This window comes from Hemibagrus wyckioides, linkage group LG07 (genome assembly GCF_019097595.1).
Source record: "Hemibagrus wyckioides isolate EC202008001 linkage group LG07, SWU_Hwy_1.0, whole genome shotgun sequence".
NCBI lineage: Eukaryota > Metazoa > Chordata > Actinopteri > Siluriformes > Bagridae > Hemibagrus > Hemibagrus wyckioides.
This window is the reverse complement of record NC_080716.1, coordinates 24,337,358-24,459,253: the sequence shown is the minus strand read 5'-3', so window position 1 is coordinate 24,459,253 and position 121,896 is coordinate 24,337,358. Positions and strand designations below refer to the sequence as shown.

Below are 121,896 nucleotides of genomic sequence, written 5' to 3'. Positions count from 1 at the left end.
GCTCTAATTCATCCCAAAGGTGTTCTATCGGGTTGAGGTCAGAACTCTGTGCAGGCCAGTCAAGTTCATCCACACCAGACTCTGTCATCCATGTCTTTATGGACCTTGCTTTGTGCACTGGTGCACAGTCATGTTGGAAGAGGAAGGGGCCAGCTCCAAACTGTTCCCACAAAGTTGGGAGCATGGAATTGTCCAAAATGTCTTGGTATGCTGAAGCATTCAGAGTTCCTTTCACTGGAACTAAGGGGCCAAGCCCAGCTCCTGAAAAACAACCCCACACCATAATCCCCCCTCCACCAAACTTTACACTTGGCACAATGCAGTCAGACAAGTACCGTTCTCCTGGCAACCGCCAAACCCAGACTCGTCCATCAGATTGCCAGATGGAGAAGCGCGATTCATCACTCCAGAGAACGCGTCTCCACTGCTCTAGAGTCCAGTGGCGGCGTGCTTTACACCACTGCATCCGACGCTTTGCACTGCACTTGGTGATGTATGGCTTGGATGCAGCTGCTCGGCCATGGAAACCCATTCCATGAAGCTCTCTGCGCACTGTTCTTGAGCTAATCTGAAGGACACATGAAGTTTGGAGGTCTGTAGCGATTGACTCTGCAGAAAGTTGGCGACCTCTTCGCACTATGCGCCTCAGCATCCGCTGACCCCGCTCCGTCAGTTTACGTGGCCTACCACTTCGTGGCTGAGTTGCTGTCGTTCCCAAACACTTCCACGTTCTTATAATACAGCTGACAGTTGACTGTGGAATATTTAGGAGCGAGGAAATTTCACGACTGGATTTGTTGCACAGATGGCATCCTATCACAGTTCCACGCTGGAATTCACTGAGCTCAAAAACAGTCTGCATGCCTAGGTGCTTGATTTTATACACCTGTGGCCATGGAAGTGATTGGAACACCTGATTCTGATTATTTGGATGGGTGAGCGAATTCTTTTGGCAATATAGTGTACATACTATAAAAAGTTGATTGTTTTATTGTCAAATCAGTTAGATTAATAATAAACTATGATGATAAACTAATGATAAACCTCCTCACCTGACCTCACTAATGCTCTTGTAGCTGAATGAACACAAATCCCCACAGCCATTCTCCAAAATCTAGTGGAAAGCCTTCTCAGAAGAGTGGAGATGATTATAACAGGGAACGGGATGTTCAGCAAGTACAGATTGAGGTGATGGTCAGATGTCCACAAACTTTTGTAGCACATGATACATTTAAGAATATACATACAGTATATGATATATGGCATCTGTACAAAATGTTAATAATAAATCTACAAAATATGAAGACATGAAACTAGATGAAGAGTAGAGAAGGTATTAATTGAAAAAAATGGTCTTAAAGTCCAGTTTATTTTATTGTACACTGCATTAAAGTGTTGTGACCCCATGAGGAGGCATATGACAAAATCTGATTTTTTTTTTATTTTTTTGTTCAATCCTCTATAACAGCATTCTGGGTGTTGTCTTCATCAGTCTCAACTGTCAGATAAAGAAAAAAGTATTTATGGACAAATGGTGAATAAAAGTACAATTCCTAATGATGAGTGTTTTCATTTTTCATGAAAAAATGGCTACAAATGCCTGTGTTCAAGAATAATAAACATTAATTACATAAATCTCTCTTTTAATTATCACAACTAATTTGTGATGATTTCCTACAACCACATTAACATCCTGTCATCTGAATCATACAGAAATCATTAAATTACATACTCACATATTCAAGTGTACATAATCATTATCCCTTAGCATCTGTACATTAATTATGTAATCATGACTGTAACTGCATTTTACAGCTTTAATACTGTAACTAAAGTTTTCATCAGTATTGTGGAACTGTTTCTACTTCTCCTGTTACTACATGTCAGTGTGTTTATTCTGTGAAAGGAACAAATGGACTGAAAATGTTTTTACCTCGAGCTCTGAAACATTTCACTGCCACAACGATGGTCAGCAGCAGATACACAGAAACCGTCACTAGACTACTGATCAGTCTGAGCACTGAACTTGAAGCTTGCAGTGGACCTGATAAGGAATAAAATATTAATTATAATATTGTGGAAAGTCTAGTACAAGGCTTTAATAAATACAAGTTTCAGATGAAGACACATCATACTATACATGCAAAAATATCACAGAGCTGCTGAATACCACATCACTGGTTATTTTACTATAATCCCATTCAGTTTCATTGCTTAAAAAACAAACTGAATAAATATTTCTCACCTCTGACTGAAACCCAGCTTTTCAGTGACTCTCCTCTCTCTGGGTGTTTACAGTGGCAGAAACCTTCATCTGACTTTGAGACACTATTGATGGTCATCTCTCCTGTAGTCTGGGACTGGAGGATGGAATCATCTTTATAGAAATCAACACCAGAGTCTGGGATCTTTTTGCTGTGAGATAAACAGCGTAAAGTCAGAGGATGTCCCTCAGTCACAGGATGGACAGGACTGTCCAGGATCACAGCACCATCTGTAGGAAAGAGAAAGAAAACACTGAAAATAGAAAGTGTGTAAAATACAGTAATGATTTTAACACAGAGAGCTCAATCAGTGGTAAATATCAGAGAGAGTATAGAACAATGATCATTTCTTTACACTGATTCAGTAGAGTTTAAAAGTGTTATCTCTAGTCCTGTATATTGTAAATCTGTTACAGATGAGAACATTGAAGACTCACTGTGCACTGTGATGTTGACAGGATTACTGCGTCCTCCAGATTCAGATTGACACCAGTAAACTCCAATGTCTGATGTAGAGAGGGAGCTGATGTTACATGTAGATCCTGAAACTGATGAACAGTTGAACAATTCCTCACTGTATCTGTATCTTCTCACTGTCCATCCAGTAGAGTTACTCTGGTCCCCACAGCTCAGTGAGAGAGAGTCAGCAGTAAAGTATTGAGTTCTGCTCGGACTGATGATCAGAGACACTGGAGGAGATTCACCTGAAATATACAAATAATTTAATTTTATTATGAAATCATTATGACTCAAATGTTTAATGATTTTATTATAATGTTCCTGTATATGTACAGTTTATTAATATGTGTAATATTAAAAGTTAACCCAGGACTAAACCTTTAATTGCTTTACTTAGATTATTCAGAGTTCATCGGCCTTACACATCCCTACTAAGCAGTTTAAACATAAACAGTTATTACAGGATGCATTATATATTATTTCTTGTTATAGGACAGCACAGTTGAATGCTCATATCAGAAATTAAGCATTATTTTCACATAACAGTGCAGTTATTTACAGCTGTAACTATAAATAGATTCATATTAACGTGTATTTGTTATGTTATTGTGTCTTTAATAACAGGTCATACACAGGGACTTGTAAAGCAGGGTATGAATAATCTAAGACAAATAATAAACAAATTTAGAAACAGGCTGCGGTTTAATAAATTTGTATAACTAAGAGAGAGATCAGATGTAGCAACAATAATATAGGCTCTGAGAATAGAAAATGATCTCACTCAGAAAAAAGAAAGGCTAACAAAAAGTATTAAAGCAAACACTGAGAAAAAGTGATAAGTGGCCATTTAGGTTTTTAGAAAAAGCTTTGTGAAATGTGTTCATGCATGCTGTAAAATTGCAGTCATTATATCTGCTTTCAGTTTTGGACAGTTACTTACCTACTTTTCAGACCACAAGGAGACCCCCTGTAACTACATGCTACATAAACCTCTTCAGACCAGACTGCTATATGAAAATAATGTAGTCCTGAACCTCCTCTAGATGTGTGTTACTCTTTATTTAATAAATTCACTATTTATTCATTTATTCTTTCATTTACACATATTTGCTCTGATTAAACTCAACAATGTTTTATTTCCTCACCAGTGATCCACAGTGGCTGTAGTTTGCTGTAACGTGTATGAAAGACTCCTCTCTCTGCTCTGCACACATAAACTCCTGTGTGATTCAGAGTAACAGGACTGAGAGTGTAGGAGCCTCCAGATCCTCTGCTGCTGTCTGAAAGGAGCAATGCTCTGTACCTGATGAAACCCTGACTGTCTCTGTAGGACACAAATGTGTACCAGCTGAATATCCAGCCTGTAGAGGAGTGTTTAACCTCACAGCTTAGAGTCACTGAATCTCCTTCAGTCAGCCAACTCAATGGAGACACACTCACTACTGCCTCTGCTACATCTGATGGACAACAAACATGTAAAAAAAAATCATACAGAGTTTACATATAATTATAACAAAATAACACAAACTCACACACTCACCTGATACAGTGAGAGTAACAGCATCACTGATCTCTGAGCCCTGAGTGTCACTGCTTCTCCTCCCTCTGCAGGTGTAGTTACCACTGGCTTCATTTTTAACTGACCTGAGGCTGAACTCCTGTATTTTGTGTTTTCGGTAGAGTTTATAATCATTTATATACCAGCTGTATGTCCACTCAGCTTCTCCTCCTCCCTGTATTTCACACCTGAGAGTCACAGTCTCTCCTCTGAACACATGTTTGTCAGGCTTTATGGTCACCACAGCTTTAGGACTCTCTGTAGAAACATAATCTTATTATTAACACCATAAAATAAACACTGTAATAAACACAGCTCTGATTCTACTGTCATTAGTCTGAGATTAGTTTAATAATTAGTGATGGTGTATGTAAATGTAATATTATTACCTAAAGTTAACTAAGAAGTTTACTGTATAAAAGCCTTGAGCACACTGTTGTTGTACCCATTTTGTTATAGATATTTATTATACAACTTTTGCATTATTGAGCCACAATAAAAAATTTAAGATTTCCGAACATTGCCAAAAAAAAGTTCCTTATAAAACTTCACAGGGTTAATACACCAAATCTTGTCTCTGTTTAGTATATTACTGTTTCCTGCTCTTTATTCTGTTGTTTTTATTTATGTAGAAACATTTAATTTCATAATCTTTAACGTATTGTTACATGATTTCTTTGCATGTGTATAAAACATTTACACAGGTCTGTACATTTTTTTTTTTTAAACACTGCAGTGTTTGTTACTCACCAGTAACATTTACCCAGAGTGCATTACTGTAGTCTGTGTAGTTGACTGGGGTTCCTCTTCCAGCTCTGCACCTGTACTGACCTCCATCAGAGACTCTAACTGAACTGATGATGTAGGAGTCTGTTTCAGTCTCAGTCTCAGAGCTCTGTGTGGGTTTGATCCAGTAAAACTTCCATCCAGCAGACTGTAGATTCAGTGTACAGGACAGAGTCACTGAGTTTCCTGTCAATACATCTCCTTCATGGTTTGATGTGAGTTTAGGTTTAGGTTTTTCTGTAGTTGGAGGTGAAACACACATTTCATGTGCTGCTCTCAGAGTGTTTATCTCACTAATCAATACTACACTGCTACAGACAGAGATAAGCTGTTAACTAATATATAAAAAAACACTAACCTTGACTAAATAGTACACGAATAATTTAAAACTTAATTGTTTCATATCTTTCTGAGCTTTTTTTAGAAGACAAAAACAGTCCAATTGAACAAATACAGTTTTGAAAAAAATATTATTTCATTTTATAAATTAAAGAAAACCAACACCAAGTGGCTTTGTGTAAAAATTCTCAATGTGTTACTAAATTAGTTACTAATTATTAGTTACACATTTTATTGATTATTTTGTTCAATAGACTAGACCAGGGGTCGGCAACATGTGGCTCCGGAGCCACATGCGGCTCTTCAGCCTCCTTGTTGTGGCTCTCTTCGGCCTTGACAAAAGAAAAAAAAGAATAACAGTTATTTATTAATTTAATTTTTATTTATATATTATATTATTATTGTTTATTTTGTTGCACGGTTATCTTGAAGTTAATTATCTTGAAGATAATACTTTAAGATCAAATTTTAAAAACGTTTTTATAATTTGTCAATTAAAATATTCGTCACATCCACGTCTATAGCCCTCGCCTTTACCTGCAGGTGGCTTCTTGAGTGTGCGACCCCCTTCCTTGTCACACCGCTGGACATCGACCCATCCCTGCTGAACATATCTGCATTCACAGGAATAAGTCAGCCCGATCTTGAAACTGAACTGGCTGACATAGCGGATAAAGACCTATGGGTGTCCAAGTTCAAAAGCCTGACAGCGGATCTCGAAGAAGTCGCCTGTCAGAAGGCCACTCTCACTAAAGAGCACAATTTATTTTTAAAGTTCATCGCGACAAACTTTGATGTTGGCTTGATGAAGCAAGTAGTTGTAATGTCCGATGCTTTTTGGAGACGGGTGGAGAGATTGGATGGCAATATATTTGGTGGAGAGCAGACAGATAGGGTCCCGATTCTTCTGGAGGCGAGTGGCTCGATGGGGTGCCAATACTTTTGGAGGTGGGTGGATGTGTCACCAGAACACATGTCACAAAGTTCCCCTCAATGTGCTGAGCATTTTTATATGTCACGTGTATGTTGGTGTAATTTTGAAATTCCGCTAATTTTGGGGAGTGGCGTGCACGTGATGTCACGTCACGTGACGTCACCCAACACACATCACAAAGTTCCCCTCATTGTTCTGAGTGTTTTGATATGTCACGTGTATGGTGGGGTAGTTTTGTGATTTTGGGAATTTGGGGGCGAGGCTATACCGGAATTTCAAAATTCCGATCAGACCCAAAATGTACGGCTTCATCCCGGCCAAGATTCTGAAGGAGCTGGCCAAGTTTGGTGTCGATATCTCGAAAGCCCGCCGAGTTATAAACCTCCAAAGTTTTGAATGGAATTCTATCTGGAAAAAGGCCACTTTGGGCTTCCGTACTGGGAATTACCAGAATTCCGGTTCCTTAGAAAAGTAATAGCAACAAATTTCAGACCAGGCTCAACAACCGTGCCGGGTTTGGTGCATGTAGCTCGAAAGCTCTAGGAGGATAATATAATTAATAGGATAATAATTAATTATTTATAGGATAATAATTAATTGTCTAAGAAAAATAATCCTAAGAAGTTTAAATAGGAAAACAGTATGTTGGCTTTTTCAAGCCAACATAATGATATTGAAAACCTCCCCAAACCCGACAAACTTCTTTTTGAAACATGGAGTGCCATTCCCGACACATACTGTATGTATATGAACATGAAAAGTATGCATTTGGAGTCCTGTCCATCTTTGGCTCAACATACTTATGCGAGCAAGTTTTCTCGAGCATGAACTTCATAAAGTCCAAATATCGCTCCCGCCTCATAAATGAGAGCCTACAGTCCTGTGTGAAGATCAAAGTCACATCTTACAGCCCCGATATAGGGAAGATCAGCATCGAGCTTCAGAAACAGAAGTCATGTTAAACAGGTGAGAATACTAGAATTTAATAGGCTATTATTTTTCAGAAAAAAACATTTATTTCAGACCCGAAGCTGATAGTTTTTTATTGTATATTCAGGTGCTTCGGTTGATTGCTGGCCGAGAAAGAAACCCGAAGAGGATGAGAGCACATTGAAATGCACTTGTCAAAAAACATTCCTAATTTTATGTTTACTTTTTTAAAACTGCTAAGCTGCAATTATATGTTTTTTCATATTAAAGTGGACTACGTTTTATTTTAATTTTACACAAATACGGGAAGGACTCAAAAAGGCCTGCATAGTTCAGTGTTTACTTTATTTCAAAGTAGGCCTACACATGCACACTGCACTTCTGTTTGTTGTATTCTGTTGTTGTAACAGGTAAAACTAGAATGCTGCATTTCCAGAAGAAAATGCGAGTGTGATTGCGAATATGTTGCTTAAACTATTGCAAGACATGCTCAAATAATTAAAAAAAACCCTCCTCCCTCACTCTAGCCGACGTCACACACACACACACACACACAGCAGCGGTCTGAAGTCCGTGAAAAATACATTTAAACATCCATCTAAAAAAACTATAATACTTCTCAGCATGAAAAGTAATAGCGCACCTAAGCAGCATTTTAGCGTTGGAAGCATGTTTCTAGCTATTACCGTTTAAGCGATATGTTGCTTAAATTATTGCAAGACATTCTGAAATAATACATAAATAACAATACAAGTGAAAGCCATCACTGGCAAGTTTATATACTTATAAAGATGAGGTTTACCTCACAGCACTTAGTGCTACATTCAGTTACAAATATAAAAGCTATACATGCTTAAATTATTGTAAGACATTCTCAAATAATATATAAAACTAAAGTCACAGTTAAAATATGAAGTCTAAACGAACTAGTGTGTGCGCTGGAAACAGTTTAAAGATGATGCGTCCAACCTCTTCCCTCACTCTAGCTGACGTCACACACACACACACACACACACAGTAGCGGTCTGAAGTCCGTAATGCATTTAAACATGAGCAACATTTTAGCGCTGGAACCATGTTTCTACCGTGTACAGGAAGTGAAGTCCATAACAAATGCATTGAAAAATTCATATAAAATAAACTATAATACTTATCAGCATGAAGAGTAATAGCACACTTAAGCACGGGCGCGCTAATAAATAAGCTAAAGTTCAGCTTATAATACTACTGAGATCAGTGGAGTAAAGGTAGTAAAAGCAAGGTGACATAAGCAAGTTGAAACATGCTTTATACAACTCGCTGCACGGCACCTAGCACAAGCCTCCGTTACATATATAAAAACTATACATGCTTAAACTATTGCAAAACATTATCGAATAATAAACACAAACTAAAGTTACAGTTAAAATATGAAGTCTAAATGAACCAGCGTGTGTGCTCTGCTTAAATATCAGTTTAAAGACGATACGACTTAAACCTCTTCACTCACACTAATAATAATAATAATAAATAGTGACGCAATCACACTAATAATAATAATATTATTAGAACTAATAATAATATTAGTAGTAATATATATATTTCTATTATTACATAGTGACGCAATCACACTAATAATAATAATAATAATAAATAGTGATGATAACAAAAAGATTCTAACTTTTAAAAGTTTATAAGCTGTGTTATGTTTTGCGGCTCCAGACTATTTTTCTTTAGTGGAAGAGGGGGCAAAATGGCTCTTTTGATAGTAAAGGTTGCCGACCCCTGGACTAGACACACCCAGACTTCACTACTGCCTGTAACACCGGTCGTGGTGTCAGGCCAGCAGAGGGAGAAAGTGACTTTCTCTCCACTGAATATCTCTCCATCAGGTCACAACAGCTTTTGGTCTCTCTAGACAGATACACCAAATACATCAAACACACCCTTCTCTGACCATCTGATATTGAATCAGTGTGTTTTGTAATGAATATGTATGAGTGCATGTTACAGGAGTGTAAGATCAGACATGTACCTATCACTGAGAGAGTCACTTCATTACTCAATGCTCTTGCCTGTCCATCCTTAAACCCAGAACATCTGTATCTGTGACTCTGATCTACTTTTATAGTGTAGTCCTTATCAGTAGAAGTGTGAACATGAACATTATCTTTGAACCAGTTTTATGGTCCACTTCCTCCCAAAAGTCTACATGAGAGTGTAACCGTCTCTCCTCTCAATATTTGTGGTGTGTTTGGCTGCACGATCAGAACTGGTTTATTATCTGCTGGAAAAGTCAAAACACAAACACAGACTGTCAGTGTAAATATCTTAAACTCTGCATGACAATGTACAAACACAATCTTCTTCATCTTAATACAAATCCAACATGAACACAACATTAGAAATAAAATATATAGAAATCACCTTGAGCTTTTCCATCCTGGATAAGTGAGATAAACACTAAAAAAGAGAAGAGGAACAAAGAGAATATGTAATGCTGACATTTTCATTTTTTAAAAAAGACAAATGAGAATGATGTCATATCATGTAGATAAAAAAATCTACATTTCTAGTTTCATTTCAGCTAGAAGACAGGCAATATATTTAATGTGTAATGTGTGGTATTTTAAAGAAACTATTTTCACTCAGCTCACTATGCAGCTTTTTACTGTCTCACATATAAATTTATCCACATCTGCTAATCTGAAGCTGAAATGCATCACTTCCTTTTGTTTATCTCACATTACAAAGCTGCTCATTTGCCCTAACACTAAAGTGCAATACATACAGACTGCAGGATAATGTATCATTTGTATGGGGAAAAACTCAATCTCAGTAGCACATACAGTCCAATGTAAATGCATCTAAGGATGGTGCAAAGTGCGAAATGCCTCTCACAGAAACATCTGTGAAAATGGCTAATGAATCTTCTTCTTCTTCTTCTTCTTCTTCTTATTTTGGCTTTTCCCTTCAGGGGTGGCCACAGTGAATCATCTCTCTCCACCTAGTCCAATCTTCTGCATCCTCAACACTTGCACCATCTAGCTTTATATCCTCATTTATTATATCCATATACCTCCTATTTGGTCTTCCTCTTGCCTCCTGCCTGGCAGCTTCATCTCCAACATTCTCCTACCAATATTCTCACTCTCCCTCCTCTGAACATGTCCAAACCATCTTAATCTGGCCTCCCTAACTTTGTCCCCCAAACGTCCAACATGAGCTGTCCCTCTGATGTACTCGTTCCTAATCCTGTCCAACCTTGTCACTCCCAAAGAGAACCTCAACATCTTCAGCTCTGCTACCTCCAGCTCTGACTCCTGTCTCTAAACCGTACAGCACAGCCGGTCTCACCACTGTCTTGTACACCTTCCCCTTGATTCTCGCTGATATTTTTCTATCACACAGAACTCCTAACACTTTTCTCCACCCATTCCAACCTGCCTGCACTCGCTTCTTTACCTCTTTCCCACACATCATTGTCCAAGGAGACTCCTGTCTGACCTCCTCTGACAACTGGTCCATGACCATAGCAAACAGGAAGGGGCTCAGAGCCGATCCCTGGTGCAGTCCCCCCTCTACTTTGAACTCCTCTGTCTGACCTATAGCACACCTCACCACTGTCCTGCTCCTCTCATACATGTTATGCACCACTCTGACATACTTCTCTGCTACTCCTGACTTCCTCATACAGTACCACAGCTCTTCTCTTGGCACCCTGTCATACACTTTCTCCAAGTCTACAAACACACAGTGCAACTCTATATACTCCCACAACTCCCTATACTTCTCCATCAAAATTCTCAGAGCAAAAATTGCATCTGTTGTGCTCTTTCTGGGCATGAAGCCATACTGCTGCTCACAAATTTCCACTACCTTCCTTAACCTAGCTTCCACTACTCTTTCCCATAGCTTCATTGCATGGCACATCAACTTTATCCCCCTAAAGTTGCTGCAATTCTGCACGTCACCCTTATTCTTAAAGATCGGCACTAATACACTTCTTCTCCATTCCTCAGGTATCTTCTCACTCTCTAAAACGCTGTTGAACAAACTAGTTAAAAATTCCACTGCTGCCTCTCCTAGACACTTCCAGACCTCCACCGGGATGTCATCAGGACCAACTGCTTTTCCACTTTTCATCCTCTTTAAAGCCATCATGACTTTATCAATTCTAATCTTATCTACTTTCTGTTCCACAGAGTTCACCCCTTCTACTCTTTTTTCCCTCTCATTTTCCTCATTCATCAGCTCTTCAAAGTACTCCTTCCTTCTCCTCTGTACACTCTCCTCACTTGTGAGCACCTTTCCATCTCCATCCTTAGTAATTCTAACTTGCTGCACATCCTTCCCATCTCGATCATCTGCTTCTGATGATATGCCTTCTGCTTGGCCTTGTATTCCAATCTATTCTTTTCAGTCCTGTCCATGTCCCACTTCTTCTTGGCTAACCTCTTCCTCTGAATACTGTCCTGAACTTCCTCATTCCACCACCAAGTCTCCTTATCTTCTTTCCTCTGTCCATATGACACACCCAACACCTTTCTTCCCGTCTCCCTGATCACTTCTGCTGTAGTTTCCCAGTCATCTGGCAGCACTACCTGACCACCCAGAGTCACCACTTGGTTTTCTTCTCTATCTTTGTCTTCTTCTTCTTAGAAACCATCAAATTCATCCTACACACCACCATCGTATGCTGTCTGGCTACACTCTCTCCCACTACCACTTTACAGTCACTAATCTCTTTCAGATTGCCTCTTCTACATAGCATGTAGTCTATCTGTGTGTTCCTACCTCCACTCTTGTAAGTCACTCTATGCTCCTTCCTCTTCTGAAAATAAGTGTTAACCACAGCCATGTCCATCCTCTTAGCAAAGTCCACTACCATCTGTCCTTTAAGGTTCCTTTCCTTGCCCACCACCTCCTCATCACCTGTGTTCCCCTCACCAACATGTCCATTAAAATCTGCTCACTCACCCGTGGGAATACTCTCTATCACCTCATCTAATTCACTCCAGAATCTCTCTTTCTCTTTTTCTCACTCCAGAATCTCTCTTTGTTACTCACAACCTACCTGTGGGGCATAACCACTAACAACATTCAACATCACCCCTTCAATCTCTAACTTCAGACTCATCACCCTGTCTGACACTTTCTTCACCTCCAGAACATACCTCACAAACTCCTCCTTCAGGACCACACCTACCCCATTTCTCTTACTATCCACACCATAATAAATAGTTTGAATCCTGCTCCTATACGACAAGCCTTGCTACCCTTCCACCTGGTCTCCTGTACACAGAGTATATCCACCTTCCGTTATCATATCAGCCAGCTCTCTACCTTTCCCTGTCATAGTACCAACATTCAGAGTTCCTATTCTCAGTCCTACACTCTTACCTTTCCTCTTCTCTGTCTATGCACTTTCCTTCCTCCTCTACTTGTTCAACCAACAGTAGCCCAATTTCCACCGGTGCCCTGTAGGTCAACAGCACTGATGGCGGTAGTTGTTAATCCGGGCCTCGACCAATCCAGTATGAAATTCAGAGTACTGATGATTCACATGATTAAATTTGGCAATGATTTACGCTGGATGCCTTTTCTGACGCAACCCTCTATATTTATCTGGGCTTGGGACCGACACAGTATTCACTGGACCAAAAATGGCTGATGTGTGTTAGAGGGGAAATACACAGTTAGTAAGAGACCAGTTAAAGAAGCTAACTGCAGCTCTAAAAACGAAGAAACAGTCTGTTGTCACTCATCACATTTATTTGCACTGTGTTAAATAGTTCATTTGATAAATTTATTAATCACCTTTGTATATCTACTCCAGTCACATTATTAATTATTATATTAATGATTATGGATTGAATCCAATAAAGCCACTTTATTATAACATCACATTATATAGCACATCTAATAGCAGCACTTTCACTCAGAACATTAGCAGAAACACAGCAGTTTATACACTCATCTGTACACTCAGACTATACTGTATCCTACACACACACATTTATTTCACTGTCCTTGTGGCATTCATGCAGTTAATTAATACTATTCTGCATATAAATTACACCAAAATGGAACAACAAAAAAACAAAAATACACAATCAATCAAACAAACAAACAAACCAAAAATACTTTAAACAAGCAAATAAACAAACAAACAAGCCATTTTTACTCACAGATCATCACACAGACTGACCACAGCTCCATTCTCTCACACTGATAAACGACTGACTGATCAGTGGTTTATGTTAAAGCCTCTACACTTCCTTTCTGCTAGCCACAAAATGGGGTAGTGAAATCACATTTTCTTTTATTCATGATGGAGGACATACACATTAAACAGACATATTTACACTACATATATTTTTAAAGTTCATTAACTGATTATTTTTGAGATCACAGCAGAGATATGGTGCTTTTTGTACAGTGTATATTTGTACAGTGTGTAAGTACAGCTGGATGTTTAATATTCAGGTCCATTCTTTGCTGCAGAGACCATGATAATCACAAAATAGCCTTGTACAGTAGGTATGAATCACTAATGCTGACAGGTTAAGTATTTTTTGTTTCCAGGGAAAAACCAACATAAACTAACCACATGTGCTTAAAGGAAATGCACACACACACACACACACACATAAATGGGAGGGTTGTGTTAGAAAGGGCATCCAGTGTAAAAACCTGTGCCAAATCGAAACATGTGGACCAAATGATCCACTGTGGCAGGGAGCAGCCGAAAGAACAAGAACAACAACAACATGGTTTTATTATGAGGCTTACAAAGATTTGAATGGAAATTTTTGTGTTACAACATTTTCTCTTGCATTTCAACACAAGCATATCCTGTTAAAATGAAAGAAGTAAAAGAAAGAAGTAGTATTTAAGTTCAAATTGAGTCCACATGTTAACTATAGAGTATTAACATTGCTGTGTTTTACACAGCCTAAATATGTGGGTTGCTCGTTTCATGCTAAGCATCAGCCATTTATTAAAGATAAAAACTTGTTTTACAACAAAAGTTCATACACTTACATGATCATACAAAGTACCATGCAATGATACTACTCTCCTCTATTAATCACTCTTTATATTCATAAGATTAAAGAGCATTCATTGATGGTTAAAAGCCATGACAAAAAAATCATGAGCTGAAACCTGATTCATGCTGTAGAAATGTTCTGTGAAAGTATAGTCTTAAACTATTGCCACTGCAAACAGTCAGTGACCCAAAATATAAAATAAAATCTGGAAGATGTTAGATTTTAGCTTCAAAATGAACACACACACACACACACTGAAATGAACAGCTGTCCAAATAGATTATGCCCAAATGATTTTCTCACGATTTATTTTCACATAACCACATTTATTTTCATGGATAAACTTCATTCAATATTAGTAGTATATTAGGCATTGTCATAATATATTTTGCTTGTATTTGTAGTGATCACCTGGATCAAATACTCTTTAACACCTCATAAGAATAAAGAATATTCATCAGTGATTAAAGTCAATTAGAATCATCAGCTAAAATCTGTTTCGAGCTCAGATAAATACGTAACAGCTTATCATTGTGATTAGAGAGACATGAGACTTTCAAATCTCTCTTTTTCCAGTTAGACACTACAAATAATTTCTAAAAGTATTGACATAACTTTTTCTTACCTCAGAAATTAAACGACCCAAAATTATATACACATCCCAAAGATGGTAAATTTTAGATTACGCAAATAAAAGACACAACAATTGAACGACTATGATAAACTATACTATCATAAGAAAAACAAAAACTGCTTGAGTATTATATTGGAAAATGTGTACTTAGATCAAATATTACTGAAAATAAATACAGTGGAACCTCAGCTTACGAATTTAATTCATTCTGGAGACAAGTTCTTAAGGTGAAAATTTGTATTCCGTAAGAAATTTTCCCGTAAGAAATAATGTAAATGCAGATAATCTGTTCCAGCCACCCAAAAATATCATTATATATATTTCCAATACGATGTGTATGCAAACTGTACAGTTGCAAGAACTGACTCAAGTCAAGCATTCCATGTAAGGGGTCCTCACAGGAAGTCGGACCACCAAGCTTGGGCTAAAATTAGAATAGACCACCCATGCCACCAATCTGTGAACAAAAATAAACAAAAATAAACAAAAAAACACCTGTAAAATGACCTAGCTTTTGAACGCATGCCAAGGGCACTGTTGGTGTTGTTGGTTGACTCTTTCAGAACAGTTTCCGCTGACAAAAAAAAAGGGTAAAATTTGTAAACTCACTTCTCTTGGCTTTCCACTGATGCAAACAAGTTTTGAACGGCTCTTGACATACATGCCTCTTAGCCTGGGTTTGGTTCAGTTCGTTCATATGCCAAAAATGCTTTGTGTGCTGATGAAAATTTCTTGCAAAATTTCAATTCTTTAGGTGAAAATTCATAAGGGAGGGCACTTGTATGCCGAGGTTCCAGTGTACTTGTACATTTGCTGAACTAAAAAAAACTTAATTGTAAAAACACATCTGTACACCTTGCATTTTCACTGAGGCCTAAAAATACACTTGCATGAATCATTCCCTCATAAATCCATTCATATCCAGCTTGATGAGGCCCACTGTGGTGTCAAGAAACTGCACACACACACACACACAGAGAAACACACACACACTTCCTTTTAATGCAAAGTAATTTATCTTTTATTATACTGGTTATGCCAGTGAATAATCACGACTTACACGTGTCTACTTCTAGCTTTAAATGAATTTAGGTAGATACTGGTTAAATCAAACAGATGAAGAGAAACCTTTGATCTACATGCTAAAAGATAAAAAAAAAACAGCTTTGAAATATTATTCCACAGCCCTCTTAAGCAGATACATTAAACTCCACCGACCAGGCATAACATTATGACCACCTGCCTAATATTGTTTTGGTCCTCCTTTTGCTACCAAAACAGCCCTGACCCGTCATGCACTGTGTATTCTGACACCTTTCTATCAGAACCAGCATTAACTTCTTCAGCAATTTGAGCAACAGTAGCTCGTCTGATGGATCGGATCACATGGACAAGCCTTCACTCCCCACATGCATCAATGAGCCTTGGTGTCCATGACCCTGTCGCCAGTTCACCACTGTTCCTTCCTTGGACCACTTCTGATAGATACTGACCACTGCAGACCAGGAACACCCCACAAGAACTGCAGTTTTGGAGATGCTCTGATCCAGTCATCTAGCCATCACAATTTGGCTGCCTAATATATCCCACCCACAAACAGGTGCCATGATGAGGAGATAATCAGTCTTATTCACTTCACCTCTCACTGTTCATAATGTTATGCCTGAACGGTGCATACTCAAAACTTCATTTTTGACTCAAACTTTCTACTGTACCTCTCACATCATATACTCTGCATCCTACACAGAACATTGATTAAAGGTAAACATTGAAGAAAAATAAGTAGCTTAAATCTGATTCATGTTCAAAAGAGTACATCAAAACTCCAAATCATGGTTAGAGAGATGAAACACTTTCAACTCATGTTCCCAAGTTAAACATTTTAGAAATGATCTCTGAAAGCATAGTATTAACTTTTCACTTTTTCAGAGAGACAGTGACCTCAAATTAACACAGATCCTGAAGATGGTAGACTGTCTTTATACTGAAGAAAAGGTGCAAAACCTTTTTCCCTACAGAATAAAATGTAATTTAAGAAAAGAAGACCATCAATCAGATAAAAGATTCAAAACCCACAATCACAAATACTCTTACACCATGTTTCTTACACCATCTCTAACTTCACCTTACAGGAAGTAAACAATTGTCATCAACATTTAAGCCCTAGGAACAAATCACAAGCCAAAATTTGATTCAATCTAAAGAAGACTCACCAGCCAGCTGTCCTTAATATGCTTTAACAGCTACCAATAGGAAGTGCTAATATGTGCTTTCTCTGAGACATATGAAGAAGCTTCATCATGCCAGACACTATAGTAGGATAGAGATCCTGCCCTGTAATTTACATACACTCCTATTATAGAGGCATTGTGTCTTTTGGAGATTTTAGATTGTTTGTCATTGTGCCAGAATGAACATTTGAATGGAGAACAGTATAAACTCCAAGACTGATTGTTATTCCCAAACCTACATTCATTACCTGTTCCTTTCCTGCTAATGCTTTTATTTGACACAGTTATTTCAATTCCACCAAATCTGCTCCATTCAACCTCCCAGTAGCACGGTCTCCACACACTATCTGCACAGCACTTGGTATACAGTCTCAAATCTGTCTAGATGATCAGGATATGACTGGATAGTTACAATGCTGGTCACCGCTCTGGTCAAACAAGAGTTCATTAGTTGTGTTGGGATCCAGTGTGAGCTGACAGGCATCTGATTGGTGCCTGTTTGTTGGTAAACAAACAAACAAACAAACACAGAGTTTAACAGAAGCATTTAAAAAACAAACTAATGAAACTGTCCTGGACAAAAATGAGGGTACCCCTAGAAAAGACCATAGGGACATGTTAAACTAAAGTGTGTCCTGTAATTAGAATTACAGGGGTCTTCAAACTTGTAATCAGTGAGTCTGCCTATTTAATGGGTGAAAAGTAGTTACTGTGCTGTCTGGTGTCATGATGTGCACTGAACATGGACCACAGAAAGCTTAGGAGAGAGTTGTTTCAAGAGATTAGAAGGAAAATTATAGACAAGCATGATAAAGGTAAAGGCTATAAGACCATATAAGCAGCTTGATGTTCCTGTGACTACAGTTGCACATATTCAGAAGGTTAAGGTCCATGGGATTGTAGCCAACCTCCCTGGATGTGGCCACAAATGGAAAATTGATGACAAATTGAAGAGACAGATAATACAAATGGTAATCAAAGACCCCAGAACATCTTCCAAAGAGATTATAGGTCAACTCCAAAGTACATCACATTGCACCATCCATCACTGTTTGAGCCAAAGTGGAAGATGAGGGAGGAGGATTCCACTGTTAAAGGCAAATCATAAAAAAAAAAAAAAAAGCGAGACTGGGATTTGTCAAAATGCATGTTGACAAGCCACAAAGCTTCTGGGAGAATGTCCTTTGGATAGATGAGACAAAACTGGAGCTTTTTAGCAAGACACATGAGCTCTGTGTCACAGATGAAAAAAATGAAAAGACCGAAGAAAAGAACACTGTACCTACTGTGAAACGTGGAGAAGGCTTGGTTATGTTCTGGGGTTGGTTTGCTGCATCTGGCACAGGGTGTCTTAAATCTGTGCAAGGTACAATGAAATCTCAAGGCTATCAAGGCATTCTGGGGCAAAATGTGTCGCCCAGTGTCAGAAAGCTTGGTCTCAGTCACAGGTCATGAGTCCTCCAACAGGATAATGACACAAAACACACAGATAAAAACACCCAAGAACAAAACTGTAGGCAAAAAGCAAGAATGGTAACCACTTGTCCCAGTCTTTTCCAGTGTCAGACACAAACTTACGAAGCATGTTTTTGAGCGTCTGGTTAAAACGCTCCACCAGTCCGTTTGTTTGTGGGTGATATGGGCTAGTCTTAATTGCAGAGATGCCCAACTGTCGGTGCAACAACCTCATCAGCCTTGATGTGAAATTGGTCCCTTGGTCTGTGAAGATTTCTTCAGGTATCCCCACTCTGGAGAACAGCTGGATGATAGCATTGATGATCTTGGGTGTGGTGATGGAACGGAGAGGGAACGCCTCTGGATACCTCATCGCATAGTCACTTATCACAAGGATGTATTGATATCCAGCACTGCTCTTTTCTAATGGTCCCACAATGTCCATGGCAATGCGTTGGAAAGGGACAGAGATTACCGGCAATGAACGTAATGGTGCCCTGTCCCGTCGACGCACAGCACTGGTATTTTGACATGTGGCGCATGTGGTGCAGTATGTTGGTACATCAGTATACATGGAAGGCCAGACAAATCGTGAGCTAATGCGTGCATATATTTTTTGTAGTGCCATATGTCCTGCCCATGGAACGCTGTGTGCTAGATGTAACACAAGGGGATGACAATATGTAGGAACCACCAATACAAATAACATAGTAGATACCATTACAAATAACATACCTTTCCCCACAAACATTCTGTTGTTTATCTTGCAACACTTTAGCAAAAAGTGGTTTCAAATATACATCAGCTTTTTGCAACTCTGCAATGTTCTCTGGGACCTTCCAGCCATAAGCCTCAAGACCTTCAGTTTTGATCTCAGGGGCTGGGTTACCGAGTACCTTTTCCAGTCGCCACTGGCGACGGGTCTTTCTAGGTCCCTTTGTCCCGCCTTGCAGCAGAATATGGTCCAAGTCTGGCAATGGCTGCAGACCAGCCTTAACCTGGGCCCGCGTGACAGCAGGGGACGACACATTAACAGCAGCATGCACAGGTACACAACCTTTGTTACAATTTAACAAGTCGGTAAGTACTGGTAAATCTCTCCCCAAAATCACGTCAGCTGGTAAGTCATCCACAATAGCTACATAAAGCAGGTAGGTTTGTTCAAGTACACATACATTAACTTCTGCTTGAGGGTATTGCTTTACATCCCCATGAACACATTGTACTTTAACCATACCTGTAGAAGACATATGTGAAACATGACATTTTTTTAGAAGTGACAATGAGCTCCCAGTGTCCAATAAAGCCTTTAAACATGGTCCATTCACAGTAAATTTTACATGTTGTGTTTTGCTCACAAAATTCACAGCACTGTCCTCATCTCTTGGGACATAACAAAACCCAGTCAGTTTAGCTTTTCTTGCTGGGCATACGGTTGCTTTGTGCCCCGGTTGTTGGCAGTAAAAACAAATCGCTTTCTTATCCCTGGTCACCTCCTGCACATTAGCTGGCTTAATGTCAACATGAGCTTCTCCAGAACCGTAGGCACTGGAAGAACCTCTAAAGTTACCTTTTGTTGGTTGAGGGTGTCGACTTCCCTGGTGAGCATTCATATGCTGGGTGAGTTTAGCAGCAGCTAGTCCTGTTTTCGCCTCCCGTTCATTCACTCATACCCAGATCTCGTAGGGAAGAACACGGAGTAACTGTTCCAAGACTATAGTCTCACCAATCTCCTCCTTGGTGTACAGCTCTGGTCTTATCCAGCGACGGTATAAGTTCCTCAGTCTGTGATAAGTTTCAGTCGGAGATTCTCCAGCTGGGGTAGTGGTGGCACGGAACCGCTGGCGGTTGGTCTCTGGAGAGATGTTGAATTTTTCCAGCAGTGCCTCCTTGAGATCAGTGTATACCTCTGCTTGGTCCTCATCCATGGCCAGGTAGGCCTCCAGCGCTTGCCTGGTCAAGAGAGGGACCAAGCTGTAGCTCCACTCACACTCCGGCCACCTCCAGGTCCTGGTGAGTCACTCGAAACGGTTCAGGAAGTTCTCAATGTCCTCCCCCTGCTGGAAGATCGGCAACTTCGGCTCTGATCGGTGAGTTGGCTGGCTGTTGAAACCCATGGCGGTTGGCGAGTCTTGGACCCTCTGTTCAATGTTGCTCCTACGTGGAGCTGGTGTTGGAAGCTCCATTCGGGGGCTCTCCAGGTCCAGCGAAGGCTCAGCTGGCCGGACCGCTTGCGGCATGGTCTCTTGCAGACTCTGTAGTGCTAGCAGATAGCGCTCCTCTCGCTTCTCTTGTGCTCTCATGAACTCACAAACCATAGCAGCCATCTCCCCTCCCGAGGTTTCAGCAGGAGATACGGGTCTGACCTGAGACGAAGTGGGCTTGGGCCGAATTGGTGGCAGATCTTCCTCCCTCTCCTCCTCTGTAGACTCAACTGTATCCCAGGCTACATCCTCCTCTGCAAGGGCCTTGGTTTGGGACCGAAGCACCATCTTGGGCTTCCTGCCTCTCGTTGCAATCTTGCAAGTAGCCATCCCACTTCTGACACCAAATGTGATGGCTGCGAGTTCTGGGCCCGCACACAACACAACTGATGGCGTCACTCGCTTTGGTGGTAGGGTGTAAAGTGATGTTTATTTACAGTGCTTCAAGAGGTGGAAAAATCACCAATATACAGCTATACAATATTACAAAAAAACAAAAACAAAAAAAAATCACAAGACGAAGAAGAATGGGGAAAAAAAAGAAAACCAAAAACAAAAAATGAATATATATATATATATATATATATATATACACTATATTGCCAAAAGTATTCGCTCACCCATCCAAATAATCAGAAGCAGGTGTTCCAATCACTTCCATGGCCACAGGTGTATAAAATCAAGCACCTAGGCATGCAGACTGTTTTTACAAACATTTGTGAAAGAATGGGTCGCTCTCAGGAGCTCAGTGAATTCCAGTGTGGAACTGTGATAGGATGCCACCTGTGCAACAAATCCAGTCGTGAAATTTCCTCGCTCCTAAATATTCCACAGTCAACTGTCAGCTGTATTATAAGAACGTGGAAGTGTTTGGGAACGACAGCAACTCAGCCACGAAGTGGTAGGCCACGTAAACTGATGGAGCGGGGTTCGGATGCTGAGGCGCATAGTGCGAAGAGGTCGCCAACTTTCTGCAGAGTCAATCGCTACAGACCTCCAAACTTCATGTGGCCTTCAGATTAGCTCAAGAACAGTGCGCAGAGAGCTTCATGGAATGGGTTTCCATGGCCGAGCAGCTGCATCCAAGCCATACATCACCAAGTGCAGTGCAAAGCGTCGGATGCAGTGGTGTAAAGCACGCCGCCACTGGACTCTAGAGCAGTGGAGACGCGTTCTCTGGAGTGACGAATCGCGCTTCTCCATCTGGCAGTCTGATGGACGAGTCTGGGTTTGGCGGTTGCCAGGAGAACGGTACTTGTCTGACTGCATTGTGCCAAGTGTAAAGTTTGGTGGAGGGGGGATTATGGTGTGGGGTTGTTTTTCAGGAGCTGGGCTTGGCCCCTTAGTTCCAGTGAAAGGAACTCTGAATGCTTCAGCATACTAAGACATTTTGGACAATTCCATGCTCCCAACTTTGTGGGAACAGTTTGGAGCTGGCCCCTTCCTCTTCCAGCATGACTGTGCACCAGTGCACAAAGCAAGGTCCATAAAGACATGGATGACAGAGTCTGGTGTGGATGAACTTGACTGGCCTGCACAGAGTCCTGACCTCAACCCGATAGAACACCTTTGGGATGAATTAGAGCGGAGACTGAGAGCCAGGCCTTCTCGTCCAACATCAGTGTGTGACCTCACAAATGCACTTCTGGAAGAATGGTCAAAAATTCCCATAAACACACTCCTAAACCTTGTGGACAGCCTTCCCAGAAGAGTTGAAGCTGTTATAGCTGCAAAGGGTGGACTGACGTCATATTGAACCCTATGGATTAGGAATGGGATGTCACTTAAGTTCATATGCGAGTCAAGGCAAGTGAGCGAATACTTTTGGCAATATAGTGTATATATGTCTTGTGATTTTTTTTTTTGTTTTTGTTTTTTTGTAATATTGTATAGCTGTATATTGGGGATTTTTCCACCTCTTGAATATATATATATATATATATATATATATATATATATATATATATATATATATATCTACAAACTACAGTTTTGTTATATATACTGACTGCTTACGGCACCACAACTGCACGCTCGCTCTCCCATTCAAAACAAAAACTCTCCCATCTCTGATTTTGCGCTCAGCTTTAAAGTCCAAGCCCCTCCCCTTAGCTCAACCATCGGCAGGTAAGTCATTCCATACACTTTCATATACTTCTATTTATACAAATAACAAGAACAATCACAGCAATAATAATAATAATAATAATAATAATAATAATAATAATAATAATAATAATAATATTATACAGGGCACTCGATGGACTTGTCGGCTTCCGGTTGCTTTGCGCAGGCGCAACACGGATCTGGCACTTTTTAGCCAGGCCGCGGTATAGCGCTCTGTTTTGCCACCCGGCGCTGGCAACCCGGAAGACCGACCACCCGTGGAGCTAGCCGGACTAGCACAAGAAGCTAAGTGAATTTTTGAAAATAAAAATTAAATAAACAAATAAATACACTGCCAAAGTGTGTCTATGGGCGTTTTGTTCACTGAAATGTATAATATTGTCAGGGAAGGTAAATGATGTGTGCGTGAATGCGTGTGTGAAAACCGATACCCTAATGGTGTGTGTGTGCACCCCCATCACCACAGCGGTGAGCGGCGGGGAAAAAGTGGAAAATGGGATGTATGTTTATGTATTCCAAGGCTGCGCTACTTGCAGGGACAGGTCTCTGTCACAAAAACATTGGACTATTCTGAAGTGTCCTTCTATGAGCCCTGATCTAAATCCTGAAACATCTGTGGAAGGAGCTGAAACAAGCAGTCTGGAGAAGGCACCCTTCAAACCTGAGACAGCTGGGGCAGTTTGCACATGAGGAGTGGGCCTAAATACCTGTCGATAGGTGTAGAAGTCTCTTTGAGAGTTACAGAAATCATTTGATTGCAGTGATTGCCTCAAAAGGTTGTACAATAAAATATTAAGTTAAGAGTACCATCATTTTTGGCGAGTTTCATTAGTTTGTTTTTTTAAATACTTCAGCTGAACCACAATTCAAAAGCAATGTCTGATTTTCATTAGTCAATTTTCAGCAAATTTTTATTTATTATTACTTTTGTCAGTTTCAAGTTATTTCAGTGACCACTGTGGGTTTTTCTTTCTTTAATGGAAGGGTACCAACAATTTTGTCCATGTGTGTAGCACAAACAAAAAGTGCATTAAATTCATTTTCTACTGTGAAAAACAATAAAGCCAAGTGAATTATCTGATGTTTTCAGATGTGGTTTCTGGTTACTTTAGGGTTGTGTTGTTGTTTTTTTTTTCCTTTTTTTTTCTTTAGATCTACTTTTATTTGTTGAGGGTGTGAACACGCTTTTTTTTAAAATTAAGATCAACCCCAGGATATTGAATGACTAAAGGACTTTTTTTTTTTTAAAAAAAGAGTGTTTGAGCTGTGACCAGACTAACCAGAATGCACAGCTCTATTTTCTGCTGGTATGTGCTATAGACCGTTTCAGTGGTTGACTTCCTTACGCAGTGTTTACCTGATACCCAGCATCCAGCCGGACTTGCTTCAACAGGAAGCAGAGTGACCACTAACTGAAATTTGATGCATTGTCCAATTTACTTTTAGAAATGCTTCAAGTGTAGAACCATTCAAATACACTATTTAGTTCCTCTTTATCACTATTTTAACACAATTCTAAAATTTCTGTAAGTATTTCTCACTCAGTTTGAGATTTGTAAACAGAACTTTCTCTTACCTATGTGTTCTGCTTCAGCTCTGAGTAAACAGTATCAGGTTCAACATTGGCTTTCACTAGGTAACAAGAACCCAAAAACCCTGAATTAACATCCTAAACATTAACAACTAAAATCCATCCAAAATGCTCAACAGAGATCAGCTAAATTAATTGGTTAAAATTGGTAAATTTATCAGTAAACATTAAAAGGTAAGGTGCATACAGGTTTTCCACTATATATTTTTTTGTCTTTACCTTGTTTTTTCCTTGTGACTGTGGCTTCAGTTCAAGCTCAGCATAAGTTACATCACTGGGTCCAGCATCATGATCTGCAGTGACCGTGAACAACAAAAAACAAACACAGCTTTGACCTGAATCTAGCTTTGTTAAGTAAAAAAGAAACAGTGTGGTGAATTACTGGTGCATTAAGGGATTGAACTGAATACCAGATATGTAGAACCTGTAGACATAACCTGAAATAGATTTGAGATAGACTTGAAATGAATGTGTCACATGTTCTCTGTAAGGACTTTCTTTTTCAGTTTAAAACTTTATATTTTTAAACCATATATGCACATTAACCTGAATGTTTCTCTCTCTCTCTCTCTCTCTCGCTCTCTGTTGTACTTCCTGTTTATGGGATTTACTATATTTCTGTATGGTTTCATTCTGAAATTTATTACTTTGAAGAAAATATTCAAAATAAAATAATGAAATAAAGAAATCTCTCTCACTTTTACCTGCATTGTCCATGGTGGCATAAATGTGTTCACTTCCTACAGAAAAAAAGCAAATAAAGAGAATAATGTAGATTTTTTTAACATTTTGAAAGTAATTCCAGTGAAATGATTGTTGTTTATATGAACTTTTTAGTAAGACTATACTCTTATATTGAATTACTGTATATATAAGGAAAGTATTGATGATGTGACACACTGTCTGACCGGTTTGAAGCGGTGTGTTTCCTGACTGAGAATCCTCAGCTCCTGACTGACTCTGGCCTGGTGTCTGATTGCTGTTCTGCTGTATGCCTCTGTCCTTTCCTGTATGACAAGACAGAAATACTTCATACTTACATGTGTGTGTGTGTCTGTATGTAACCGGGTGGTACATAGGAGGAGTTTATTTCTTTCTTTGCATGGTGAAATTTCTTACTTCACTGTTATTTGTTGTTCAAAATTTATGAAGTAATAAGAAAACGGTGTATACCTGTATTTTGGAATACCTGAGAGAAACGCGCATGCGCTCTAGTTTCAGACATGTTGCGTGACATGCAGTGAGTAATGGAGAGGAGTTGCGTGCTCTCTGTGGAATTATGTTATATTTGAGAACATTCAGTGGTAAATATGATATTTTCCGTTAATATTCTTGTTAAACGTCATGTTGGGATGTTCAGATATATATTTCTTTGCTGTTGCCAAGAGCTGTTATATGTGTAAATTTATATCGTGTGCGATGATGTCTGATAGTATTCCGCCGTGTGTGGTGTAGGCCTGTTCGGAAGTGAATGTACAAAATAGTATATATTTAATTTTGCAACTGTTTCAAGTGTTTTCATGTGCCTTAAACTTTGTGATTATTTACACAGTGTACTGCTTGATGCTGGGAAATACAGCTTTTGTAAAGTGAACGCGGGAAGTAAAGTAGGAGTTCACGGATATGTGAGTGTTATTTCCTTTAATCTTTTCATAAGAAATGGGCACGTGAGTAATGTAACAATGTACTTATTATGATCTTTCTTTGTACAGTGTTCCCACTGCCGTATTATATAGTGTAATACCACATTGTTTTGCATAGTTTTTTTTGTAAACTGTATAATATAGAGCTGTGAAATGTCCAGTTATATCTGCACAGAGTTATTTTCGTTGAAATCTAGAGTTTGCTTTATATTTTGGTTTATTTATTTTTCTTCTTTTCTTCTTTACCTGTACCTTAGTGAAATCTGTGAGTCTGCACTGCTTCTTGTACATTTTTGTGAGAACAGTGCCAGGACAAGTTCTTTTGAACCTAATAATTGAATAAACTACAAAGTAAGTGAAACCATGTTCCTGGTGGTAAATCAAAATCCCCGGTTACACATTTTGGTACCAGGAGTGGGGTAGTTTATTCAGGCTGATTTGGTTGCGTCGAGTGGTGTGGTTTGGTGAGGCAATATGGCAGTGGTGAATGTTTTGCAGAGGCGGAGGATGTCCTTGCTTGCTTAAAAGCAAGTGATTGCTTAAAAGCAAGCAAGGGTTATCCCTATACTAAAGAAACCTACTTTGGATCCCTCTGACATTAATAATTACAGACCAGTATCACTCCTCTCCTTTCTCTCAAAAATTCTCGAACGAATTGTTTATAATCAGCTGTCTGACTATCTCTTGCAGAATAACCTCCATGATCCCAACCAGTCTGGCTTCAAAGCAGCACATTCTACAGAGACTGCCCTTTTGGCAGTCACTGAGAAACTACATACTGCTAGATCAGCCAAGCTGTCATTGGTCCTCATCCTCCTTGACCTTTCTGCAGCATTTGACACGGTTAACCACAAGACTCTCTTGTCCACCCTCAGGAGTCTTGGAATTTGTGGAACAGCATGGGAATGGTTTTCTTCATACCTGGATGGTCGCTCATATCAGGTAACATAGAAGGGATTGACATCTGCCCCAGGCAAGATGAGACAAGGCTCAGTACTTGGTCCTCTCCTTTTCTCCCTCTACACTCACACTCTTGGCAAAGTGATATCCTCACACGGCTTTTCATACCACTGCTATGCTGATGACACCCAACTTATCTTTTCCTTCCCTCCCTCAGATACCACAGCTTCTACCTGAATCTCAGTGTGTCTGGCAGACATTTCATCCTGGATGACAGCTCATCAGCTGAAACTTAATCCCAGCAAAACTGAACTGCTGGTCATGCCAGGTGATTCATCCCCAGACAAGGATCTTGCATTATCTCTGGACAACTCAATGATCTCCCCTTCAGCCACTGCTCGCAACTTTGGGGTAACCATGGACAATCAGCTGTCTTTTTCCTCCCATGTTGCCAATGTGACATGCTCATGTCGGTTTCTTCTGTACAACATCAGAAGGATCCGACCATTTCTATCCACACAGGCTACTCAAGTGCTTGTTCAGTCTCTGGTCATTTCGAGACTGGACTACTGCAACTCTTTACTGGCAGGTCTTCCTCTGAATGCAACTCGTCCACTGCAAATGATCCAAAATGCAGCTGCACGGCTTGTATTCAACCTGCCTAAGTTCTCCCACACCACCCCACTGCTGTGTTCCCTCCACTGGCTTCCGGTAGCTGCAGGCATCAGATTCAAAACACTGATGCTTGTCTACAAAGCCAAGAATGGACCAGCACCATCTTACCTCAAAGATCTTATTACTCCTCGCACTGGTCCTCGCTCCCTCCGATCCACTAGCACTGCCCAACTGGTCCCACCATCTCTCAGGGTAAAAGGTAGGTATTCATCTAGACTCTTCTCTGTTCTGGCACCAAGGTGGTGGAATGAACTTCCCCTAGATGTCCGCACAGCAGAGTCTCTGACTGTCTTCAAATGACGTCTTAAGACCTACCTTTTCCTGAGGCACTTAAACTAGCTCTTACCTTTCACTGCTTATGTATTGTTATATGGTTTATTTAAAAACATTTTAAAAAAAATTCAATTCCAATTTTAGGCGAATGGTATCCTAAGTCTGTAACCAATTGAACCAGTGTTAATGTTTTCAATGATAGTGACTTAAAGCACTTTGTATGTCGCTCTGGATAAGAGCGTCTGCCAAATGCCAGAAATGTAAATGTAAAATGTCCCAAGCAGAGCGGGTGTGAAGGATTGCGGGCATGGAGGACGTGGCCAGCGGGGGACTGATCGGGTACTGAAAAGACTAGAAGGTTGGACAAGTTTGCACCAAGGACAATTATCATGGAATGAGTGGTTAATTCTGAGTTAATTCTATTTTGATTTACTTGTGTGTGAAATGTCAAACTCTGACGAACTGCCTGCAGTGGGGGCACACGCCCCTGTTGCTGAAGCTGTGGGTAATGATGACATAGAGCAAATGAGGGATCAAATTCAAGAGTTAAGGGATTGGAGGAATGACACTTTGGCAAATAGGGCTGTTGGTGGGGGTAGTTCAACTCGCTCTTACATTTATGTCCCTCGTGAACGTCAGGTTCAGCCTTTTTGCGGTGAGTATAACAAAGATGGGAGGTCTGTAGAGGAGTTTATTGGGGAGATGGAAAGGGTTCTACGGGCCAGAGACCAGACACAAGAAGAGGAAGTGGACTTTATTATTTCACTTTTGAGGGGATCTGCACTAGAAGAGGTACATTTATGTGTGGGTAACCAGTCCAGACAGGCCAGTGATTTGTTTACTTTTTTGTGTGAAGCTTTTGGGGAATGGCGTAGTGGGACTTAGTTGTTACAGGTGTTTTATAACCGCAAACAATTGGACGGGGAAGATCTTCGAAATTACTCTCATGCTCTTATTCTCGTCTGTTAAGCTCTATCACAAAGCAGTCCCCAGGCAGCTTGGCTAACGAGCAGGGGCTTTTGCGTGATCAGTTTGTGGAGGGTGTGCAAGATGCTGGGTTGAGACGAGAGTTGCGTAAAATGATCAGGGAAAAGCCCCACTTGACCCTTCTTGAGATTCGTAATGAAGCCCTTCTTTGGTCTGTGGAAGAGAGCAGACTGACTAGAGTCATAACCAGTTGACCTGTCCACTCAGAAGTACATGGTGAAACCAAAGATAATTCTGGTTCTGGAACTCACACATCTACGGTGTTGAATGATATTTTGCAGGTGATTTCCCAGCAGGACAAGTGACTAAGTGAGCAAGAGCAAACTATTTCAGAGCTTACTAAGGCTGTCAAAGAGTTGACTGCACAATGGTTAGCATCAGTTCCACAGCAGTCCTCATCAAAGTCTCTTCCTAGGTTTACAGAAGAGGGAGAACCTATCTGTTTCAGATGCAATGAGGCTGGGCATGTTGCCAAGGGCTGCACTTTGAGATGGGGTGGGAGGCCAAAGAGTGATACCAGGACAGCTGAGGGGCGAGAAAGTCAAGCTCCTTCTGTCGCGCTGAGTCAAGCAGCACAGGAAGTAGTTTCTGGTCCACCACCTGAAGGAACCAGTCATGACAGGTTTCTGGAACGGGCGGTTGGAACTTGCCCAATGATGGATTTGAAAATTAGGGGCGTGTTTGTGTCATGTCTGCTCGACACTGGTAGTCAGGTTAGTACCATCACTGAAGGGTTCCTCCAAGAGCATTTATTTGGGAATGACAGTGATGTGATATCCACTTCCGGTTGGCTAAAGATCACTGCAGCCAATGGTTTAGATATTCCCTATTTGGGTTACATTGAGCTGGATGTGGAGGTTCTAGGGATGACTTTGCCTGAATGTGGGTTTTTGATCGTTAAAGAAACCCCTAGTTCATCATCTTTGGCTGTGCTCATCGGAATGAACATTATTAGTAAGTGCATGCTGAATTTGACACGCTACTTGGTGGGAGGCTTGATTCTAATTGGCGGGTGGCCTTCCAACAGGGCCAGTCGGTTGAGTTGATCGAACGAGTTTCATTCGCCCGTGTCGCCGGTAAGACATGTGCCTGCTTAGTTGTCAGCTACTGTTCTGGTAAAGGGGATAGACCATGGTAAAAAGGATGACTCTGCGTGGTTGGTAGAGCCAGTAAGCACCCCCTTACCAGGAGGTTGTTGAGCCTACCTTGGTTATATCTGAGTTGACTGTGTGCCCAGTAAGAGTGCTTAACCTGTCTCAGGAAGACCTTTGGTTGCAGCCCAGGGCTCATGTGGGCATGTGCTCCCTGGTAGATGATAATGGTGCGGGCTCATCCTGCAAAGTGAAGTTCCAGCGAATATCTGCTGACACAGAGCGGGTTACTGTGGGTGTAGGTCAGGGCTCTGAATCTCACATCCAATCTGTCTTGGATTACATCGTTATGGGAGGCACACCGGAAGAGCAGGTGCAGTTAAGGGGAGTGTTGGGCAAGTATTCAGGTGTGTTTGCCTTAGGTGATGATGAGCTGGGCTATACAGATAGAGTTCAGCACGAGATTCATTTGACCGACAACGTACCGGTGATTCAGCCTTATAGACGCATTCCACCAAATCAGTACCAGCAGGTAAGAGAGCACATCACAAAGTTTATAAAGAAGGGAGTCATCCAGGAGAGTGTGAGTGCTTATGCCTCGCCTGTGATATTGGTGCACAAAACCAATGGGTCTTTACGTCTGTGTGTAGATTATAGGAAGCTTAACGCTAAGACGAGGCGTGATGCATTTCCTCTACCCAGGATTGATGAGAGCTTCGATGCCCTCAGGGGAGCCAAGTTTTTCTCGATGGTGGACTTGGCCTCTGGGTATCATCAGATAGCGGTGAGTGATAGGGACAGAGCCAAGACGGACTTCACAACTCCTTTTGGTTTATTTGAGTACCGGAGGATGCCGTTTGGGGTCTGTAATGGACCATCGACGTTTCAGCGACTCATGCAGGCTGTCATGAGTGATCTGATCTTCCAGGTGTTGATAGTATATTTGGATGACATCTTGCTGTTTTCACAGAAATTTGAAGAACACCTGGAAAGATTAGAAATGGTGCTGAAGTGGTTGGCAGATACTGGCTTGAAGGTAAAGCTAGAGAAGTGTCACTTCCTCCAAGACTCTGTGCGTTTCCTGGGCCATCAAGTGTCAGCGCAGGGGATTTCTCCTGACCCGGAAAAGGTTGCTGCAGTTCGCGATTGAAAGACTCCAGAAACAGTGAAGGATCTGGGTTTCTGCAGCTATTATAGAAAGTTTATCATGGGCTTCTCGAAGGTAGCTGGAACTTTACATGACCTGGTGAATGTGTGTTTGAACAGAGGCAGGTATGCAAAGAGTCGTCATCACTTTAGTGCTCTGTAGTCTAATGAATGTGATCGTGCATTTAACCAGTTGAAAGAGAAACTGACAACGGCACCTGTATTTAGGTTTGCGGATTTCAGTCGTCCTTTCATTCTTGAGACAGATGCAAGCCAGAATGGTTTAGGTGCCATCTTGTATCAGAAACAGGGTGAAGAAAGGAGGCTTATTGCATATGCAAGTTCAAGGTTACGTAATGCTGTATTTATCAATATACATGAGTATAAAGAAAATTAGCTGTGAATTTTTTTGTTTAATTTGGCCTTTTACAACATGATGATAAAGATTGATACATAGTACCAAACTGTGTAGTTGTGAATACAATGCATCCTCATTAGTATTGTTTTCTGATTTATTAGCTTATAACTATTTCTTATTTAGTAGAAGTGTTGTTCTTTAGTTAGTTTGTGAGTAAGGATGTGTAAATCATGTGTAATGAGAGCCATCTTGTATCAGAAACAGGGTGAAGAAAGGAGGCTTATTGCATATGCAAGTTCAAGGTTACGTAATGCTGAGAGAAATGATCGCAATTACAGTAGTATGAAGCTTGAGCTACTGGCCCTTAGGTGGTCGGTAGTCGAGAAGTTTCGTAGCTACTTGCTTGGCTCGTGGTTTGAGGTGATCACAGATAATAACCCACTCTGCTACTTGCAAACTGCCAAAGTAGGAGCGATTGAGCAGAGGTAGGTAGCTCAACTGTCTGTCTTTAATTTTGAGGTGAAGGACAGGCCAGAAAAGAGTAACACGGCAGCAGATGCTCTGTCTAGGCAGGCGTTTGCAGGGGAGCCTGGATCTGATCCTGATGGTGACTGGGATGGGTGTGTAGCCATCTGTAGCGTGATTAACCGGGGTACAGCTTTGGAGCCTGCACTTGCATTGAAGGGTATTGAGTGTGCCAGGTTAAGACAGATTCGTGCATTGGAGACTGAAGAAGAAGTGGGCACTAGTCTTCAGGGCAACACTCATATACTTCCAGGTTACACTAGAGAGCAACTGGTTGAGTTTCAGAAAAGCGATCCTGTTCTGAAGGTATTTAGAAGGTTCTGGGATGAGAAAAGGAGGTCGAAACACTCAGAAAGGAAGGCTGTGTCCAAGCCAGTAAAGTGTTTTCTGAAGCAGTGGAGCTTTATCAAAGAACATAATGGGCTGCTGTACCAAGTAATAGATCACCCTTCCGGTGAGAACTGCTTCCAGGCCTTTAGAAGTGATCACGGTGGACTTTACTGTCTTAGAGCCTGCTTCCGTTGGGCGTGAAAACATTCTTGTTGTTACTGACATTTTTACAAAGTTTACACAGGCATTTCCTACAAAAGACCAGAAGGCCGACACTACAGCCAAGATCTTGCTGAGGGACTGGTTAATGAAGTACGGCGTCCCTGAGAGGTTGCACTCCGATCAAGGGTGAAATTTCGAGAGTGAGGTGATAGCCACGTTGTGCAGACCCTATGGGGTGAAAAAGACGCGTACAACACCTTATAGGCCGCAAGGTAATGCCCAATGTGAACGCTATAACCGAATGCTTCACAACCTGCTGCACACATTACCGCCGGAACAGAAATGACGTTGGCCAGAGTACTTGCCAGAGTTAGTTCATGTGTACAATGTGACTCCACACGCTTCTACAGGGTTTTCCCCTTATTACCTCCTGTTTGGGTTGCAGCCACATCTTCCCATTGATGCTTTGTTGGGGGGTAGGGAAATTTCTGTGGGGAAGGATTGGTTATCTGTACATCAAGAGAGGCTGCGGTACGCTCATGAGAAATCTAGGGAGTTCTCGGAGGAGAAAGCACTGGAGAGAGTAACTCATCTCAATGAAAGGGCATTCTGTCCCCAGGTCAGTGTGGATGAGTTGGTGTATTTGCGTCACCAGCCTCCAGGCAGAAATAAGATCCAAGATGCCTGGAGCCCCATCGTTTATCGGGTAATTGATATAATTGGCACGACTTACACTGTGGAACCCTAAGAAGGTGGGCCATCCAGAAGAGTTCACCGATCTGAGTTACGCCCAGGTGCCATGCCCACTCCTAGGCCTAGGGGTGTGCACAAGTCTCCGCCAGATGCCCAGTCTGTCGCCATAGATGAGAGTGTCCCCGGTCACATGTGGTTAAAATGAACGACATAGTAAATAAAGAGTAATTACAAGCTAAATTTACAGGAGGCCTAACACACTTACAGTTAGTTTGAAGAACCCTTCCTCCTGTGCTCTTTAGTGCAGGCAAATTTACCTATAAGAAGAATCACTAATGTGGTCCAACTAGGAGAAAAATAATGCCACCTAATAAAAGAAGGAAAAGTTAGTGTGTCTATAGCTGAGCTGCACAACTGGAGAAATTTTGTGTTATTCAGTGTTAAGTCATAATCTAGCCACTTTTGTCTTTTATCAGTTTTGTGGTTGAATCTAAATGTAAATCAGCTGTGTTATGTGTGCATTTAGTATAATTTACAGCTTATTATAATTTATCAAGATACATGAGTATAAAGAAAATTAGCTGTGAATTTTTTTGTTTAATTTGGCCTTTTACAACATGATGATAAAGATTGATACATAGTACCAAACTGTGTAGTTGTGAATACAATGCATCCTCATTAGTATTGTTTTCTGATTTATTAGCTTATAACTATTTCTTATTTAGTAGAAGTGTTGTTCTTTAGTTAGTTTGTGAGTAAGGATGTGTAAATCATGTGTAATGAGAGTAATTATTGAAAAGTTATTTCCATGTTTGTGTAATGTAAAACATTTCATGACTTTTACACTATGCTTAGTGTAGAATTTAGTGAAACATAATTATTAGACCTTTGTTGGATTTGTGTTTCCACAGCAGGATCAGTAAAAGGATGATGAACAGCAAGGCCAAACTCAGTCCCACAGCCACAGCTACTAGTACAGTGTTGGACCCAGGACCTGAGGAAAGAAAAAGACACAAATGCAAAAGCAACTGTCACTTCAGTACTGTTTAACCTTCTATAAATGTTCAAAATCTAAGTATGATTTTTAACAACACACATTCATTAGTCACTCACAACAATTAGTTTTGGGGTTTTTTTTGCTCTGTATGACCTTTACCTCATTTGAAAAAGAAACTCTTATTTTTCACACAGGAAGCAATAGATATCTTATGTCTTAGGTCAACTAGTACCGATGTATTCATTGGTTCTGAGACCAGCCTGACAAGAATGGGCAGAATATTTAGTGCCATAATCCAGCCCAAGGCCTTTACCTAATCTTTCAAATTTAGAACATATATTTTGTGCCAACACTTAACCCTCATTCCTGCTAGTCTTTATCCTACACTTTTTTACTATCTGATATATAAAGTTATTATTATTATGATTGTTATTATCATTATTATTATTATTATTATTATTATTATTATGACTACAGTATTATGATTGTTATTACTACAGTATTAGTTAATACTGATTAGTAAATCACTGCACATTTTCAATATTATAGTTAGACAAAAGTCTTATCAAATCCAGCTTACTTTGCAATCTGACTGAAACCCAGCTTTTCAGTGACTCTCCTCTCTCTGGGTGTTTACAGTGGTAGAAACCTTCATCTGACTTTGAGACACTACTGATGGTCATCTCTCCTGTAGTCTGGTTCTGGAGGATGGAATCATCTTTATAGAAATCAACACCAGAGTCTGGGATCTTTTTGCTGTGAGATAAACAGTGTAAAGTCAGAGGATGTCCCTCAGTCACAGGATGGACAGGACTGTCCAGGATCACAGCACCATCTGTAGGAAAGAGAAAGAAGACACTAAAATAGAAAGTGTGTAAAATACAGTAATGATTTTAACACAGAGAGCTCAATCAGTGGTAAATATCAGAGAGAGTGTAACACAATGATCATTTCTTTACTCTGATTCAGTAGAGTTTAAAAGTGTAATCTCTAGTCCTGTATATTGTAAATCTGTTACAGATGAGAACATTGAAGACTCACAGTGCACTGTGATGTTGACAGGATTACTGCGTCCTCCAGATTCAGACTGACACCAGTAAACTCCAGTGTGTGATGTAGAGAGGGAGCTGATGTTACATGTAGATCCTGAAACTGATGAACAAGTGACCAATTCCTCAATGTATTTGTATCTTCTCACTGTCCATCCAGTAGAGTCACTCTGGTCCTCACAGGTCAGTGAGAGAGAGTCAGCAGTAAAGTGTTGAGTTCTGCTCGGACTGATGATCAGAGACACTGGAGGAGATTTTCCTGAAATACAAATATAATTGAATTTTATTATGATTCAGATATTTAATGATTTTCTTATAATGCTCCTGTATATGTACAGTTTATTAATGTGTGTACTATTAAAATTAACACAAGACTAAGCCTTTAATTGCATTAATTGGACTATTCAGAGTCTGTTCATCTGCATTAAACATCACTACTTTAAAAATAAATAGTTATTACAGGACACATTATTATTTTATGTTAAGGGACAACACAGGTGAATGCTCAGATCAGAAGGTAAGCATTATTTTCACGTAACAGCACAGGTAGTTACAGCTATAACTATAAATAGATTCATATTAATGTATTTGTTTTAATGTTACTGTGTCTTTAATAACAGCTCATACACCGGGACTGATGCAGATGCTCCAAAAAATCAAATAAAGACCAATAATAAACAGATTTAGTAACAGGTTGCTGTTTAACAAAGTAATTTGTATAATTAAGAGAGAGATCAGATGTAGAAACAATAATATAGGCTCTGAGTATAGAAAATTCTCTCTCAAAAACAAAAGGCTAAAAAAAGCTCAGAGAAAAGGAATATATGGTCAGATTTCAGTTTAAAAAAAAATATTAAGTAAAGTGTGATTAATTCATATAGTATTAAGATTGTGAAATCTCTCAAGGATGTCAACACTGATGGGAAGCAATATGCTTAATTATTAATAAGGATATATTGTTTGTTCAAGCAGTAGATCGTAGTACCAATTTCATACGTACTAATTTCATTTAACAAATCAAAGCAGTCATGATTGTTTTTGCTTAATTCCTTAACTTACATCAAACACAGCACATATTCAGACAGTGGTGCAACTATACAATGTGGTTTAAGGTGACTTCTAATTGAATAAATGCTGCTGCTTGTCAGTTTTTGTTAAGCACTGTGAGATGTGTTCATGCTGTAAAATGGCAGTCATTATGTTACAGATCTGCTGTGAATGTTGGACAGTTACTTGCCTACTTTTCAGACCACAAGGAGACCCCCTGTAACTACATGCTACATAAACCTCTTCAGACCAGACTGCTATATGAAAATAATGTAGCCCTGAACCTCCTCTAGATGTGTGTTACTCTTTATTTAATAAATTCACTATTTATTCATTTATTCTTTCATTTACACATATTTACTCTGATTAAACTCAACAATGTTTTATTTCCTCACCAGTGATCCACAGTGGCTGTAGATTGTAGGTGTGTGAAAGACTCCTCTCTCTGCTCTGCACACATAAACTCCTGTGTGCTTCAGAGTAACAGGACTGAGAGTGTAGGAGCCTCCAGATCCTCTGCTGCTGTCTGAGAGGAGCTCTCTATTGTACCTGATGGAACCCTGACTGTCTCTGTAGAGAACATCTGTGTACCAGCTGAATGTCCAGCCTGTAGAGGAGTGTTTAACCTCACAGCTTAGAGTCACTGAATCTCCTTCAGTCAGCCAGCTCGATGGAGACACACTCACTACTGCCTCTGCTACATCTGATGGACAACAAACATGTAAAAAAATCAAACAGAGTTTACATATAATTAATGAGAAGATAACACAAACTCACACACTCACCTGATATAGTGAGAGTAACAGCATCACTGATCTCTGAGCTCTGAGTGTCACTGCTTCTCCTCCCTCTGCAGGTGTAGTTACCACTGTCTTCATTTCTAACTGAGCTGAGGCTGAACTCCTGTTTTTTGTGTTCTTGGTTGAGTTCTTTATCATTTTTATACCAGCTGTATGTCCACTCAGTGTCTCCTCCTCCCTGTATTTCACACCTGAGAGTCACAGTCTCTCCTCTGAACACATGTTTGTCAGGCTTTATGGTCACCACAGCTTTAGGACTCTCTGTAGAAACATAATCTTATTATTAACACCACAAAATAAACACTGCAATAAATACAGTTCTGTTTCTACTGTCATTAGTCTGTGATTAGTCTAATAATTACTGATGGTATAGAAAGAGACTGTGCAAAAGTGATATCCATGAGAGATTGGCAAAGCAAATACCAAAGTTATTCATACAGACATTTTCATGAGTGTATATATTATTATGAAATTTAGAAAGTAAATGTGCATTCTTAATGTGTAGCTCATGTAGTGATGTGAATTTCACACCAGCATGCCATGGAGACAGACCCATACATGGGATTCAAGGCAGCACTGCTTTATTAACATAAACACGAGACATGGGGAGACTAACAAGACATGACACTAAACTGAAACTAAAACATAAACAGAAAACCAAGATATAAAACATGGCCTAAACCTGAACACAGACATGACGTTACATGACACGACACAATCAACAATGACAGGTACGCAAGGATCCCTATTTATAGGGTTACACTTTAAGGTAAATGGGAAACAGGTGATACAACAGGAAGGAGAACAGTGGGAAAGGGTTAGGGTTACACATGACAAAGCAGGCTTTTAAAGAAAGATATACATTGAATGCACCGAAGCCCATTATCAGTAATCATCAGTCCTCTGTTTCAATTTCATGATGTGTGATAATCAAAATTATTAATTTTATAAGTGTTATTGGTTATAAGAAACCCCTTTAGTGCTCTCACAGCTGAGGACTAATGTACTGATTAATACAATACTGATACAATTATGATGGACAATTACGCACAGCTACATGTAATTGATATAAACTTATCTCCGAAATTTTATTAATACCTTTGATGCTTCTTATATGATTGGCTATTGTAGTATCATGTCAAAGTTCCTGTGTTAAGAACTTTTTTTAAAGACAGTCTAGGGGTGAAAGGAGTAACGTTAAAATTGTGGTGATTCTGTAAAAAAAAATGGTGGGGGCAACAAGAGACAATGCAATGACAACGAATAGCCAATGGAAAGTGATTTAATATACAAGTGAAAAGAATCTGTATAACTACAAAGTATATTTACACAAACAAAATAATATATATATATTTATTCGCTCACCCATCCAAATAATCAGAATCAGGTGTTCCAATCACTTCCATGGCCACAGGTGTATAAAATCAAGCACCAAGGCATGCAGACTGTTTTTACAAACATTTGTGAAAGAATGGGTCGCTCTCAGGAGCTCAGTGAATTCCAGCGTGGAACTGTGATAGGATGCCACCTGTGCAACAAATCCAGTCGTGAAATTTCCTTGCTCCTAAATATTCCACAGTCAACTGTCAGCTGTATTATAAGAACGTGGAAGTGTTTGGGAACGACAGCAACTCAGCCACGAAGTGGTAGGCCACGTAAACTGACGGAGCGGGGTCAGCGGATGCTGAGGCACATAGCGCGAAGAGGTCGCCAACTTTCTGCAGAGTCAATCGCTACAGACCTCCAAACTTCATGTGGCCTTCAGATTAGCTCAAGAACAGTGCGCAGAGAGCTTCATGGAATGGGTTTCCATGGCTGAGCAGCTGCATCCAAGCCATACATCACCAAGTGCAATGCAAAGCGTCGGATGCAGTGGTGTAAAGCACGCCGCCACTGGACTCTAGAGCAGTGGAGACGCGTTCTCTGGAGTGACGAATCGCGCTTCTCCATCTGGCAATCTGATGGATGAGTCTGGGTTTGGCGGTTGCCAGGAGAACGGTACTTGTCTGACTGCATTGTGACAAGTGTAAAGTTTGGTGGAGGGGGGATTATGGTGTGGGGTTGTTTTTCAGGAGCTGGGCTTGGCCCCTTAGTTCCAGTGAAAGGAACTCTGAATGCTTCAGCATACCAAGACATTTTGGACAATTCCATGCTCCCAACTTTGTGGGAACAGTTTGGAGCTGGCCCCTTCCTCTTCCTACATGACTGTGCACCAGTGCACAAAGCAAGGTCCATAAAGACATGGATGACAGAGTCTGGTGTGGATGAACTTGACTGGCCTGCACAGAGTCCTGACCTCAACCCGATAGAACACCTTTGGGATGAATTAGAGTGGAGACTGAGAGCCAGGCCTTCTTGTCCAACATCAGTGTCACAAATGCGCTTCTGGAAGAATGGTCAAAAATTCCCATAAACACACTCCTAAACCTTGTGGACAGCCTTCCCAGAAGAGTTGAAGCTGTTATAGCTGCAAAGGGTGGACCGACATCATATTGAACCCTATGGATTAGGAATGGGATGTCACTTAAGTTCATATGCGAGTCAAGGCAGGTGAGCGAATACTTTTGGCAATATAGTGTATATATATATATATATATATATATATATATATACATAAATCCCCAATAAAGAAATGACCAATATACAAAGCTTTACAAAGATGAACCAAGCTAAACCAAAAATCACTCAAGAGAAAAGGGGACGCTAGTGATGCCAAAAAAAAGAAAAGAAAAAAAAATAATACAACGAACCCAATTCTAACTCATTTTAAACCTCTTACCTAACTAAAGACGGAAACAAAAGAAACAAATCTCCAGCGCCAAGCGTCGTATACTTCCCTACTCTCAGCCCATAAAAATGAAAGTACAGGGGGGGGGGGTGTCACCTCTTACCTAGGGTGTCTAAACATCAAGTTATCTACATGTTGCACAATAGGAATCGCACGACATCTTCCCTATCCACCTTTCTCATCAGTGAAAAATAACAAAATAAACCAAACAAAAAATCATTCATTCATTGTCTATACCCGCTTATTCCTAGAGTCACGGGGGTCTGCTGGAGCCTATCCCAGTGCACATAGGGCGAAAGGCAGAGGCACACCCTGGACAGGTCACCAGTCCATCGCAGGGGCACACATAGACAAAGTACACAGCTCGCTCTCTAAGTGCATGCAATGCAACGGAAATTTTACGTACCCCATCTCAATGCCCTGCTCAATCACACTAGAGCCACAAGAGGTATTTTCAGTCAGCTGTAACTTATCTGCCAACAAAAAAGATTGCATGGCACCAGTGTCCCTGAGTATACTTATTCATCCTGGTCCTCCCTTTTCCCAGACAAAGATATTAACCCTTTTGACACAAAGGAGAGATAACTCTCATCAACTTCTTCCTCAGAATGCACCATGACCGCAGATTTAAAATCTTTCACAAACCCCACGCTCTTTGGTTATGGCTGCTGTTTACGCTTCAAAGCCAGACAATTAGCAATCACATGCCCTTTATTGTCACAGTAAAAACATTCACGCTCCTCTTTGTTACAAGGTGGGCTAAACTTTGAATGTGCCATTTGAGATTGTGAACTATCCACCTGTGACCTTTCAAAACGTACAAAAGAAAAAACATTTTTGAGAGTTAACACAAACTCGTCTGCAAGTACTGCCGCATGTGACAAAGTTACCATCTGTTCATTTAGGTACACTACTACACGATCAGGTAAGCATCCCTTGAACTCCTCTAATAACATCAACTCCCTTAAAGATTCAAACTCACTTGCTTTACTGGCGGTACACCATTTATCGAATAACACTCCCTTCTTCCTAGCAAATTCCACAAATGTTTGTGTAGGACCCTTCTTGTGCTTTCTAAAACGTTGCCTATAAGCCTCCAGAACCAACTCATATGCTCGCAGGATAGCAGACTTCACAGACTCATATATCAGACTCTCTTCAAGTAATAATGTAGAACAGACTTCTTGTGCTTTACCAATTAATCTGCATTGCAAAAGCAGAGACCAAACCTCCCTAGGCCAAAGAAGAGAAGTTGCATTGCATTCAAATGCACTGAAGTAAGAATCTACTTCTGTTTCTCTAAATTGAGGAACTAATGAAATCTGCTTACTCATGTCAAATGTGCCGTGAGATGTCTCATCCAGGGGAAGGCTCAGATAGATTTGAACTGGCTTTGACTGCACAGCTGAGCCAGAAGTAACCTTCTCCGCCTCTAACTCAAGTTTAAAGCAAGCACTTCCAAGCGCATATCCAATTCAGGTTCACGTGCTTGGGCTTTCTCTTGCTCCTCATACTGCATACGGGCCAAGCGGACTTTCAGTCGCGCGCCCTCTCTTGAATCAGTTGAACAGGGGGAAAACGGATCAAAAGGTGGTAAGCCAACCTTGGCTTCGGTCTCCGCCTCCGTGTCAGCACCAGCTCCACTTCTCCGCTTATCCTCATCATCATCAACTGAGGCCAGCCACAGCAACGTCACCAGTACTGCCATTTCCACTAGTCTCAACATCACCAGTATTTGACGTAGGAAGCACATTTAGCTCACTTTATCGCAAAATCAGTAGATGTTTTATTTCTTTTTTAAGAGATCTTTTTTCTTTTTTATGAATTTGCAGCATTAGGAGGTCATATTTACTGAAATCAAAATCAAAAACATCCTAACAGGGCAAGTTACATGTTAACATAGGACCTCTTCTTTGATATCACCTTCACAATTCTTGCATCCATGCTCCAAAGGTTCTCAATAGGGTTGAGGTCAGGGGAGGATGGTGGCCACACCATGAGTTTCTCTCCTTTTATGCCCATAGCAGACAATGCCACAGAGGTATTCTTTGTAGCATGAGATGGTGCATTGTCATGCATGAAGATGATTTTGCTACGGAACACACGGTTCTTCTTTTTGTACCATGGAAGAAAGTGGTCAATCAGAAACTCTATATACTTTGCCGAGGTCATTTTCACACCTTCAGGGACCCTAAAGGGGCCTACCAGCTCTCTCCCCACGAGTCCGGCCCAAAACATGACTCCGCCACCTCCTTGCTGAAGTCGCAGCCTTGTTGGGACATGGTGGCCATCCACCAACCATCCACTACTCCATCCATCTGGACCATCCAGGGTTGCACGGCACTCATCAGTAAACAAGACTACCAGAAACCAGGAAAGATAAAAGCTTAAGTCCAAAATAAAGTAAAAAAAGAAAATCAAGCAAATACTTCACAGCACTGTATATGGGGAAACTCTCAGTAGCACATACAGAAACAAAAACATTCATCTGAGGACTGTGCAAAGTGCAAAATGCCTCCAAAAGACACATCTGTGTAAATGGCTGCAGAGTGTTAGAAGGGAAATACACAGTAAGAGACCACTTAAAGAAACTAATTGTAGCTATAAAAAGAGAAGAAATAATATGTTTTTACTCATCAAATTTATTTGCACTGTGTAGTTTGATAAAAGTTTCAAATGCTACACTTTATTAATCACATCCATCTAATGCAGCCACAATTATTGTTTATGATTAGGGATTGAATGCAGTGATGCAGCTTCTTTATTGTGCGATAAAGACACCAAGGTCACTAAAGTCACTCTCACTGAGAACATTAGCAGCACAGCAGTTTATATACTCATCTATACACTCAGACTGTCCTATATCCTACACACACATTTATTTCACTGTCCTTGTAAGGAATAATACAACGAATTAATACTATTCTACATAGCAATCAAACTACAAAAACATAAATATACGAAACAAACAAACAAAAAAAGTTCTTGTAAGGTTTTATGTCATATGGACTAGCACACATAACTAAGACAATGACCTAATCACATATTAACCTCATTACACAGGACATCAGACTTCATTTGAACATTTCTAACCCACCACTCACTCTAATGAAGACAAAAATAAAACATTTCTACTCACAGATCATCACACAGAGTGACCACAGCTCCATTCTGTCACACTGATAAACGACTGACTGTTTAGTGGTTTGTGTTAAGGCCTCTACACTTCCTGTGCTCTTACACATAAAGAGAAAGAGAGAAACATTTCCATTATGGTGAAAGTTGATCCTCTATGCCTCCAGAAATTCTAGCAACAAATAGCAATTTGCAGAATATAACTTTATTTCACTGAATGAACTTGTACAGTTCCTCTGCTACCTCACTCAGGTTCATTAAGATATTAGGTGGACCTTTCTGAAAAGCTTTTTATCTAATTATATTGAGGTTGGGCTTCTACTAGTCACAAAATGGGATAGTGAAATGGCATTTTCTTTTATTTATGATGGAGGACATACACATACACATAAATACATATATTTTTAAAGTTCATTAACTAATTATTTTTGAGACTCCAGCAGAGATATGGTGCCCTTTGTACAGTGTATATTTGTACAGTGTGTAAGTACAGCTGTATGTTTAATATTCAGTTTAATTCTTTCCTGCAGAAAGCATGATAATCTCAAAATAGCCTAGTGGGTATGAAGTACTAATGCTGACTGGTTAAGGCCCCTTTGTTTCTAAGCAAGACCAACAGAAACTAACCACAACTGCAAAAAAAGCATGCACACATACCCATTGTAGTTCCGTATTTGTGACCAGAAGGATATATGTTGCAACACACAGTAGTAGATAGTGTATCATGTTAAATTAATCTTACAAACTTCTACAAACTAGATGTGATAAGTCACTTTCCCACTAAACATGGCACGGCACATCCTTTAAGCCAAAACCCAGTATTATCTGTATTCTAGCCAAGCACATACAGTATGTTGATTGTTGTTTGCATCACATGGTAACAACACTAGAATTAAGATCCAACAACTTACTCTTTCTGACTTTTTGATGTTCTGGGATTTCTGCAGGACTTTCTGCAGAACTCTGTGGTTATGTGCTGCTCCTGTACCAGGTGGTGATGCAGGCAGTCAGGATGCTCCCCATAATGCAGGTAATAAATGATTTCAGGATACTGGGGCTCATACCAAACATCCTCAACAGTCTGAGGAAGAAGAGGTGCTGGTGAGCTTTCTTCATCATTGGTTAAGTGTGAGTGAAGCAGAGACAGAGTGTGTAACCTCTGCAGTATTGGGAGATCTCTACGTGGGGAGTTGTGGGGTTGTTTGTGTTGATGCAAGCATAGAGAGGAAGCTTTGTTCATAGCGGAGTGTTTATTTCATTGTGATATTGTTAATTACATGCTACATGTCTCTTGTGTCGGTGGTGTTGAACCGTGATTCTAGTGTGAGACTCCATTTTGTTGATTTGATGTTTTCACGGAGGAAAAGATACATGGTATCTCTCAGGTCACATGATTAAAACAATCCTGTATCATAGAATCTGATTGGTCCGAGCAGCACTATGTTCTCCTGAGAGCGGCGGCTTCCTGTTTCAGCTTCTGCCTGTAAACAGGTAGGATCATGACGGAGCATGTAAAGCTCATAAAAAAGCTTAATATTTACATTTACAAGCGAGTAGCTTAGCAACAAGCTATTAGTATAGTCAAGTGTCTGTATATTAACTGATCTAAAGCAAATACTGTTATAAACTAATTACAAAGTATAGAAGAGGGATTTTACACTGTTCACAGTTTAAAGATTTAATGTCTCTCTGTAAACAGAGAAAGAGCTGATAACTGAGAAGACCCCAAGTTGACAAGTAGAAATTTCTATTAGAGGAGGTGTTTTCGGTTAGTTTTAGCCAGATGTGGAGGAAATTACATGCAGCATAACTTACGAGACTGACTGAGGTTGAACTATGTGACTATGCACACACAATTATATATTTTATAAAGAGGTTTTACAAATAAAACCCAGCATAAAGAAAATAAAAAGTCTGTTCTCTCTTTTCTTAGGCCAGGACAACCCAAAATATCAGTGGTGTCAGAGTGCAATATATATTTTTATTTGAAGCTAAAGCAGAAGTAGAGCATGAAGAAGAACCATGAAGAACACAGGATCAATGATATATTATATTTATATTTTATATATTTCATATACTGCACTGTAACAAAATATGATAGATGGGAATTTAATTATTGTTTGATTAATTCATTCATTAATTTGATCTCCACAATGCTGAATGTGGTGGAAAAAACAGTAACACAAATCTGACTAGTATTATTACTGTGTGTTTGTTTCAGTGCTTCAATCAATAGGTGCGTTTACATGGACACTTTTTAATCAAATCGGACTGAATTCAATCAGATTGACGAATCCGATCGCAGCGTTTACATGAACACGGTATAAAGTAATCAGATTGTTATGCGCATTTACATGACACATGATTAGAATCGGATTAGATCTTTTGACCTGAGCACAGTCCACGAAAACATCCGTACATCATACGTCATTCATATCAACATCCGTACGTCATTCGTATCAACGTCCATACGTCATACATCATTGCACATGCGCAAAACTTTCCAGGAACATATTCCATCCAATTAAGTGTTTACATGTCCTCTCGATCGGCCTAAAAGTGGTTTAAACCACCCCTTATCATCCGATTGAAATTTTAATCGGATGTGGCAAATTCCATCCGATTGACGTGTTTGACACTTTTTTAATCTGATTGTGCTTCTAGCCCTGTTACGATCGGATTACAAGTGTCCATGTAAACGTACCTAGTGTCTCTGTAGCAGAAGTGATGCTGATCTTCCTTTCAGTTTGGTTCAGTGAAGCTCTCTCTCTGCTGGTGAGAGACTGAACTACAGCTGAACTCCACTCAGTCTCTCAGACCTATTTTTGTACCTAATAAAACCTAAATGTATTAACAATATGAAGGTCACTTCCAAAAGACAAACAGACTGCAGGTCATATTGTATATGAGTATTCACCTTCTGACCTTGTAAAATAGTCTTCTGTCTTGTGATTATTGTATTAATGTGAGTTGTGTCACAGGATTTCATGAATAGTCAGGATAATCAAATAAATATTAAAATTCAGCAGGAATAATAAAAAAAGAGATGTGCATTTACAGAAATAACTTAATCATAAATGGGGAAAAGTTGTCTTTGTCAAAGTTTGAGGAAAAGGTCCAAGAGCAGTTTTGTAATGACTAGATTGCAAGAATAATAATAATAATAAAGAAGAAGAAGAAGAAGAAGAAGAAGAAGAAGAAGAACAGATAATAAAAAACAGATATCCAAATACTATTTACAAATAGACACAAATTTAAAGCATAATTTTTAAACGCATAAAATTTAATAACACATAGAATTAATTATACCCAAAAGGTGGCACTGTTGAAAGCTTTTAATACAGAAAATACAAGGGGTTTTGTTTCAACTTACAGTACACTTTGTTCATAATAATAAGACTATTTCCTTTACCTTTAGATGTACAGTATTGCTAGAATTGCTAAATAATAATATGTTATGAATGAATACAATTTAAGTAATGAAAATAGTAATGAAAAACATAGTATTTTTGTATTGTACAACATTAATCATGTATATGAATGAACTCATAGGATGCCATCACTAGTTGAGCTACTGGACTGTGAATCTATAACTAACAGACTGAAGAAAATGGCAGAATATACAGTGGAGGTCAGAATTAGAGAACAATTTATGAACAATTAATTTTTTTTCAGGAATAATGTAATCTTCTTTTACTCTTCTGTCAGTCTCTTCCACAGTTCAGTGACTGTAGTGGATTTCTTGGCCAAAATTTCCTTACCAAGGATTTTCCAGAGGTTTTCTATTGGGTTTAGATCAGGACTCTGGGCTGGCCATTTCATAATTTCAGTGTTTTCAGCTTCAACTAACTGCTTTACCTGTTTTGCTGCGTGACAGGGGGCATTGTCATGCATGAAAATTGCTGGATGATTGGGTGATGAACGCAGGGAAGGATGAACATTTGCATTCACTCTGCTATGTAGCAAGACAGATCCTTACTCTGTTCAGCGCTGAACTGGCGAGCAATCCTAGCTGTAGTGTTAAACCTACTGCCCATTGAGATTCTCCGCATTATCCTGTCCTCTCTTGCGTTTGTCTTTCGTGAACGACCAGCCTTTTTGAGGGACTTGAATAAGTTTGTGACATTGTAAAGATGCAATATCCTAAGAATCACAGATTTGGAACGACCAACTTCTCTTGCTATGGCTGAAAGAGTCATCCCTTTGGTCCTCATCTCATCTAGGTCACTTTAGAACAGCTCACCATCTTGCAAAGTCAGTGAAAACTGGACAGTTAGGCTGCTAGTTACATAGGGTTTTTCAGATAATTAAAGAAATTAGCACCAGGTGCCAGGTTAACACCAACTGGGAGGTATCTGAAAGTGTTCGCTAATTTTGATCAGCATTCTTTTTCAAATCTCATTGAAGTTTTTTATTCTGTGCTTCAAAATATGTGTAACTCATGAAATATGCTTAAAAACTGTTCTTTCTAATTTGTAAAGGAAATTGTAGGTTGTTCTCTGATCTCCACTGTATGTATAATTTATTACAGATTCATTTGTGCAAGCTAAAAGTACAAAAGTATTTGCTGAAATACTTGCAAATTAATAGCAAACAACATAAAAAAAATCCTCTTAAAATTTCTTTAACAGTGGATACATAAACTGAGGGATATTTTAACATATACTGATATTGCCACAATCAGGGCACACAGTTTAGGCCTACTTGGCATTAAGTAACCAAACACATACATTTTTTCCATTGTGTGGAAATAGTTTAGATTGTGTAAATACATCATTGCTAAAATATAATCCTGTCCCACCATCAAAAGATCCAAAAGATCATATACAAACAAATCCTACTCCGATTTTACTGTAAATGTACACAAGATAAACACTCTCTCTCTCTCTCTCTCTCTCTCACCTCTTACACCCACCTTCAGCACCTAAAAATGAAAATTTTGAGATGTTTTAGATTTTTAAAATGTTTAAAATTTAATTACACTATTTAGCTCCTATTTATCAGTATTTTAACTCCTACTGAACTCCTGCTGAGCAAGACACAAAGTGTTTCTAGTGTTTCTACACAATTCTAAGATTTCTGTAAGTAAACAGAACTTTCTCTTACCTATGTGTTCTGCTTCAGAACACTAAACATTATCAGGTACAGCATTAGCTTTCACTAGGTAACAAGAACAAGAAACCCTGAATTAACATCTACAGTCAACTAAAATCCATCGGAATTGCTCAGCAGAGATAAACTAAATGAATTAGTTAAAAAAAAATCAGTAAACATTAAAAGGGTATGTATATAGCAGTGGCGGGCCGTGCGTTTTACACGTAGGCCTTCACTTGTGTCCTTACTGAATTAATCCTCCTCTATACCATCATTATGATGCCATGGCAATAGATACTAATTAACCATTAAATAGCAAAGTAAAAAAGAAATTAGTCTACAGTATTTCACACCTCATAAGGAATAGTCAATTTTATTATAGTCTGCCTTGAAAATGCATTTGTAAGGATGTCTGCGACCAAATCGATTTCTTCTCCTCTGTCAGCCATTGTGAGTTTAAAATATATATATTTTATTTAGTTTGTGTGGTTCACTGCCTCTGACTACTCCAATTATCCAATCAAAGGACAGGAAATTGCTGACATAATCGTATGCTTGCTAGATGGCCCCAGTGACGCCAACTCAAAATCTGATTGGTTAATGGAACAGTTTCATTGCCACTTATTTTAAGCTCCAGGCGCCTGCACTATTGATTCTGAAGGCCTTAAGGCAGATTTCTTTCACCCGGGCAACACATGATGTCAGCCACTGGCTGAAATATGATTGGATAAATACTCTTATCATAAATATACACTACTGGAAGCAGCACAACCAAGAGAAAAGCTCTGAAACGTAGAGAATAGACTATTGGGAATAATTTAATACACATTCATGGGAAAATATATTAAATATATTAAAATGCAAGTCAGTGATTCAGATCACCTTCTGTTTAGGCCAGCAGAGAAAGCCTTACTGGCCCTGACGGCCCACCACTGGTATATAGGTTTTCTGTTAAAACTTTTTGTACTTTTTTACCTTGTCTTTTCTTTGCTTTTTTCTGTGGCTTCAGTTCAAGCTTAACGTAAGTTACATCACTAGGCCCAGCATCATGATCTGCAGTGACAGTGAACAAAACAAACACAGACACACAACATGATGAGATGGAACTGAATACCAGATATGTAGAGCCTGTAGACACAACCTGTTATAGATTTGAACTGAATCTGTTACGTTCTCTTTCTTATTTATTTTTAAACTTGTAAACTTTATATGCACATAACCTCACAACCAGACTGTTGAACAGTTTCTTTCCTCAAGCCATCAGGATCCTCAACACCCTGGACTGAACTGTACAAAACTCTCTGTCTCTCACACACACACACTCAGGACTGAACTGTACATAACTCTCTGTCTCTCACACACACATACACACACCCACACTCTCTCTCTCTCTCACCTGTGTGGACACACACACTCAAACGCACATAACTTATATTGTTCGATACTTATTTCACTACCTCAACCCCTGTGTTTTTCATCTGCTGCTATATTTATATTTATGTTTATTTCTATTTTGCATTGCCTCAACCGCTGCTATTGTATTTTTCCACAATACATGTTGTCAGGTGACAAAGTTCATCATCATCTCATTTTATTTCATTTCATTTACATTTCATTGCACGTTCTTTTTCTTTTTTTTTCAGTGCTAAGTGTCCTGTGTTTTTGTGTTGTCTTTTTCTGTATTTATTATTTTTGCACTGTCATGTTGTTCTTTATTTGCACCTAGCTGCACACGTTACACTTTATGTGGCTTGGACAAACTTTCGTCCTAGCTTTGTGTTATTTTTTGTATTTGATCTTTATGTTGTATGTTTATGTAGCACGAGGTCCTGGAGAAACGTTGTTTCATTTCACTATGTACTGCGTCATCTATATGTGGTTGAAATGACAATGAAGCTTCTTGAATCTTGAATCTTGAAACCTCTCTCTCTGTCTCTCTCTCTCTCTCTCTCTCTCTATCTCTCTCTCTCTACTGTATTTATGGTTTACTGGATTTACTGGATTTACTTTATGGTTTATATTTATTGCTTTGAGGATTAACAAATAAAGACAACAATGCAGATTTTCTGACCTTTTTGAAAATAATTCCAGTGAAATGATTGTTGTTTACATGAACTTGTTAGTAAGAATATACTCTTATATTGAATTACTGTATATATAAGGAAAGTATTGATGATGTGACACACTGTCTGACCGGTTTGAAGCGGTGTGTTTCCTGACTGAGAATCCTCAGCTCCTGACTGACTCTGTCCTGGTGTCTGATTGCTGTTCTGCTGTATGCCTCTGTCCTTTCCTGTATGACAAGAAGGAAGTTCTTCATTTCCTCAATTTATAAACCACACAAACTATATTTTAGAGAGCTTGTATACATTAGTGTATTTGTAAGTCATTCACAGGAGCTTTAACACACTTAATGTATTATTAATGAAAATCCAGTTAGTTTGAAGAAATACCTTCATCCTAAGCTCTTTAGTGCAGGCAAATTTACTTATAAGAAGAATCACTAATGTGAACAAATTAGGAGAGAAAAATAATGGCATTCCATAAAAGAAGGAAAAGTTAGTGTGTCTATAGCTGAGCTGCAGAACTGGAGAAATTTTGTGTTTTTCACTGTTTAGTCATCATCTTGCCACGTTTGTCTTTTATCAGTTTTGTGGTTGATTCTAAATGTAAATCAGCTGTGTCATGAGCGCATTTAGTGTAATTTACATCTCATTATTATTTATTAACTTATGAGTATGCAAGTACAATTCATTCTACATAGTATTATCCTAATTATCAGACCTTTGTTGGATTTGTGTTTCCACAGCAGGATCAGTAAAAGGATGATGAACAGCAAGGCCAAACTCAGTCCCACAGCCACAGCTACTGGTACAGTGTTGGACATGGGACCTGAGACAGAGGAAAGACAAAGACACAAAGGAAAAAGCTGCTGTCACTTGAGTACCGTTTAACCTTCTACAAATGTTCATAATGGACCATGATTTGTTAACAATGCAATTTCATTAGGACACTCACAACAATCACTTTTTTGTGTGACCTTTACTTCATTTAAAGAAATTCATATTTTTCACACAGGAAGCAATATGTAATATTAGGTCCACCAGTACTGATCTATTAATGGTTCCTAAGACCAGCCTGATAAGAATGGGCAGAGTATTTAGTACCATATTCCACTCCAAGGTCTTTTACTAATCTTTCATTTTGTTGCCAATTCTTTCCCCTCATTCATGTTCATCTTTTTCCTACTCTTTTTATATTACCTGATATATAAATGAAATGAACTAAATGTATTATTATTAGTAGTAGTAGTAGTAGTAGTGTGTTACTCTTTATTTAATAAATTCACTATTTATGCATTTATTCTTTCATATACACATATTTACTCTGATTAAACTCAACAGTGTTGTATTTCCTCACCAGTGATCCATAGTGGCTGTAGTTTGCTGTACCACAGGGGTGTCCAATCTTAACCGCAAAGGGCTGGTGTGGGTGCAGGCTTTCACTTCAACCGAGAAGAAGTCACACGTGAGTCTAATGAAAGCCAAAATCAGTTGATTAAACAGGTGGAATCAGGTGTAGCTTCTGCTTGGTTGGAATGAAAACATGCACCCACACCGGCCCTTTGCAGATAAGATTGGACATCCCTGCTGTACCATGTGTGAAAGACTCCTCTCTCTGTTTGGCACAAATAAACTCCTGAGTACTTCAGAATAACAGGACTGAGAGTGTAGGAGCCTCCAGATCCTCTGCTGCTGTCTGAGAGGAGCTCTATACTGTACCTGATAAAACCCTGACTGTCTCTGTAGAGAACATATGTGTACCAGCTGAATGTCCAGCCTGTAGAGGAGTGTTTATCCTTACAGCTTAGAGTCACTGAATCTCCTTCAGTCAGCCAGCTTAATGGAGACACACTCACTACTGCCTCTGCTACATCTGATGGACAACAAACATGTAAAAAATATCATACAGTTTACAGAGTTTACATATAATTAATGACAAGATAACACAAACTCACACACTCACCTGATACAGTGAGAGTAACAGCATCACTGATCTCTGAGCTCTGAGTGTCACTGCTTCTCCTCCCTCTGCAGGTGTAGTTACCACTGTCTTCATTTCTAACTGACCTGAGGCTGAACTCCTGTTTTTCGTGTTCTTGGTTGACTTCTTTAGCCTAGAGAAAATGGCTACAAATGCCTGTGTTCAAGAATAATAAACATTAATTACATAAACCTCTCTTTTCATTATTACAACTAATTTGTGATGGTTTCCTACAACCACGTTAACATCCTGTCATCTGAATCATACAGAAATCATTTAATTACATACTCACATATTCAAGTGTACATAATCATTATCCCTTAGCATCTGTACATTAATTATGTAATCATGACTGTAACTGCATTTTACAGCTTTAATACTGTAACTAAAGTTTTCATCAATATTGTGGAACTGTTTCTACTTCTCCTGTTACTACATGTCAGTGTGTTTATTATGTGAAAGGAACAAACGGACTGGAAATGTTTTTACCTTGAGCTCTGAAACATTTCACTGCCACAATGATGGTCAGCAGCAGATACACAGAAACCGTCACTAGACTACTGATCAGTCTGAGCACTGAACTTGAAGCTTGCAATGGACCTGATAAGGAATAAAATATTAATTATAATATTGTGAAAATTCTAGTACAGGCCCTAAAAAAATACAAGTTTCAGATGAAGACACATACACTATATTGCCAAAAGTATTCGCTCACCTGCCTTGACTCGCATATGAACTTAAGTGACATCCCATTCCTAATCCATAGGGTTCAATATGACGTCGGTCCACCCTTTGCAGCTATAACAGCTTCAACTCTTCTGGGAAGGCTGTCCACAAGGTTTAGGAGTGTGTTTATGGGAATTTTTGACCATTCTTCCAGAAGCGCATTTGTGAGGTCACACACTGATGTTGGACGAGAAGGCCTGGCTCTCAGTCTCCGCTCTAATTCATCCCAAAGGTGTTCTATCGGGTTGAGGTCAGGACTCTGTGCAGGCCAGTCAAGTTCATCCACACCAGACTCTGTCATCCATGTCTTTATGGACCTTGCTTTGTGCACTGGTGCACAGTCATGTTGGAAGAGGAAGGGGCCAGCTCCAAACTGTTCCCACAAAGTTGGGAGCATGAAATTGTCCAAAATGTCTTGGTATGCTGAAGCATTCAGAGTTCCTTTCACTGGAACTAAGGGGCCAAGCCCAGCTCCTGAAAAACAACCCCACACCATAATCCCCCCTCCACCAAACTTTACACTTGGCACAATGCAGTCAGACAAGTACCGTTCTCCTGGCAACCGCCAAACCCAGACTCGTCCATCAGATTGCCAGATGGAGAAGTGCGATTCGTCACTCCAGAGAACGTGTCTCCACTGCTCTAGAGTCCAGTGGCGGCGTGCTTTACACCACTGCATCCGACGCTTTGCATTGGACTTGGTGATGTATGGCTTGGATGCAGCTGCTCGGCCATGGAAACCCATTCCATGAAGCTCTCTGCGCACTGTTCTTGAGCTAATCTGAAGGCCACATGAAGTTTGGAGGTCTGTAGCGATTGACTCTACAGAAAGTTGGCGACCTCTTTGCACTATGCGCCTCAGCATCCGCTGACCCCGCTCCATCAGTTTACGTGGCCTACCACTTCGTGGCTGAGTTGCTGTCGTTCCCAAACACTTCCACGTTCTCATAATACAGCTGACAGTTGACTGTGGAATATTTAGGAGCGAGGAAATTTCACGACTGGATTTGTTGCACAGGTGGCATCCTATCACAGTTCCACACTGGAATTCACTGAGCTCCTGAGAGCGACCCATTCTTTCACAAATGTTTGTAAAAACAGTCTGCATGCCTAGGTGCTTGATTTTATACACCTGTGGCCATGGAAGTGATTGGAACACCTGATTCTGATTATTTGGATGGGTGAGCGAATACTTTTGGCAATATAGTGTATCATACTGCACATGCAAAAATACCACAGAGCTAATGAATACCACATCACTGGTTATTTTACTATAATCCCATTCAGTTTCATTGCTTAAGAAACAAACTGAATAAATATTTCTCACCTCTGACTGAAACCCAGCTTTTCAGTGACTCTCCTCTCTCTGGGTGTTTACAGTGGCAGAAACCTTCATCTGACTTTGAGACACTACTGATGGTCATCTCTCCTGTAGTCTGGGACTGGAGGATGGAATCATCTTTATAGAAATCAACACCAGAGTCTGGGATCTTTTTGTTGTGAGATAAACAGCGTAAAATCAGAGGATGTCCCTCAGTCACAGGATGGACAGGACTGGCCAGCACCATCTGTAGGAAAGAGAAAGAAGACACTAAAATAGAAAGTGTGTAAAATACAGTAATGAATTTAACACAGAGAGCTCTATCAGTGGTAAATATCAGAGAGAGTGTAACACAATGATCATTTCTTTACACTGATTCAGTAGAGTTTAAAAGTGTTATCTCTAGTCCTGTATATTGTAAATCTGTTACAGATGAGAACAGTGAAGACTCACAGTGCACTGTGATGTTGACAGGATTACTGCGTCCTCCAGATTCAGACTGACACCAGTAAACTCCAGTGTGTGATGTAGAGAGGGAGCTGATGTTACATGTAGCTCCTGAAACTGATGAACAATCGACCAATACCTCTCTGTATCTGTATCCTATCACTGTCCATCCAGTAGACTTGCTGTGGTCCTCACAGCTCAGTGAGAGAGAGTCAGCAGTAAAGTGTTGAGTTCTGCTTGGACTGATGATCAGAGATACTGGAGGAGATTCACCTGAAATACACATATAATTTAATTTTATTATGAAATCAATATGATTCAAATGTTTAATGATTTTATTATAATGTTCTTGTATATGTACAGTTTATTAATATGTGTAACATTAAAAATTTACCCAGGACTAGACCTTTAATTTCTTAAATTAGACTACTCAAAGTCTGTTCACCTGCCTTACACATCACTACTAAGGAGTTAGATTAGACTACTAAGGAATAGATTTAGAAACATATTGCTGTTTAACAAAGTAATAATCAAGAGAGAGATCAGCAACAGTAATATAGGCTCTAAGATTAGAAAACCACTCAGAAAAAAAGGCTAATGAAAAGTATTATAGCAAACACTGAGCAAACAGGAACATGGATAGGTAGAGTTATGAAAAAAGTATTACGTAAACTATTATACAGTTTGCATAAAAATATACAGTATAAAAAGTATATTAAGGGTGATTAATTCATGTAGTATTAACATTATGAAATATCACAAGGATATCAGCACTGATGGGAAGTAATATGGTTTGCTATTAATAAGGAATACAGCACACATTTAGAATTTTGTGCACCTACACCAACCAGACAGAACATTATGACCACCTGTCTAATATTTTGTTTGTTCCCCCTTTTGCTGCAAAACAGCCCTGACCCCTCATGCAATGTGTATTCTGACACCTTTCTATCGGAACCAACATTAACTTCTTCAACTTCAACAGTAGCTCGTTTGTTAGATCGGATCACACGGGCTAGCCTTGGCCGCCCATGACCCTGTCACCAGTTCACCATTCTTCCTATCTTGTACCACTTTTGATAGATACTGACCAGTGCAGACCGGGAACACCCCACAAGAGCTGCAGTTTCAGAGATGCTCTGATCCAGTCGTCTAGCCATCACAATTTGGCCCTTGTCAAACTCGCTCAAATCCTTACACATTCCCATTTTTCCTGCTTCTAACACATCAACTTTGAGGACAAAAGTTGCTTGCCTAATATATCCCACCCATGAACAGGTGCCATGATGAGGTGATAATCAGTGTTATTTAGTTCACCTGTCAATGGTCATAATGTTATGCCTGATCAGTGTATGCAATGTGATTTACAGCAACTGCAATTAATGATGGAATAAATGCTGCTGATTGTCAGTTTTAGTTAAGCACTGTGAGATGTGTGAGTCATTATCTTACAGATCTGCTGTCAATGTTGGACAGTTACTTGCCTACTTTTCAGACCACAAGGAGACCCCCTGTAACTACATGCTACATAAACCTTTTCAGACCAGACTGCTATATAAAAACCTCCTCTAGATGTGTGTTGCTCTTTATTTAATAAATTCTCTATTTATTTATTTATTCTTTCATTTACACATATTTACTCTGATTAAACTCAACAATGTTTTATTTCCTCACCAGTGATCCACAGTGGCTGTAGTTTGCTGTAAGGTGTGTGAAAGACTCCTCTCTCTGCTCTGCACACATAAACTCCTGTGTGATTCAGAGTAACAGGACTGAGAGTGTAGGAGCCTCCAGATCCTCTGCTGCTGTCTGAGAGGAGTTCTCTATTGTACCTGATGAAACCCTGACTGCCTCTGTAGAGAACATCTGTGTACCAGCTGAATGTCCAGCCTGTAGAGGAGTGTTTAACCTCACAGCTTAGAGTCACTGAATCTCCTTCAGTCAGCCAGCTCGATGGAGACACACTCACTACTGCCTCTGCTACATCTGATGGACAACAAACATGTAAAAAAAATTATACAGAGTTTATAATTAATGACAGGATAACACAAACTCACACACTCACCTGATATAGTGAGAGTAACAGCATCACTGATCTCTGAGCTCTGAGTGTCACTGCTTCTCCTCCCTCTGCAGGTGTAGTTACCACTGTCTTCATTTCTAACTGACCTGAGGCTGAACTCCTGTGTTTTGTGTTCTCGGTAGAGTTCGTAATCATTTTTATACCAGCTGTATGTCCACTCAGTGTCTCCTCCTCCCTGTATTTCACACCTGAGAGTCACAGTCTCTCCTCTGAACACATGTTTGTCAGGCTTTATGGTCACCACAGCTTTAGGACTCTCTGCAGAAACGTAATCTTATTATTAACACCACAAAATAAACACTGCAATAAATACAGTTCTGATTCTACTGTCATTAGTCTGTGATTAGTCTAATTTAGTGATGGTGTAGTGTATATGTAATAATATTTATATACTTAGCATCCCGTTTATGCACAGATTTTCTTATAGATATTTATTCTATGAGTTTTGCATTATTGAGCTACATTAAAAACATTTTAGGTTTTTAAACATTGCCAAAAAAACATATTTAAAAAAGTCATATTATTTAATAGCTCACTTTCCAGACAATACTTTTTTTTGACATATTAGTCACTTTCCTTATAAAAAGTCACAGGGTTATCACAACAAATATTGACTCTGTTTAGTTTATTACTGTTTAACTAAACACCAGTTAAACAACACCAACTGGCTCTGTGTAGAAAAGCAGCACACTGTGCCAAGATCAAATGAAACTGTGGCAGAGATGAGAAAAAGTAGCAGACCTGCCATAAGTTCCCTAAAGTGCATTGATGACTGGACCAAGAAGTCAATAAAGATCTAAGACTAATATCTAAGGAGCAGCTTACTCTCCTCAAATAAGATCAGCATTCTTGATTCTACTATTAGAAAGATACAATGCAAAAATGATATCCATGGGAGATTTGTAAAGCACAAAAACAGTCATGAATATGTATGAGTGTATGTTACAGGAGTGTAAGATCACACACATAGCTATCATGTATGTAAATATCTTAAACTCTGCATGACAATGTACAAACACAATCTTCTCCACCTGAATACAAATCCAACATGAACACAACATAAGCAATGTGTTGTGTGATAAATACACCAAGATCAATGATCAAGATCAACTCTCAATGAGAACATTAGCAGAAACACAGCAGTTTATACACTCATCTATACTGTCTTACATCCTACACACACATTTATCTTGCTGTGCTTGTAAGGATTAATACAGCTAATTTGTACTATTCCACATAGATAACAAACTAAAAGTAAACAAAATACAACAATATTAAACAAACAAACAAAAAAAGTCATATGGACTAGCTCACACAACTAAGTCTAGACAATGTCCTAATCACATATGAACCTCATCACACAGATCATCAGACTTCATTTGAACATTTTTTAACCCACCGCTCACTTTAATGAAGACACAGAGAAAACATTTTTACTCACAGATCATCACACAGAGTGGCCACAGCTCCATTCTGTCACACTGATAAACGACTTACTGTTTAGTGGCTTGTGTTATAGACACTACACTTCCTGTCTTCTTACACTTAAAGAGAACGAGAGAAAGATTTCCATTGTGGTGCAAGGTGATGTGATATTTTTAAATGAACCCTCACCTCTATGCCTCAGAAATTCTAGCAACAAATAGCAATTTGCAGAAAATTACTTTATTTCGCTAAAGTTGAAGAATGAACTTGTAATGTTCCTCTCCTACATCACTCAGGTTCATAATTGGTGTCAAAAAGATATTAAGTGGGCCTTTCTGGAAAGCTTTTATATATATATTAAATACAATAAGTTAAGTTAAACATAGTAGTGCAGATATGAAACACAGTTATGGATTTAACCATATTTACATCACAGTAGACATGTGCAAACTACCATGAAATAATTATTATGAAGTGCCTTGAGAGTCCAGAAAATAGTGTTAATGGTTGTATTAGTGTAGTATGAGAATGTTATAACTATTGTTAAATGTTATTGCAAATGACCTCCTGTAATGTTCTTTATAACAACAAATCTGAATGAGTCTTTTGGAGAATGAGCTCCGCTGACTCTGTAGTGTATTGTAGAGTGGATGAAACATATTGTCCATAATGGAGAGCAGTTTGTTCAGTGACCTCATGTTCCTCACTGCCACCAGTTTGTGTCCAATGATAAATCCAGCCTTGCAAATTAGCTTGTAAATCCTGCAGGCATCCCTGATGCTGATGCTGTCCCCTCTCACCTAGCAGACAACAACACAGTAAATGGCACTCCCCACCACAGACTGGTAGAAGATCTCCAGCATCTTGTTGCAAACATTGAAAGATCTGAGCTTCCTCAGAAAATAGAGTCTGCTCATTTCCTTCTTGTATACAGCATCAGTGTGGGTCCTCCAGTCCAGTCTGTCATTTAAGTGTAAACCAAAATACTTGGGCTCAATCAAAGTTTTAGTCCTCCACCACCATCTCCTTGGTCTTCATCACATGTAGGAGCAGGTAATTCCTAGTGCACAAGTCCACAAAGTTATCCAGCAGTCCCTTGCACTCAGACTCCTGTCCATCCCTAAAACACCCCACCACTGCAGAGTCATCAGAATGATCCAGAGTTGTACTGAAAGCCTGAGGTGTATAGAGTGAACAAAAATGGAGACAGGACAGTCCCCTGAGGTGATCCTCTGTTACTGTTTCAAACAGGGAGGCCCCCAATAGCACAAACTGGGGTCTATCTGATATGTAGTCAGCAATCTAGGAGATGGTGAAGGAGAAGACACCCATTCTAAGCAGCTTCTCACTCAGCAGGAATGATTTGTTCTTGGAAATAGTTATCAATTGCTTGTTGTGCATTCAGGCAGCTGTTTACAAAACAAAAATTCTTCCTGCATTTCGTTTCAATCTGCAAAGCGTATAAATGCCAAAAGCGGGGCATCCTTCATGACATCTGTAGTTTATTAGCATCCACATCTAGATTTGCACCAGCTGTTTCTGAAGAGGTGGATGAGTCATTTACTCGGGGAGTAGATATTACAAAGTGATTCAATTGTATATAAATTATTAGCCATTAGTGTTTTCAAGTTAGCGCGCTCATAGTTTTTTTTTTTTTTTTAAGTGCGCTCATAGTCTACGTTGACGTATCTTTTTTTTTTAACTTTTCAATGATTCAGAAAGTCAATAACCCAAAATGACACACAAATCCTGAAGATGGTAGATTGTATTTCCTCCTCTCCATGATTTTCTCATGTGATTTCTTTATTTTCATGACTTTTTTCCCAAACAGGATCCATTTATTTTCCTGTGATTTTGTCAAATGCAGAATGTCTGGGCCACATATTCCTGATATTTGGCATAGAATTTACGCCGGACACTGTTCGTGATGAAACCCTCCTATTTTTTCCGAGTTTGGGACTAGCACTGAGGCTTAATCTCTCAGTGGCTGGGTCTGTTCCATGCCTGAGAATCAAACCCGGGCCACAGTGGTGAGAATAAAACTCAATTCAAATACAAGCAGAAAATTGTTTTCTTTTTCAACATACAGATTTTCTTATTTCACACTAAACTTCAAAACAAAAGAAATTGTATTTTAAAAAATTATACCACTTGATGTTGGTTTTTGTCGGTTAAAAGATTCAGAACCAGCAATCACAAATATAATCACACCAAAACACACACCTCTCTTTGCAACACTACACTTTTGAATTGAATGTCTTTATTGTCATTGTAACATTTCATTGCCTGTAACGCTTATCCGATCTAATCTCGGGTCACGGGGAGCCTGTGCCTATCTCAGGCATCATCGAGCATCAAGGCAGGATATACCCTGGACACACTCATCCCATCGCAGGGCACACCTTTAAAAAATGCAAACCCATCAGTGCATCACTCATTATATTATAAAACTAAAAAAGAGCATAAAAAATAATAAATAGTATTTACATAAAATAAAATTAGAGAGAACAAAACACACAACCATACACTGTCATCCATCAAATTGCAAATCTCTTTTTACTAGCACCATGTTATGTTTTAATTCTATTGAGTGAGGTAATTGCTGTGGTAATTGCACGCTCCAGGTCAAGTCCTCCTCAATGTGTACTCCCAGGAAGCGGACATTCGTCTGGCCAAATCTTGACATACTTGGTGATGGTTGGAGCAGTTTTCCTGAGGGGGGCATATGCAGGGATTAAAAGCAGGGACATGTGGTCAGACTGGCCCAGGTGCAGAAGTGGTCTGGACCTATAGTCCAGCTTGATGTTAGAGTAGACTTTGTCCAACGTGTTAGCTCCCCTTGTAGCACATTTAACATGCTAGTAGAATTTGGGGATGATTAAAGTTCCCTGCTATGATGTCCACAGCTTCAGGATATGTACACTGCTGGCTAAAAATGCTGCCATGTAAATGTCCATTAGCCAGGTTAGCATTAGTATCCAGTGGAATGTAAACAACAGTAATCATGACCACAGTGAACTCTCTCGGCCTGCATTTAACAGTCACATACTCCAGGTTCAGAGAGCAGTGACTGTCTAAAGTTACTGTTTTAGTACACCAGTTGTTATTGATGTACACACAGAGCCCCCCTACTCTGCTCTTACTGGAGTCCGATGTCCTTTCATGACGCTGTGCAGTGTAGCCTGTTAGCTTGATAGCTGAGTCTGTTATTAGCAGAATGCAGCTATCCTTCATAATGTTGTTAGTCGCAAGCTGTAGCCTCAGTTCATCCATCTTATTGGCTTGTGAAAAAGGCTGGGGAGTGGTGGTCTGAGTGGCTGCTTCCATAGCCTAGTTAGCGTGCCAGCCCTGCAGCCTCTCTTCTATTTCCTCTCACAGCGCCGTCTTCCCCTCCTCCATGCGGGGATGATAATCCACGGAGAGCTGGGGCTCCTTGCTTTGTCCAATGGAATGTTGTGTGAGCAGAGAAACTCGGCTGTAACACTCTGCTCGAAACAAACTCCTATCTTAAAGAGATTGTGCCAGCTGTAGATCTTGTTTGCCCAACAGGATGTACACAAGATGAGAAATAACACGTACACGAGAAGCCAAACAAAGCACCCACCAAGAAAGCACTGAGCTGCTGCACCTATGTGCACCTCCATTTTGCAAAGGTCAACAACTACACTAATACCCTAAGATTACCTGCTTATGATCCAAGATGGCAGCGCGACATTCCTCTTCTCTCCAGCACAAACCTCCAGGTCTCCAGGTTTTCCTCCACCTGCTCCCTGCTTTCACTACAGATCACAATGTCATCTGCAAACATCATTGTCCAAGGAGACTCCTGTCTGACCTCCTCTGACAACTGGTCCATCACCATAGCAAACAGGAAGGGGCTCAGAGACGATCCCTGATGCAATCCCACCTCCACTTTGAACTCCTTTGTCTGACCTACAGCACACCTCACCACTGTACTGCTCCTCTCATACATATCCTGCACCACTCTGACATACTTCTCTGCTACTCCTGACTTCCTCATACAGTACCACAGCTCTTGGTACCCTGTCATATGCTTTCTCCAAGTCTACAAACACACAGTGCAACTCTCTCTGACCATCCCTGTACTTCTCCATCAAAATTCTCAGAGCAAAAATTGCATCTGTTGTGCTCTTTCTGGGCATGAAGCCATGCTGCTGCTCACAAATTTCCACTACCTTCCTTAACATAGCTTCTACTACTCTTTCCCATAGCTTCATTGTATGGCTCATCAACTTTATCCACCTATAGTTGCTGCAACTCTGCACGTCACCTTTATTCTTAAAGATCGGCGCTAACACACTTCTATGAATTTAGTTGATGCAGCCCTCATCAGGGATATTGGTAAGCTGTTTATGTCTTCGGCGATCTTGGCCCAAAAGCAGATTTGGTTAGCTCAGACATCCATGCCTGAATCTATTAGGAAGGAATTAACCAATATGCTGGTGGTTCCTGGTAGAGTTTTTCACCATGACTCTCAGTCCCTGTTGGATACTGCTGACCAAGCAAGATGCAGAAGAGTCAGTCAGAATCTGTCCAGCAAACATTTGGTCATGTGGGACCCACTAGATATGGCCATAGAGGTGCTCAGCCCTTTCGACCCTCACACTTTCACTGATTGGAATCTTGGGGTATGACAAGAGACAGACTAAGGGTTATCAGTCCCATGAGAGGAGCCATGTTCCCCAAATTGATCAGCCTCCAGCTAGGGGAGGATCACTGAGGAAGCATACTCCCAGGGGTTCCAAGCCCCGGGGAGCCCTGCATAACGGTCTTGGAGTTGCCGGGACATGCTCCCAACTCAGCCTGGACAGCTGGGATAAATGCACATCAGACCCCTGGGTCTGAGATATCATCAAGAACGGATACAGGATTCAGTTCCGGCGGCATCCTCCTACTTTTGCAGGAGTTCATATGACCATAGTCAAGGACCCAGTCCAGGCACAAATTTTTGCCAACAAGATTACAACTCTATTACAGAAAGAGGCAATTCTTCAGGTAGGCACCAGCGAACAGCCCACTGGAGTCTATTCTAAATATTTCCTGGTACCGAAGAAGGCTGGTAGACTTTGATCCATCCTGGACTTGCAGCAACTGAACCGATTCATAAAGATGTTGCCTTTACAAATGCTGACAACACAAATTCTAGAATCCATAGAACCAGGAGAATGGTTCACTTCCATACATCTAAAGGATGCGTATTTCCATGTACCCATTTGTCCAGAACATCACCCATTTGTTCACTTTGCCTTTCAGAATCAGGTTTACCAGTTCAAGGTCCTACCATTTGGCCTCTCATTGTCCCCAAGGGTCTTCACCAGGGTGGTTTCAGCAGCCCTCCATCGTCTTCAGTGTGCAGGAATGAAAATTCTAGCATACTTGGACGACTGGTTAATCTTTGCACCTACCAACAGTCAAGTCATGAAGGACACTAGAATAGTAATTCAATGTGTCCAGGCTCTTGGTTTCAAAGTGAACTGGGACAAGAGCAATCCAAGCCCTCGACAACAGACAGTGTTCATCGGGATTTCGCTGGACTCCCATCTAATGATGGCCTCTTTATCTTTTCAAAGGGGGAAGAAATTGTCCAGTCTGGCTCAGTCATTTCATCTGAACAGGAAGATGAAGCTAATTCAGTTCCAGCAGTTGCTGGGTATAATTGCAGCGGCAGCCACTGTGATTCCCCTCGGCCTTCTCAGAGCCCGTCCACTGCAATGGTGGGTAAACAGCTTCAAACTACATCCCAAATTATACAGACATGTGAGAATGAGGGTTACACGGAAGTGTATCCACACTGCATGAAAAGTGTGATTTTCGTCAGTTAACGACACTGTAAATTGCCACAGAATTTCAGGTTAATGACTGTATACGGGAATGTGCAGGCAGCACAGATAATTGTCGGGAACTGCCAAAAATTGACGTGAAATAGGCTTGGCAGTTGACCCCCCATGTTCCTATCACCTAGGCCTGGGTTTAGCTTTCATATGTAAATGACTACAGTGAGCTATACAAATGCAAACCAGGGTAGTGTGGGGAGGGGGGACTCAATGATTGAGAGTGGGCTTATTACCAAAATGTAAAGAAAATCTAGTATAAAAAGCTCAGTCTTATTTTAATTATAGACTTTTAAATTGTTGCTTGAATTTTGAATTGAGATTTGTTTTACACCGTGTCCTAACTACACGCGACATGATGCTGCGACACACGAGTAAAATGTATCTTTTCCATGTTAATCAGTTTTTGTCCTGAACAGCCTAACCAGTTTTAGAAACTGTTTTTATTTCTGTGATGTCGCGGCTGACAACTCCTGTATACAGAGATTTCAATGGAAGCGCATTAATAATATTAATCATCAAAAATGGATGAGGAGAGACTGATTATAGACATTTAATAGCAGAAATAGATAATAAATCCCTCAAGTTTTATAAGGAAAGCCATAAGAAGTGGAGGGGTGTATCTCTCTATGCATGTGCGCTCTTGTAAGTATGTGTGTGCGGACTGCGATCTCTTCAGCTGCAGTACGAGAAAGCACACAGAGAAAAACTGTTATGATTGGCTATGCTTTATGATGGATTGTGTTCAGTTCAAATTTACTATTGCTGGGACAGTAATAGTAAGACTAATTACCAGTTAGACTAATTACCTTGGGTACCACTGAAAGACACAAAAGATTAAAAATAATAAACAAATTATTGTGTGTGTGTGTGTGTTATATATATATATATATATATATATATATATATATATATATATATATATATATATATATATATATATATATATATATATATATATATATATATACATATATATACACTATATTGACTATATTGCCAAAAGTATTCGCTCACCTGCCTTGACTCACATATGAACTTAAGTGACATCCCATTCCCATATGACGTCGGTCCACCCTTTGCAGCTATAACAGCTTCAACTCTTCTGGGAAGGCTGTCCACAAGGTTTAGGAGTGTGTTTATGGGAATTTTTGACCATTCTTCCAGAAGCGCATTTGTGAGGTCACACACTGATGTTGGACGAGAAGGCCTGGCTCTCAGTCTCTGCTCTAATTCATCCCAAAGGTGTTCTATCGGGTTGAGGTCAGGACTCTGTGCAGGCCAGTCAAGTTCATCCACACCAGACTCTGTCATCCATGTCTTTATGGACCTTGCTTTGTGCACTGGTGCACAGTCATGTTGGAAGAGGAAGGGGCCAGCTCCAAACTGTTCCCACAAAGTTGGGAGCATGGAATTGTCCAAAATGTCTTGGTATGCTGAAGCATTCAGAGTTCCTTTCACTGGAACTAAGGGGCCGAGCCCAGCTCCTGTAAAACAACCCCACACCATAATCCCCCCTCCACCAAACTTTACACTTGGCACAATGCAGTCAGACAAGTACCGTTCTCCTGGCAACTGGCGAACCCAGACTCGTCCATCAGATTGCCAGATGGAGAAGCGCGATTCGTCACTCCAGAGAACGCGTCTCCACTGCTCTAGAGTCCAGTGGCGGCGTGCTTTACACCACTGCATCCGACGCTTTGCATTGCACTTGGTGATGTATGGCTTGGATGCAGCTGCTTGGCCATGGAAACCCATTCCATGAAGCTCTCTGCGCACTGTTCTTGAGCTAATCTGAAGGCCACATGAAGTTTGGAGGTCTGTAGCGATTGACTCTGCAGAAAGTTGGCGACCTCTTTGCACTATGTGCCTCAGCATCCGCTGACCCCGCTCCATCAGTTTACGTGGCCTACCACTTCTTGGCTGAGTTGCTGTCGTTCCCAAACACTTCCACATTCTTATAATACAGCTGACAGTTGACTGTGGAATATTTAGGAGCGAGGAAATTTCACGACTGGATTTGTTGCACAGGTGGCATCCTATCACAGTTCCATGCTGGAATTCACTGAGCTCCTGAGAGCAACCCATTCTTTCACAAATGTTTGTAAAAACAGTCTGCATGCCTAGGTGCTTGATTTTATATACCTGTGGCCATGGAAGTGATTGGAACACCTGATTCTGATTATTTGGATGGGTGAGCGAATACTTTTGGCAATATAGTGTATATATATATATATATATATATATATATATATATATATATATATATATATATATGTATTTATATAATTATATATAACTAATAAATGTTTTTTTAAAAAAAACAGCCATACCAAAATGAAGAAAATCTATATTTGTTCAATGCTTTATCAATTCAGTTTATTTATCTAACACATTTAATGAAAGTGAAGTCAACTGAGCGTTATTGTCATTCTGCTACATGTAGGAACATACAGTGGAACAAAATGTTGTATCTCTAAGGCTCTAAGGACCAAATTATTCAACAGAAAATACTTTTTATTGTATACAACTAACAAAGTATATAGCAAATGATTACATAAAGTAAAAAAAATAGTATAACATTTTAAGACAATAGTCTGATCCTCACAGCACTCCTAGACCTCAACCACTGTACATAGTGGCATGACTACAGTAACTTTTTCTGTTGTTTTGCTTAAATGCACAGTGCATGTATTTAACACACATCTTCCATCAATGCACTCAACAGGGAGAAATTATGCTAGGTATGAGATGTCTTTCCCCACAAACTCAAATTTCTATGGGTTTTTCATAAAAATGACAGTCTGGATGGGGATGAGGCCAAGAGACAATGACATGTTTAAATTATTACCTTTTGACACAATATGTACAGCAATAAACCTCTTGATAATAGTCAGCTGTGGTTAAGCTACAGGGTCAATAGTGGGTTACCCTTTTGCATGTCTTGGCAAAACAGTCAATCTCAGTTATACAAGTTTCAGGGTACATTTGATGTTACATGGTCAACATCGCATTTCTGTCATCCTCATCCAAGATTGTTTGCTGGAATGGAGACAGAGGCTCCACTGTACAGTTTAATGCTCTACGAGCTCTTCCTGGTTACGTCTCTTTGCATGTGACGAGCCTCGGCCAATCAGGTGCTAGGTCACGGTGATGCGGTATGTTCCTCCAATCACAGACGAGGTCACGACAAAGCGCGGAACCAAAACATACAAACAGAGATGTTACTCTTTCCTGGAATTCGCTTACCATTTTCATTTTAACCTCCGTTCTTTATATTTACCTCGCTCTTTATATTTTCTTCGCTGTTTACAATGGCTAGCCAAGGAACTGAAGAGGAAGAGGTGGCTGCACAATCCTAAAATCGCGGTAAGTCTAAATTCTTCTAACGACATAAGCCATGCTTTCATTTGGCAGAACCAGTGTAAGTTTTGTAACAAAGCATTTTTACTTGTATTTTGTAGGAGGCAGTCCGTCCGCTACACAACTCTGAGGGAAACTGTCGGCGCTATGACCCGGAGCAAGGGTACGGATGAAAGATATTGGCTAACATGCACTCTGTTGTTTCAGAAGCAAATAAACACTTTCTTTTAACTGTACATTTTGCCTCCACAGATTAAGCTCGCCATATAATGAGACAGTCACCTCATTTTAGTGGGAGCACTGTCCATAAGCCCGGAATTGCGCGATGAAGGCCTGGATAAAAATGACTTTGTTGGTAAGTAATTTTCACTGTGTTGTTGTTGTTGTTATTTAGTTGTTAGATTCAAGAAGCTTTATTGTCATTTCAACCACATATAGCTGACGCAGTACATAGTGAAATGAAACAAAGTTTCTCCAGGATCTGGTGCTACAGAAACATACAACATAGAGTTCAAACACAAGAACACAGAACTAGGACAGAAAGTTCGTCCAAGCCACATAAAGTGTAAAGTTTTATTACATTTTGTTGTCACCATGTTGTTCTTAATTCTGTTTTTGCTATTTATCTGTGTAGTTATGTTTTGTTGGTTTTAGTTTTTAAAAAACCTATTCATTTTTTTTTTCTATGCAAGACCATGCATAGAAATTTCCGGTACAGCCAGCCAGATCTAGCAAATGTGGCTGCAGCTAATATGACCTCAACCCAGAGTTGCCAGAGGAGGAAGAGGGTAAGACAGATTAGAAATTTGTTTTACTTATTTCTTATTTCTGTTGCATTAGTATAAACTGTAATGATGTACATGTTGCTTATTATATGTAACAATTGTGTTTTCAGCTCTTGGAGGCGAGGCAAAGTGTCCTGGCTGTGGACGAAATGGACTTCTGGAGGGGAATCACCGCTGACATGATGTCAGATGAAGAAGACGGTGCCGTTGATGGAGTCTCGGGGTGGATTGTGAGACCTCCATCAATCTGCAGCCAGGAGCTCAGCAATCTGTGTGTTAAGCTGCAGACGAGACTAGAAGCCAGTCCAAAGTATGCAGCACTGCATCACCGGCATCTGTGAACTGCGCTGACGTCTAACAGAACGCCATCGCATACCTACAACCCCGAGGCAGCAAAAAGACATTTGATGCCAAACGTGATGCCATGACAATAATCTCTGGCTAGTTTTTGTGTATTTATATTTCATATGTCTATTTAATAAAACATTTTATCAACATGTTTCTCCCAAATGTCTGTTTTCCTAATATTTACTATTAGCCTTTGACACCTATATTGTTATAATATATCTTTATAGATTAATATAATAAATAAATATAAATTTTATATATATATAAAAGGGAGGGGTTTACTCAAAATATTATAATTGCCCAGACTGACCAATAGCAACACATGTCTCAGCCAATCACAGGTGATCTTTCTGTTTTGTAAATTGTGCTTTCATCCAGTAGGTACTGTAGAACATTCAAGGTGGTTTCATTCATATGCTAATTCACATTTCACACCTTGTACCTCCACACACACCTCCCTCCCTAGGGTTAGAGTTAGGGTATGATAACGACTGTTATCACCCCCTGGTATGATAACGACTGTTTCTGTCACTCGCGAACAGGAACTTCCCAGGCTGTGAACTGTCGATAACTGCCGGTGATTAGAGAGGTCATCAGGCATTCACGGGGATGAAAATCTGCCTTTTCATGCAGTGCCAGATGTTACACCCTTGGAAGAACAAGAAGGTTACTGTCACATGGGACCCCTTTAGGGAACATCCCAGTGAGACGGCCTGTGATAACAATAGACGCCTCTCTGATGGGATGGGGAGCAGTTCGGGAAGGCAGATCTGTCAGAGGTGTCTGGGAGCCTCAGACCTCAGAGCACATCAATGTGCTGGAGCTCAAGGCAATCTACCTCTCTCTGAGGGCTTTTCTCCTGTTATTGCAAAACAGGCATGTTTTGATAAGGACGGACAATATGTCTACAGTGTATCACATCAATCACCAGGGTGGCACCAGATCAGCACAATGCCACCAGGTGACAAAGAAACTACTTTCTTGGTCGTCTTTGAAACTACTGTCTTTCAAAGCAGTGTACATACCGGGAGTGGCGAACAAAGCAGCGGACCTGCTGTCTCGAACTGGACCGCTTCCGGGAAAGTGGTAAGATTCATATGGGGACAGTTCAGTACGGCGAAGACCGATCTGTTTGCAACAGCAGAGACAATTTATTGCAATCAATGGTATTCCCTGAGCAACCAGGGAGATCCCTTGGGGATAGATGCAAGAATAATCTCAAGAGTAAGAGTTGTTGAGGAAGAGTTGTTGTATGCTTTTCCCCCTTTACCTTTGGTTCCCTTAGTGCTCAAGAGGGTAGCACTGGGTCATCACAAAGTCTTGCTTGTGGCCCCAAGATGGCCAAAGAAACTCTGGTTCCTAGCACTTGTACATTTGGTCCAAGGTCACCCTTGGCAGCTACCGAGGAGAGACGATCTCCTGTCTCAGGCAGAGGGACAAATTTGGCACCCAAAGCCAGAAATTCTACGATTGTGGGTATGGCCTCTGCTCAGCCCCTCCCTAACTTGGACTTAGATGAAGCGGTACTGAGGACAATAAATAGCTCTAAGGCACCCTCTACTTGGAGTAATTAATCGAGCAAGTGGCGAATATTCTTAGCATGGTGTCGAGACCATCAGATAGACGTTACCAATTGTGACACTAGCTTTGTTCTCCATTTCCTTCAGATGTTGTTGGATTCCAGGAAATTGGTTAGCACTGTAAAAGTGTTGGCAAACACTCTCTAGTGTCTCAATTCCTTAAGAGAAGATTATGACACACTGCTTATGCCCAGGGAAGATTATGAGGTCACCCGCTTGGGATCTTACTATTGTTTTGCATTCACTGGTCAAAACACCTTTTGAACCTTTAGATAAGGCTCATCTAAAGTTCCTGACATGGAAAACTGTCTTCCTCCTGGCCATATGTTCAACCAAGAGGGTTAGTGAATTGCACTCTTTATCAGTCAGTGAAGACTGTCTAAGATGGAAGGCAGAAAATGCTGGGGTTTTTCTTTGGCCAAATCCGTTATTCCTACCCAAGGTCCCTAGGCCTGGTACAATAAATCAGGTGATTGAGCTTGATGCTTTTCACCCAGACCCCCTTGGTCAGGTACTGGGTTGGATAGCTCTTCTTCTATCTCCTGTCAGATCACTGCATACATACATGGAATGTCCTTGTCCATTGCAACGGTCACATACACAACTATTTGTATGTTTTGACAAGAAGTGTGCAGGCAAGCATGTGTCTAAGCAATGTTTATCTCACTGGATATTGGATACAATTTCACAAGCATATTCCAGTCAAGATATTCCTATTTCTGGTGATCTAGTTGCCCATTCTAACAGGAGTATGGCCACCTCTTGGGCAGTGCTTAAGGGGATAGCAGTTTCAGACATATGTGCCGTGGCCTCTTGGAGCACCCTGTGCACATTTACAAGATTTTATAGGATTAATGTTACGAATCCAAACTCTTTGGGGTCTGCTGTCTTATCCACTGTTAAGTTACCGGAGAAGGGAAGTGATGTGGGTCCCACGTGACTCTGTTGGTACTAGTCATCCAGAATGTGACTGTGGTGACGGTCTGAGTGAGGTTGAAATAGATTGTAAGTTATGTCCATAACTATGGATCTATGAGACCAAACGATACCATCACCATCTCTTGTCACTTGGGACAAGCTAAGGCGTTCCAGGCAGGAGGAAGTAGTTGGTCCACCCGGATGTTATATAACAGCCAACCCCTAAGGTCAGTCACCTGACATTGTTGTTATTAGGTCTCGAGGATAAGCGGAAGGATGGAATTCATTCAGAATGAGATCATGGTGACGATCATTGTTCGGTCTCATAGATCCATAGTTATGGTCATAACTTACGAAATACTTTTGCAGTGATCACTCTGATCATGTACTTTCATTCTCAAACTTCAGAGAAAGTAACAAGCAGTCATCATCAGTTGAAACCCATTAACAAAAATCTGGTTCATGCTCTAAAAACAAACAAAAAAAATCACAGCTCTCCATGTTTTGATTAGACAGCAACAATGCAATTGAATCACATTTCCTAGTTAAAGAATTTAGAAATGATTCCTGAAAGTATAGTATTAACTTTTCACCTCCTCAGAAAGTAAATGCCCCAAACCAACACACAAATGATAGATATTAGATTCTACACATAACACACACTGAAGTGGAATTTTATCCACACATGCACATTTTCACATCATTTCCTCCTCTGCACAAATGTGATTTGTTTATTTTCCTGTTTTCCCCCCACAAGAGCTACTCATTTTCATGTGTTTTTGTCACATGGTTTATTTAATTTCAAATGTGACCCCAGTTTTAACTTTATTTTTAACATCATTTTCATGTCATCACATTTAATATCACGCTTGTGATGCATAACCACAGCATTCAAGCTCAATTTAAATAAAAGCAGAAAATTGTTTAATTTTTTCGACATACAGAAATTACTGACTGTGATTTTCTTAGAAATGGAGATTGAGACGTCTTGTGGAGTGAAGAGCCTATGCACACTCTCTCTCTCTCTCTCTCTCTCTCTCTCTTTCACACACACACACACACACAGAGAAAGAGAAAATTAGAACATTTACATTTCCCACCAAACTTCATAACATCTCTGAAGCAACAATTAAACCGTAGGAGTGTTCCACTTAACCACTGAAAAGACATGAAGATTTCGAAACCAGGTAATAAAGTGAGAGTTCAACCAGGACAGTCGCAAAAAAATTAGCAGAAAGCAACAGTGTTGGAATCTGTCAATAAACGTTCATAGAAGGTTGAACTGGACAGTGGTTGTGTCCTAAGGAGGAAGAAAAGGTCAAACACACTGGTCACCATGACCAGGCCTCCAAAGAGAGACTGTCTGCTAATAACATCAGACAAAGGGAGCAATGTGCTCAGTCAAATAGTGACACAAAACCAATTGTCACTAGCAGAGCAGGCCAGATTAGTGTTAGACCTGAGTATTTGAAGGACTATCTAACTTAGTTAAACACAGTGATTTTTCAAACTCTGTCCTTGATATTAGTCACAATATTTTGGGTTTTGGGCAGATTACATTTTATACAGAAAATTAAAGAGAGAAGGGGGAAAAGAAGGTGCTTTGAAACATTCAATTCACTGTGTTCACATATAGAGATAAATAAGCAAGTTTATATTTTGAGGGAAAAAAGGAAAGATGTAGCAATGTGTTTCTTATTTAATTCAGGTTGCACGGACCTTTTTAAATGTAACACCGAGTGATGTGACTGAGCGAGTGCTGTTCAGTAAATGTGGAGTCACGGAACATTGTAGTTGTCTGAGTTATTTATTTATTCACTCTAGATAAGAAAGTGAGTGAAACATGTTTCATGTTCTTATTCCAAACACACATGAAAATTAAGTAGTGATCACGAGAAAACGAGAGAAAGAAAAAATTATAATCCATGGTCTCTCAAGTAAAAGAAAATAAAGCACTTCAGTTGGTCTTGGAGTCTTGATGGTTACCGTAAAACCCCGTATATGGTCACAATGCAGTTTCTTCTGCCGTGGTTGTTAAAAGACCTGCTTCATTAATCACTGCTTTTAAATAAATCTATATCACATTTTTACAAAGTTGTAGTTTAACATTTAACGCAAAAAATAAACTAGTCTAAACCTTTAAACTTTAAACCTCCCGGCAAATAGACGTATTTGAACCGACTCTCTAGAAAAACGGTTCAGGTTTTAGAAACTCTACTCAACAGCGACATCTTGCGGTTGAACATATTAATGACACACAACGAGGCAAAGTACTGTATATTTAACAGCTCATCTTCAGAACCTGTGTGAGGTTTAACACACACACACACACACACACAGACAAACACACACAGGCACCAGTTGCTTTTGCAGTGTGCTGTAAAAGTAGCACTTTAAACCAATTAAAATTAGTTAAATAAGAAAAGTAATCTAAGACAATCAGAATTCCATACGGAAAACAGTTTCAATTGTATATTCTTTATTCAGTAAACTTTTAAATGCATTTTCTTAAAAGAAAAAAAAAAGAAAGCCAAAAGAAATTCATTACTTTAATATACTATATACTACAATATTGGAGCCTTTTGAAAAGACCCAGACTGGTTTATAGTTAAGCTTCTGGTATTGCTTTTGGAAATGTTTTTGTATATTACATTTTTTTTAAATATCAAACATTTACATTTTACATTTGCTGACAACTTACATCTGAGACATGATACAGAAGAGCAGTTGAGGGTTAAGAGTTTTGCTCAAGGTGCTGCGATTTAAACTCACAACATTCTGATCAATGCAAAGACTGAAGCACTGAGTCACTTTCCAACACATTTTCAGTGATTTATTTAATTTAATTTAACTAGCTAATTAATTAATTAATTAATTGTTGTTGATAAAAAGCTATTGATTATTGACTATTAACAGAAATGTGTGAGGGTGACTTTATTGAGGAGGACAGGGTGTGTTTTCTTTCCAACACATGCTTAAAAAAAAGTCCAGATACATACTATAAATAGTTGATTGTTTTTTGGCCGAACCATTTAGATTAATCATAAACTATAATGATAAACATCTGACCTGGGAACGTCTTGGAATTCCCCCGGAAGAGTTGGAGAAAGTGTCTAGGGAGAGGGATATCTGGGCATCCCTGCTTAGACTGCTGCCCCCGTGACCCGGCTCCAGATAAGCGGGAGACAATGAATGAATGAATATAATGATAAACTAATAATAAACCTCCTCACCTGACCTGTGATCAGTGTCTGACCTCACTAATGCTCTTGTAGCTGAATGAACACAAATCCCCACCGCCATTCTTCAAAATCTAGTGGAAAGCCTTCTCAGAAGAATGGAGACTTTTTTTTAACATTATTATAACAAGGAACAGGATGTTCAGCAAGCACAGATGGGTGTGATGGTCAGTGGCCCTCAAACATTTGTAGCACATGATACATTTAACAATATACATATATGATGTACTGTATGTCAATGACATCTTTACAAAATGGTAATAATAAATGTATAAAATATTTTATCCAGTTATATGAAGAAATATAAAACTATATGGACAGTAGACATGAAGTTATTTAGTAAAAAAAAAATGATGTGGTCTTAATATCTAGTTCATTCTACTGTACACTGCATTAATATAAGTCCTGACCCCAAGAGGAGGTGAGTAACCTTCAGAAATAAAAACAGCTGGTAGTAAATTTTCAAAAGTAAGAAATCAAAATTATTTCACAATCACAAAATCTGATTTTTTTTGTGTTCGCTCCTCTATAACAGCATTCTGGGTGTTGTCTTCATCCATCTGAACTGTCAGATAAAGAAAAAAGTATTTATGGACAAATGGAAATGGAATTTGATATAATTCCTAATGATTTGTGTTTTGAATTTTCATGAAAGCGCCTAAAGAAAGCAACTACAAGTGCTTGTGTTCAAAAATAATGATCATTAATTACATAAAACTAATTTGCAGTGGTTTCCTACAACCACATTAACATCCTCTCATTTAATTATGTAATCATGATTGTAACTGTGGGTAGCACGGTGGCTTAGTGGTTAGCACTGTTGCCTCACAGCAAGAAGGTCCTGGGTCCCGGGTTCGTACAGGCCAAGGCCTTTCTGTGTGGAGTTTGCATGTTCTCCCCGTACCGGGTACTCCAGTTTCCTCCCACAGTCCAAAAACAGGTACATTAGGTTGTTTGGTAATTCTAAATTGCCCATAGGAGTGAGAGTGCATGGTTGTCTGTCTATATGTGGCCCTGCGATAGACTGGCTACCTGTCCACCCTGTACCACTGCCTTTTGCCCTATGTGCACTGGGATAGGCTCCAGCAGACCCCCGTGACCCTATTTGGATGGATGGACTATAACTGCATTTTAGAGCTTTAATACTGTAACTAAAGTGTATATTGTGGAAATGTTTCTACTTCTCCTGTTACTACATGTCAGTGTGTTTATTCTGTGAAAGGAACAAATGGACTGAAAATGTTTTTACCTCGAGCTCTGAAACATTTCACTGCCACAACGATGGTCAGCAGCAGATACACAGAAACCGTCACTAGACTACTGATCAGTCTGAGCACTGAACTTGAAGCTTGCAATGGACCTGATAAGGAATAAAATATTAATTATAATATTGTGAAAAGTAGTACAAGGCCCTAATAAATACAAGATTCAGATGAAGACACATAACCTACCGTACATGCAAAAATACCATAGAGTGGCTTAAATCCTGAATCTGACTGTACATCACATGTTTATGTCAATATTTCAATTTGATTTGTTATAATGCCTTTCTGTTCAAACACAGTCTTGGTGAAACAGGAAAGTATATAGAAAGTATATGTGTGTATATATATATATATATATATATATATATATATATATTATTCTTTACTGATGTTGAGCTGGATCACACCACATCACAGGTTAGTTTACTAAAATCCTATTCAATTTTATTGGTTTTATTGATTATCAGAGAGAATGTAGCACAATGATCATTTCTTTACACTGATTCAGTAGAGTTTAAAAGTGTAATCTCTAGTCCTGTATATTGTAAATCTGTTACAGATGAGAACATTGAAGACTCACAGTGCACTGTGATGTTGACAGAATTACTGCGTCCTCCAGATTCAGACTGACACCAGTAAACTCCAGTGTGTGATGTAGAGAGGGAGCTGATGTTACATGTAGATCCTGAAACTGATGAACAATTGAACAATTCCTCACTGTATCTGTATCTTCTCACTGTCCATCCAGTAGAGTCACTCTGGTCCTCACAGCTCAGTGAGAGAGAGTCAGCAGTAAAGTGTTGAGTTCTGCTCGGACTGATGATCAGAGACACTGGAGGAGATTCACCTGAAATACACATAACGATTCAAATGGTTAAAGATTTTATTATAACACTCTTATGTACATTATGTTATATATGTGTAACATTAAAAATTTACCCAGAACTAAACCTTTAATTGCTTTAATTAGATTATTCAGAGTCTGTTGACCTGCCTTACACATACCTACTTTAAAAAATAAACAGTTATTACAAGACATATAAGTGAAGATATATTATTTCATGTTACAGAAGTGAACCTGATAAGTCAGAAGATAAGCATTATTTTCCAATAACAACACACGACGTTGCAGGTTCATATTAATGTGCTTGTTCAAATATGTTATTGCGTCATTAATAACAGCTCATACACAGAGACATGTGAAGCAGATACTCCAAACAACCTAAGACCAGTAGTAAACATATTTAGAAACAAGTTGTTTTTAAGAAAATAATTATTAATAAGAATCAAGAGAGAGATCAGATGTAGCAACAATAATATAGGATTTGAGATCAAACAATTATCTCAGTCAGAAAAACAAAGTCTAAAAAAGTCTAAGGAATATATGGTTAAATTCCAGTTGAGAAAAAAAGTACATACAGTTTGCATAAAAATATATAAAAAGTAAATCAAGCGTGATCAATTAATGTAGTATAACCATGATGAAATTTCATAAGGATGTCAGCACTGATGGGAAGTAATATGGTTAGATATTAATATGGAAATATTGCTTGATCATAGTACCAATTTCATACTTACTAATTTCATTTAACAAATCAAATCAGTCATGATTTGTTTTTTGCATATTTCACTGACATCAAACACAGCACACATTCAGACTCTGGTGCACCTACGTAATGTGGTTTATGGTAACTGCCCTTATGACAGAATAAATGCTGCTGCTTGTCAGTTTTTGTTAAGCACTGTGAGATGTGTTCATGCATGCTGTAAAATGGCAGTCATTATCTTACAGATCTGCTGTTGAATTTTGGACAGTTACTTGCCTACTTTTCAGACCACAAGGAGACCCCCTGTAACTACATGCTACATAAACCTCTTCAGACCAGACTGCTATATGAAAATAATGTAGCCCTGAACCTCCTCTAGATGTGTGTTACTCTTTATTTAATAAATTCACTATTTATTCATTTATTCTTTAATATACACTTATTTACTCTGATTAAACTCAACAATGTTTTATTTCCTCACCAGTGATCCACAGTGGCTGTAGTTTGCTGTAACATGTGTGAAAGACTCCTCTCTCTGCTCTGCACACATAAACTCCTGTGTGATTCAGAGTAACAGGACTGAGAGTGTAGGAGCCTCCAGATCCTCTGCTGCTGTCTGAGAGGAGTTCTCGATTGTACCTGATTAAACCCTGACTGTCTCTGTAGGGAACATCTGTGTACCAGCTGAATGTCCAGCCTGTAGAGGAGTGTTTAACCTCACAGCTTAGAGTCACTGAATCTCCTTCAGTCAGCCAGCTCGATGGAGACACACTCACTACTGCCTCTGCTACATCTGATGGACAACAAGCATGTTAAACCATACAGAGTTTACATATAATTAATTATTATAGATAAGATAAAAAATATTAAGATAACACAAACTCACACATTCACCTAATACAGTGAGAGTAACAGCATCACTGATCTCTGAGCTCTGATAGTCACTGCTTCTCCACCCTCTGCAGGTGAAGTTACCACTGTATTCATTTCTAACTGAGCTGAGGCTGAACTCCTGTGTATTGTATTCTCTGTAGAGTTTGTAACCATTTATATACCAGCTGTATGTCCACTCAGTGTCTCCTCCTCCCTGTATTTCACACCTGAGAATCACAGTCTCTCCTCTGAACACATGTTTGTCAGGCTTTATGGTCACCACAGCTTTAGGACTCTCTGCAGAAACATAATCTTATTATTAACACCCAAAATAAACACAGTTCTGATTCTACTGTCATTAGTCTGTGATTAGTCAAATAATTAGTGATGGTGTAGTGTATATGTAATATTACTTGTATACTTGTTAAAAAGTCTTGAGCATCCCCTTGTTGTACACATTTTGTAATAGATATTTATTCTATTACTTTTGCATTATTGTGCCACAATAAAAAACATTTTAGATTTCCAGACACTGGCAAAGAAAGATACTGACAAAGCATCATATAATGAAATAAAGCACTTTTCAGACAAATATAATTAAGCTGTTGGGTTTTAACTTACTAGTCACTTTCTTTATAAAACTTCACACAGTTATCACACCAAATATTGACTCTATTACTGTTTACTTTATAGAGTACTATACTTTATAGTTTAGTAGAAACATTTAATTTCATTATTTTAATGCATCTTTACATGATTTCTTTGTGTGTGCATAAGATGTTTGCACAGGTTCATGTGCTGCTCTCAGAGTGTATATCTCTATCTGATTTCATCTATTTTAATAGAAAACTTCAGATTTTCTTCAGAAACAAAAATTAAAAGACAAAGGCAAGTAGACAAAAACAGGGTTTTTTTTAAATACCTCAATTGGCTCTCTGTAAAAATATAATGCCCAATTTACTGAATTTGTCAATTAGTTACTCTTTTAACCAACTTTTATTGATACCTATGTTCAACAGACTAGACACATCCAGGCTTGATTACTGCCAGCTCGTGTTGTATATAAACATCACTTAAACAGAATTTTTCCCACAGTGTGCAGTAGAATAAAAAGACCTGCCATAATTCCTCTAAAAGCGCATTGAATGACTGGACCAGGAAGTAAATAAAGAACTAAAACTAATATTTAAGGAAGTGCTGAGCTCACTCACCTCAAACCATTAAGTTATCCAAGAAGAACAAAGAGACATTTTCATGAGTGTAAGTAAACGTGTAATCTTAATCTGCACTGCATGTAGTGATGAGATGCTGAAGTTAATATATACTATATTGCCAAAAGTATTCGCTCACCCATCCAAATAATCAGAATCAGGTGTTCCAATCACTTCCATGGCCACAGGTGTATAAAATCAAGCACCTAGGCATGCAGACTGTTTTTACAAACATTTGTGAAAGAATGGGTCGCTCTCAGGAGCTCAGTGAATTCCAGCGTGGAACTGTGATAGGATGCCACCTGTGCAACAAATCCAGTTGTGTAATTTCCTCGCTCCTAAATATTCCACAGTCAACTGTCAGCTGTATTATAAGAACGTGGAAGTGTTTGGGAACGACAGCAACTCAGCCACGAAGTGGTAGGCCACGTAAACTGACGGAGCGGGGTCAGCGGATGCTGAGGCGCATAGTGCGAAGAGGTCGCCAACTTTCTGCAGAGTCAATCGCTACAGACCTCCAAACTTCATGTGGCCTTCAGATTAGCTCAAGAACAGTGCGCAGAGAGCTTCATGGAATGGGTTTCCATGGCCGAGCAGCTGCATCCAAGCCATACATCACCAAGTGCAATGCAAAGCGTCGGATGCAGTGGTGTAAAGCACGCCACCACTGGACTCTAGAGCAGTGGAGACACGTTCTCTGGAGTGATGAATCGTGCTTCTCCATCTGGCAATCTGATGGACGTGTCTGGGTTTGGCGGTTGCCAGGAGAACGGTACTTGTCTGACTGCATTGTGCCAAGTGTAAAGTTTGGTGGAGGGGGGATTATGGTGTGGGGTTGTTTTTCAGGAGCTGGGCTTGGCCCCTTAGTTCCAGTGAAAGGAACTCTGAATGCTTCAGCATACCAAGACATTTTGGACAATTCCATGCTCCCAACTTTGTGGGAACAGTTTGGAGCTGGCCCCTTCCTCTTCCAACATGACTGTGCACCAGTGCACAAAGCAAGGTCCATAAAGACATGGATGACAGAGTCTGGTGTGGATGAACTTGACTGGCCTGCACAGAGTCCTGACCTCAACCCGATAGAACACCTTTGGGATGAATTAGAGCAGAGACTGAGAGACAGGCCTTCTCATCCAACATCAGTGTGTGACCTCACAAATGCGCTTCTGGAAGAATGGTCAAAAATTCCCATAAACACACTCCTAAACCTTGTGGACAGCCTTCCCAGAAGAGTTGAAGCTGTTATAGCTGCAAAGGGTGGACTGACGTCATATTGAACCCTATGGATTAGGAATGGGATGTCACTTAAATTCATATGTGAGTCAAGGCAGGTGAGCGAATACTTTTGGCAATATAGTGTATATATATTGGTGTGAAGACACACACACACACACACCTGACACAGTGAGTGTAACAGCAGTGCTGGTCTCTGAAGTCTGTGAGTCACTTTTTCTCTGTCCACTGCAGGTGTATTTACCACTGAAAGACTCTACAGCAGTAAATGAATATTCTCTGTTCTCAACACTGGCAAAAAGTCGGACACCATCTTTATACCAGTTGTACATCCACTCCACACCCACAGTGCCTGCATGTCCTTGTATTTCACATGTGAAAGTGACTTTCTCTCCACTGAATATCTTTCCATCAGGCTACAGAGTCAAAATGGATTTTGGTATCAAATCAGTCAAACACACCCTTCTCTGACCATCTGATATTGAATCAGTGTGTTTTCTAATGATTATGTATGAGTGTATCATATAGAAGTATAAGATCAGACATGTACCTATCACTGAGAGAGTCACTTCATTACTCACTGTCGGTGACTGACTACCGTTAGACCCATAACAACTGTATTTGTGACTCTGATCTACTTTTATAGTGTAGTCCTTTTCAGCAGAGTGGTGAACATGAACACCATTTTTGTACCAGCTGTATGGTCCACTTCCTCCCAAAATTCTACATGAGAATGTAACCGTCTCTCCTCTCAATATTTCTGATAAATTTGGCTTCACAATCAGAAATGGTTTAATCTCAACTGGGAAAGTCAAAACACAAACACAGACTGTCAATGTAAATATCTTAAACTCTGCATGACAATGTACAAACACAATCTTCTCCATCTTAATACAAATCCAACATGAACACAACAGAAACAATAAAATATATAGAAATCACCTTGAGCTTTTCCATCCTGGATAAGTGAAATAAACACTGAAAAGGGAAGAGGAAGAGAGAATTGTTGTGTCAGATTTATTTCTTATGATATTTCACATTTAATTGTATAATTCATTTTCACTCATATAATCAAATATTTTTAGTATAGATAATTCAACATGATATATTAATATAACCTGATGCACATGCTCTGACAAGTTATTTTCTACTACATCTGATGGTTTCAGAACTCGTCTCCTGTCTGTTTATAATAGCCATGAGAAGAAACAGAAACCATGAGATCATTCTGGTGTTTGTGACAAACATCATGATAGCAGCCAGAGATCTTTACTATAAAAACAATAGTGTGAATTTCTGTTTTTGTCAAAGTTTGGCACTGAAAGTTTCAGCTGAAATGGACATTTATATTTACATTTAAAGGGACTACACTGGGGGCAGCACAGTGGCTTAGAGGTTAACACTGTTGCCTCCCAGCAAGAAGGTCCTGGGTTTGAATCCCGGGTTCGAACAGTCAGGGGCCTTTCTGTGTGGAGTTTGCATGTTCTCCCCGTGCCTGTGTGGGTTTACTCTGGGTACTCTGGTTTTCTCCCACAGTCCAAAAACATGTACATTAGGGTGATTGCTAATTCTGAATTGCTTCTAGAAATGAGGTTGTCTGACTATATGTGGCCCTGTGATGGACTGGCAACCTGTGCAGGGTGTACCCCTGCCTTTTGCCCAATGTGCGCTGGGATAGGCTCCAGCAGATCCCCATGACAAGACTGAAGAGAATAGACAGGAATGCAAGGAGTTACAGCACAGAGTGAAGAGGGAGGTGTCTAAGGCTAAGCAGAAGGTGTATGACGAGTACCTTACCTCCTTCTAGATGACACACCCAGCACCTTTCTTCCTGTCTCCCTGATCACTTCTGCTATAGTTTCCCAGTCATCTGGCAGCACTACCTGACCACCCAGAGCCTGTCTCAACTTCTGTCTAAATTCATCACAACATTCCTCCTTTTTCAGCTTCCACCACTTGGTTTTCTTCTCTATCTCTATCTTTGACCTCTGCTTACAGACCATCAAATTCATCCTACACACCACCATCCTATGCTGTCTGGCTACACTCTCTCCCACTACCACTTTACAGTCACTAATCTCTTTCAGATTGCCTCTTCTACATAGGATGTAGTCTACCTGTGTGCTCCTATCTCCACTCTTCTAAGTCACTCTATGCTCCTCCCTCTTCTGAAAATAAGTGTTAACCACAGCCATGTCCATCCTCTTAGCAAAGTCCACTACCATCTGTCCTTCAAGGTTCCTTTCCTTAACTTCAAACTTGCCCATCACCTCCTTATCACCTGTGTTCCCCTCACCAACATGTCCATTAAAATCTGCTCCTATCACCACTCTCTCACCTGCTGGAATAGTCTCTATCACCTCATCTAATTCACTCCAGAACCTCTCTTTCTCCTCTAACTCACAACCTACCTGTGGGGCATAACCACTAACAACATTCAACATCACCCCTTCAACCTCTAACTTCAGACTCATCACCCTTTCCTACACTCTCTTCAAAACACACAACAACAAATGCTCTATTCCTTCCACCATCTCTAACAAAACCTACACTAAACCTTACACTTTCAGAAATGTTCCTTCTTTAACAAATAAACTGATAACATACTCTGCTTTCCTTACCTCACAGGAAGTAAACAATTGTCATCAATGATTCTGACAAATCATAAGCCAAAATCTAATTCAATCTAAAGAAGTGTAAGGATGCACTCGAGGCAGCAGGATCAGAATCCATAATGCAGATCTTTATTAGAAAATGGCAGACAAAAGACATAACGAAATGGGCAGGCAAAAGATCAGAACCGGAAAATAAAACACACTGGGAAAACCAAAACTGAAAACCAGAACTCGTAGTCAACTAGGGAAGGCAAGGATCATACACAGAGCAATCGTAATACAAAGAATAAAGGTTTGGTACGCACTCTAAAAAGGAAACGATACTTTGCATAGAACAAAGGCAGCATGCTGTTTAAATAGCCTAGAAACACCGGAAATAAGCACACAATGTAAAAACTCAGGCGACGGCTCCCTCTGGCATATGGGTTCCGCATATGCTGCTACAAGAAGACAGACCTGCTAATCCCCACCCACCAGCCAGCTCTCCCTCATATCATATAACAGCTACCCAACTGGAACTGCTAATCTGAAGTGTTCTCTGAGACTTATGAAGACTTTTCACCTTCAGGGCAGATGAAAGGGCAGTTAATCAGGTGATCCTGATTCTCAATACACAGCCAGCAATAACAAGTGGAAGTGCTTGTATTGAGCCGTAGTGAGATCCATGTACCGGGCTGCAGATTTCAGTCAGGCTTTAGTGCCTCAATATCTTTTACTGCAAATATCCTATTTTAAACGCAGGATCTAATATATTGTTAGTTAATCATTACCACAATACTTACATCAGTCCAGGCATGGTATAAGGATGTAGTGTAATAACAAATAATTACAACCAATTTATTATTTTTGTGGGATGTAATGCAAATTGAATACAAAATTTTAAAAAATAATCTAAAAGAATAAAACACAAAATACTAGTAATTAAAAACAAAATGTTATTTTTCTTGCTTATTTTACTCTGATGCTTGTTCTTTCTGCTAGAAATTTAATTTTCTCTTTATTCTCTCTTCAGTTTTCTTCACCCTTCTTTCCAAGTTGCTCGTTTGCGATTCCAAAAGTACATTTTTATACAGATTACTGGCAGGATAAAAGTCTCCATTGGTCCACTGGTTCTCAACTGACAGCCCTTCAGTGTGATGTCACTGACACACGACTATGCCAGTTAGTGTTTGAACGTGTGTTGAGTTGAGCAAGTGAGAACATGGGCAGTTATGCACAGCTACATGTAATTGATATAAACTTATCTTGGAAATTTTATTGATACCTTTGATGCTTCTTATATGTTTGGCTATTGTAGTATCATGTCAAAGTTCCTGTTATTATGCTAAACAGTATTTTAATGAACTGGACAAGTGTATCATTACACTATGTAACAAATTTTTACTTTTTTCTTGTTCCTGGGAAATAAGTGTTATTTCCCCATTCTTTGTAACCCAAATAAAGAGAAAAAAAACATCTTAGCCATGAAAGTTTAGGTTAGTTTTGGGCAGTTTTCTTTAGTAAAATGGACTAATTTTGAGGTTTCCATTCTCTTAAAAGCCCAAACCCAAACTTCAAGGGGCTTAATGGCTATTTTTAATCATTTTCCTTCAAGATTAATTGGAAAATGTCATTCACTACCCAGGAACAAAAGTCATGTTGCGTAGTGTTATACCATCATTAGTATCAGAATTGTTGCTCAAACAGTAGAGAGTAGTGTGCTAGCAGTGCTAAGCTCATGTGTTCAGTTTCATCATAATGAAATGCATACATTTAATGCAATGTAAGTCACTTTGTGTTTACTAGAAAGAATATTTAGAGGTGGTTTCTGCAGCAAACAATACTTATACCTGTATTAACTCAGACTCTTAGAATCCTGCATCACCAAGTCCACAGGTCAGGTCAGTCAGATACAGGGTGAGATACAGTCTCAGGTCAGTCAGGTACAGGATCAGATACAGGCTCAGGACAGTCAGATACAGACTCAAATACAGACTCAGGTCCGTCAGATACAGGCTCAGGACAGTCAGATACAGGCTTAGGACAGTCTGATACAGGGTCAGTTACAGGCTCAGGACAGTCGGATACAGGGTCAGATACAGGCTCAGGACAGTCAGATACAGGCTTAGGACAGTCTGATACAGGGTCAGATACAGGCTCAGGACAGTCAGATACAGGCTTAGGACAGTCTGATACAGGGTCAGTTACAGGCTCAGGACAGTCGGATACAGGGTCAGATACCGGCTCATGACAGTCTGACACAGGGTCAGATACAGGCTCAGGTCTGTCAGATACAGGCTCAGGACAGTCTGATACAGGGTCAGTTACAGGCTCAGGACAGTCTGATACAGGGTCAGATACAGGCTTAGGACAGTCTGATACAGGGTCAGATACAGGCTCAGGACAGTCAGATGCAGGGTCAGATACAGGCTCAGGACAGTCTGATACAGGGTCAGATACAGGCTCAGGTCCGTCAGATACAGGCTCAGGACAGTCAGATACAGGCTCAGGACAGTCAGATACAGGGTCAGATACAGCCTCAGGACAGTCTGATACAGGGTCAGATACAGCCTCAGGACAGTCTGATACAGGGTCAGATGCAGCCTCAGGACAGTCTGATACAGGCTCAGGATAGTTAGATACAGGGTCAGATACAGGCTCAGGACAGTCAGATGCAGGGTCAGGTACAGCCTCAGGACAGTCAGATACAGACTCAGATACAGACTCAGGTCCGTCAGATACAGGCTCAGGACAGGCTCAGAACAGTCAGATACAGGGTCAGATACAGGCTCAGGACAGTCAGATACAGGCTTAGGACAGTCTGATACAGGGTCAGTTACAGGCTCAAGACAGTCGGATACAGGGTCAGATACAGGCTCATGACAGTCTGACACAGGGTCAGATACAGGCTCAGGTCTGTCAGATACAGGCTCAGGACAGTCTGATACAGGGTCAGTTACAGGCTCAGGACAGTCTGATACAGGGTCAGATACAGGCTTAGGACAGTCAGATGCAGGGTCAGATACAGGCTCAGGACAGTCTGATACAGGGTCAGATACAGGCTCAGGTCCGTCAGATACAGGCTCAGGACAGTCAGATACAGGCTCAGGACAGTCTGATACAGGGTCAGGACAGTCAGATACAGGGTCAGATACAGGCTCAGGACAGTCAGATACAGGGTCAGATACAGGGTCAGATACAGGCTCAGGACAGTTAGATACAGGGTCAGGACAGTCAGATACAGGGTCAGATACAGGGTCAGGACAGTCTGATACAGGGTCAGATACAGGCTCAGGACAGTCTGATACAGGGTCAGATACAGGCTCAGGACAGTCAGATACAGGGTCAGATACAGGCTCAGGACAGTCAGATACAGGCTCAGGACAGTTAGATACAGGCTCAGGTCAGTCAGATACAGGGTCAGATACATGCTCAGGACAGTCAGATACAGGCTCAGGACAGTTAGATACAGGCTCAGGTCAGTCAGATACAGGGTCAGATACAAGCTCAGGACAGTCAGATACAGGGTCAGATACAGACTCAGGTCAGTCAGATACAGGGTAGCAGGACAAGGAAAAGGCCAAGTGCATGCCGGTGGTATAATGAAGCATAGATTCACGTGCAGTGTTTTCAAGATGTTAGTTAATAAAAGCTAGATTTTTTAGATGAAAGTCTACTGTATTATTCTTAATGACATTTCACTTGTAGCTCTTTCCCTGGCATTTTCAGGAGGCAGACTTCCTGTAGAAAAGGAAGAATAAACACTGCTTTCAGAAACCAGGAAAGATAAAAGCTTAAGTCCAAAATAAAGTAAAAAAGAAAATCAAGCAAATACTTCACAGCACTGTATATGAGGAAGCTCTCAGTAGCACATACAGAAACAAAAACATTCATCTGAGGACTGTGCAAAGTGCACAATGCCTCCAAAAGACACATCTGTGTAAATGGCTGCAGAGGGGAAATACAGAGTAACAGACCAGTGAAAGAAACTAATTGTAGTTCTAAAAAGAGAATAAATAATCTTTTTACTCATCAAATTTATTTGTTTTTTGATAAATGCTTCAAATACTACAATTTATTAATCACATCCATCTAATGCAGCCACATTATTGTTTATGATTAGGGATTGAATGCAGTGGTGCAGCTTCTTTATTGTGCGATAAAGACACCAAGGTCACCAAAGTCACTCTCACTGAGAACATTAGCAGCACAGCAGTTTATACACTCATCTATACACTCAGACTCTCCTATATCCTACACACACATTTATCTCACTGTCTTTGTAAGGAATAATACAACGAATTAATACTATTCTACATAGCAATCAAACTACAAAAACATATATATGAAACAAACAAACAAAAAAAGTTCTTGTAAGGTTTTGTCAGATGGACTAGCACACATAACTAACACAATGTCCTAATCACATATTAACCTCATTACACAGGACATCAGACTTCATTTGAACATTTCTAACCCACCACTCACTCTAATGAAGACACAAAGAAAACATTTTTACTCACAGATCATCACACAGAGTGACCACAGCTCCATTCTGTCACACTGATAAACGACTGACTGATCAGTGGCTTGTGTTATAGACACTACACTTCCTGTCTTCTTACACTTAAAGAGAAAGAGAGAAAGATTTCCATTGTGGTGCAAGGTGATGTGATATTTTTAAATGAACCCTCACCTCTATGCCTCAGAAATTCTAGCAACAAATAGCAATTTGCAGAAAATAACTTTATTTCACTGAATGAACTTGTACAGTTCCTCTGCTACCTCACTCAGGTTCAATAACAGTCTCAACAAGATATTAAATTAAACTTTCTGGAAAGTTTTTTTTATCTTATTATCTAATTATATTGAGGTTGGATTTCTACTAGTCACAAAATGGGGTAGTCAAATTACATTTTCTTTTATTTATGATGGAGGACATACACACTAAACATAGACATTAATACATATATTTTTAAAGTTCATTAACTAATTATTTTTGACACCCCAGCAGAGATATGGTGCCCTTTGTACAGTGTATATTTGTACAGTGTATAAATAAAGCTGTATTTTTTTTTGATATTCAGGTTAATTCTTTTCTGCATAAACCATGATAATCTCAAAATAGCCTAGTGGGTATGAAGTACTAATGCTGAGTGGTTAAGGCCCCTTTGTTTCTAAGGAAGACCAACAGAAACTAACCACAACTGCAAAAAGAGCACACACCCATTGTAGTTCCGTATTTGTGACCAGAAGGTGACAGAGGCAGAGGTGAGCTGTCAGGGCCAGCAAGACCTTAGCTGCTGGCTTAAACAGAAGGTGATCTGTATCACTCACTTGCATTTTATTATATTTAATATATTTTTCCATGAATGGGTATTAAATTATTCCCAATAGTCTATTCTCTCTACATTTCATAGCTTTTCTCTTGGTTGTGCTGCTTCCAGTAGTGTATATTATGATAAGAGTATTTATCCAATAATATTTCAGCCAGTGGCTGACATCATGTGTTGCCAGGGTGAAAGAAATCTGCCTTAAGGCCTTCAGAATCAACAATGCAGGCGCCCGTAGCTTAAAATAAGTGGCAATGAAATTGTTACATTAACCAATCAGATTTCGAGTTGGTGTCACTGGGGCCATCTAGCAGGCATACGATTATGTCAGCAATTTCCCGTCCTTTGATTGGACAGTTGGAGTAGTCAGAGGCAGTGAACCGCACAAGCTAAATAATATATACATATATATATATATATATATATATTTTAACTTACAGTGGCTGACAGAGGAGAAAAAATCATTTTGGTCGCAGACATCCTTACAAATGCATTTTCAAGGTGGACTGTAATAAAATTGACTATTCCTTGTGAGGTGTGAAATACTGTAGCCTAAATTCTTTTTTACTAACGGTTAACAGTTGATAAGTATCTATTGCCATGGTGTCATAATGATGGTATAGAGGTGGATTAATTCAAGAAGGAATCCAGTGAAGGCCTAGGTGTGAAATGCACGGCCCGCCACTGGAAGGATATATGATGCTACACACAGTAGTAGACAGTGTATCATGTTAAATTAATCTAATAAATCTTACAAACTTCTACAAACTAGATGTGATAAGTCACTTTCCCACTAAACATGGCACGGCTCACCCTTTAATCCAAAACCCAGTATTATCTGTATTCTAGCCAAGCACACATGTTGATTGTTGTTTGTATCACATGGTAACAACACTAGAATTAAGATCCAACAACTTATTCTTTCTGACTTTTTTGATGTTCTGGGATTTCTGCATGACTCTCTGCAGAACTCTGTGGTTATGTGCTGCTCCTGTACCAGGCGGTGATGCAGGCAGTCAGGAGGCTCCCCATGATGCACGTAATAAATGATTTCAGGATGCTGGGTCTCATACCAAACATCCTCAACAGTCTGAGGAAGAAGAGGCGCTGGTGAGCTTTCTTTATCATGTCAGAAATTCACACAGCTTTATTGTCACTTCAACCATATATAGCTGATGCAGTACACAGTGAAGTAAAACAACATTCCTCCTGGACCAGAGGTGCTACACAGAACAAAAACAAAGTTCAGGTGATGCGGACAAACAGAACTAAACTATTCCTACAAGGTGCTTTCGTTAGGAACTAAACATACAACATAAGTGCACAAGACAGATGACAAGAGAAGACAGTGCAGACAAACAAGACATCTCTGCAGTATTGGAAGCTCTCTCCGTGGGGAGTTGTGGGGTTGTTTGTGTTGAAGCGAGCATAGAGAGGAAGCTTTGTTCATAGTGGAGCGTTTATTTCATTGTGATATTGTTAATTACATGCTACATGTCTCTCGTGTCAGTGGTGTTGAATCGTGATTCTAGTGTGAGACTGCGTTTTGTTGGTTTTACAGGGGATGTTTTTTTAAGGGTGCCATTAATTAAGCTCTGATTTAGGGACATTGAAAGCTTTTATGCATTTACTGAAACATAAGAAAGTTTCTCAGGTCACGTGATCAAAACAATCCTGTATCATAGAATCTGTTTGGTCTGAGCAGCACTGTGTTCTCCTGAGAGCGGGTGCTTCCTGTTTCAGCTTCTGCCTGTAAACAGGTATGATCAGGACGGAGCATGTAAAGCTCATAAAAAAGCTATGTTAATATTTGCATTTACATTCATCAAACATTTTGCGGACAGTGCACAACAGCGAGTAGCTTAGCAACAAGCTATTAGTATGGTCAAGTGTGTGTATATTAACTGATCTAAAGCAAATACTGTTATAAACAAATTACTAAGTATAGAAGTTGGATTTTACACTGTTCACAGTTTAATGATTTAATGTCTTTCTGTAAACAGAGAAAGAACTGATAACTGAGAAGACGCCAAGTTGACGAGTAGAAATTTCTATTAGAGGAGGTGTTTTTTCGGTTAGTTTTAGCCAGATGTGGAGGAAATTACATATTACAACCCTGCCTTAAATGCAGTATAACTTACAAGCCTGACTGAGGTTGAACTATGTGACAATGCATACATAATTATATATTTTATAAAGAGGTTTTACAAATAAATCCCAGCATAAAGAAACTAAAAAGTCTGTTCTTTCTTTTCTTAGGCCAGGACACCCCAAAATATCAGTGGTGTCAGAGTACAAAATATATTTTTGCTTGAAGCTACAGCAGAAGTAGAGCTTGAAGAAGAACCATGAAGAACACAAGATCAATGATCATGGACATCTATTTTTATATATATTTAATATTTTTACATACTGTGCTATAATAAAATATGACAGATGGGATTTTAATTATTCTTTGATTAATTCATTCATTAATTTGATCTCCACAATCCTGAATATGGTGGAAAAAACACACAGTAATGCAAATCTGATTAGTATTATTACTGTGTGTTTGTTTCAGTGCTTCAAATCAGTGTCTCTGTAGCAGAAGTGATGCTGATCTTCCTTTCAGTTTGGTTCAGTGAAGCTCTCTCTCTCTGCTGGTGAGAGACTGAACTACAGCTGAACTCCACTCAGTCTCTCAGAGCTATTTTTGTACCTAATAAAACCTAAATGTATTAACAATCTGAAGGTCACTTCCAAAAGACATAAACAGACTGCAGGTCATATTGTATATGAGTATTCACCTTCTGACCTTGTAAAATAAATAAAAAGTCTTTTGTCTTGTTATCATTGTATTAATGTACGTTGTGTCACAGGTATTTACTGTATTTACAGCAAGAATGTAATTATAACAGGTCAAAAGTTGTCTTTGTCAAAGTTTATTTGAGGAAAAGGTCCAAGAGCAGTTTTAATAAATTCTAGATTGCAAGAAAAATATATTTTTTTAAAAATAATAATAATATAAAAAACAGATATACATACAGTATTTACTAATAAACACAAATTAAAGCATGAAGGTAAAAAAATACATTTTCAAACATAAAATTTAATAACAGATTTGGTGTATAAAAGTTATTATACCCAAAAGGTGGCACTGTTGTAAGCTCTTCATATAGAAAATACAAGAAAGTAGGTTTTCATATTATTAAAAATATTTCATTTACCATTAGATGTACAATATATATATATATATATATATATATATATATATATATATATATATATATATATATATATATATATATATGTATGTATGTATGTATGTATGTATATAAGAATAATGAAAAACATAGTATTTTTATTTTTTATTATTTCATATTAATGATGCATTTGAATGAAGTCCTAGGATGTCATCACTAGTTAATCTGGACAGAACATCTATTAACAGACATACAGTTTCGACCTACTTGGTATTAAGTAACCAAACATATACTTTTTTGGCACTTGTGCCCGTTGCGTGGAAATAGTTTAGATTAAATACTTTAGATCATTGCTAAAATATATTCCTCTTCCTTCATCCAGTTTAAGCCAATTAAGTGAAAAGTTCATGTATAAACAAATCTCACTCTAATTTTATTGTAAATGCACACATGATGAACAAGATGAACTCTCTCTCTCTCTCTCTCGCTCTCTCTCATCTCTTCAGATTTCTGCACACACCTTCAGCACCTATGAATGATCATTTAGAGATGTTTTAGATTTCAGTTTTTTACAGGTTTAAATATATATTTATTAGATATTAAGCAAACAGCAAATCAGTAAGACACATTTTAAAGGCAATGCAAATGCATATTTCTACATATTCAATAATTATTTTTTAAAAAAGTACTAAATAGTGCTAAATTATTATTTAAGGAAAAACTGTCGTGTGTTATTACACTGCATGACTTACATTTATTACAGTAACTGCAATGGCACTAGAGGACTGAGCAATAAAATTCACATATATGGGAAAAATATGATTTTAAAAATATGATTTGAGTTTTCTACATTTTTTATTTTCCAAAAACATGTGAACTGGTGTAAGAGTCATCAACTTCGAGCTCATTATGAACGAGAGACACAGTTTCATTTAATTGTCACACTGTTAGCATTTTTATGCTACTCTATTCCACATTAGCTGCTGATACAGCTGAGGAAACTAGGCTTTTAAATGTATAGTTATAGGGACAGGTCGTGGTGAAAAGAATATAAAAATAGCACAAATAAAAGTGTATTAAATTCAGTTTCTACTGCGAAAAACAATGAAGGCAACTGAATTATCTGCTGTTTTAAGATGTGGGTTCTGGTTACCTTAGGGATGTGGTTGTGATTTTTGTTTTATCTTTTTTTTTGTATGGATCTATAGATCTATTTGTTGAGGGTGTGAACACACTGAGCTTTTTTAAAATTAAGATCAACCCCAGGATACTGAGGGACTAGAGGACTTATTCATTTTGTTTATTGAGTATTGAGATGTGACCAGACTAACCAGAATTCACAGCTCTATTCTGCTGGCATGTGCTACAGACGGTTTCAGTGGTTGACTTCCTTCTGCAGTCTTTACCTGATACCCAGCAGCCAGCAGGACTTCTTCAACAAGAAGCAGAAAAACCACTGACTAATTTTAATGTAGCATAAAATAATTTTAGAATTGCTTGTAGAACCATTTGATTACACTATTTAGCTCCTATTTATCAGTGTTTTAACTCCTACTGAACTCCTGCTGAGCAAGACACAGTGTTTCTAGTGTTTCTACACAATTCTAAGATTTCTGTAAGTATTTCTCACTCAGTTTGAGATTTGTAAACAGAACTTTCTTTTACCTATGTGTTCTGCTTCAGCTCTGAGTAAACAGTATCAGGTTCAACATTGGTTTTCACTAGGTAAGAGGAACAAGAAACCCTGAATTAACATCCACAGTCAACTAAATTCCATCTGAATTGCTCAACAGAAATAAGCTAAATTAATTGGTTAAAATGGTTTTCAGATAAATAATTAGCTTTTTTTTGTCTTTACCTTGTTTTTTCCTTGCTTTTTTCTGTGGCTTCAGTTCAAGCTGAGCATAAGTTACATCACTGGGTCCAGCATCATGATCTGCAGTGACAGTGAACAAAAACAAAACAAACACAGCTTTGACCTGTTTGGATATGTTCTGTATGGTGTGTGTTCATGGTGTGTGCAGGACCCTTGGTCTCTTGGTGTTCCTCAGGCTGTCACATAAGTTAAGTAGCCTTTATTTGACACATATACATTACTACACAGTGAAATTCTTTCTTCACATATTCCACCGTTAGCACAGTGTCAGTCATGATGCAGTGTCCCTGGAGCTGGGGAGGTTGGGGCCTTGGTCAAGGGCCTAACAGTGGCAGCTTGGTGGTTTTGGGGCTTGAACCCAGACCATCCAATCAACAACCCAGAGTCTTACCACCACCCATATTTTACATATGTTTTGCTGCGAAGGTTTCAGTGTGGCCTTGACCTAAGATGATGATTAGATTTTCTTGGTCTGTTAATTTACAGTAAATTGGTGTTTTGTTTGTGATTATTTCAATGAAACTGTTTCTTTGTTGTTGATATTTTTCATAGTGGAATGACTACAGGAGATTTACTGTATTTAATGTATGTGTTTATTTGGAGATTTATTCCTTTGAGAATAATTAGATATATTTTAAATGAAATAATGAAATAAAGAAATCTATTTTACTTTTACCTGCATTGTCCATGGTGGCATAAATGTGTTCATTTCCTACAGAAAAAAAATCAAATAAAGAGAATAATGTAGATTTTCTGACCTTTTTGAAAGTAATTCCAGTGAAATGATCGTTGTTGAACTTGTTAGTAAGAATTAGAGAAGAGTTAGTTAGAAAGTATTGAATTACTGTATATATAAGGAAAGTATTGATGATGTGACACACTGTCTGACCGGTTTGAAGCGGTGTGTATCCTGACTGAGAATCCTCAGCTCCTGACTGACTCTGGCCTGGTGTCTGATTGCTGTTCTGCTGTATGCCTCTGTCCTTTCCTGTATGACAAGACAGAAGTTCTTCAATTCCTCAATTTATAAATCACATAAACAATATTTTAGGGAGCTCTATTTTATGAAATCTAAATGTAAAGATTAATAAATAATACCAAACTGCGTAATTGTAAATATAATGCAATTATTTTCCTATTTATTAGCTTAAAACTATTTCATATTTAGTAGAAGTGTTATTTTGTATTTAATTTGTAATTAAGAATATGTAAAATAAAGTGTAATAAGATTAATTATTGAAAAGTTATTTCCATATTTGTTTATTGTAAATAATTTCATGATTTATCCACTATGCTTAGTGTAGAATTTAGTGAAACCTAATTATCAGACCTTTGTTGGATTTGTGTTTCCACAGCAGGATCAGTAAAAGGATGATGAACAGCAAGGCCAAACTCAGTCCCACAGCCACAGCTACTGGTACAGTGTTGGACCCAGAACCTGAGGAAAGAAAAAGACACAGATGAAAAAGCTGCTGACATTTCAGTACTGTTTAACCTTCTACAAACGTTCAGCTTTCTACAAATGTTCTCTTCAAATGAACCTTTACTTCCTTTGAAAGAAACTCTTATTTTTAACACAGGAAGCAACAGATGGCTTATGTCTTATGTCTTAGGTCCACTAGTACTGATCTATTAATGGGTCTTAAGACCAGCCTAAATGGGCAGAATATTTAGTACCATCCACCCCAAGGCTTTTAACTTAGCTTAAAAACAAATTTTTGATGTGAGTTTAAGTTTAGGTTTTTCTGTAGTTGGAGGTGAAACACACAGTTCATGTGCTGCTCTCAGAGTGTTTATCACACTAATCAATACTACACTACTACAAACAGAGACATGCTGTTACTGATACACTAAATATTCCATTAATAACTGTCAAAGTATTTTGTAGTAAATTCTGTGGAATTGAGTTTACTCTCTTCATGATTTCATCTATTTTTATAGAAAACATAATTGTTTGAGAAATTGTGGTAGAGATGAGAAAGAAAGTGGTGGACCTGCCTAAATTCCTCCAAGAGCACATCAAATATTTGAAGAATTAAGACTAATATCTAAGCAACTTCTAAGCTCACTCATCTCATATAAGATCAGCATTTTTTATTCTACCATTAGAAAGAGACTGCACAAAAATTATACCCACAAAAGATTTGCAAAGCAAAAACCAAACTTATTCATACAGACATTTTCATGAGTGTGTTCATTAATATGAAATTTAGAAAGTAAATGTGCATTCTTAATGTGCAGCTCATGTAGTGCTGTAAAACACACACACAAACACACACAGGCTGCAGAGTCACAACAGCTTTTGGTCACTCTGTGCACCAAATACATCAAATCAGTCAAACACACCCTTCTCTGACCATCTGATATTAAATCAGTGTGTTTTGTAATGATTATGTATGAGTGCCTGTTACAGGAGTGTAAGATCAGACATGTACCTATCACTGAGAGAGTCACTTCATTACTTCTTGCCGTTGACCGTCCATTAATAAACCCAGAACATTTGTATCTGTGACTCTGATCTACTTTTATAGTGTAGTCCTTTTCAGCAGACTTTTGCATAAAACCACCATTTTTGTACCAGTAGTATGGTCCACTTCCTCTTGAAATTCTACATGAGAGTGTAACCGTCTCTCCTCTGAATATTTGTGATAAATTTGGCTGCACAGTCAGAACTGGTTTATTATCTGCTGGAAGTCAAAACACAAACACAGACTGTCAATGTAAATATCTTAAACTCTGCATGACAATGTGCAAACACAATCTTCTCCATCTTAATACAAATCCAACATGGACACAACATAAGCAATAAAATATAGAGGAATCACCTTGAGATTGTCCATCCTGGATAACTGAAATAAACACTGAAAAGGGAAGAGGAAGAGAAAATTATCGTGTCAAATTTATCACATATTGTATTTCACATTTAAAAAAGTTCAGAGATAAAACACCCGCACCATGGTACAATAGTCATACTCACACCCTCAAGAGAGCAACCCATAACCTCGAGCGAAAGTGGGGAAAAACTAAATTAGAGGATTTTAGAATTGCATATAAAGACAGTATGTCCAGCTATAGACAGGCTCTGAATGCTGCTAGGGCCGAGCATTTTTAACCCACCACTCACTCAAAACTCAACATTTTACTCACAGATTATCACACAGTGTGACCACAGCTCCATTCTGTCACACTGATAAAGGACTGACTGATCAGTGGTTTATGTTAAAGCCTCTACACTTCCTGTCTTCTGTCACATACAGAGAAAAGCAGAAAGATTTCCGTTATGGTGGAAGTTGATGTGATATTTTTAAATGAACCCCACCTCTATGCCTCCAGAAAATCTAGCAACAAAAAGCAATTTGTAGAACATAACTTTATTTCACTGAATGAACTTGTACAGTTGTGTGTAAATACAGCTGTATGTTTGATATTCAGGTTGATTCTCTGCTGCAGAAACCATGATAATCACAAAATAGACTAGTGGGTATGAGTCACTAATGCTGACAGGTTCAGGCCTTTTTGTTTCCATGAGAAACCAACAGAAACTAACCACAACTCCTAAAAGGACACACACACACACACACATTTCTGTTTTGTTATGTTCTGATTATTGCTAAGAGAGTAGTAACAGTGAATACCACACAGTGAAATAAGATGAGTTTGGGTAATTGGACAATAGTAAATTGGAAGTGCAGATCAGGGAGGGGGCAGTCTCAATTGAGCATGTATAAGGGAATGCGTGTAGCTGAAAATCTAACAACAAGAACATGTGGTAGAAAACCAAGTTAACCACCAAAATTCAGAAGCTGAAACTAGAAACGATGTCAAGAGGTCTTGACTAAACCACCGCTTATTGCCTTTGCATTAGTCCTGAGGAGTGTATGAATAGTGGAGATAACTCGTCTGACAAATTCCTTGTAACAGAAATTTCTGGATCCATCACGAGCTGTTAAACTATTATCATTCTCTTGTTCGTATACTGTCTCATTTAGTCACGGTTTAAATATTTGTAGATTAAAGTGTTTTGGTGATACCACAATGTGTAACTCATGTGAACATGTTGAAAAACAAATTAAAATGGAGTCTGAAGTAAGGGTTTATTTTCTGCTTGAATTTGTTTATGTGGGTTTGTCAGTCTCTTGGGTTTAGTTTCTTTGAACCTGGATAACAGTTCATACAACGTTAAAGTGGTAGGATCACACGTGTACAAGTTTATGTTTTTTATGTGGTAAAGAAAGGAGAGAAAGGATAATCAAAAGCAAACAGTTATACACTAAACCAGGCTTGTGTGTTTGTGTTTAGATTAAAATCCCTTCTTAAAGTAGTTCTTTGCAAGCTGCCTTTGACATTAACAAATACTGTCTATTTTCCAACTGGAATAAATCAACCCAATTAAAGGTAAAGTTAAACGATCCAAAACAACACACAAATCCTAAAGATGGTAGATTGTAGATTCTACACATAACACACACTGAAGTTAAATTCTATCCACACATGCACATGTTCACATCATTTCCTCCTCGGCACGAATCTGTCTTGATTTATTTATTTTCCTGGTTTTTCCCCCACAGGATCTATTTATTTTCATGTGTTTTTGTCACATGGTTCATTTATTTTTCACATCTGACTCCAGTTTTGTCCTCACATTTAATATGACACACTCCCTCTTTATTCCTCCACACCTGATGGATCCAGACTTAACTGTACCTCTCTGACCATTGCTCTGGGCAGTCACAAATGATTTACGGCATCTTTCAAACATCGCTATATTGTCTTAGACAATAAAGTTGTAGACATAAGAGACTCATTCTCAAGTGTCTAGGAAGTTATCAATCACTGACATATAGAGTTATTTCAGTTTCAGTGAGTCCCTGATCAAAGTAAAAGTAATGCGATCATCCATGATGCTGCGTTACTGCGCTTTTACTGCCTCTAGAACATGTTCTTAAATTGAATACACAGGAAAATTAAGTAATGATCATAAGAATACAAGAAGGAAAAATAACAATAATCCATGGCCTCTTATGACTGTCGTACAATTTAGAGGAAAAAGTAAAAGAAAATAAAGGGCGAGTTGGTGTTGGAGTCTAGATGGTTACCGTAAAACCCTGTATATGTTCACAGGCCAGTTTCTTCTACCGTGGGTGTTAAAAGACCTGCTTCATTAATCACTGCTTTTAAATAAAACTGTGCCACATTTTTACAAAGTTGAAGTTTAGCATGTAACGCAAAAATAAACTAGACTTAACTTAAAAACTGCTAATAAACTAAACCTCCCAGCAAATCGACATGATTGAACCGACTCTCTCGAAACACGGTTTAGGTATTAGAAACTCTCTCGCGGTTAAACATGTTAATGACACACAACGAGGCAAAGTACTGTATATTTAACATCTCATCTTCAGAACCTGTGTGAGGTTTAACACACACACACACACACACACACACACAGTTGCATAGTTGGTTTTGCAGTGTGCTGTAAAATTATCACTTTAAATCAATTAAAATTAGTTAAATAAGAAAAGTAATCTAAGACAATCAGAATTCCATAGAGAAAACACCTTAAATTGTATATCCTTTATTCAGTAAACGTTTAAATGCATTTTCTTTAAAAGAAAGAAAGAAAGAAAGAAAGCCAAGGAATTCCTTACTATATACTATTATATCAGAGCCTTTTGTAAAGACCTGGACTGGTTTATAGTTAAGCTTCTGGTATTGCTTTTGGAAATGTTTTTGTATATTACATTTTTTTAAATACAAAACATTTGCATTTTACATTTTCTGATAACTTACATCTGAGACATGATACAGAAGAGCAGTTGAGGGTTAAAGGTTTTGCTCAAGGTGCTGCGATTTAAACTCACAACATTCTGATCAATGCAAAGACTGAAGCACTGAGTCACTACTTTCCAACACATTTTCCGTGATTTATTTTCTACAGATTCTACTGAAAATCTATAGATTAATGAATATTAACAGAAATTTATGAAGGGAAATTCATTGAGGAGGACTGGGTGTGTTTTCTTTCCAGCACACCCTAAAAAAGTCCAGATACCTGCTATAAAATGTTGATTCTATGATGATCAAATAATGTAGATTAATCAAATACTATAATTATAAACTAATGATAAACCTCCTCACCTGACCTCAGTGACCTGTCTCTGACCTCACTAATGCTCTTGTAGCTGAATGAACACAAATCCCCACAGCCATTCTACAAAATCTAGTGGAAAGCCTTCTCAGAAGAGTGGAGATGATTATAAAAGGGAACGGGATGTTCAGCAAGCACAGATTGATGTGATGGTCCACAAACTTTTGTAGCACATGATACATTTAGCAATATACATGCATCTGTAGAAAATGTTAATAAACCTACAAAATATTTTATCCAGTTAGATGAAGACAAATAAAAGTAGATGGACAATATGCATGAAGTTATTGAGTAAAAAAACTGATGTGGTCTTAATATCTAGTTCATTTTACTGTGGGTGTGTAAAATATTAATTATAATACTGTAGAAAGTCTAGTACAGGCCCTAATAAATACAAGTTTCAGATGAAGACACATATCATACTGTACATGCAGAAATACCACAGAGCTAATGAATACCACATCACTGCTTATTTTAGTATAATCCCATTCAGTTTCATTGCTTAAGAAACAAACTGAATAAATATTTCTCACCTCTGACTGAAACCCAGCTTTTCAGTGACTCTCCTCTCTCTGGGTGTTTACAGTGGTAGAAACCTTCATCTGACTTTGAGACACTACTGATGGTCATCTCTCCTGTAGTCTGGGACTGGAGGATGGAATCATCTTTATAGAAATCAACACCAGAGCCTGGGATCTTTTTGCTGTGAGATAAACAGTGTAAAGTCAGAGGATGACCCTCAGTCACAGGATGGACAGGACTGTCCAGGATCACAGCACCATCTGTAGGAAAGAGAAAGAAGACACTGAAAATAGAAAATGTGTAAAATACAGTAATGATTTTAACACAGAGAGCTCTATCAGTGGTAAATATCAGAGAGAGTGTAACACAATGATCATTTCTTTACTCTGATTCAGTAGAGTTTAAAAGTGTTATCTCTAGTCCTGTATATTGTAAATCTGTTACAGATGAGAACATTGAAGACTCACTGTACACTGTGATGTTGACAGGATTACTGCGTCCTCCAGATTCAGACTGACACCAGTAAACTCCAGTGTGTGATGTAGAGAGGGAGCTGATGTTACATGTAGATCCTGAAACTGATGAACAAGTGATCAGTTCCTCACCGTTTCTGTATCTTCTCACTGTCCATCCAGTAGAGTCACTCTGGTCCTCACAGCTCAGTGAGAAAGAGTCAGCAGTAAAGTGTTGAGTTCTGCTCGGACTGATGATCAGAGACACTGGAGGAGATTTTCCTGAAATACAAATATAATTGAATTTCATTATGATTCAGATATTTAATGATTTTCTTATAATGCTTCTGTATATGTACAGTTTATTAATATGTGTACTATTAAAATTAACACAAGACTAAGCCATTAATTGCATTAATTGGACTATTCAGAGTCTGTTCATCTGCATTACACATCACTACTAAATAAATAGTTATTACAGGACACATTATTATTTTATGTTAAGGGACAACACAGGTGAATGCTCAGATCAGAAGGTAAGCATTATTATCACGTAAAAGCACAGGTAGTTGCAGCTGTAACTAGTAACAGATTCATATTAATGTGCTTGTTTTAATATGTTATTGTGTCTTTAATAACAGCTCATACACATTTTTATTATTTAAAAAAAAAATATTAAGTAAAGTGTGATTAATTCATATAGTATTAAAATTATGAAATCCTACAAGGATGTCAACACTGATGGGAAACAATATGCTTAATTATTAATGATGAAATATTGTTTGTTCAATACCAATTTCATACGAATATTGTTTGTTCTGTACCAATTTCATATGTACTAATTTCATTTAACAAATCAAATCAGTTATGATTGTTTTTGCGTAATTTGTTAACTTACATCAAACACAGCACACATTCAGTCTGTGGTGCAACTATACAATGTGGTTTAAGGTGACTTCTGATTGAATAAATGCTGCTGCTTGTCAGTTTTAGTTAAACATTGTGAGATGTTGTAAAATGGCAGTCATTATCTTACAGATCTGCTGTGAATGTTGGACAGTTACTTGCCTACTTTTCAGACCACAAGGAGACCCCCTGTAACTACATGCTACATAAACCTTTTCAGACCAGACTGCTATATGAAAATAATGTAGCCCTGAACCTCCTCTAGATGTGTGTTACTCTTTATTTAATAAATTCACTATTTATTTATATACTATTATACTATTTATTTATATACTATTATACTATTTATTTATCCAATTAAACTCAATGTTTTATTTCCTCACCAGTGATCCACAGTGGCTGTAGTTTGCTGTAACATGTGTGAAAGACTCCTCTCTCTGCTCTGCACACATAAACTCCTGTGTGATTCAGAGTAACAGGACTGAGAGTGTAGGAGCCTCCAGATCCTCTGCTGCTGTCTGAGAGGAGTTCTCGATTGTACCTGATTAAACCATGACTGTCTCTGTAGGGAACATCTGTGTACCAGCTGAATGTCCAGCCTGTATAGGAGTGTTTAACCTCACAGCTTAGAGTCACTGAATCTCCTTCAGTCAGCCAGCTCGATGGAGACACACTCACTACTGCCTCTGCTACATCTGATGGACAACAAACGTAAAAAAATCAAACAGAGTTTACATATAATTAATGACAAAATAACACAAACTCACACACTCACCTGATACAGTGAGAGTAACAGCATCACTGATCTCTGAGGTCTGAGTGTCACTGCTTCTCCACCCTCTGCAGGTGTAGTTACCACTGTCTTCATTTCTAACTGAGCTGAGGCTGAACTCCTGTTTTTCGTGTTCTTGGTTGAGTTCGTCATCATTTTTATACCAGCTGTATGTCCACTCAGTGTCTCCTCCTCCCTGTATTTCACACCTGAGAGTCACAGTCTCTCCTCTGAACACATGTTTGTCAGGCTTTATGGTCACCACAGCTTTAGGACTCTCTGTAGAAACATAATCTTTAATTATTAACACCACAAAATAAACACTGCAATAAATACAGTTCTGATTCTACTGTCATTAGTCTGTGATTAGTCTAATAATTACTGATGGTATAGAAAGAGACTGTGCAAAAGTGATATCCATGAGAGATTTGCAAAGCAAATACCAAAGTTATTCATACAGACATTTTCATGAGTGTATTCATTATTATGAAATTTAGAAAGTAAATGTGCATTCTTAATGTGTAGCTCATGTAGTGATGTGAATCTCACACCAGCATGCCATGGAGACAGACCCATACATGGGATTCAAAGAAGCACTGCTTTATTAACATAAACACGAGACATGGGGAGACTAACAAGACATGACACTAAACTGAAAATAAAACATAAACAGAAAACCAAGATATAAAACATGGCCTAAACCTGAACACAGACATGACGTTACATGACACGACACAATCAACAATGACAGGTACGCAAGGATCCCTATTTATAGGGCTACACTTTAAGGTAAATGGGAAACAGGTGATACAACAGGAAGGAGAACAGTGGGAAAGGGTTAGGGTTACACATGACAAAGCAGGCTCCAGTGATTCACCTGACAGCACCCCCTCCAGTGGTCTGGCAGGGAACTGTCCAGCTGTTCCTGACACATGAACACAATATAAACAATAAAATATAGAAATCACCTTGAGCTTCTCCAACCTGGATAAGTGAAATAAACCCTAAAAAGGGAAGAGGATACGATTGTTGTGTCAAATTTATCACTTATTGTATTTCACAATTAATTGTATAATTAATTTGATTTTTTCACTCATATAATCAAATATTTCAGTATAGATGTTTCAACATGAGATGTTAATATAACCTGATCAACATGATCTGACAAGTTATTTTCTACTACATCTGATGGTTTCAGAACTCGTCTCCTGTCTGTTTATAATAGTCATGAGAAGAAACAGAAACCATGAACTCATACTGGTGTTTGTGTCAAACGTCATGATAGCAGCCAGAGATCTTTACTATAAAAACTACAGTGTGAATTTCTGTTTCTGTCAAAGTTTGGCACTGAAAGTTTCAGCTGAAATGGACATTTATATTTACATTTAAATAGACTCTATAACATTCACTTTGAATTCACTTTGAATTTTTGAAGACAAAAATTGTTTCAGCAAATCTTCATTTCACCCTTCACCAAATTATATTATAGTTTAATTTCCAGAACAAAGATATGTAATTATGACTTCTTAATTTCTTTAAGAAAACAAATCTTGTAAATAAAAAAACAATTTTTTTAGTTTCACTTCAGCTATAAGACAGGCAAAATATTTACCTGTTCCAATAATGTGTGGTGTTTAAAGAAGCTATTTTCACTCAGGTCACTACACAGCTCATTACTGTCTCATGTAGAATTTAATCCACATCTGCTAATCTGAAGCTGAACTGCATCACTTCCTTCTCTTTGTCTCACATTACAAAGTTGCTCATGTGCACTAACATTACATTACAATACATACAGCCTGCAGGATAATGTATCATATATGAGGAAAAACTGGATCTCAGTAACACATACAACCATTCAAAGGTTTGGGATCACTTGGAAATGCCCTTGTTTTCCAAAGAAAGACAATTTTTTTATCTATTTCAAAACAAAAAATCACCAAAAAATCATCAAAAGAAAGATATGCATTGTTGCACCAAAGCCCATTATCAGTAATCATCAGTCCTCTGTTTCAATTTCATGATATGTGTGATAATCAAAATTATCAATAAGTGTTATTGGTTATAAGAAACCCCTTTAGTGCTCTCACACCTGAGGACTGATGTACTGATTAAGGGAGGAATAAAAATGTCCTTCTTTAGGTTAGTTTAGTATCTGGAGCATCAGGAATTGTGGGTTTGTTTACAGGCTCAAAATTACCAGAAATAAAGAACTTTCTTTGTTTTTATTGGTAAGAATTTATCTTAACATGCTGTGAACTGCTCCCTTCACAGAACATCACACACTGATTCTAGCCAGTACAGAAAAAGGAGTGGGAGGTCCTGGTGTTCAACTGGAAAACAAGGAGCTTTACAGGTGATCTTAAACTCTTGAATGTTAGTGAACATCTATTGAAGTCACATTATTGTTAATGATTAGGGACTAAATACAGAGGTGCAGCAAATGTATTGTGGGTTAAAGTCAATAAAGACACTAAAGTCACATTAAATAGCAGTTATATAGCAGCACTCTCACTGAGAACATTAGCAGAAACACAGCAGTTTATACTCTCATCTATACACTCAGACTATCCTATATCCTACATACACATTTATCTCACTGTCCTTGTAAGGATTAATGCTGGAATTAATGCTGTTCTACATAGAAATCAAACCAAAATAATAATAATAAAAAAAAAGGTTTATACTAGCTAACACAAATGTTATGGATATACACTGAAAAGACTAAGAGACTAAGTCTAGACAATGTCCTAATCACATATTAACCTCATCACACAGGACATCAGACTTCATTTGAACATTTTTAACCCACCACTCACTCTAATGAAGACATAAAGAAAACATTTTTACTCACAGATCATCACACAGAGTGACCACAGCTCCATTCTGTCACACTGATAAACTACTGACTGACCAGAGGCTTGTGTTAAAGCCTCTACACTTCCTGTCTTCTTACACACAAAGAGAATGAACAATTTCCGTTTGGTGTGAGTTGATTCCTGAAAAAATTCTAATAACAAATAGCAATTTGCAGAACATAACTTTGTCAAAACTATATATTAAAAGCAAATTATTTGCTGCAGAGACCAGGATAATCACAAAATAGTCTATGTGGATATGAGTTATTAATGCTGACTGGTTCAGGCCTTTTGTTTCTAAGAAAGACCAACATTAAATAACCACAACTGCTAAACACACACCCACACACATTTTAGTTCCGTTTTTGTGACCAGAAGGAGATATGATGCTACACACAGTAGTAGTCATTGTTTCATGATAAATTAATCTTAAAACCTAGAGGGAAAAAGTGAACTTTTCCATCAAACATCTCACTCACTAATCTAAATTTTCTTCTGTAAATGCTCTGAACAATTTATACATATATCTGTGCATATCCTAATTGCTCAATTAGGCTCCTTTTAGCATCACCTTAACAACAGGACAATCAAAAAATATCTAAATACAAAAGCAGCATCTATTTATTTTGTTGTATTTTGATCAGGTAGTTTTAATCTTATACTCCATATGAAATAAAGTATGTAAAGACATGAAAGAATCATGAGCTAAACTCTGATTCACACTCACATCTCACAAAATAAAGTCTTAACTATTCAATACCTAAGAAAGTCAGTGACACAAAATAATACACAAATCTGCTAATTCCCAGCCACCAGTCAGCTCTCCCTCATAACATATAACAGCTACCCAACAGGAACTGCTAATGTGTAGTTTTCTCTGAGACATATGAAGACTTTTCACCTTCAGGGCAGATGAAAGGGCAGTTAATCAGGTGATCCTGATTCTCAATACACAGCCAGTAATAACAAGTGGAAGTGCTTGCAGTGAGCCGTAGTCAGATCCATGTACCGGGCTGCAGATTTCAGTCAGGCTTTAGTGCCTCAATATCTTTTACTGCAAATATCCTATTTTAAACGCAGGATCTAATATATTGTTTGTTAATCAATACCACAATACTTACATCAGTCCAGGCATGGTATAAGGATGTAGTGTAATAACAAATAATTACAACCAATTTATTATTTTTGTGGGATGTGTGAGAACATGTTGACCTGAACATCCTGTCACTGCTGACTGCTAACTGCTGTGTAGTGTGTGTGTGCGTGTGTGTGTGTGTGTGTGTGTGTGTGTGTGTGTGCCCTGCGATGTATTGGACCCCTTCCTCTTGACCCTGTGTAGAATAAGTGGTACAAAGGATGGATGGAGGGATGGATGGACAGATGGAGGGATGTAGGGATGGATGGAGGGAGGAAGGGATGGATGAAGGGAAGGATGGATGGAGGGATGAATGGAGGAATGGAGGGAGGGAGGAATGGATGGATGGACAGATCGAGGAAGGGAGGGATGGATGAAGGGAGGGATGGATGGATAGATAGATGGAGGGAGGGAGGGATGGATGGAGCAGTGGCAGGCCATGCATTTCACACCTAGACCTTCACTGGTGTCCTTCCTGAATTAATCCACCTCTATAGCATCATTATGGTGCCATGGCAATAGATACTAATCAACTGTTAAATAACAAAAGTAAAAAAGAAATTAGTCTACAGTATTTCACACCTCACAAGGAATAGTCAATTTTATTACTATATTACTATATTTCTTTATTACTATAAGGTTACTTTTCTCAAAAAAGACATTCTTGATGACATATGCAGCAAACTGCAATCTCCGGAGGACGCAGCATCTGAAATGAGATGCAGTGAATATAGAAACACTGTATATGTGCGGTTCCTGCCTCTGACTGCTCCAATTATCCAATCAAAGGACGGGAAATTGCTGACGTAATCGTATGCCTGCTAGATGGCCCCAGTGACGCCAACTCGAAATCTGATTGGTTAATGGAACAGTTTCATTGCCACTTATTTTAAGCTACAGGCGCCTGCACTGTTGATTCTGAAGGCCTTAAGGCAGATTTCTTTCACCCAGGCAACACATGATGTCAGCCACTGGCTGAAATATGATTGGATAAATACTCTTATCATAAATATACACTACTGGAAGCAGCGCAAGAGAAAAGCTATGAAATGTAGAGAACAGACTATCAGGAATAATTTAATACACATTCATGGAAAAATATATTAAATATATTAAAATGCAAGACAGTGATTCAGATCACTGCTGTTTAGGCCAGCAGAGAAGGCCTTGCTGGCCCTGGATGGTCCACCACTGGGATGGAGGGATGGATGGATTTCTCATGTCACAATTTTGTTCTGACTGAAACCACTTTAACACCACATTATCAGCACAACCACTGAACTCCTAACCTGTAGGAAACATTACGTGTGAATTTATGCTATGTTGATTTATGTTAAGAATAAATGTTAACTCTATCAAGTAAGAAAATGTTGAAACAAGCACCTGTAAAAGCATAATAGTATATTAACATTAATTTTTTTTATCAATGTTAAGAGATATATGTTGAGTAGATATTTTTAGAATCTGTGTTTCTGATATTTCAGTACGTGTAGCTTTATAAATCTGTCATCCTCTAGATGGATTTTTTTTTATCACCTAGAGGATGACTGATTAATTCAGTTTCCCGAAGAGACTTTTATTCTCTGTTCACGCTAGTTGGACGTGTGTGTGTGTGTGTGTGTCCTGTGATGTATTGGACCCCTGTCCAGGCTGTCCCCTGCTTTGTGCCCAGGGTCCCCTGGAAAAGGATGCAGGATCCTCATGACCCTGGGTAAAATAAGTGGTACAAAATATGAAAGATTGGATAGATGGATGATTAGATGGATGAATGGATGAATAGATGGATGGATGGATGATTAGATGGATGGATGGATGGATGATTAGATAGATGGATGGATGATTAGATAGATGGATGGATGATTAGATAGATGAATGAATGGATGATTTTTTATCACCTAGAGGATGACAGATTTATTTCAGTTTCCCGAAGAGACTTTTATTCTCTCCGTTCACGTTAGTTGGACGTTTGAGGAAGTTCCCATAATCCCCTGCGCCGGATCAGTGTGTGTATTGTGCAGCGCGGTGTGTGTGTGTAAAGTAAAGATGTCTGCTGACGGCGTTCCGGGCACAGAGTCTAACTCGGACCTGAACTCATGGAGCGTCCCCGAGTTACAGGCCAAACTGGCGGAGATCGGAGCGCCGGTCCTGGGTGAGAAAAACGAGCTAATCTAAATCAAACTCAGGCGTTAGTGCACCGGTTAGCTAGCTCGGTTAACGACAAGCGGCAGCACATATAGATATTAGCGTTAGCATTAGCTTGAATGGAGAAAAACAGCTGCAGTTTGGTGCTTTACTTAATAATTAGTGTCTTGTCACAAAACACTTGTTCTGCATCTGTATTGTACACCGTGATCCCACTAAAGATACTGTTTCATTAATAATGACTCCTGAAGCTGGTGGAAATGAATGGCGCTGTCCGCCATGTTTGTGGAAAACAAACGGGGGAAGAAGCTAATGTTGAGCTCCAGAGCTCCTGGATAGTTTACTCAGTCTTTCAGCAATGAGTTTAATCCTACTTTTAACTCACTTTCAGTGCTTCTACTGGAGGATTTTTATAAAATATATCTATTTTATCGTATAAATGCTGAACTTGTGTTGTGCTCTGTTGTTTCTGTAGGCCCGAGAGAAGAGTTAATAGACAGACTGAAATCCTACATGATGCAGGTAAAAGTCCTCTTTACACCTTTTTATAGAGAAATATATATATGATACACTTCGAATAATAAAATATTTAGCGTTTATATGTTTAATTGTGAGCTGTGTGTGTGAGAAACTTGAGAACAGAAGAGTATTCATTTTCATTAAACGGATAAATAGGTGTTGAAGTAACATACATGGTGAGTCAAAAGTTAGGAGCTAATGTAAGTGCCAAGAAGCAATATCTTTATTTAATATAATGTAATTGGTTCATTAAAAAAAAATAGCAAAAATAATAAGGGGGTAAATAAACAGAGGTACAAAATGACATTTTTGTGGTTTAGCTCCCATTGATTTCATTCTCAACAATCCATAATGTCTTTACTCTCACACTGAGCGTATCTGAATCAATTTCTTATTTTCTGTTGAGATTATTTCTTGTTAAATGTATCTTATCGTGACCCAGTGCAATGAAAGTCACAGGCTAAAATCGTCAGCCTAAAAGCTGTGTGTCTTTCAGATAACAGGCTTCATATTGTGATTTTATTTTCCCCCTCAGACAGGAGTGATGTTGACTAAACCCAGCTTGCCAGGCGGAGATGACAAGCCCCTGACCACGGTAAGAGAGCGCCCCAGAGTCTCACGTGTTTCACGTTATTGTAAGTCAGCTAATAGACAAGACGTGAATGAGTAGTTTGGAGTGCTGATGGGGTTTTTTTGGTTATGGTGTCCAAGCAGGAGTACTTTTTGTGTAATGCATATTCTCTCCCTGTGTCAGATGCCAGGTCTGCCTCCGATGCCACCGATGCCTTCCATGCCTCTGCCCCCAGGCATGGGTGTGCTGCAGGCCATGGGAATGATGGGAGGACCCCCACCACCTGGCATACGCATGAGCATGGAGCCGCCAGGAGTTTCCTCACAGGACGACGTGCAGAAAATGGCCCAGAGAGCTGGTCAGGTATGAGTGTGTTGACTGCTAGAGCTGAGCTTAAATAGATGTAAAGGAATCTGATGTGGAATACCAGGACTGAATATAATAAGGGCATGAATCAGTTCATACCTACTTAATTAGATGTTTAAAAAAAGATCGAAACAAATTGTAGATGTGTTTATGTCCTGGGGTAAAGATTGAGGTGGGTAACATGTTAGAAAATATCCTGTGCATACACCGATCAGGCATAACATTATGACCATCTGACTTATATTGTGTTGGTCCCCCTTTTGCTGCCAAAACAGCCCTGACTCGTCATGCACTGTGTATTCTGACCCCTTTGTATCAGAACCAGCATTAACTTCTTCAGCAATCTGAGCAACAGTAGCTCGTCTGTTGGATTGGATCACACGGGCCATGTTATGCCTGATCGGTGTATTTAAGTTTAATCAAGTATCAGTAAAATATAATTCAATTAAAAATAATTCTTGCTTGCTTGCTGGTCACAAACTGATACAGAAATTTAAAAATAAATCAATTGAATCGATCTCTATGAAATGCACAGAGCGATGTCATTTAACCATGATTTAATCTGTGTTAGATATTGTTTGTTTCTTCTGACCCATGTTATTTGGATGCAAGAGAATTGGATTAATGTCTGTGTTGTGTTTCAGGGGGATTCCAGAGGGATGGAGGAGCAGCTAAAGGAGCAGGAGCTTCTCGAGCAACAGAAGAGGGTAAGAGATCACAGCCTAAGGCACAGCATGAACACTATAATCACTGTATTTACATGCACAGATTTTAGCTTGCTGCTCTCTGAGACATTTCACTACTAAGCTTCCCCATTGGTTTTTTTTTTCTCCAGGCTGCACAGCTGCTGGAGCATGAGAGGCAACAGGAGCTGGTCAAGCTGCAGCAGACAGGACCCCCAGGCACCCGGGCTCCGGAACCAGGAGCTGCACCCAACCTGCTGCCACCCATTCCTCCACTCAGAGGTAACCGTCTGTTCCTCCACTCCATATTTAAAGCAGATTTATAATAGCTTTTAACTGCACTGTTAACAGAAAAAACAGAAGTCTCACAGCCTTTGAATATACTGAACAGCTGAATAATGTTCTGTTCTAACACAAATAGTAAACGATACAATACAAAAACATTAAATAAGTAATCATAAAATAAACTGTAATAATCTACTGACCTGATGATTCATTTAAGCCCCAGAGTGATTCAGTTCAAGACCAATCCAGTGATTCGGCAGCGCAGTGACCTCTGAAAGAAGACAGCAGTACCAGTTTCATCTTTGGTCTTTCTCTGTAGTCTAGCCACATTTTGTTGCTGCTGCTGTATTTCATTGCAGTGTTTGCAAATGTTGCATGTGGCAGTGCATTTGTGAGATCCACCAATGAGCTTTTTTAAGTTTAGATGCCTTTTGTGAATTTTTCTCACTCTTGTTCTCTCCCATGAACTGTGCAGTGTACATCAGTGGTCATGCGCATTTATTATTTGAGAGTAGTAGCCATATCATAGACTGATTGATAGATTTTTTTTTTTTCCCTGTTTTTGTGTGTCTTTTCATTCCTGTGTACCAGTCTTCTAAATTTGTCAATTTTGTATATGGACAAAAAGTCATACAGAATTCTTGTGCTTTAGAACAGAACTGAAGCTATAAGTTTCATTTGTGGTGAAACATTTCTAGTTTCCTCACTTTGAGAGCTGAAGCCTTTTCAGAAATGTATTTATCCTGTGTGTGCACTGTGGTTTTTGTGTGAAATAGTTACTCAACCTTAACCTTTCCTCTTGTAGCCTTGACAACCAGTGTTCCACCTCCTCCAGGAGTTTCCATGGTATCACAGACCAGTCAGAGACAGAGAGTACCACCTCCACCTGGAGAAGACTTAAGAGAGGTAGGAACTGCTCTTTCACACTCCACCAAAGTGGTTTTGGGATTGCACCAGTGTGTGATGAGTGTTCCGTATCTACTCGGGTACAGCATCTTGGCACTGTAGTGCATTATGGGATTTCATGAGGGCACAGGGTTTTTGTTTTTTGTTTTTTTTAAATGACTAGAAAATAGCAATGCCCTTAATTTGAAAGGATCTACCTTATTGTTCTTTGCTGAGCCAGATGTTTTATCACTTGCGTATGTTGTGTGAGCAGGCGTGGCAGAGCGACGATGTGGGAATCGGGCCGAAGATCCCTCAGGCTCTGGAGAAGATCCTGCAGCTGAAGGAGATCAGACAGGAGCAGCTCATCGCCGCGCCTACAGGTCAGAATGCAGTGAGACTATTGACAACTTTAACACGTTGTTTTCTGCAGCACAGTTTAACACCCTGTGTGCGTCGTGTCCATTTATAATGTTTTCAGAAGAGGAAGACGATGACGCGGCCGACATGGACATGAACAGCTCTCGCCCATACTCGGACGATGAAGATGAAGGCACACTCTCTAAAAAGGATGTGAGTTTTACCAGCTAGATTTTGTCTCCTTTTGATAGGCGTGTTTATGGTAAGGACATGAAATGATGCGTTCCTCAGCACTGCATTGCTAATTGGCTGAAGAAGGAATTAAGCTAGAGTTAAGTTACTTTATTTAAAAAGCATCAGGAGAATCTAATCTTTGTATGGAAGAATGAAATTAACGTAATAGCTTTGTTAATTCTGCTGAAAGAAATGTAAGATGGTTGATTGAATAAAAGCTGAAAGATAAAAACAGGCTTTTTAAAACATTTTGAGTATTAAAAAGAAAAGGAGGAGAAACTGATTGGAGTCGGAGTTGAATTAAAGAATAAAATACATGTTGTAGAAATATAGAACAGGATAAATATATAAATGCCAACAGTTGACATTTTGTTTTTACTTAATAAAAGAACATTTATTTAATTGTAGTTACACAGAATGTTAGGGAACATCCATAACACTTATAACACACAATGCAGCTTGTGACTGTTTATTTGATGTCACCATAGTCTTTGTTTCAAGCATTACTATGGTAACAATAATGAATCAGAAGGAGCGTATTAATACAAACCCTGCAACATGAGCTACTCTCAGAGCTGCTGTTATAAAAATGAATCGACTCCTGCTGGCTAATCAGGTTTCAGTGAGGTTATGATATTAGTGAGATTAATCGACACAACAAGGACTGATCTTAGAAATCCGTTAACATCAGCAAAAATGAACACGCGAAGCTGATTTTCAATCATAACATAGAGTTTAAAAGGAAGGTGACATTTCTGTACTTCACTGTGATTTTCAGAAAAGTCGCAGGCGCAGGAACCGGAAGAAGAAGAAGAAGAGGAATCAAGAGAACAACAAGCAAGTGGAGGCGAGAAAGAACGAGGCTGACAAAGAGAAAGATCCCGAAGTGGAGATCGAGTACGTCACGGAGGAGCCGGAGATCTACGACCCCAACTTCATTTTCTTTAAGAGGATCTTCGAAGCGTTTAAGGTGTGTGTTTACATCCTCCTCAGTCAGTGAGGTGTACGTTGTGCTCAAACATTATTGTTATTATTATTTCTAATATATTTCTGCTGCGTCCCCCAGTTGACAGATGAGGTGAAGAAAGAGAAGGAGAAGGAGCCGGAGAAGACAGAGAAGCAGGAAATCACCTCGTATAAGAAGAAATTTTTGGAGGAGAAGAAAGACAGCGACGACAGTGACGAGGTGACGTGTCCGTGTACCTGGAGAGCTTGAATGTAATTCTGGTATATTACTCATATTCTATATAAATATCTGTATCTTCCTGTTCCCACAGGAAACCAAACAGGATGTGCCTAAGCTCTCCAAGAAGAAGCTGAGAAGGATGAACAGGCTGACTGTAGCTGAGCTCAAACAGGTTTCACACTAGATATTTATAGAGAAAGATGAAAGAGGATCAAGATCTCAAATATCCACAGTTTGCCATCTTTGATCAATGTTAACTCTCCTTCGCTAGTTGGTGGCACGCCCGGACGTGGTGGAGATGCATGACGTGACAGCGCAGGAGCCCAAGCTGCTGGTGCACCTGAAGGCCACGAGGAACACTGTACCTGTTCCACGCCACTGGTGCTTCAAGAGGAAGTACCTGCAGGGGAAGAGGGGTATCGAGAAGCCACCTTTCGAGCTCCCCGAGTTCATCAAACGCACCGGGATCCAGGAGATGAGGGAAGCCCTGCAGGAGAAGGTGAAAAACTTGTGTGGATTTACTGTATATTAAAAATCATTTTTGTTGCTGTCGTGTATTTAATAACAAAAAGGATGTAGCAGTGGAACAGCATCACAAAAGTAGAAACAATCATCAGTGGTGCTTTAATTATTATTATTATTATTCCTGGACTGTGAGGTTGAGATGAACATCTACATCTCTCATGTATCGTATATTTTCTAACCAGCCCACACATTTTGAACTGTTACATCATCCCATGTAATGCAGTAATTATACGCCGATTAAAAGGCACAGTTGTGGATGATTATGTGCTGGTATGGGGGGGGGGTTATGGCTTTAGATGTTTATTCAGTGTGGGGATGCTTTTAGCCTTGAGCTGTGGACAAAGCTCTGGTTTAATATTTCCTTGAAGCATGTATTGTCGCATTTATGAAACCAAATATTTGGAGGCACCAAATCTGCTCCGGGATCAGCACAGGTACCTTGTGTTAGCCTGGAGGTTTGAACCTGTTTCTTCTTTGTTGATAGTGATTAGCCATAACCCCTAAAGGACTATTACAGTGCAAATATACTGCACTTTATCTGTGTGTGTTGAGAGAGAGAGCACTAGCTGCTACATGCTTTTATCAGCATCTCAAATGAACATTGGTAGAAGTTTTACCAATTTTAGAGAGCTGCACCTCAAAAAAAACAGATCTTTAAAGGTTATAGTTTTAAAACTCGTACACTAATAGGGAAACTGGTCGGTGCTGGGGCTCAATAATGGTCTAGAAAAGTACACAAGTGTGCGATTTGAGACAGTATGTTAGTTTGTTTATGCAGACACAGTGTCACATGTTGCTGTTCATGTGCACCGTTATTGTAAATGAGTTGCACGCTAAATGTTTCTCTCCTTTCAACAGGAGGATGCTAAAACTATGAAGACGAAAATGCGCGAGAAAGTTCGCCCAAAGATGGGCAAGATCGACATCGACTACCAGAAGCTCCATGATGCCTTCTTCAAGTGGCAGATCAAGCCGAAACTCACCATCCATGGAGATCTGTACTACGAGGTAAAGTAAATTCTCTCTCTCTCTCTCTCTCTCTCTCTCTCTCTCTCTCGGTGCCTTTGCATGACTCATGGTTCTGCATTTCACTCCGTCCCTCAGGGTAAGGAGTTTGAGACACGGCTGAAAGAGAAGAAGCCTGGAGATCTGTCTGATGAGCTGAGGATCGCTCTGGGCATGCCCACTGGCCCTGTGAGTTGTCGTTCATGTTTATCTAGTTTGCACAGTGTGTTTACATTCCCCTTATGCTTGTTAAAGAAATCCTTAAGGAACTAAATCTATTTACTGTGGAATTAAACATAAGTAGGGGTGATGGCTCATATAGCAGTGAGCTGTTTGGGAAAGTAAATGGAACAGTACAAGAATTTTGTGGGCTTTTATGCACCGAGGCTTTTCTTTATTTTTAGGTAACTTCTCATGATTTTAATTAGAGGTAAAGAAAGGATTGAGTACAGTTATCCAGAGGAGATATTACAGTTAGACAGTGGATAACTACAGATTGGGTTTGTTGCCTGTATGTGGTTAGGAGAAGAAAAGGATAGGATCCATCCTTCCTGCTTATTTGAATTCTCTAGTGCATTTTGTCCAGTAGAGGGTGCTGTGAGTGTGGAGCGCTGATTGTTCTGCTTGTTTTGCGTGTACATGTCTGTATTAACTGACTCATTTCCGGCACAGCTATGTTGTGAAGTAATCTTTCTTTCTGTCTCTGTAGAACTCCCATAAGGTTCCTCCTCCATGGCTTATTGCCATGCAGCGATACGGTCCTCCTCCTTCCTACCCCAATCTCAAGATCCCTGGCCTCAACGCCCCCATTCCTGAGGTTAGTGTGGGGCAGCTGCATCCAAACACATGTTTTTTTTGCTGTCATGTTGTCTGTGGGCCACAAATTGCCAGTCCTGCAGCTGGAACAACTGAATTTCAATTGAAAGTCTAATTAGCAGCCTGTTTGGGAGTGTTAGCAGTGAAATGTGCAAGATATGAGGTACACCAGGCCCTAGAAACCTGTGCTGTAGACCATGTTGGTTTTTTTTTTTTAGGAATGTATAAATACATAATTGAGTCGAGTGCTTGTGGGAATTTAGAGGCAGAAATGTCCCGAGATGTAGGTTGTTGAACAGGGAAATGCTTTTACGAGGTCAGGAGGCTTGGCTATCTGAGCACAAGGTTTTAAAACGTGTTCAACTGTTGGTTAAAACTTTCTAACACAGAACTGCTCGTTTGGATATCACGCTGGAGGATGGGGGAAACCTCCCGTAGACGAGACAGGAAAACCTCTATACGGCGACGTGTTCGGAACCAACGCCGTCGACTTCCAGGTAAGAGCGGACACACACCTTCCATTCTAACAGCTTAAAGCGCTTCAGTGTTGGAGTGCATTTAAATATTAATTAGCTTGTAATTACTTCCACAGATAGCTTGCATTAGTAGTAGCATTAATTATGCATGTTGGATTCATCTTATTGTATAAACCACTGAACTCAAACATTCCTCTCTCTTAACCAAAGACGTTCATTAGCAGACAGAATAATGTGGTATTTTTTAAATAGTTGATTTGTTCCCATGGTAAGAGTTTGTTCTAGTTTTTAGATCCTAATACACACTTGTGCTCACTACATGAGTGTGTTGATGCCCTTTAATCCAACCTGGGGGGGGGGGGAAACATCTGTTAAACAAAAAGTAAAACTAAAAATTTCTCATCAGGCCAAAGCAGAGGAAGAAGAAGTGGACCGAACCCCATGGGGCGAACTCGAACCATCAGATGAAGAGTCTTCGGAAGAAGAGGAAGAGGAGGAGAGCGACGAGGACAAACCAGATGAGTCCGGTTTCTTCACACCTGCCGACAGGTAACGCTCCTTTACACCACAGAGATTTTTAATACATTTTTTTTTTTATTATACTACATGATGTAATTAAAGATGACTATGCTTAAGAGACTTAACTGATCTCTCTCGGTCTGTATCTCAGCGGCTTGATCACTCCCGGTGGCTTCTCCTCGGTTCCCGCTGGCATGGAGACTCCAGAACTGATTGAGCTCAGGAAGAAGAAGATTGAAGAGGCGATGGACGGGTGAGTGTGTGTGTGTGAGAGAGAGATTGATTAAAGGGGGATGTGTGTGATGTATGAAACAAAAGTAGAATGTTAGTTAAAATATTTTTTTAGAATGTTACATTGTGGGTTAAAGCCCAGGGGCATCAATCTGTGATCACATGCTGATTAGGTTGATACTGGTACCTGATAAAAAAGGGGAAAAAAGTACACAGAGACACTGGAAAGTCACCAGGTATTTTTTTTTTTTGAGTAAAACATGAGTGAACCATTATCTTTAGCAATCATGGATGGATGTCAAAGCCAGACTCTCAGGGCTTGAATGAATTCTGCAATTCTGTTCAGTAAACCAATCTAAATAGCAGGCAAGCAAAAAAGATTCATTTAGCTGTAGTAATTGAAAAGTGTCCTGAGACTGTCGATTAAGACGGCTCATTAGAATATTTGGCCCCACCCATACAGCCATACTTCATCAAGAACAGTCTGTTCACGTTGACCTAAAAGCTAGCTATCAACTTGCATCCTCCAGATTTAAGTTTTAATGATGAAACGTTTTTAATGTGCACAGTATTCCCTAGGAATGTTGCTGTGTTGTAACTCTATGTGCCTCTGTGTGAACAGAAACGAAACTCCTCAGCTGTTCACAGTGCTGCCGGAGAGGCGAACAGGCCCCGTGGGAGCAGCCATGATGGCATCCACACACATCTACGACATGTCTGCGGTGAGTGTGTATACGCACAACTGTGAAGGACTAACAGACGAGCACAAAGATCATTACGCTTGCAATGTGACGTGTGGAATATTTTACCTAATAAGGCAGCTGTTTCCGAAGAGAACATTTGTTGTTGTTGTTATTAACACATCATTAGCTTTTTCTCTGTATAGAAGTACGTGATTGAGAGGAGGCAAAGGAACGCCGCTTTGCGATCGTTTGCATAAATTGTGAATTGCGCAGGCTTTGCTGAATCCGGGCTTTAGTCCTCAGAAGGGAGCATTAATTCTTTGTTATGCCATGCTGTAATCTCGCCTCCTGCTCATCTCTGAGCCCAGAACTCTATTAAATAGAAATCAGACTCCAGCCTTCCAGACCGGCCTTGTGTTTACACTGTAAATGACGGGGGCGATTAATGAGTGCCGCAGTGTGTCAGTGTGCATACTAATAAACCTATTTTTAAACACTTTCCATCCACATCTGCTCAACTTCTAACATTCTAGCCATTTCTCTCACTCCTTGTTCTTTCTCCCATTAGGCGGGGGCAGCGCGGAAGGTGGCCGGGGTGACCGGCTTGGGCGGAGACTCGCAGGGCGTGGAGGTGGCTCTGGCTCCAGAGGAGCTTGAGCTCGACCCAATGGCCATGACGCAGAAGTACGAGGAGCATGTGCGCGAGCAGCAGGCTCAGGTGGAGAAGGAGGACTTCAGCGACATGGTGGCCGAGCACGCCGCCAAACAGAAGGTACCGCTACAGCTTCACCTTCCACACTCCTCAGTATTTACAGAGGAACGTGTGCTGTGAGATACAAATTTGCATCATTAGCTTTAATAAAAAATCTGTAGATTCGGTTACCATGACAACCTCCACAATCGCCAAGTGAGCTCATATATGAAATTTTTGAGGTGCTCAGAAATTCATTTTGACTCCTGACTTCATCAGATCAAGACATTCAAGATCTGTTCATGTTTTAAAATCATTTTTATTTTAGGCTTGTGATGAATATTAACCCCAAATATTTCGTCAATATACAATACAAATGCCAGATTTCAAGCTCCTACAGACAGTTACTGATGGAACAGGACACATGTACCTCTGAACTGCATGTGGTGAATTGCATGTGCTGTAACACCTTACTCACTTTCTATTCTCTCTTTGTGTGTCCGGCAGCAAAAGAAGAGAAAAGGCCAGCCACAGGACACTCGCGCCGGAGCCAAGAAATACAAAGAGTTCAAGTTTTAAAGAGGAGACGAGCGTGAGACCACGGATAAACCATACCGTCTGTTTTGTTTTCTTTTCTTTTTTCCCCTTTTAGATTCAGCTCTGTAGAAATAAACAGTATCTATCTGTATGCTGATAAAGCAATTTTTCACGTTTCACTGTCTTTTGTAAATAAAACATAAATCCATTTTTGCTTGTGTGTTCTTTGTGGACTGATGTTTCTGCTTTAGCTGACATGTTTAAAGATTTCACAAATGGATTTTTTATCACAGTAGTTTCTGTTTAGACGTTTGTAAATGGGAGCTGTGTTGGATAGCCATTTGGGTCAAAGCGAAAAATATTAAATCTACATGCAGGATATTCTCTAGCAACTCACTTTGTAGTTCGTTGTTTTCAGCGTGTGTACTGTCCAACATTATTTATTTATTTTTCTTCATTTAGTTTGGATCAACTATTTAAACAGTAAAAAAAAATAACACTTATCTTGAGAGAATTTGCATATTGTGTGTGTATATCTGGTTTTATATCAGCTCTGTCGCTAAAGCAAGCTCTAACTGTACAAGCTCTCTGCAGAAGCAACAAAAAAAAACTTCCATTGAAACCTGTTTTTCTTCATACTGTCTTTTAGATATATTTATAGATGAGCCATGAAACCATGATTGTAAGCCTTTTAGAGCATTGAACAGAAACTGTGAGCTTAGGAGCTGCACTACAAGACTGTTCAGAAGAGTCATTAGAGCTACATTTGTTTCTTTACGAATAAAAAGACACCTAATTTGCAGAAAAGTAATACGTTCAAGTGTCATGCTGTTCATCACTTGCAGCTCTGTGTCTCACTCGGGTATAGAAAATAAAGCATTGTTTAATGTGTGGTTGTGTTTCTTGGCTTTCCATATTCAGCTAAGCCTTGATGTGGATGCACGTGAACACACATCTTATCAGCCCAATAAAGAGGCACAGTTTAGACACTGGATACAAGGTTGAAGCATAATTCAGGATTTTAGTTGCCGGTGGTGGTAAATTAGTCTCAAAAGCCTAATTCCCAATGGAGCATCTGAGGCACTGTTTTCTCTAATTCTAGCTGTCTGTGACTCATGATGTGTAAAAAAAAAAAAAAAAACTCCAGGAACTCTATTAGAAAGACCTAGTGCTTCCTGAAATACTTAAACTGGTTAATTAATTAATCCTGTGACCTAGTGAACCAGTACTCATTGATAGAAACTTTGCTCTGAATTAAGTGTGAACAGAAATGTAGTGTTGCCTGATGCAGTGGCGCGATTTTGCCAGCAGGGGGAGCAGCAACAACTTGCTGTAAATTCAAGTCACCTGACGCCTGGGGTTCAGCTTGACCTACTTAACTGCTTTCGCCAGGGCTGACTTGGTGTCACACACACATGCAAACACACGCTGCATTACTTAAGTACACATTCACTTCCATGCACGTACACACACACACACACACACCACACATGCACTTAACCTCTGGCCATGTACACACACACACACACGCTATCAGTAAGTCCCCTGGCTCTGTGCTGGACAGGATCCATTATGCAGCTTTGTGTAGCAGTGCAGGACTTCATCTCCAGTTTGTTCATCTTTGATCGAGTTAAGTGGCTGCAGCCATTTTTTTTTGGCGCAGCTGTCAGAGCAGGCTTTCTCTTCTCTTTTTATTTGCTCCACGCAGCGTGCAGAGTGCCTCCTGGCAGCCATTCAGGTTCATAAAACAGGAATTAATCCTCTGTGTCGTATAAAGAGAAGATCAAATGTAGTGTTCATGACTGTACTTTGTTCTCAAGGAAGAACCCGGGCCTTTTCTTTTAAGATAACACCTCGCACCTTTCACGTTTATTGCTCTTCTAAGCATTTGTGTGTGAGTTGGATTGACTGAATAAACACCTCATTTCTTGTGTAAACTCTGTGGCGTGACGGCTACCAGAGCAAACACTCAGCATGCTTTCATTCTATTCTGATGAACACCAGGCATGGAAAAGAGCTGTATGTTAGATGGGGTCTTAAGTGCTTAGAAAAGACTGTACCCAGATGCCCGAGGATACATTTGTTTTTCCATAAAGAATTCCATACTCATGCGACTGGCCTTTTCAATGCAGCATCTTCCTCAGACACCAGCATCGGATTATAGTCCTTGTTGCCCTACTCTAACGCTTAATCCAATTACAGGGTTTCTTATAGTTACTGTACAAACCACTCACTCACTTTTCAGTAACCGCTTTAACCTGATCAGACTGGATCGTGGTGGATCCGGGAATGCTCTCTGGATGTGAGGATAGTCCTTCATAGAGCAACATGAACGCACATATTCATACACAGGAGGCAGTTTATCTTAGCTAGTCCATCTAGTGGCATGTTTTGTGGAAGATGGGAGGAAAATCGTTCAAGAAGAACATGCACGGAAACTCATGCAAGGTCAGGATCGAACCACAGGCTCTGGCTCAACGTGACACACAAAATGAAACAATATAACTACAAATAATAACAATTTAAAGAGAAAAGTAACTTAATTTGTAATATTTCTTAATAAAATGACTGCAGTTGGACAAGATGTCCTAAAAGTCTCCCTACCTCGTTTATACTTTTTAGCAAGACGTCCTCCGAAATTGTTCACATGCAATTTATAGTGCTTTTTTTTTATCAGACAACAGTAGAATGTATTGAAATGGATAGCAGGAAGCGTTAGAGCACATCACACACCACACTGCTACCAAGCCAAGAAGCCAAAGTAAGGAAAGATGACTCTGTGTGTGAACAAATTAATGACCATCATGTAGAAGAGGTGTTGTAACCGCCAGGTTTGGGGTCCCTGCCTTTGCCCTGTATGTGAGTGTGGAGTTTGCTTGTTCTACTGGTGCTTTAGTGGTTTCCT

At 39.3% G+C, this 121,896-nt stretch overlaps 6 protein-coding genes, 1 long non-coding RNA gene, 1 other non-coding gene and 2 pseudogenes across 9 annotated transcripts; 2 read left to right on the top strand and 8 right to left on the bottom strand.

Annotated features, from left to right (window-relative positions):
• Positions 1-1,360: 1,360 nt before the first annotated feature.
• LOC131356494 (Fc receptor-like protein 4) lies at positions 1,361-13,471 on the bottom strand. Of its 2 annotated transcripts, XM_058395555.1 has the most exons (9): positions 13,441-13,471; positions 9,677-9,712; positions 5,032-5,304; positions 4,264-4,539; positions 3,869-4,180; positions 2,702-2,968; positions 2,246-2,494; positions 1,934-2,044; positions 1,361-1,498 (listed from the first exon to the last, which is right to left on the bottom strand). In XM_058395555.1, the coding sequence occupies exons 1-9, from the start codon at positions 13,469-13,471 to the stop codon at positions 1,452-1,454; spliced, it is 1,602 nt and encodes a 533-aa protein (XP_058251538.1). In that variant the 3' UTR covers positions 1,361-1,451. The 2 variants fall into 2 exon arrangements, with proteins under 2 accessions (XP_058251538.1, XP_058251539.1); XM_058395556.1 differs by lacking the exons at positions 9,677-9,712; positions 13,441-13,471 and adding an exon at positions 5,944-8,847 and having other exon boundaries at positions 5,032-5,738.
• A 1,239-nt stretch (positions 13,472-14,710) lies between these two features.
• Positions 14,711-14,916, bottom strand: LOC131356983 (small nucleolar RNA U3). The gene has a single exon (XR_009205187.1). It is a non-coding gene; the product is annotated as a small nucleolar RNA U3 (small nucleolar RNA).
• A 1,735-nt stretch (positions 14,917-16,651) lies between these two features.
• LOC131356968 (small nucleolar RNA U3) lies at positions 16,652-16,854 on the bottom strand (annotated as a pseudogene).
• Positions 16,855-17,107: 253 nt separating this feature from the next.
• On the bottom strand, positions 17,108-41,718 carry LOC131356273 (B-cell receptor CD22-like; annotated as a pseudogene).
• Positions 41,719-54,220: 12,502 nt separating this feature from the next.
• Positions 54,221-61,612, bottom strand: LOC131356272 (Fc receptor-like protein 5). Its single transcript, XM_058395182.1, has 6 exons — positions 61,429-61,612; positions 56,843-57,118; positions 56,452-56,763; positions 54,784-55,050; positions 54,337-54,600; positions 54,221-54,225 (listed from the first exon to the last, which is right to left on the bottom strand). Exons 1-6 carry the CDS (start codon positions 61,610-61,612, stop codon positions 54,221-54,223), a joined length of 1,308 nt encoding a protein of 435 aa, XP_058251165.1.
• A 5,725-nt stretch (positions 61,613-67,337) lies between these two features.
• LOC131356503 (uncharacterized protein C14orf93 homolog) lies at positions 67,338-68,774 on the top strand. The gene is made up of 5 exons (XM_058395574.1): positions 67,338-67,506; positions 67,602-67,663; positions 67,753-67,855; positions 68,193-68,288; positions 68,396-68,774. The coding sequence occupies exons 3-5, from the start codon at positions 67,826-67,828 to the stop codon at positions 68,624-68,626; spliced, it is 357 nt and encodes a 118-aa protein (XP_058251557.1). The 5' UTR covers positions 67,338-67,506; positions 67,602-67,663; positions 67,753-67,825; the 3' UTR covers positions 68,627-68,774.
• A 4,960-nt stretch (positions 68,775-73,734) lies between these two features.
• Positions 73,735-87,666, bottom strand: LOC131356271 (Fc receptor-like protein 5). The gene is made up of 7 exons (XM_058395181.1): positions 87,617-87,666; positions 81,442-81,477; positions 78,077-78,352; positions 77,664-77,975; positions 76,216-76,482; positions 75,620-75,730; positions 73,735-74,935 (listed from the first exon to the last, which is right to left on the bottom strand). The coding sequence occupies exons 1-7, from the start codon at positions 87,645-87,647 to the stop codon at positions 74,853-74,855; spliced, it is 1,116 nt and encodes a 371-aa protein (XP_058251164.1). The 5' UTR covers positions 87,648-87,666; the 3' UTR covers positions 73,735-74,852.
• Positions 87,667-93,273: 5,607 nt separating this feature from the next.
• LOC131356270 (Fc receptor-like protein 5) lies at positions 93,274-103,564 on the bottom strand. Its single transcript, XM_058395179.1, has 10 exons — positions 103,543-103,564; positions 102,288-102,563; positions 101,896-102,207; positions 100,622-100,888; positions 100,168-100,414; positions 94,815-94,936; positions 94,374-94,472; positions 94,161-94,196; positions 93,467-93,544; positions 93,274-93,329 (listed from the first exon to the last, which is right to left on the bottom strand). Exons 1-10 carry the CDS (start codon positions 103,562-103,564, stop codon positions 93,274-93,276), a joined length of 1,515 nt encoding a protein of 504 aa, XP_058251162.1.
• Positions 103,565-108,265: 4,701 nt separating this feature from the next.
• sf3b2 (splicing factor 3b, subunit 2) lies at positions 108,266-119,199 on the top strand. The gene is made up of 22 exons (XM_058395692.1): positions 108,266-108,426; positions 108,895-108,941; positions 109,474-109,533; positions 109,693-109,872; positions 110,520-110,582; positions 110,711-110,840; positions 111,649-111,749; positions 112,003-112,111; positions 112,210-112,301; positions 113,101-113,292; positions 113,389-113,508; positions 113,600-113,680; positions 113,780-114,007; positions 114,892-115,041; positions 115,138-115,227; positions 115,748-115,855; positions 116,244-116,351; positions 116,737-116,879; positions 117,001-117,102; positions 117,703-117,802; positions 118,332-118,535; positions 118,962-119,199. Exons 1-22 carry the CDS (start codon positions 108,321-108,323, stop codon positions 119,031-119,033), a joined length of 2,586 nt encoding a protein of 861 aa, XP_058251675.1. The 5' UTR covers positions 108,266-108,320; the 3' UTR covers positions 119,034-119,199.
• On the bottom strand, positions 110,771-111,743 carry LOC131356570 (uncharacterized). Its single transcript, XR_009205038.1, has 3 exons — positions 111,629-111,743; positions 111,044-111,114; positions 110,771-110,899 (listed from the first exon to the last, which is right to left on the bottom strand). It is a non-coding gene; the product is annotated as an uncharacterized LOC131356570 (long non-coding RNA).
• Positions 119,200-121,896: the final 2,697 nt, after the last annotated feature.

What these genes read in the sequence shown, in the direction of transcription:
- LOC131356494 (XM_058395555.1), bottom strand. Translation starts at nt 13,471, where the DNA reads ATGGAGCTGTGGTCAGTCTGTGTGATGATCT. An exon ending in CCAGGATGGAAAAGCTCAAG is followed by an intron (nt 5,305 to 9,676) that starts GTGATTTCTATA and finishes CTCCAACTACAG; the next exon opens with AAAAACCTAAACCTAAACTC. An exon ending in ACTCTGGGTAAATGTTACTG is followed by an intron (nt 4,540 to 5,031) that starts GTGAGTAACAAA and finishes ATGTTTCTACAG; the next exon opens with AGAGTCCTAAAGCTGTGGTG.
- LOC131356272 (XM_058395182.1), bottom strand. Translation starts at nt 61,612, where the DNA reads ATGGAAGCAGCCACTCAGACCACCACTCCCCAGCCTTTTTCACAAGCC. An exon ending in TGAAAGGACATCGGACTCCA is followed by an intron (nt 57,119 to 61,428) that starts GTAAGAGCAGAG and finishes ACGTTTCTGCAG; the next exon opens with AGAGTCCTAAAGCTGTGGTG. An exon ending in TGTTACTCTCACTATATCAG is followed by an intron (nt 56,764 to 56,842) that starts GTGAGTGTGTGA and finishes GTTGTCCATCAG; the next exon opens with ATGTAGCAGAGGCAGTAGTG.
- LOC131356503 (XM_058395574.1), top strand. Translation starts at nt 67,826, where the DNA reads ATGAAGGCCTGGATAAAAATGACTTTGTTG. An exon ending in GGATAAAAATGACTTTGTTG is followed by an intron (nt 67,856 to 68,192) that starts GTAAGTAATTTT and finishes TTTCTATGCAAG; the next exon opens with ACCATGCATAGAAATTTCCG. An exon ending in GTTGCCAGAGGAGGAAGAGG is followed by an intron (nt 68,289 to 68,395) that starts GTAAGACAGATT and finishes TTGTGTTTTCAG; the next exon opens with CTCTTGGAGGCGAGGCAAAG.
- LOC131356271 (XM_058395181.1), bottom strand. Translation starts at nt 87,647, where the DNA reads ATGGAGCTGTGGTCACTCTGTGTGATGATCT. An exon ending in TGTCAACATCACAGTGCACT is followed by an intron (nt 75,731 to 76,215) that starts GTGAGTCTTCAA and finishes ATTCCTTATCAG; the next exon opens with GTCCATTGCAAGCTTCAAGT. An exon ending in GAAATGTTTCAGAGCTCGAG is followed by an intron (nt 74,936 to 75,619) that starts GTAAAAACATTT and finishes TTTATCTGACAG; the next exon opens with TTCAGATGGATGAAGACAAC.
- LOC131356270 (XM_058395179.1), bottom strand. Translation starts at nt 103,564, where the DNA reads ATGACGTTTGACACAAACACCA. An exon ending in TGTCAACATCACAGTGTACA is followed by an intron (nt 100,415 to 100,621) that starts GTGAGTCTTCAA and finishes TCTTTCCTACAG; the next exon opens with ATGGTGCTGTGATCCTGGAC. An exon ending in TGCCACCATGGACAATGCAG is followed by an intron (nt 93,545 to 94,160) that starts GTAAAAGTAAAA and finishes CTGTCACTGCAG; the next exon opens with ATCATGATGCTGGACCCAGT.
- sf3b2 (XM_058395692.1), top strand. Translation starts at nt 108,321, where the DNA reads ATGTCTGCTGACGGCGTTCCGGGCACAGAGTCTAACTCGGACCTGAAC. An exon ending in GATCGGAGCGCCGGTCCTGG is followed by an intron (nt 108,427 to 108,894) that starts GTGAGAAAAACG and finishes TTGTTTCTGTAG; the next exon opens with GCCCGAGAGAAGAGTTAATA. An exon ending in ATTGAAGAGGCGATGGACGG is followed by an intron (nt 117,103 to 117,702) that starts GTGAGTGTGTGT and finishes CTGTGTGAACAG; the next exon opens with AAACGAAACTCCTCAGCTGT.